This window comes from Alligator mississippiensis, chromosome 1 (assembly GCF_030867095.1).
Source record: "Alligator mississippiensis isolate rAllMis1 chromosome 1, rAllMis1, whole genome shotgun sequence".
NCBI lineage: Eukaryota > Metazoa > Chordata > Crocodylia > Alligatoridae > Alligator > Alligator mississippiensis.
In genome coordinates this window covers 231,177,919-231,321,036 of record NC_081824.1, presented here as the reverse complement: position 1 = coordinate 231,321,036, position 143,118 = coordinate 231,177,919, and the positions used below count along the sequence as shown (strand labels likewise).

The 143,118-nt window shown below is 46.7% G+C and overlaps 3 protein-coding genes across 6 annotated transcripts; 1 reads left to right on the top strand and 2 right to left on the bottom strand.

The window, feature by feature from the left end:
• Positions 1 to 68,564: 68,564 nt before the first annotated feature.
• Positions 68,565 to 97,223, bottom strand: SNX5 (sorting nexin 5). The gene is made up of 13 exons (XM_014593796.3): positions 97,136 to 97,223; positions 80,831 to 80,935; positions 80,185 to 80,295; positions 79,543 to 79,664; positions 78,862 to 78,985; positions 78,132 to 78,227; positions 74,481 to 74,586; positions 74,325 to 74,400; positions 73,250 to 73,289; positions 73,081 to 73,167; positions 70,825 to 70,984; positions 69,806 to 69,891; positions 68,565 to 69,154 (listed from the first exon to the last, which is right to left on the bottom strand). The coding sequence occupies exons 1-13, from the start codon at positions 97,178 to 97,180 to the stop codon at positions 69,104 to 69,106; spliced, it is 1,209 nt and encodes a 402-aa protein (XP_014449282.1). The 5' UTR covers positions 97,181 to 97,223; the 3' UTR covers positions 68,565 to 69,103.
• Positions 97,224 to 97,565: 342 nt separating this feature from the next.
• Positions 97,566 to 110,278, top strand: MGME1 (mitochondrial genome maintenance exonuclease 1). Of its 3 annotated transcripts, none has more exons than XM_006260921.4 (6): positions 97,566 to 97,658; positions 101,153 to 101,278; positions 103,981 to 104,580; positions 105,461 to 105,680; positions 106,198 to 106,330; positions 109,900 to 110,278. In XM_006260921.4, the coding sequence occupies exons 3-6, from the start codon at positions 104,049 to 104,051 to the stop codon at positions 110,050 to 110,052; spliced, it is 1,038 nt and encodes a 345-aa protein (XP_006260983.1). In that variant the 5' UTR covers positions 97,566 to 97,658; positions 101,153 to 101,278; positions 103,981 to 104,048; the 3' UTR covers positions 110,053 to 110,278. The 3 variants fall into 3 exon arrangements, with proteins under 3 accessions (XP_006260983.1, XP_006260982.1, XP_019346578.1); XM_006260920.4 differs by having other exon boundaries at positions 103,965 to 104,580; XM_019491033.2 differs by having other exon boundaries at positions 97,567 to 97,658; positions 104,522 to 104,580.
• A 6,571-nt stretch (positions 110,279 to 116,849) lies between these two features.
• On the bottom strand, positions 116,850 to 133,783 carry OVOL2 (ovo like zinc finger 2). 2 transcript variants are annotated; one of them, XM_059720257.1, is made up of 4 exons: positions 133,708 to 133,783; positions 132,495 to 132,682; positions 124,932 to 125,121; positions 116,850 to 119,227 (listed from the first exon to the last, which is right to left on the bottom strand). In XM_059720257.1, exons 3-4 carry the CDS (start codon positions 125,089 to 125,091, stop codon positions 118,917 to 118,919), a joined length of 471 nt encoding a protein of 156 aa, XP_059576240.1. In that variant the 5' UTR covers positions 125,092 to 125,121; positions 132,495 to 132,682; positions 133,708 to 133,783; the 3' UTR covers positions 116,850 to 118,916. The 2 variants fall into 2 exon arrangements, with proteins under 2 accessions (XP_059576240.1, XP_014449283.2); XM_014593797.3 differs by lacking the exon at positions 133,708 to 133,783 and adding an exon at positions 133,415 to 133,667.
• Between the last annotated feature and the right edge of the window lie 9,335 nt (positions 133,784 to 143,118).

The window sequence follows — 143,118 nt, the reverse complement described above, 5'->3', positions numbered from 1 at the left end:
GTACATAGGGATTGAGTCCTGTACAGTTTTATTTATAGGTGCATGGGCATTGCCCTGATAGAAAAAAAGCAATGGTCCATCTAATAGAAAAGACATCTTGCCCCTGGTCATGCTTGGTAACAGGCTTTGCATAACATAGGGCAAATGCATTGTGACACAGTTCATGGCACCATAATGTTGTGCTCCCTGCAGTGAGGAGCAGGAGAGGGAAATACCTCTCTGGATGATGCACAAATTATTGGAGGGAAAAGTCCATCAGTAGGTATTGAACATGATAGATAGGGGTGCAACCTCCAAATCAAAACTTCCTAAATCTCTGGATGCTGGTTGCTGCAATGGGAAGGGATAGGGGGTGGAAAACTGTGGATAGGCCCTGTTTATCCCCTTCATCAGCACCTGCACTCTGTCATTGAGACAGGATATGGGCTAGATGGAGTTATGATTTGAGCCAGTGAATGGCATTTCTTATGTTCCTTGATCTTAAGGTGCTGTAGATTTTGCTTCTGCCAGGGTTTTGAATCCTGCTTTCAAAACTCTTCCGTCAGCAGCTCTTCTTGTTCTGCTCCCCATCATAATGTCGCAAAGCCAATATAATCAGCAAGGGCTGGAGAGCATATGATTGGTAGCTGGGCACCAAGATACCGGTATAAAACCCTGCCTGTGGCCCATTTCTGACTTGCATGTGGGAGTGACTGGCACCTACACAGATTTTTCAGCAAATGTGTGGGGATTTTTCTTTTTTTTTCTTTTTCTTTTTATATTTTTGTTTTGCATGTCCTAAGCAAGAACGTGACTGAGAACACGACTGCAAATGGTCTGTGGGAAAGGATGTCAAAGGATGGATCACCACCTGGTAAAAACTGGTCTAGCCCCATTGGGATCAACAAGAGTCATTCAGTTTACCCCAGATGAGGATGTGCCCCCCCCCCAAGCAAACAGTTTAATTCTGATCCAAACCCAGCCTGATCTGTTAAGTCACTGGCATACAAATTTGGTCACTGGCTTGGTTGTCCGGTATATGGGCCTCTGATGGGAAACCCAGAGAAGCGAATGACAGGTGGTGATGCCTCTTATCTCATACCCCAGCTGTGTGTGCTGGAGAATAGCTGGGTGGATGAGGTTTCACTATGACATGCACAGAACTCGCAGCTGTGAGTCTCATTGTTTCCTGGACCATCACCTTCTCTCCCACATGACCCCTCCTTTCTACTCTCGTCAGGGTGAATGGAGTGGCCCACACAATCACTCTGCTGATTTCCAGCTATCCTCTGCAAGAAGAAAGGCTTAGGTGGGGACCTTCCAAGAATACAGAGACCCTTAGCGGCAGGGAGTACCAGACCTGAGGTCCCAGATACCCATAAGCTCCATAAGGGATGGATTTTTAGGACAAGATGGGTCTGCTCTCTCAATTCTTGATAACTATACATAAGCTGGTTACTGCAATGGTTACTGCAATGGGCACCTGGTCACTCAGCTGACTGCCTTTGATTACTGGATTTCATAGATTTCATAGACATTAGGGCTGGAAGGGACCTCGGAAGATCATCGAGTCCAGCCCCCCGCCCAAAGGGCAGGACGTCAGCTGGGGTCATAGGATCCCAGCAAGATAAGCATCCAGTTTCATCTTGAAGGTGTTCAATGAAGGCGCTTGAACAACCTCCGGTGGCAGGCTGTTCCAGACCTTGGGGGCTCGGACAGTAAAGAAATTCTTCCTTATGTCCAGCCTGAAACGATCTTGTAGTAGTTTGTGACCATTCGTCCTCGTCATCCCTTGGGGCGCTCTGGTGAACAAACGTTCCCCTAGATACTGGTGATCACCCCTGATAAACTTAGATGTAGAAGGAAGAATAGCTTAACATTAACTAGCCCACAACCAGGGCCAGACACAAGCATGGGCAAACTAGGCAGCTGCCTGGGGTCTGGACAGATGCCCCAAAATGGTAATTTTTAAATTATTATTATTATCATTATCTATGGCGAAGGGGGGCCTGATACTAAAAGTTCACCCAGGACCACCAGCAGTCTAGGTACAGTGCTGCCCACAGCAGCCGAGAGAATTATGAGGAAACAATGTCTGAGCTATTGGATGCGAGGACTCTTCCTTCTCACCCCAGCCAAGTCACAGAACCAGTTTTGATGGTTCTGTCCATGAATAGACAAGAACAAAGATTTTCTGGCTGGATAAAAGATGATTCTCCATTTGCAGAGGGGACACTGCTTTTGGGGAAATTGTTCAGATTGATTCAGGTTTGTGCGGCGGTGTCTGAAGAAGTTAGGCCTGTCCAGATTTGTATCAGGTTCTCCTAAAGGTAAGACAGACATGCATGCTGACTGTTTCTTTCTCTTTTTTTTTCTTTTTCTTTTTTACTCTTATGCTTTGTATCTATTGTGGTAAACATAGAATCTTTTACTCTTCAGAAAGCCATCTTGTCACTGTATGCAACACTGATCACAGGATCTTGAAAGGAAGAACTGTTCTGGGTATGCAGGATGCTATAGCCTGGAGGCCACTCAGAGTATGAGAGAATCATGGGTTTCCTGCCTAGGGGAAATGGAGGCAGAAGGACTAAGAGAAATGCACTCAGAGACCAAAGAGAGGATGGAGATGCAGCTAGCCCTGAATCTGTGGCACTTCTATGTAACATTTTTATGTGGCGCAACCCTGTTCATTTGAGTCTGGGATTTTCAAAAGGACCCTATGGCTGTATGATTCTCAACTCCCTTTAAAATTCAGTGATGTACCTTACTGGGATATTCTCAGGTCTTTTAATTTTCAAAACCAATCATGTAGTCTATAACTGAAGTTAGAATACATACATGCTAATGCTGCTGTTTTTAGTAGAATTAGGAAGAAGGTGTTTAGTGATTGCCACTCTCCACTTTTTTTTGGCTGGAAAAAAATGCAGCTGTAAGGTCAAATCTAGCAAATAAAACAGGAGAGGTGGAAATCTCAAAATGGTTCATTTTGGCAATAATGGAATAAAACTGTTTATTTTGGGGGCTGACTTTACAAGAGGATTTAGGTTCTATTAACAAAACCAAGAAGGCAGTGATATTTAATCTCCCTATTGCCAGGTGCTTAGGAGATACTAAGGCATAGAATTCATATCTTTTCTCTGCCTGAATCAGAATGAAGTATTGAACTTGGGGTTTTCCGCAGCCTTTAAAAGTGCTCTAGTTCCACGGTTGTCTCACCTTGTGAAAATCATTAAATTTCCAGAAAGATCATTAAATAGCCAGAAAGAGAAAGGCTTTAAGGACAGAGCCAGTCCTGGACCAGGGGGTATAAAAGAAGACTCCCAGAGCAACCAGAATGGGAGAATAGGGGCAGAAAACAGGGCAGCTTGCAAGCAGTTCGAAAGTCAATTTGCAGGTTAGTTTGCTGCCCTGCTCTTTGAAGGGGAGCCTTTAAGGTAAGTTATTTCATAATTAAGAGTAACTAACCTACATAGTTTTAGTATAAGTAGGTAAAGCTCAGCAGTTAGACGAATACTTAAGCCCTTTGTTTAAATAGAGTCCAGAGCAAAGGGGAGTTCAAGGGGGAGTTCACTAGGGAGTTTGCCCAGAAACTCTCTCATCTTCTTTCACCGTAAGCTTGGTGAAAGGCAGCAAGTTAACAGGGAAAAGGAAACCTTTTGGAACCAAGGAGCAGCAAACAGGCAGCAGGCAAGAGAGCTAGAGGAGGACGTGGCAAGGCTCCGAAGCATCTTCTGCCATGAGGACTGCATCAGTTTGATGCTGGAGGAGACCTCTAGGACTGCAGAGAAGGAAAAGGACTTGGACTCCCAGGAAGGTGGAAGCTGAAAGCTTGCGACCTGTGGCAGCAAGCAGAAGTCTTAATCTCCACCTGTAGCAGTTTGCTTGGAAAATAGGTATGGAGCGCTAGCAACAGGAGGGGAGGAGCATGTCCCATTGGTGAAGGAGGCCAAGCCAGGCATCCCCAAGGTGGGGAGGATTGAGACCAGTGCCACCAAGAGGAAGCAACAAGTGGTGGTGGTTAGAGACTCCCTTCTGTGGGGGATGGAGGCATCCATTCCCAGCCTGACCCGTTGTCTTGGGAAGTCTGCTGCTTGCCCAGAGCCCAGATCCAAGATGCCACAGGAAAATTACTGAGATTCATCTGGCCCTCTGACTACTACCCCATGCTGCTCATCTATGTGGGCACCAACGATACTGCCAGGAGTGGCCCTGAGCAGATCAAAAGTGACTACAGGGCTCTGGGTGCAAGGGTGAAGGGGACGGGGGCTTAGATGGTGTTCTTCTTGATCCTTCTGGTGAAGGGAAAGGGCTCAGGCAGAAGCAGACACAGCCTGCAGATCAATGCATGGCTGCACAGGTGGTGTCTCCAACAGGGCTTTGGCTGCTTTTACAACGAGGTGATGTTCCAAGAAGGATTGCTAGGAAGAGACGGGATCCACCTGATGAAAAGAGGGAAGAGCGTCTTTGCAGACAGGCTCACTAACCTAGTGAGGAGTGTTTAAACTAGGTTCGCTGGGGGATGGAGACCAAAACCCTGAGTTAATTGGGGGAAGAGCAAGCAGGAGGGGGCAACAGGGAAGGTGTTCATATTCTTCCTGAGAAAGAATTGGCAATTGACTAGTTACCTTAGGTGCCTGTACACAAATGCACAGAGCTTGGGAAGCAGGAAGGAAGAACTGGAAGTCCTCGTGCAAAACCATGACGAGATTGGAATAACAGAGACTTGGTGGGATAGCTTGCATGACTGGAGCATTGTCATGGATGGTTACAAACTGCTCAGGAAGGACAGGCAGGGGAGAAGAAGAGGAGGAGTTGCTCTTTATATAAAAGAGCCACATGATTGCTCAGAGCTCCATTATGAAATTGGAGATAGGCCTGTTCATAGATTCATAGATGTTAGGGTCGGAAGGGACCTCAATAGATCATCGAGTCCGACCCCCTGCATAAGCAGGAAAGAGTGCTGGGTCTAGATGACCCCAGCTAGATGCTCATCTAACCTCCTCTTGAAGACCCCAGGGTAGGGGAGAGCACCACCTCCCTTGGGAGCCCATTCCAGACCCTGGCCACTCGAACTGTGAAGAAGTTCTTTCTAATGTCCAGTCTAAATCTGCTCTCTGCTAGCTTGTGGCCATTGTTTCTTGTAACCCCCGGGGGCGCCTTGGTGAATAAATACTCACCAATTCCCTTCTGTGCCCCCGTGATGAACTTAAAGGCAGCCACAAGGTCGCCTCTCAACCTTCTCTTGCGGAGGCTGAAAAGGTCCAGTTTCTCTAGTCTCTCCTCGTAGGGCTTGGTCTGCAGGCCCTTGACCATACGAGTTGCCCTTCTCTGGACCCTCTCCAGGTTATCCGCATCCTTCTTGAAGTGTGGCGCCCAGAATTGCACGCAGTACTCCAACTGCGGTCTGACCAGCGCCCGATTGAGGGGAAGTATCACCTCCTTGGACCTATTCGTCATGCATCTGCTGATGCATGATAAAGTGCCATTGGCTTTTCTGATGGCTTCATCACACTGCCGGCTCATGTTCATCTTGGAGTCCACTAGGATTCCAAGATCCCATTCCACCTCTGTGCCACCCAGCAGGTCATTCCCTAGGCTGTAGGTGTGCTGGACATTTTTCCTCCCTAGGTGCAGCACTTTGCATTTCTCCTTGTTGAACTGCATCCTGTTGTTTTCTGCCCACTTGTCCAACCTATCCAGGTCTGCCTGCAGCTGTTCCCTGCCCTCCAGCGTGTCCACTTCTCCCCGTAGCTTTGTGTCATCCGCAAACTTGGACAGAGTACACTTCACTCCCTCGTCCAAGTCACTGATGAAGACATTAAAGAGTATTGGTCCAAGGACCGAGCCCTGCGGGACCCCACTGCCCACACCCTTCCAGGTCGAGACCGACCCATCCACCACAACTCTCTGGGTGCGGCCCTCTAGCCAATTCGCCACCCACTGGACTGTGTAGTCATCCACGTCACAGCCTCTTAACTTGTTCACCAGTATGGGGTGGGATACCGTATCGAAGGCCTTCCTGAAGTCTAAGTATACGACATCCACCCCTCCTCCTGTGTCCGGGCGTTTCATAACCTGGTCATAGAAAGAGACTAGATTGGTCAGGCACGATCTGCCTGCCACAAACCCATGCTGGTTTCCCCTCAGCATAATTTGCCCTGCTGGGCTCTCACAAATGTGAGCCTTGATAATTTTTTCAAAGACTTTACCAAGGATGGAGGTGAGACTGACCGGCCTATAGTTGCCCGGGTCCTCCTTCCTCCCCTTTTTGAAAATGGGGACCACGTTAGCCCTTTTCCAGTCCTCCGGGACTTGGCCCGTGCGCCATGAGCGTTCAAATATTCCCGCCAGTGGCTCTGCTATGATGTCGGCCAGTGCCTTCAGCACCCTCGGATGGAGCTCATCCGGGCCCGCCGACTTAAAGGCATCCAGTTCTTCCAAGTGACTCTGCACCATCTCAGGATCTACACATGGTAGTCTGGCGCCTTGCTGCTGCCTCTCTACAACCCCAGTGAGAGACTTGTCGTGCCCCTCACTTAGGAACACTGAGGCAAAGAACTCATTGAGGAGTTCAGCCTTGTCCCCCCTGTCTGTCACCAATTGCTTCTGCCCATTTAGCAGGGGTCCTATTCCTCCCTGGGCCTTCCTTTTACTCCCTATATATCTAAAAAACAATTTCTTGTTGTCTTTTACTTGGGTTGCCATCCTCAGCTCCATGGTAGCTTTGGCCCGTCTAACTGCCTCCCTACAAGCACAAGCAGAGGAGGTATATTCATCTTTAGTGATCTCACCTTGTTTCCACTTTTTATGTGCTCCCCTTTTGGCCCTTAGGCTGCTCTGGATTTCTCTGGTCAGCCATGGAAGCCTCCTGGCCCCTTTCCCTCTTTTGCCTCGCTCGGGGATCGTCTTGCTTTGTGCCCGAAGGATTGTTTCCTTAAGGCACAGCCACCCTTCTTGGGCTCCCATCCCTTCAAAACTCCTACTCTGCAGTGCATCCTTGACTAATCGCCTGAGTGCATTGAGATCAGCTTTCCTAAAGTCTAGCACTTTCACCCTACTAGTTACCTTACCCACTCGCCGTCTTATGTTGAATTCTATTATTAGGTGATCACTGTCTCCCAAATGGCTACCGATCTGGAGGTCCCCTACCATGTCATCCCCTGTTGCCAATACCAGATCCAGTATGGCATTCCCCCTAGTGGGACCATGCACCTCCTGTGTCAGGTGGAGGTCCTGTACACAGGTTAGAAACCTGCGTGAGCGGTGGGACTTTGCTGTCTGCGTCTCCCAGCAGATGTCCAGGTAGTTTAGGTCCCCCATGACTACCGCCTCTTTAGCTTTTATGGTCTCTGAGAGTTGCCTCAGGAGCCCCGCATCTATTTCTTCCCCTTGGTGTGGGGGTCTGTAGCAGACCCCTACCACCAAATCCCTTTCTCCTTGCCCCCCATGTAGCCTAACCCACAATCCTTCTACTTCCTCAACCTTGGATTCTGTCTTGATGAGGGTTGATATATATTGCTCACTGACATAAAGTGCAACCCCCCCCCACCCTTTCTTCCCCGACCTGTCCTTTCTGTACAAAGTCTGTTGAAGTCTTTTCTGTTGAAAGTCTCTGGCTTAGGGTCAGAAGAGAGAGCAACAAGGGTGATGTTGTGGTGGGGGTCTGCTATAAACCACCACACCAGGAGGAAGTGGTGGATGAGGCTTTCTTCAAACAGGTAGTGGAAGTTTCCTGATCACAGGCCCTGGTTCTCATGAGGGACTTCAATCACCCTGATATCCGCTGGGAGGGCAACACAGCAGTGCACAGGCAATCCAGGAAGTTTTTGGAGAGTGTTGGGGACAGCTTTCTGGTGCAAGTGCTGGAGTGGCTAACTAGGGACTGTGTTCTTCTTGACCTGCTGCTCACAAACAGGGAAGAATGGGGGGGAGGGGGCAGGGGGGCGGGGGGATGTACTAGTAGATGGCAACTCGAACAGCAATGACCTTCAGGATCCTGAGGAAAGGAAGGATGGAGAACAGCAGCGTAAGGACCCTGGGCTTCAGAATAGCAGACGTCAACTTACTCAGGGAACTCATGGGCAGGATCCCCTGGCAAGCCAGTCTGAGGGGGAGAAGAGTACAGGAGAGCTGGCTGTACTTCAAAGAAGCCTTACTGAGAGTGCAGGAACAAACCATCCCGATGCGCAGGAAAACTAGGAAGCATGGCAGAAAACCAGCTTGGCTTAGCAGGGAACTCTTCAGTAAACTAACTCACAAAAAGGAAGCTTACAAGAAGTGGAAACTTGGACAAATGACTAGGGAGGAGTATAAGAGTATTGCTCAGGCATGAAAGGATAAAGTCGGAAAGGTCAAAGCACAATTGGAGTTGCAGCTAGAAAGGGATGTGAAGGGGTAACAAGAAAGGTTTCTGCAAGTATGTCAGTAACAAAAGGAAGATCAAGGAAAGTGTGGGTCCCTTACTGAATAGGGGAGTCAACCTAGTGACAGGTGATGCAGAAAAGGCTGAAGTATTCAGTGCCTTTTTCACTTCAGTCTTCATAGGCAAGGTCAGCTCCCAGACTACTGCACCTGGCAGCACAGTTTGGGGACGAGGCGAGCAGCCAACAGTCGTGAAAGAGCAGGTAAGGGACTGTTTACAAATGCTAGACATATACAAGTCCATGGGGCTAAATGGGATGTACCCAAGGGTGCTAAGGGAATTGGCTGATGTGATTGCAGAGCCGCTGGCCATCTTATTTGAAAACTCATGGCAATTAGGAGAGGTACCTGATTATTGGGAGCCATTATGCTGGGACCCAAACATAGTGCCCATATTTAAGAAAGGGAAAAAGGAGGATCCAGTGAACTACAGACTGGTCAGCCTTACCTCAGTCCCTGGAAAAATAATGTACCAGATCCTTGAGGAACCCATTTCTTATCACATGGAGGAGAAGAAGGTGATTAGGAACAGTCAGCATGGATCTTCCAGGGGCAAGTCATGCCTGACCAACCTGATTGCCTTCTGTGATGAGATGACTGGCTCTGTGGAAGCAAGGAGACCAGTGTATGTGGTATACCTTGATTTTAGTAAGGCTTTTGATATGGTCTCCCTTAACATTCTCGCAGGGAACCTAAGGTAGTATGAGCTGGATGAATGCACTGTAAAGTGGTTAGAAAACTGTCTAGTTAGCAGCCAGTATCAAGTGGAGTGCCCCAGGGATCAGTTCTGGGGCTGGTTTTGTTCAATATCTTCATCAATGACCTGAAAGATGTATAGAGTGCACCCTCAGCAAGTTTGAAGATGACACCAAGCTGGGGGGAGAGGTAGATATGCTGGAGGGTAGAGCTACGATTCAGAGAGACCTCAACAAATTGGAGGATTGGACCAAAAGAAATCACATGAGGTTCAATAAGGACAAATGCAAAGTCCTGCATTTAGGAGGGAACAATCCCATGCACCAGTACAGCCTGGGGGCTGACTGGCTGGGCAGCAGCCCTGCAGAAAAGGACCTGGGGGGTTACACTGGACAATAAGCTGATATGAGCCAGCCGTGTGACCTTGTTGCTAAGAAGGCTAACGACATACTGGGCTGCATTGGTAGGAATGTTGCCAGCAGGTTGAGGGAAATGAGTATTCCTCTTTATTCAGCACTGGTGAGGCCACACCTGGAGTACTGTGTTCAGTTGTGGGGCCCCCACTATAGAAAGGATGTGGACAAATTGGAGAGAGTTCAGTGGAAGGCCACAAAAATGGTGAGGGGGCTGGGGCACATGACTTACAAGGAAAAAGTGAGGGAACTGGGCTGATTTAGTCTAGAGAAGAGAAGATTGAGAGAGGATTTAATAGCAGCCTTCAAGTCCCTGAAGGGGGATTCGAAAGAGGATGGAGCTAGACTGTTCTCAGTGGTGGCAGATGACAGAACAAGGAGTATTGGCCTCAAGTTGGAACAAGGGAAGTTTAGGTTAGATATTAGGAAGAATTTTCCTAATTAGTGTAGTAAAACACTGGCACAGGTTACCCAGAGAGATGGTGGAACCTCCATCTTTGGAGGCTTTGAAGACCTGGCTAGACAAAGCTTTGGCTGGGATGATCTAGTTGAGGCTGGTCCTTGGAGCAGGGGGTTGGACTAGCTGACCTCCTGAGGTCCCTTCCAACCCTCATTTTCTATGATTCTGATTCTTCAGTTACTGATCTCATTAGAACTCCATCAGCCTTGGTGGAGTTACTCCACATTTACAACATAGAAAGCAAGATCCCTATGAATTTCTGTTCCAAGTCAAGCTAATACTGGTATGTCTGTGTAGCTGTGCATCAGATTTTAGCAGCCTGACATCTGTCCCAAGGCTGTAAATCAGCAGTTCTCAAATTTTTAGACACAAGGCACCCCATGTTAGACTCAAAGCACCCTGTAGAAAATGCCAGCTCTTAGCTTTCACTGGTTTCTTGACTAGGGAAAAATTCTTCTGTTGCAAAGAACTCAGACAGAGCACAACAAGCCAGAATGTTTTTGACACTAAGGATTCCTATATGAAATCTCTGGGTTTATTTTGTGTAGGTGTTTGAACATCTAACAGTTCTAATATTGCACAGCACCTTTAAAAGGATCTTGTAGTATCCCAGCATGTCATGACACCCTGGTTGAGAATCACTGCCACGGACCCAATTTATGCATTCTTTTAACACATAGGCCTTCTTAGGAGGTCTATTAGGAGCTTCTGTGTGCTAGCTCTAGCCAGCTGCAACCACCATCTTGCCTGTGGCTAGCTGGTTACTTTGGTGGGGGGTGAAGAATTCCCGTTTTTGCTTAAACAGTGCTCAAACCTTGACACAACTTCTCTGGAAGACACAGCCCTTGGGGGAGATAGCATACAAAGCAAAGTTCCCAAAGCTTGTGTGATGGGCTAGCTGGCAGTGACCTAGCCCAGGGGTTTTGAAAGGGCAAAAGATGATTGGAGGACTTGGGATTCCCTTTCCTCACCAATCAGGCCCAGAGATTCACCCCTCATGTCCCCTGATTGGCCCCTTGGGTCACCTGGAGGGGAATAAAAGGGGCAGCACAGCTGACTCAGGAGGAGACCAGTGAGGGACTATGAGGAAGGAGCTTTGAAGAGCTGGCAAAAGTTGAGCCAGTGGGGCAGAAGCAATTGCCCCAGAAGAGCCTGAAGGAGCAGGACCTGCAGGCAGCAGTTGGACCCTCAGCAACACGGTGTGTGGCTGGCAAGAGAGGCTTCCTGCTGGGCTCCAGGATCCCCTACGAGAGGCTGTGGCCAGCAGGAAGATCTGAGCAGCAACCTGAGAGGTTACCAGCTTGGCTTCCAGCTCCTCCAATCAGAGACCAGGCAGCTTGACATGAGGCCGGGGCTCCAGGAAAGTCAAGACCCCTAGTAGCTTGGAGCAGTCCCAGCACTGGTGGCTGTGTTCTTGTCTACCATGTGGGAGATATGTGTTCAAGACCCAGCTTTGGTGACTTGGGTGGAGTGAGCTAACAATGAGAAATTCCTCTTGCAGTAGACAGGAGCCATTGTGTTCCCTCCTCAGTGACCCAGGCCCTGTATTTCTTTGTCCTTTGACATTTTGTGCCTTTTTATATTTCCCCAACCAGTATTGTTTGCTCTGTTGTTTGTGTTTTTTGTGTTTTGTTAACCCTGTCTTTTGCCAATGACTGTAAGTGTCTAACCTTTGTTGAATCCTGCCCCTTGGGGCATTGTGGTGTCTACTATACCCCCCTGATTATGCCTGTTAGGTTCCCTCATTAAAAGGTATATGGTTAAGTCCCCAGTGGTGGTCTGGCTCTGCTCTATAGGGGGAGGAGAGTCCCTACACCTCCCACAGCGCTTGTGCACCTGCTCTGATCCCTTCAATTGGAGAGGGGGTACCTTTTGGAGTACCACCTGGGTTACATTTGTGTCTTGCTGCTCTGCCCAGGGCTGCCCTGCCCAGGGCTCTTCCAGGCCTGAGAGGCAAAGGTGGCTTTATATCATTTGCAAGCCATCTTAAGTGGAAGCTACCCAAGCTCTGGTTCAGCCTCCCTTCAGCCAAAATAGCTAGTCCTGTGTTTGAATGTATGCTCAGCTGTCCACAAGCCCAAGGGAGCATTTGGGTAGCTAGGAACAGTGGGAACCCCATGGTATTGTAGCCATGCCCCTGTGGTCACAGCCACACTTCTGTATGCTCTGGACTGTGATGTACAACCACTCTGCTGGCCCTGGACCAGCAGAAAGATTCCCTGTTCTCCAAGGGAGTTCCCAGGTATGAAAATACCCCCTCTCTTTTCCCCTGCTCCTGGAGCCCCTGATCTCACACCCAAACAAGAGGGAATGGCACTGCAGTTGGGCGCTCTCTACACAGAAGGAAGAGAGATGATCATGATCAGTTCCTCTCTACATGAGAAGAGAGAGGCAGTAAGGGACCGGATCCCTTATAAATGCACAGAATAAAGAAGTAGCCCCTCTCCCTAGGACAACACAGTCAGAACCCCCAGCCAAACACTGAAAGACTGCCAGCAATAGTAGTCTCTAAACCATAGTTGCCTCTGCCTCTTAAATTCTGCATAATCATAAAACAGAAGAGTTACAACCAAGGACTGTCAGTGGGAAGGGGAGAAGGGAGAAAAATGGAACTTCACCAACAAAATACTTCACTTAAGGCATGCCAGCCAGAAGGTGCATCACTATGGGATGCCACATAAAATGTACATTTCCTGCCACTTGGCTAGTTGCTTAGTCTGGTTCTCATTATCCATAAAACCGACACGTGGCTCCGTTTCCTGTTCTGAAGAGGGTTGTGTTTATGATGTTTGCCGAGCTCCTGACTAAGCTTCCTGTTTTTATTTCTCTTCACTTCCAGCCTTGACTTCCTTGGTGTCACTCACCTTCCCCCGCATCCCCACCCCCCCACCCCAAACTATCCCCCATCACCCTCTGACCCCACCCCTTGCCATTGAATTTGGTCTGTTTTCCAGCAAGTCCCGATCACCGCTGTTTGTGGAGGCGGCAGCAGCATCTGCAGGGAATCTGGGGCAATGGAGCAATGATGTGATGGTGCAGATATTTTAACACCAGCTTGCTATGTCGCATGGGAGCCCTGCTTATATAAACATAGCCTTACTGCTCTCCCAAACCTCAGCGCATCAGTTTTACACCAAGTATTTCCTGGGTATGGAATACTATCTGCAATTACACTGGTTTGGGGCTAGTGAAATGCAAACTTTTAAGTCATGAAAATGATAATATGGAGGGTTGTGTGGGGGAATGATAACACAAGTGTGTGTGTGTATGTGTGTGTGTGTGTGTGTGTGTGTGTGTGTGTGTGTGTGTGAGAGAGAGACAGGAGTATAATGGAAATATTTGTTCCTGTGGAAGCACAAAATTCAATGAGTGTCTGTGCAGGCATTTTAAAGCAGAAATATCTTGTTCATACTCAGGAAAAGGTACCTGCTAATTTTAACCCCAGGTACTTGTTGTTTTGTGTAACATCGTGGCTGTGGAACAGATGTTCCATTTCATATCATTGTTTGAGCCACGTAATTGGAAAGCCTAGCAACATTGGGTTTTGAATTTACCTTAAGGCAGCCAGAACTCCGCCCTCCATCACTATGTTTCTGTGTTGTTCCCAGTGTCAAACAAGACGGAGATCACACTCTAATGAGATTTATTCTCAAACTTTATAGAGCTATGGCTCTCTTCCAATCCCATTACATATCCTAAAGGCACTCCCATCCCCCTGCACCGGCAATCAATCTGTATGACATTGATTAAGCACTTGCTGGGACTGACTGCTCTGTTGCATTGGTTCAATGCCAATGTGACTTGGCTGAAGTCAGCAGGCCAAAATCTCACCTGGTGTAAACTGGTCTAAACCCCTTTGCAGCTCCATGGTATGGCACTGATTTACATCAGCAGAAAGTCTGGCTGATACGAGTTAACAGCAGCTGGAGTGACAAGCCCTGAATGCTCTCGCTCTCCTACTGACATGACTCCCCAGGGTCCCAACAGGAAAACACAAGGCCGGATACAACCACGCTCATCCCTCACTACCTTGGCCTGCCCCTTCTGAGTGTACCCTCTCCTGTTTCATCCTTTCAACTCCTCCGACCTACCTCGCACACCATTCTAACCCTGCTGACTCCTTTGGCGTCAAATCTAGGAAACAGGCCAGGAAGAAAGCCATGCTAATATCTTTCTCAACCCAACCTGAGGCAGATTCAGCAGGCAGCAAGAGGAGCAGCATTACTCCCTCTCAGATACCTGCATCCACCTGTTGTCAAGTTAGATTAACATGCAGGGCTGTTTGGAAAAAACTGTTCATAAGCATCACAACAGCTTGCGAAGCACTTTCATAGAAGCATAGGAAACCAGGGATAAAAGGTGCCTTGGGAGGTCATCTAGCCCAACCGTTTGCTTGAGGCAGGACCATTCCTTTATGACCCTTTCACCGGCCAAGCCATGGCTTAAGGAACATGAATTGCATCTGAGCCATTACAAAATCCTGCCCCAATGGTGCGTGTGAAAACCCAACCTGACATGGTGCTACAAGGGTGATGGCATGGTGCCCCATTATTTGGGACATGCTCCTCAGAGTATGGACTGGATAAAGAGCTGGTGTTCTGGTTCAGTTTCCCATATATCTGGGTTTTCCTTCCCCCACCTACACATCTGCATATCCAGCAAAGAACACAAACAGCCCTCAGGAATCAGTCAGCTGCCACTCAGGGAGTTTGCATACACTCCCTTGCTACAGCGCGTTATTATTTGTATTACCACCTAGGAAACCCAGTCACAAACCAGGGCCTTTTGCTGTCCAATGCTCTGCATGAACACTGAACAAATAAGATGGCAATTTATACGCAAACGGGAGTTAGGGGCACACCATGAAGAAAAGCATCCCTCTGTGTATTTTAACAACCAGAAAATTCTTTGATTGACTGCTCCATTCACTGTCTCTGAGTACTTTGGATTTATAGGCTAAGCCTTAGCGCAAGGAACAAACAGCCTTGCCTACAGGCTGACAGCCCATAGGCCTTAGGTTAACTACGCGGGGCCAGATTCTCATCTGCACTTGCTGTATGCTCTGGTGTTGGCAGGGCCTTCAGGTAAGTGAGAATGGGGCCGAATTACCTCAGTTGGGAAAGCACAGTCACAAGAAGATAATAAAAGAACAACACAAATGGCAGTGAGACGCACTTTCGTACCTTTCAGCCATGGGTGATTGGTACCTCCCGAGTCTGGGGGGCCATCAGATCACTGATGGGGGAGGGGTCCCCTGCTGCCAATCGCCAACAGTGGGGGGAGTCCTTCAGTGGCTGATTGCCAACTGGGGGAGGGGGGGCCCACCAGCAACCAATCACCAAGCCAGTGGTGAAACCAGAAGTGCACTTCACAGCTGGGTTTCCAAGGGGTGCACAGCTGATCTCAGGGGGTGCACATGCACCCGTGTGCACCCCCTATGCATCACCAATGCTTTCAGCTTCACTTCGTTTTCAGGTTCAGTCTCTGGACCAGGCCTTCCCCTGGTGTAAATTAGAGTAGTTCCACCACAATCAATGGAGTGAGGCTGACATACACCAGCTGGGAATCCAGTGCAACTGCACCTCTGGGAGCAGAAAGAAGTGCAGCTCCCCACTGGACCTGAGAACACTTTGCAGGAAGCGTTCTGAGTTACAACAATCCCCCAGACCAAACAGAAGTTCACTGGCATTTCCAGGGAGAAGGGGAATCTAGCTGCTGGCTGGAAGCCTGCAACTGGTTTCCCCTAGCAATGGCCCCTCCTCTCTCCCAGTCTGTCCCTGTTTCAGAATGGGAGAGAGAAAGGGAGCAGAGGGAACTCATTCTAGGGGTTCCCCAGCCAGCTCTGGAGGGTGGGGTGGGTGAATTGGGGCCTCACCCTCCAGCAGGGACTGGCAAATCCCCAGGCCAAACTTCTGCTCCCTTTCTGAAAACAATTCAAGGCTGGCAGGCAGCACAGACAGAAGTTACAGAAGACACTCTGTTCTCAAACATCTTCATCTGGCCCTCATGCAATGAAGGGTCAGATTTTCACCTGATCAGCCATTTTTTAAGCTGTCTGCAACCATGCACTTGTGTTTGGTCACGGCTATAAACTGTTTCCTGTGGCCAGATTGGATGAAAATTGTCACTTCTGTCTGTGCCCACCATCTGCAACTGAGACCCAGTGACCAGCTGCATCCTGGACTCAGGATGCTACAGATCTCAAAGACACAGTAACTACAGGCCGCTATCACAGGTCTCAGAGCTCTGTATACCTCTAAGTCAGATTTGAACATGATCTTTGGGGGCAGTCTGTTCTGGGGCTGCATCCAGACAAGCGTGGACGTGCAATATTTGGTGCCGCAGACCTGTCTGTGGTGCCACACACCACACATGCAAGCATTCCCCACGCTGCTACCTGGCAGTGCAGGGGGGGCGGTTTGACACTGGGAGATCCCGGGGTCAAAAAACCCACACCAGAAAAAAGCAGGGTGGTGCACATGGCAGCAGTGTATGCTACCCAAAACTGGAGCCTGGCTGGCCAGAGCCATGCCTGGCTGCCAGCCAGGCTCCTGCTGCAGCTACAGTCCGGGACCGCCCAGACCCCAGGTAAGGCTGCTTGGGCCAGCATAGTTACTGGTCCCAGCTTCCCCTACCCCACCCAGGGTAACCTGCCACATGCCAGAGCACATGTGGCACAAGCGTTCCCTGGGGACAAGTAGCAGCGGCACAAGGTGAGCCACTGCTACTTGTCTCAGGGAAAACAAATGTCCGTGCTCATCTGGACGCACCCTGGATGAACCAAAGTGCTCCTCAGAAAAGCTCCCTTCTCAGAAAACCAGGGAATGCCATGATTAATAGATATTTTATTCCTCTTGATGATTTCAGAAACAACATGCCTGTAGCCTTTCAGATCTTCTGGGGGTTTGGTCAGTTCAGCTCTATTGACTGCCCTAGGAAGGTGCACCAGGTTAGGCCAGTCGGAGAACAAGCCTGCTATAAGGAGATACCTCCTTGTGTATTTTATAGTACTCTGTTGTTCTGCTCCAGGAAAGACTGTAAAATCTGAGGATCAAAGTACTGGATGGGGGTGGGTAAAACTTCCTCAAGAGCTTATTTGAAGTTGACATGAGCATGGGGCATCAGTGGATCAGTGCCTGCTTTCAGCAGGTAAGGACCCATTTCTTCACAGTGCTACTATCCACAAGTTATAGGTGGGGAGCAGAAACGCAAAGACATGAAGAAACTTCCAAGGTCACACAGGAAGCCTGTAGCAAAAGAATGAAGGCCCCTAAATCTCCCAAGTCCTTAGCTAGCAAACTAACCATTAGGGAATCCTTCCTCTCTTACTGAGTGCCTGAAGAAAGAACCAACTCTTTGGTCTGCTCTAGAAAATGTTTCTGATGGACTGAGATCAGGTTTCAAACTAGTTGATCTGGATTCCCTCCATTTCCTGAAGGCCTTTTTCAACACTGTTACTCCAGTTTTACACTAATATAAATAATGCCATCAGTGAAGAGTGTGCACTGATGCTGGAGTAATAGAGTGAATAGAGCTGGTCACGTGTTTTGAAAATTCAAAAAAAAAAAAAGGATGCACTATTTTCATCCAATTTTTTGAAAACACTCAGAGTCCAACAAGGTACAAAGCAGAAAAATATGGGGAAGAGGAGCAGGCCTGTGGCAGCTTATATTTTAGATCCTTCTGCCATTTTTTGAGTTAGCATAAAGGCTAACACAGACCAAGTTTCTCTAGACCTCTAGAAATGTTTGCCAGGCATGTGCAAAGCATACTGCTTCCCTCCTATCTGCCTTACTGTCTTTATTTTGTTTGACACCACAGTTTCTCAGGCCATCATTCCTGCTGGTCTGTTTTAGTACATTAAGCTCTGCTCATTGTTCTCTGCTGGTTTGCTTCATAATTAATCAATTACAACTCTCCCCCCACCCCCCAACAGCTGGTTGCTGGAGTTCAAGCAGAAACATCTGTAGCCATGCAACAAGAAGGGATGTTTTGACGATGCATTTTGCAAAAAGCTCTATCAACATGAGGTTAGAAACTTGCCTCTTGTGGAGATAGTCAAGTCAGTCAGTTACTGACTGCATGCAAAGATTGTCTGGACTGGAAAGCCACCAAGCAGTGTTATGTAATAATGACTACGTAGCGGGTTTTAGGCAGCTAGCTACTGTAAACCAGCCAGCTCCTGAAGAGCATTAGGAAGAGAGTGGGTATGCATGCACATGTAAGTCTATGAGAGAAAGAAGCTTATCTTATAGAGATTTCACTGCTCTTTTTATTAACAAATTGTAGAATTCTTTTTAAATTTCATTTTGGCCTCACTTTGCAGCCATTAACCATCTCTCCCCCCACCGCCCTCAAATGCATTGTGTTCTCATTCAAGTTTTGAAGATCACTAATAAAACACTGGGGGTAGGACACTGAAATGGAGTCATGAGACCTCAATGATATCATCTCCTGTCCTGCTACATGACCGTTTGAAAGTCATTTCCCCTCGTTGAGCCTCGTATTCTCCAGTTGTGAAATGGTGCTGACAATACTTTCTTCCATAGGGGCTTTGAGATCTCTGGGTATTAAACTGTGTAGCAACCTTCATGAACCCTGTAGGGAGAACCATGAGTTGCAGGAGGAACAAATCTGAAGGCAGGAAGAAGTTGGTTCATGTGCATGCTGCTTCAGTTGCAACTACTAGATGTTTTAATAAAGAGCTAGTTTAGTTTCAGAAACATCTACTTCTCTCATGTTATTGCCCAATATTATGTGGTGCATGAGATGTGATGGCAATGATTAGTCCAGTGGTTCTCAACCTTTTTTAAATTGAAGGGTCCCTTCTTATACTTAAGGCACTCTTCAGAAAATAACAGCTCTAGTTTTTACTCATTTTTGACTATGGAAAAATAATAGGGCAATTCATCTGTAGCAAAGAACTCAGGAAGACCACAACAGAGCAGAATTGTTTTAACACTGTGGATTCCTATTTGAAATCTTTGGGTTTATGATATGAATCATGTTTGCACACCTAACAGTGCTAACATTGTGTGACACCTTGTGGTACTCTTGAAAAGATCTCAAGGCACCAGAGGGTACCACAGCACCCTGTTTCAGAATTACTGGGGTAATCTAAAAGTAAGGGAGGCTGAACTGTAACAGGGCAGAACAGGCTCCAGCCTCCAGCAGGACACAGACAGGCCTGCTGAGAATGTAGGCGTCGGTGGTTCAGGGCATGCACTGTGAAAGGCAACAGAAAAACAGAAAGAAAAATGCCCAGGTTATGAGCAACAATATAAGAAGTGTGGAAAACAGAACCCCTGTATGTCTCAATATTATTGCTAGCCTAGGAAGAAAAGGTCAGAAACATATGCAGTGACTAAGGATGTAAGGACTAAGGAGATTTCCATGAAGAGCAGGAGATCTCATGCATGTGGCTGGTAGATCCATGGGATATGAACGTACACACGCTACAGAGGAAGAGTGCCCCTGCTGTATTTACCGCAAGGGTATTCAATCAGCAACTAGTCCGATTCTAGCTGCAATGTAATCCCAGCAACATAGTGATACTGCACGGGATAAAAATGACCCAAGTGCTGGTGATACAGACAGTAAGACTGCTCTGATAAACACAGGCTGTCCACAAGGAGCCATGAAACAAGAATCATGATTACTTGAATTTTATATACCTGACACATCTGAGTGCTAAACACTGTTGAAGTTAGAAAAAGCAAGATGAAGTTAGAAACACTCCTCCTTCCCCCATGTGTGCAGCCCATGAGCCTGCTAAAGCAGAGGCTCCCAACCACTGGGCCATGGCCCAGTACTGGGCTGCAAAGGGTTGGCTGAGGTTGTGGCATGAGCCCCCTGCTCAGAACCCCATCTGTCCGCCCGGGCAAGCAGCTTCTGCTGCCGGCAGTCACATGTGGGGTTAAATCTGGGTGGCAGGGCAGCCCTGGGAGGGATGCAGCTGGCTCCGTGAACCCCATCCCACTTCTGTCACCATGGCCGCGCCCAGCGAGGTGCTGCCCATGCAGCAGGTACCAGGGCCCATGCTGGGCTGGGATGGACCCCACCCCCAGCCCCACCTGCCACTGGAAGAGGGAGTATGTGGACAGGGAAATGCCCAGGGTGAAGGGTGGGGAGGTGGCTCTGCTGCTTGCTCCTAGGGAAGGCAGTGGAGCCTACTCTTCCCAGGCAGCCCTAGCTGGGTCCCCCCAGGCCACTGCCTGCGCAGCCCCCTCCCCTGCAGGGTCTCCCAGTGCCCACAGCTGTGGTACCCCAACCCACATCCAGGTACAAATTTAAATATTTAAAAAATTATGTATTTAAATATTTTAAAAATGTAAACATGTAAATTAGATTGTTTCTATACCTGGTCCGCCAAAATTCTTTGAGTGAATTTGCCGGTTTGCAGTAGCACAGGACTCCATTAGACCTAGCAGAGCTATTGAAGAGGAGCCAGCAAGCAGTACCAAACAAGGGTGGGGGGAGGTGGTGAGATAGGCCATCAGAAGTCACTGCCCCATACTGGTGATGGAGGGCAAGCTACTGAACAGCTCACTGATTATGATGTCAAAGATGAGTGCTGGTATACACAGCTTCATGAGCCACTGACCACTGAACAATTTTTGCCATGCCACTTGGCAGGCACCACTAGGTAGATATGCCCATGGGCATCAGCCTAGCCTCAGTGGTGTCTGCACAAACTGAGGCAAGGCTTCCAGGTAAGAGGAAGGCAGCTGACTATATTCTTCCTGCAACAAAGGGGAAGGTCATGGGAAAGGTAGTTCAGGGCCATGCTGCAGCAACTTCTAAGCAGGTGCTATGAATAGAATATTAGCTTGAATGCAGAGAAGCTGAAACTAAGGTCTTCTGGGAAGAGACTGCAAGTCTTCATGAGACACGGAATAGCCTGTAGGTTATGGCACTCACCTAGGAGGTTGGAGATGTAAATTTAAATCTCCTCACACAGAAAAGGGCCTTAAGCCTGGGTTTCCCCACCTCCCAGGTAAATGCTGTAATGGTTGAGCTTTTGGAGAAGAAGGCAGCATATTCACCTCTGTTGTCCTGTCTGTGCAGAACCTGATCTCCTAAACATGCTCTGAGAGCAGCTACTAAACTGAGCCCTGCTCCCAAGCAGGAGAAACAATTTGTGTGTGGGCATGACAGCATTTAGGTGCATCAGTCCTTTTGTGGATCTACCCCTTGGGACCACATTCACAAAAGTATTTAGGTGCCTGGCTTTCCACTGGAGTCAGTAGGTGTTAGGCACCAAAGTCCTGTAAGGAACTGAGTCTTTGTGTCTAGGGCCATCCACAAAGTACTTCCTTTATCTGTAAAAGGTATCATTTTGGAACCAAGAGTTCTAGGTTTTTTGTATGTCTTCTTTTCTCAGACCAACACGGCTACCAAGTACACCCCTGAAACATGGAAGATGCTGCTTCTCATTCTGTGCCTGTGCCCTATTGAGTGGTACAGACCCAGATCTCAGCTGAGGCTGATGCAGAAATATAGGACATGTGTACACCATAGCTGCAGAGTGGTCAGTCATGTACCTGAGAAAATCAGCCTGACCCCAAACTCGGCTCTTGCTTTATACGTGCCAACCCCAGACTTTAGGCAGCTGAGATTGCCCAGAAGACACCTCCACACACACTGCATCAAGAGAAATTTGGATGCTTATCTTGCTGGGATCCTATGACCCCAGCTGACTTCCTGCCCCTCGGGCAGGAGGCTGGACTCGATGATCTTCTGAGGTCCCTTCCAGCCCTAATATCTATGAAATCTATTAAAGATCCAGACTTCAGGTGTGCTCGAGTGGCAGCTTGGGGTGCCCTTGGAGCATCCTACCCACCTCATTCCCAGGGCTGATTGGCACAGAAGGTATGGCACATTTTCTCAGCAGCAAAATGGAGTATCTTGCTGTTAGATGTAGACATGCCCTTAGCAAAGCAGTCCCAGAATACAAAGGCAGCAACCCACAGCAATTTTTAAACCTGGAGAGAATATCACCAAAATTGTCCCCAGGCACCTATTCAACTCTGATGATGTTAGCTCTCCACATAGCTTGGGTGGGACCTTATGGAGCTTAATTACTGAATAGATGCCTTGTGCTTTAAGGTGCCTCCAAATGTTAGTTATTAACCTATTTGTGTTTAAAATGCATCAGTTCAAAGCCACACTTCATTGTTCTGTCTGTAAAACACTCTCCTTATTCTACACTGCTCTCTAGGCCAGGCCTGAGGCAAAGCCCATTGAAGTCAAATGTAGATACTTCCTGTGGACTCAGCAGGGCTCAGGATCCTCTTTGCTATCCCTGCATACATTCACCTTAGATAACTTGCTGTAGAGCCCACACCCGCTGCAGCACACAGCGTCACCCTGCAGTGTTCAGAAGTGCAGCCTCCCCGGGCTAGCACAGAAGCCTCCTGTGTTTCCTCAGCTCACCCCTGCAAAATGGAAAAACCTGATGTGCAGCGTGTTCATCAAACTTAGTCCTCCCCCTTGTCCGCCAGGGGATCACGTCACCACAAAAAGAGCCTGTGTGGCAGCCACAGCGCGCGCTGCTCGGACAGGAGTCATAAAGCTCCTTTAAGCTGCTCAGCACAAAGCGGAGTCTGTTACTGCACAGGCTGGTGGGTTCTCCATCTCCCTCCCTCCACCAGGCACTGAGAAGTGAGTCATCTTAGATCCACAATGCTGCCAGGGCTGGACCAACAAGAGGGCCAGACTGGCAGGAGGGGGAGAGAGAAAGAAATATATGTGTCTGCTTGGTAACTAACGGACATCTGTAAATAGAAGACAGCTGCTGTCTGTGATGTTAGCTGGAGGCATCACTGTATAATGCCGCAAAGCTGTCTCTCTCTCCCCCAGTTTGGATATAGATTCCCTCGGTCAAGAATATTTTTTTCTGTGAAAAATGGCTATTTTTGACAAAGAGGATTTTTTTGTGAAAAATGTCTAATTCTGCCAGTATTTGGAGAGGAAGGACTTCATCCACTCCATTTTTCTATTTCATTAGAAAAAGCCCCAAAATCTTGAAAGAAAAGCTTTTGATAAAAAAAAAAATCTTTCTCTCATCATTTTTTTTATAGGAAGGGGGGGAGAGGGGAATGAAATCACTGTCCAGCCAATAGGATTCACGGGCCTTGTGGTGTGTAATATTTTCTTAAAGGCTCAGCTCCTTGAGTCAGCTTCCAATTAAATAAAAGCTTCTGGCTTTTATGGCTGTGGAGAAAAACCCTGGAAATGTCAATCTCCAGGTTCAAACACCAGAAGGCAAATTGCTAGTATGGCTTTCTTTTACCTCCAGTAATTTTTTAACCAAGTCTCCTGATTTGGAGACTCATGATTTTTTAACTTTTGCAATGATGATACCATGTCCCTGAGCAATTGACTTTTCAAAGGATTGGAAAGGAGTCAGTCAGCTCCTCCAAGAGGCATAATCTTGAAAAGACCCTTGTCTGGAGGGTCCCTGGGAGGTGGAGGGTGACCTGCTGCAAGAGGAAAGAAGGGTCTGACCTGTAAAAGAGAGCCCTGCTGCAAACAGCCTGCCCCATGCATGGGATGAGTGCCCTACTGTGGAAGGCCTGCCCAGTCCGTTGGCAGGATTTCCTGTTATGGGAGACCTGTCCCATGGTGGGAAATGTCATGCTGGGGGAAGGGATGGGGAGAAGAAGGGGGCACATCACACAGGGAACACATCACAGGGTGCACCAACACTTGGCCTGTGAGGCTCTGCAACTAACTTGATGTCAAATTAAGCCTTTGGCAGACCTTAAGCAAAAGAGCTCCCTCTACACCTCCAAATCTCAGCTCCCTTCTGCTCCTTTGGCAACCCCAACCAAATCCCAACCAGCTCACTTTCCCAACCTGTGAAATGATGCACAGGATTCAGCAGTGAGCTGATGGCCATGAATAAATGGGTGGGAGTGGTGGGCAGGGTGGACTGCTCCAAATAAGTGCTTTATTTCAGTTTTGCAAGAGGTTTTCCAGAGGGACCAATAGGGAGAAAAGTGTTAAATGTTACAAGATCTGATTTCACCCTGGGGCTGATCCAAAACCTTTTGGAGTCAATGGAAAAAATTCCCAAAGGCTTCAGCAAGTTTTGGATCAATTCCTTTAAATTGGCCTTGCCAAAGGAAGCGCAAGCCAGGATCATACTGAAAAGCAAAGATAAAATGCAAAAGGCAAGCAGAGGGAAGTAGACAAAGAGGAAGGGTGGAAGTAGATGTCAGAAAAATGATTGAGATGGAGCTGATTAAGAGCAGGAGCTGTCAAACAGGAGTGGCAGGGTGGCTAATAAAGGTAGAAAACTACAGAAGGCAGCAGCACAGTGGCCCATTTCATGCTGCTCAGATCTCTGCATGGAGAGAGCTTCTCACTGTGAAACGCATGCGGCGCAGCTCCCCAGAGAGCCGCAAATCTAAACCTGGAGCATAGAAACTGCTTTTGGACAACATAAGGTTTCTTCAAAGTGTTCCCTGGGCTGGGAGCGGGGAATCATAGTGCTGATCACAGTGGGCCTCTACTCTGTGCAAGAGCACCACCAAGCAGGAGCCAGCAGCTGTCCCTGGGCAGCAGAGGTATAACATCCAGAGGCTGCACCTTTGGTGGCAGCCCCAGAAGAGTCAGCAGCAGGGGTTGAACTAGCTGAGGCAGCGGGGCTAGCAGCAGTGACAGCTGCCGCTTACACCCCATAGTCACCCACTGCTTGTTACTCTAGTGCTGGGCAGTATTCACCAGCCACTGCCAAAAAAATCATGAAATAAGATGCAGCCAGTCTGGCAGCTTTACCCAGGTTCAAATTATACTTTAACTCTTGGGGGGAAGGGGGGAGGTCTGCCAAAAAATTGGGCTGCCCATCATGATGCCCTAATAAAATCTGAGACTGCCCCAGATTATGATTTTCAAATCCTACAGAGCGGCTCTTGTCTCCTATGGTGGGGGCTCAGCCCCTCCTCAACTCCCCCCTAATTCGAACCCTGGTTTTACCCACATCCTTTCACACCACCTGGTGAAGTGAGCTTCAGTCCACAAAACCTTGTGCTTGCTGTCTGTTTGTCTATCTAATCTATATCTATTTAGGTTCATCTATAACAAGAGGGGGCAATTATTTGGGCTGGAAGGTCATTTAAGGAGTTTTGGTGAGCTACTGTGGGCCAGGTCATTCCCTCCCTGCTCCCCACCTCTCCGCCCACCCCTCTGCTCACCAAAACCGCCCACCCCTCTGCTCACCAAAACTCCCTAAGTAGCTCTGCCCTGAGGCCAAGCCCTGTGCTATCACTGCCTGGCAATCTAGGCCCTGTCCCGGGGTCTCCATGGCACACTGCAGGGAGGGCGCACACAGCCATGTGGATGGAAGGATCTACAGGTGGGTGGAGAGTGGTGTCTGAGAGCAGGACAGGCAGGTCTGAGAGCAGGATCTTGGGAACTTGCCCCTGCCCACGTAACCGTAGCCCATAGCAGGGATGTGCAGGTAGCAGATCGTGGCTCTGTCCCGAGTCCTGGTCCCGTGCTATCACCACCCAAGATCCCAGATGCTGCTCCCCACCCGCCCTGCCTGCCTGGGTCCCAGGTCAGTCTCCATGGAGACTCCACCCGTTCGTTCACTCCATCTGATGCCCTCAGTAGTGGATGCAGGTCGGACCAGCTGACGTGCCTGGGCAGGAGGGCCAGGTCTGACAGTGGTGGCAACATTAGTGGCAGTAGCCAGAAGTATCTGCTGCCATGACAGCTGCCACCCAGGGATGACGGGACCAGCCACACATGCCATGACTCAGGCTGCCCCCCCACACCTGGGCCAGGCAGGGCCAAGAAGCCCACTGCGGGCTAGATAAAATCCCTTGGTGGATTGTATTTTGCCCACCCCTGTATATAAGGTACAAGTCTACCCTGCCCTCTACTTGACTTTAAACAAATGTGACTATATTGACTCTGTTTCTTACAGGCTAAGCAGTGGCTGGGTTCTACAGGCCACCCCTGGGACTGCCCTGACTTAAATCTTTTTTCTCCCTGGTGTTTGAGCCCCTGATGTATGGAAAGACAGTAATCACTTCCCCTCTCAGCCTTCTTTTTACTCAGCTAAACCAACTAGTCTCCCCTGGTGTCCTCTCCTATGATCAGCTCTCCAAACATTTAGCCCTTCACTGGGCTTACTCCACTTTGAGTTCACCTGTCTTGAAGATGAGGTCCCAGAACTGGATACAGTACTCCAGATGAGGTCTCTACAGTGCCAGGGACCACAGCATTAGTTCTTCCCTCACTCCACTGGAGCTACCTCTTTGAACGTTTCCTAGGATAGCATTTGCTTTTTTATCTGAGGGCATCACAAGAGCTTCTGGGGAATATTAACAGAACAGACATATTCCTGGGCATTTTTCAGGTACCCTGCTGGGCATAAGAGTAGCCTGGGGGTCAACTCTTGGGGCCAAAAAAGTGCTTCTGTCATGCTGATGGGGTGCCAGAATTGAAGTGCTCCCTGCAGCCCCTCTGAATAAAGTTGTAAAACCAGGTCCTTGTACAGAAATACCTTGAAGGAAATTGAATTCCTGGGGTGACCCACGTAGATGAAGTTACAGGATGGCTGTTCAGCATAATTCTATTAAAGCTAGGCCAAAGGGTGAGTTCTGGGGAGGGGGGATTAGTCTGCCTGACTAGGAGATGCAGCCAGTGATAAACTGGATTAGCATGACTGGTGTCTGAAAACATCTCACTGGGGCAGAAATGATGAGCTGTCAATAAAAGACCAAGGGACTGACTTGACAGAAGTATCTGCTGAAGGCAACGCAAATAAGCAATGAGCCTGGTATGCAAGTGTGTTCTCCAGCAACAATAGAGAACATAGAGGGGAAGATGGGGTGCCCGTTAGATTGTGTGTAAACATATGAATGCGCCAGAGAACCAGCATCCCCCCATGTCAGGTCCTCTAAGCTCATTGAGAAGCAGTGAAAGTGAAGCTAAATCACAGGCTGTTCGATGCATCAATCAATCTCACCCCCCCCCCCCAACTGTAATTGGAAAATTCCTGAAAAAGACTTAAGGAGGTGTGCTGACAACAAGGGACTACAATTCACAGACAGTTCGAGGAAGCTGCCCAAATGGTAGATATCCAGAATAAAATATCAGGAACAACATTTTTAGCAGCTTGGATTCCATCTGCCTAAAGTGGCACCTGAAGATTATGAAAAAACTGCTGCTGTCAAACCCTCTGGATTGTTTCCACCAAATGCTTCTCAGATTTATGAATGAACCAAGGACATTTCACTGGGTGGTAAGTAGTGAGAGCTGGACATCTCACACACTTAGATGACTTCATTTGTTTCCACAGAACATGGGAGGAACGTCTGGTAGAAGTGGACAGGATTTGAGTCAGGTTTTAAACTTGCAGGAAATAACTGTCACATTGTGGTGAGTTGCATCGATTGAATGTCAAGGAGGAGAGATGGACATCTCAGTTCCAGGACCTGGAGTGTTATAAAGGACCAGGGTTCTTGTGGACCCAGCAGAGGTGTGTGGAGGTAGGTAGGCCTCTGCAGATTTTAGGGGATGGTTTTACAGAATTTCAGAGAATGAGAAGCCCCCTTATACCATTTAATGAGGAGTGAAATTGTTTGAATGGGGAAGAACCTCCAAAAAAAGCATTTGTGTAACTGAAGGAAAAATTAAACCATGCTCTGCTTAAATACCCCAATGCATCCCATCCACCATAGTAACATGCCCCTAAGACTGAACAAATGATGAGCTTGCTAGTGGTGAACCAGATGAACAGCTGAGTTCTGCCTTCCTGGGAGCATTTGCTGTTGCAAAAGATGAATTACACTCCCAGAGCTTCCCAAACAGCAGTTTCCAACTAACTTGCTTAGTGCCTGTTCTTTCACACTGAAATCCTTACAAGACTGCAAAGCAGGAGAGGGCCAATTTAGCATACCCAAAAGAGTGAGAAAAAGGAAAGCAGGCTGGCTTCTGTGGCAACACTTAGACTATTTTTAATATCCACCTAACTGGCCCACCTACTGCCCTGAATCTGGCTCGCTGCTGGTTTTTGTCCTCAAGATGCAGTCACTGTTGTTTTTGTGATATCAGGAGCTGAAGACTTCAGGTGGAATCAAAAGCGGTCATCCTGAAGTGACATTAAAGTTAAAAAAAAAGAGAAGAACTCTATTCCAGTTCAAGGTTACAATGAGCATAGAGAGTTAGATGGTGAAGAATTCACAGAACTCACCATCCACCCTTGGCTATTGACTAGATAGTCTGAAGGCATTACCATAATAAACCTGGTAACTATTTACCCTCTAGCGTCCCCTAGTGCATCACTTAAAAATGATTACTTAAAGGTAGATCAGTGATGCAAAAGTCTTTGGTGCAAGTTTTTTCTCATATTATATTGGAATGAACAGTATCTGGCACACAGGGCCCCAAACTCAGTGGAGATCCCTAAGTGTTGCATTGATACCACTACTAATGTCAGGTGGGCAAAAAGCGAAGGCTGAAGTATTCAAACATGCTCAGGAGTTTGGGAGGATTTGGAAAAGCACAGCTGGAATCTGTTCCTGAATCCCCCTTCTCCCCCCACCCCCTCCCCAGGAAGCTGGCTGGAGCCCAGCTCTGAAAAGAAACATTATTTTTAATTTTGCTGTGCAATAACATTTCCATCACTGATGTGGCTTGGCAAAAGAGACCACCCAGGTTTGCCTACAAGCACAAACTTTTTATTTCCATTGCTTGACCTCACGGTACTCAGAAAAACTGGGATTATAGATCTAAAGCAACCCAGTTGCTCTTCTCCATGGTCTTCTACTGCAGGTTGTCATTGATGTTCTCAAGAAGGAACATAGATTAGGATTTGGGCAAATTATGTTCCAACACAATCACATTTACACAGAGCTGAACCCAACCTCCCTTGGCTGTGGTCTTCATAGAGAATCATGTATTTTAATTATCACCTAGTTAGTATCACCCCCGCCCCATACAACAAAGGTACATGGAAAGAAAAAAAATCAGCATTTACAGCATATTGAGTCAGGTATCTTCCAAAAAGGCATTCAGTTCTGACCAGAAGAACAATATAGGGCCCAGAACCTCAAAGGTATCCAGCCACCTAACTCTTCCTGAGATCATCACTTAGGTTTGAGGTCTTCCCCTTATCCCTTAAGGGGTCCCCTTGTCTGTACCTTTTCTTTTCTGCAGACATAAGATGAACCAAATAATGGGGCTACATCTTCCAAAGAGCAGCACACCCATAAGATGAAGCAGTTGGATTTCCAAAATTACTTGGTCCCTTGCAGCAATCTTTGGGGAAAAAGATTAATCAGAAGAAGAGTGTGCAGGTCACGTTGAGAATCCAGCCCTGTGCAAAGGGAAGAGACTTGTCTGTAAGCATTTGGGCCTGCATCCTGGCCATCATCTTTGCTCTGAGTCACATCCTGAGCCTTACTGGCTAAGCTGAAGAGCTTGCTTCATCAGTTACTGAATGGTGACCAAGGGAAGCTGTTTGTGTCATTTTGTTGTGTCAACAGCTGTCCTCCCATTTTTTAAACAGAACTAACTGGTTTTGCAGATGGGCTAACTTGAATGTCAATAGTCATATGAGCTATTTTAAATCAGACATTTCCTTAATTTCAGCCAGTCAGCAGGATTAGAAACATCCCATCCCAACACGGTATTCTTCCCACTCACACATCACTGCTTTGTTTTACCACAACCAATGAGTTGAACACCAATTGCAATGGGGAGACCCTGTGGTGTTATGGGTAAAACTCTACTGTGGAGCACAGCTGATTCTCTTCCTATTTCTTGGTTCTCTCCTTGATTCTGATGACGGTCTGTTGAACGGAAATCTCCATGACACTCTTTCTCCTCCTCCCATTTGTTTAGATGACAAACTTCTTGGGGAATGGCCTTGCTCTTGCTCTGTATCTCCAGCACCTAGTACTGTACTATGCCAGCCCATCTTGAACTCACCTAATACTAATAAAGTAAGGAAAAATTATCCTCCTCCAACCTCTTCCCAGTTTAGCCTATATACTGGTGGTTAGGGCATGCTCCTGGCTGGCATGATCTGGGTTCAGATGCCTCCAGGCAGAGGAGGTACTTGAACCTGGCTCTTCCACATCCTGGGTGAGCATTATAACCACCTAGCTACTGTGTAAAAAGGGAGAGAGTGAATGAACCCAAACTATACATGTAGTTCCAAAAAGATAATTTTCAGTTGACATGAGGGTTGGTAACATTTCATCTACAATTTATTTAATCTAAAGTGTGGGTTGGGAAATTCAACCCAAACTATTGCCCACTTTCAAGTGAACAAACCTGAATAAATGGACAGCCCATAAACACTGGCCCCACACTGAGTTCCCATCATTTTCCTTCACTGAGATATATGGTATACTGTCATATAAACTGTCCAGCCAATTTCACACAAATGTTTTATGTATGTGCACCTGCTTGGTTAGATAGTGCTGTCACTGATACATGTCATAAACTACACTGGCTCCACTACATCTAGTGCTTTCCTTGGCCAAACCCTGGCAGGCCTGACTTGACTCAATAAAACTGTCCACTGTATCCTGCCATAGACAACCCATGCCACTCCAAACATTAGAGTGAAAGGGCTGTCTGTGTCCTTGCCAGAAAGAGTGCATGTGTTCTTACCTAGCCTTGGAAGCCAAGCAAGCCTGGGCCTGGCTAGCATTTAGATGGAGACCAATTAGGAGTTGGGTGTCCTAGGAACAAGTCAGGAGTTGTGGTTGAACAGATGATAAATATTCAAGGGCAGACTCCAAGACTTTGTTTGGCCTCACTATTGCTGGAGAGGTGATGCACAGGCATCCAAAAAAAAGCAGAGGGGATCCAGTTTTTCATTTGTTATAAACTGTCTCCATGTCAACAAAGCAGATGAAGACATGGCCCAGAAGCTCTCCATCCTCACTCACCAGTCTTGAAATTCAAGATTACATTGATTAAAACATTCAGCTTTCTTTTATTTTCCAGAAGTGAAAGTCCAACCAGACCTTGCTGACAGGTCACACTGAACATTTCTAACTAACAAATCCAAGTGCACTCAGGTTTTCAGTCAGATTCCCAGCTGGCATAAACCAATGAAGTCAATGAATCAACACCATTTTCCACCAGCTGGAAAATTATCACCTCATTCTAGGACAGGAGTTCTCAACTTTTTTTCATTAATAAGCACTGCAATGACTTAGCCTTTTTCATGGAGCATTAAAAGAAAATCAAATGGATATAATTGTCATAATCAAGGATGCTGGTTTTCTCTGTTTAAAAATTGTAAATTATTTTTTTAAAAGCCCCAAAATCTGTGATTAAAATGAAATGTCACTATATATATATATATATATATATATATATATATATATAGGTATCAGCTGAACACAATGTTTTATTGATATATTTACAATTTTAGAATCATAGAATCATAGAAAGAAAGACCGGAAAGGACCTGTAAGATCACCAGGTCTGGTCCCCAGCCATGGACAGGAGGTAGTTGGGCTCAAACGAGCTCAACGAGGTTTGTCCAGCCTCCTCTTGAACACCGCCAGGGTGGCGACTGCATCACATCTGCTGGGAGTGTGTTCCAGATTCTAGTTACACATACAGAAAAGAAGCTTTTCCTTATGTCTAGCCTAAACTTTTCCTTGACTAACTTGTGTCCATTGGACCTCATCTTCCCAGGGGGTGCTTTTCTGAAAAGTTGCTCTCCTAGATCCTGGTGTTCTCTCCTGACATATTTGTAGGAGGCTATCAAGTCACCCTTCAGCCTTCTTTTACTCAGACTGAACAAACCCAGATCCCGAAGTCTCTCCTCATAAGGCCCATCCCCCAGGCCCTTGATCATGCAGGTGGCCCTTCTCTGCATCCTTTCATAGATTCATAGAAGTAGGGTTGGAAGGGACCTAGTAGATCATCAAGTCCGAACCCCTGCCCTGGGCAAGAGAGAAAACCGGGCTCAAATGACCCCAGCCAGGTACACATCAAGCCTCCTCTTAAAGACCCCCAGGGTAGGAGCCAGCGCCACTTCCCTTGGAAGTTGGTTCCAGATCCTAGCTGCCCTTACTGTGAAGTAGTGCCTTCAGATGTCTAGTCTAAACCTACTCTCTAACAATTTGTGGCCGTTATTCCTTGTTACCCCGGGGGGCGCCATGGGGTACAGGGTCTCTCCCAAACCCTGCTGTTCCTCCTTGGTGAGTTTATAGATGGCCACTGGGTCCCCCCTCAGCCTTCCCTTGTGAAGGCTGAACAGGTTAAGGTCCTGTAGCCTCTCTTCGTAGGGTCTGCCTTGCTGTCCCCGGATCATGCGGGTGGCCCTCCTCTGGACCCTCTCAAGGCTGTCCACATCCCTCCTGAAGTGCGGTGCCCAGAACTGAACACGGTACTCCAGCTGCAGCCTGACCAGTGTCTCATAGAGGGGGAGGTTCACCTCCTTGGCCCTGCTTGAGCTGCATCTGTGGATGCACAACAAGATACAGTTAGCCCTATTGACCGTGACCTCGCATTGTCGGCCCATGTTCATCTTGGAGTCAATAATGACTCCAAGATCTCTTTCTGCCACTGTGCTCTCAAGAAGGGAGTTTCCCAGCTTATAAGTGTGCTGCTGGTTCCTACTGCCCAAGTGTAGCACCCTGCTTGTCCACACCCTTCTTGAAGTGCGGTGCCCAGAACTGGACTCAGTACTCCAACTGTGGCCTCACCAATGCCAAATAGAGGGGAAGAAGCACCTCTCTGGATCTGTTGGCAACACACCTGCTGATGCACACCAGAGTTCTATTTGCTCTGTTGGCAACTTTGTCACACTGGTGGCTCATATTCATCCCTTGGTCAATGTCACCCCCAGGTCCGTTTCGGATGCAGTGCCAGCCAGTGGACCACCACCCATCGTATAGGTATAGTGAGGGTTCTTCCTACCCAGATAAAGGACCCGGCACTTGTCCCTGTTGAACCTCATCTGACTGTGTTCAGCCCATAGGACTAGCTTGTCAATGTCATCCTGGATCTTTGCCTTGTCCTCAGATGTGCCCACTTGACCCCACAGCTTGGTGTCATCCGCAAATTTAATCATTACGCTTTTCACTCCCTCATCCAGGTCATTGATAAAGATGTTAAAGAGCACAGGCCCAAGCACTGATCCCTGGGGGACACTGCTGGAGATGGCCCTCCAGGATGAGGCCACCCCATCAATTACCACTCGCTGGGATTGGCTGCTGAGCCAGTTGCCAACCCACCTCACTGTAGTCTACTCTAGGTCAGTACTCTCCAACTTAATTGAGAGGATTTCATGGGAAACAGTATCAAAGGCCTTGCTGAAATCTCGGTAGATGACATCCACTTCCTGTCCCATGTGCAGCTGGTTAGTTACCTGGTCATACAGGGACACCAGGTTTGTTAGGTATGACCTCCCCTCAACAAAGCCATGCTGGTTGTTTCTCAGTACCCCTAGTTGCAAGCTTGTGGTTGATGGCCTCCTTGACAATTTTTTCAAAGATTTTCCCAGGACCGGTCTATAGTTATCAGGGTCATCCCTCTTTCCTTTCTTAAAGATGGGTACCACATTAGCCCTTTTCCAGTCATTCGGGACCACTCTTGAGTTCCACAACTCTTCAGCCTCACCAGAGGCTCCTCTATGAGTTTGGCCAGTTCCTTCAGTACTCTTAGATGCGGGTCATCTGTCCCAGCCAACTTGAAAACATCCATATGATCGAAGGGTATCTTCACCTGTTCAAGACTGATTTTATGTGGACTGCTGTCATCACAGTATTTGCTGCGCCTCTGGACAGGTGATGAGTTCTCATCTGGTTTCAAGAATACTGATGTGAAATAAGTCTTAAGGAACACTGCCTTTTCATGGGGGTCAACTGTGGGCTTCCCCTCCATATTCAGTAGGGGTGCCACAGTGGAGCTTGATTTTTTTATTGCTTCCTATGTACCTGTAGAGATTTTCCATGCATGCCTTGGCTTTCCTTGTCTCATGTCTGCAGACCCTGGCCACATGAGTGTATGCTTCTCTGGATGCTGAACTGTTTTTTCCATTGCATGTATGCTTCTTTTTTCTTTTTGAGAAGTTCCCTAATGTCCCTGTTGAGCCAGGCGGGTCTCTTGGCTCCTTTCCTTCTAGTTGACTGCATGGGGATGGCCTCTTTTTGAGGAGTGAGAATCGCCTCCTTAAGGAAGCTCCATCCTTCATGAGCTTCCAAGTCATCCAATCACTGGTTGTGAAGGGCCTTTCCAACTAGACTCCTGAGTTTTCCAAAGTCTGCCCTTATGAAGTCTAGGTCTTCTGTTCTGCTGGTAGAATTCCCAGCCCTACGGTGAATGGTGAATCTAATCAAATCATGGCCACTGTCACCCAGAGCACCTCCAATCTTCAAGTCACCTACCATGTTTTCCCCTTTGGTCAGCACCAAGTCCAGAGTGGCTTTACTCCTAATCGGCCCCTCCACAGCTTGTGTCAAGAACAGGTCATCTATAGTTGCCAAGAAGTTGGTTGATCTGCTGGAGCTGACTGAATGGTCTTCCCAACAGATGTCAGGGTAGTTGAAATCACCCATGACAATCAAGTCTTTAGTACTTGCTGCTTCAGTTAGTTCCCTGGAGAATGCCTGGTCACTCTCCTCTTCTTGGTAGGGAGCCCTATAGTTGGAGACGACTAAGCAGGGTGCGGGGCCCAGGGCAAATCAGCCTGTGCGGGACCCTGCCCCCAGACACAAGGAAGCTGGTGGCAGATTTGGAGGCTGGGGGGGGGAGGGAGGTGCTGAGCAGCCGGGCGTGAAGCCAGCAGCAGCATGGAATCATAGTGGCCACTCCACCCAGCCCTGTCGGGCCCCCCAAGTGCAGGCCCCGGAGCGGTTGTCCCAATTTGCCCCCCCTAGGGATAGCCCTGCCTATAGTAGACTCCCAACATCAGGTCCCCTTCTCCCGAGCCCCCTTGTATCTTGACACAGAGGGTTTCAAGGGACTTCCCACTGCCATCAAATGTAACCTGTCGGGGGGGGGGGCACTGTTCTTTCACACAGAGAGCCACCCCTCCACCCTTCTTCCCAACCCTGTCCTTCCTATAGATCCTGTAGTCCTCAATATCCACTGCCCAGTCATATGTATCTTCTCACCAAGTCTCCATCAATCCAATGAGGTCAAATTCCTCATCTGCCAGAAGGACTGCAAATTCATCCTGTTTGTTGCCTATGCTTTTGGCGTTCCCATAAAGACAGCTGAGCTCACCCCTAGTTGTCTCAGGTTTTCCGTCCCTCTGCAAGTGTCTCTGGGTGTTGGTAGTTATCTGGATGTCCCCTACAAAATACCCTCCTCTGGGTCCTCTTGGTCAAAGGATTTATGCTTAGCAGTGGAATCTTCCCCCACTCCCCCAGGCTTGTCTAGTTTAAAGCCCTCCTCAGCAAGTCTGCAATTCTCATGGAGAAGAGTTTCTTCCCTCTGCCCATGAGATGGATACCATCTCTTGCATGCAGACCAGTGCCACTGAACTGCATACCAAGGTCAAAGAATCCAAAGCCAGCCTTTGGTTGACTTCTTCAATGCATTCCTTCCCCTGATGGCCTCAGCCTCTAACTAGGAGGATTGAGGAGAAGACCACTTATGCTCCTAGTTCCTTAAGCTTTGCCCCCATAGCCTTATAATTGTTCATGATTCTCCCAGGGTTGTTTCTCACTATGACATTGGTGTCCATGTGGACGAGGAGCATGGGGTAGTGGTCTGTGGGGTGGATCAGTTTTGGGATCCTTGCCGTTACAACTTGGAACCTGGCTCCTGGAAGGTAGCAGACCTCTTGAGCAAAGGGGTTTGGATGACAGATGGCACCTTCTGCTCCTCGCAGCAGGGAGTCTCCTACAACAATCACCCTATGTTGCTTCTTTGGTGGCGGCGGCTTTTAAAGCAATTTGGAAGCCTACCATTGCCTTAATCACTATAATAAAATAAATTCTAAATACCTATACATTTTGGCATTTGATTTTGGGTTATCATAGAAAATCAGAGCTCTCCCTGCCCACTTCGCTCACCAGGATGTGGATCTAGCTGTAGCTGTTCCCCACCACTGCTTTGTGGCGCTAAGAAGTCCTGATATGCCTGTGCCCTGCCAGTGCCATTGCCCCTCACTCTCAAGCCACAGACCGTGAGCCCTGCTGGTGCCCCTCACTCCCCACCCACATCCCACTGCCCCACCGAGCCCTGCTGGGGGTGGGGCAGGCGGCCCAGTTGCTGGGGCTATGGGGCCAGGGACCCAAGTCCACATCCCCCTGCACCCCTGAAGCAGTACCCAAGCCCCAGCTGCTGCCCATGGGAGGTGGTGGCTATGATGCAGAGAAGAGCACAGAGCTCAGCTTCCCCTCTGCAATGGGTGGCACAGCCACAGTGGAGCCCATGGGGGAGGTGGGTGCAGGCTGCCTGCTGTGGGGGGTCAGGCTCCCCACCCTGTTGCCCACCACCTGGGGCCTCCGCGTTCCAGTGGGGAGACCCGGCGCAGTAGGGTGAGTGGGTCAGGGAAGCTTGTGCTGCTACTGGGAGCCCCAAGTTGCCATAGTGAGATACTCCCTACCCACCCTGCCCTGCAGCAGCAGGGGGCACAACTCCATGTTGCCACCCCCACTGCTGCGGTGTTCCATTCTGCCTGGGCTTTGCAGCTGCACATAGCCCCACAGTCCCAAGCCTCACACCAGCTGGGCAGCAGCCCCAGCCCCAGCCCCAGTCCTGCTCAACTCTCTCCCTCACTATGGGGGCCTCAATTCCCACCCACACCCCCCTCCTCCCCCAACTTACCTGCGGGAACTGTGGGAACTGCTCTCCAGGCTGCCTGGTGGTTATATTCATGTCTACATGCACATAGCACCCCTTGCCTAACCACCCTCTTCCTGCTCCCCCCAGCCCCTTGCAGACTGGAACTCTGCCAGTCTGCAAGGAGAAACCCACCATTCCCAGCATTTTTCTTCTTAAAATGCAAAAATCCAGGTTTTACTGTGTTTTTCCATGACGAATGGAAAACCCAGATCCCTGGTCATCATCCATTATGCTTTTCAATGTGATTCTTGACGTGATTGTGAGTGCTTTTGAGCGCTAATTTTCAACTTGTCGGAGAGCACTTTATAAAATCATGACAGCACTATGGTGCTGTTAAGAATGCCTGTTCTAGGACATAGGCAATTGTGTTGGACCTTTCCTAACACCCCAGTATAGTTTCCTTGTCAAGTGTTTTCATTGTGAAGCCCTGGACATTGCCCTTCCCATGCAGTCTGAAGGCATTTTCTATTTCAACACTTGTTACACAAGAGGAGAAAAAAAACATAAGAACATGAAGTTTTGTGCAGAAGCAACACAGCAACCATGTTTGAATTGCTGCAGCCATTGCTGCACTGCACTTCTGCCATGAATCTAAATGGAATGTCTTCTTTCAATGGCTTCAAAGTCCTTACAAACCACCTGGCCTGAGGACTTTACATTTTAAAAAGCAAGAGGCTGCCATCAACCAGTAACCATTCCTGACTGTATCACCATGATAAATATGTTGAAACTAATCAGGGGTGATGTCAGGGTTGAAAGGAAAAATGTTGAGCACGTTAGGTGGATTCAGTCAGTCTCCGGAGGCCTCCACCGCCTTACATATACCAGCTACATTTTACAACCAAGGTGATTGTTCAGCTGTGAGCTACAGGTACTTCAGTCTGTCTAACAATTCCTTATCTATATGCTCCCAAATTGCTGAAGAGGAAGAAAGCTCTGGCAGTTGATATGCTTGGCTGGGTTAAATCCACACAGAGACATAGTCAGCATTGCAATTCTTATCTTTTAGGCAGCTTGCTGCCCACTAGAACTCACAGCCCCTGGTTACATGCCCACACCTCCTGACAGTGCACAGGGAAAACTAGGTGCTGAAGGGCCTGTATTGCAGCAACAGGCTGTTCAGTCACACTGTTAAGGAAATAAGACCTAACCACTGACTACCACTGCATGAAGGGGTGAGGAGGCCCTGGTCACACCCCAGCACCATGCTCCAGACCTAGATTTGTAGATGATCCAGAGCAGCACATTGGGCTACTACCATGGCATATCCCACCAGCTTATTTCCAGGGTGGATAGGCACAGAGAAGGTGTATGGGCAAGGCTGTCCCGATTTAAACATGCCCTTAGAAGTGGGATTCACTGGTGGCAGCATGCTCTATGGGAGCAACCTGAGTTGGCCAAAGGGATGTGTCAAGGAGAGAGGTCTAACCCAGCTCCTCTAAGTTTGGTGCCTGACTCCAGGCCAGAAGGAAGCACCCATCTCTTGCAGCTGTACCCACAGGCAGAACTAGGATTTTGAACAGTGGGGTGTAGAGAGTGTGGGGCATCACCACATATAAAATGACATATATTTTTCTCCGTTTAAAGAGCAACTAGAAGGTTTATGAATATGCTAGGAACCTAGCACCATATTATTCAGTTTAAGATGAAAGCAGAAACAATTATAACTTTATGGGATTGTTCACTAATTTGCTAGATAATATATTAAGTTTAAAAAAAACACAAGAAACTAGGCAAAAATGGTCAAAACATATCATATCACTAATTTTTCCTCAGGTCCTTGTAACAAGGTATTTAGCAGAACATGAAAATTTGTTGGTATCTAACATGGCCACACCATGAGTACTTCTGATTTGGTCTCAAACCCTTGACCTCTAAGCTTCTAGCCACTTGCCCCAGTGGCTGTGCCACTAGAATAAGATTTACTGGTGCAGTAGTCATTATAGTTAAATGTACCTCTTTTACTCAGATTCATAAAACAAAATCAAGTCTTCTTGAGTGTCTTGACAGTGCCTCCAATATTTCACAGTCAGTCATTTTTATACCGGAATTAATATTACTACACCTGAGTTCAAGGTTTTAGTTAGAGCTAAAAACAGTCTGCAGAGCTGTGAAATAGAAGAGAGACTTTATCAGGAATGGCTAACAGATGGCAACATTGCAGAAGAAAAGATAATTTTGAATAGTGGAATATCAAGATCATTCAACAAGAGAGAGGATCATTAACACCTATGAAATGAAGAAACATTATCAGGAATCAGGTAGACTATACTGAGCCATGAAGTCAATTGACTCTCAGCAGGGCCTGAATAGAAATGCTAACTTCCACCTTCTAGGTAGTTAATTTTAAAGTTTGGGTAGAGCAGAAATTAAACAGAGGGTGCAACTGCACCACCCTAGATCCGCCCCTGTCTCTCCCCCAGTGTTTAGGGGCACTTTATAGACATGCTTCAGGAGGCCGGGGTCGGGGGGGCACTTTAATTAGAGAGCCATGCTAATTAAAAGGTCCTGAGCGTCACATGTATCAGCATCCCCACACTGAAAAAATGGTGTTGAGGGACTCTGAACTAAAGTTCATTTGATGAGCTATAGGTCAAAGCACCCCACTGCCATTTTTCAGCGCAGGGACGTTGTCAAATGTGACGCTGGAGGCTGCTGGAGTGCATTCATTTCCACGTTCCAGCAGACTCAATTAATCAAGTTGAATCCGATGCACTGGATTTACAGTGCATCGGAGCAGCCTCTGTGCATGTGTGTAAGTGCCCTAGGTGTCTGAGACAGGTAACCTCTTGAAAAAATGGAGACTTCCTCAACTCTAGCGGTCAGAGCACTCACTTGGCTGAGGTGATGCCTGTTTTCAGCTCCTCGCTCTCCTGGTGCACGGCTGTCCCAAAGTATGGCGTATGAATTTAAACCCAGGCCTCTCCCACCCCAAGCAGTAGGGTCACTCTCTCCATCTTGGGCAGAATCAACATTTATTCCAAGTCAAACAGCTGCAGCAGAAGAGATGAACCCCATTGTGTCCAACTGCTTTGCAGTCAGGGCACTCTTTTGGGAGAGGGGAGCCTTGCATTTGTATTCTTGACCCAAACCAGGTGGAGTGAGATTGAAAACAAGCCACCTTCCTACCAGGAGAGCACTTTAATACTGTGCAGCTGTATATAATGGGTAGCACATACCCACAGCCAGCCATAGTCTTTGGAATGAGGCCTGCCCTTTGAGGTGAACTATGAAAATAGTTCAGTGCTGTTCAACTTGCAGACAGCATGGGCACGCAGCCCACAAGGAGTTAATTTCCAATGGTGCCAGGCAAGCCCGTGACCCAAGGTGGCCGCACTTGTAGTGTGGCAGGAAAGCCTGCAAACAAGGAGCTGGGAGTGTGGGGCCCCACCCACAGAGCAAGTTGCATTGTGCAGGGGCATCTACATAGTGCAGTGCAGCCGCCCATACATGTCGCCCCCAGCTGCCTAGAAGTTGGACAGCCCTGACCTATGCAATGATCGCCCAAGAGGTGAGGCAACACATAGGTGAGAAGTCTTCCAGGGCTTGGTAAGGAGCAGCTTGGTGGGGTAAGGACCTCAGCAGTTTTGCACATGCCTACCAGTGGAAACTGGGGAGCCCCATATTTAGAGCCTACAGAGTGAAACAACAGGCAGGCTGCTGATGCCAGGGGAACTTAAGTGTTGGATTTAGGTGCCTGATGTGGCAGTAAGGTGCTTATGGCACTTTGTGGGTTTGGGCCAGACCCAGATTAGTACCAAGGTGCCTCTGCTTCGGCACAGTGGACAATTTTATTGAGCTTAAGTCAGGCCTGAAAGTATTTGGCCTGAGGAGGACTCTAGAAGTAGTAAAGCCTGTGCAGTTTGGGGGATGTAGCAACACAGAGGCGTAATTAGGAAGTTGGGCACCCTGGGTAGTGGGAGTAGGGGCGAGTGGTGAGTGCTAGAGAGTCCTATCTTCTCTCACATGGGATCATAGGAAAGTAGAGCTGGAAGGCACCACCCAAGGTGATCTAGTCCAACCCCTAACCAAGGAAGGACCATCCCTGACTAAATCAGCCAAGTGTCTGTCTAACCTGCTCTTGAATATTTCCAGGGCCAGAGATTCCACAACTACTCCAGGTAGCTTCAGAGATGTGGGTTTTCTGGAAAATTTTGAACTGGAAAATTTTCTGGAAAATTTTCCAATGCCCTAAATAGAGCATGATCTGATTTAGTATGTCTGTTTGACTTCTATTTAGTAAACAAAGCTAAAAACGTACCCCCATGTTAAGTTTATGTCCCGATAGCCACAAGTATTTGAACTGAAATATTTGATTAGGAAAAAAAATTAAATCCAGCACACTTAACATGGTTTAAATGTTATATTCAAACAAATTCAAAGCTTTATGTGGAAAGAAATAATTTTTATTGGAACACCTGTAAAAATGTAAAGACAATATACAATAGCATGTACTTCCCTTACATTGTTTGTTTAAATTTAAGAATAAAACCTGAAGGCACTGAAAACTGTTGACACGCTAATTTTAGCACACCCAAAGAATTGTGCATGGTATGCCGTGGCTGTCCACGCATCTCCTTCAACAATTTAGCTTTTAGTCTCTTCCACTGAGGCCATTGTGTCACCTCCAGTTTCACTGTCACTACCTGCAGAATCACTGGCACTGCTAATTAGTGCCATTTCAGAATCAGATTGAGCCAAACCTGACTGAGATCTATGTGAAATACGTTCTCTTTCGCTAAAGGATGGTTTTACCAATGAGCCTATGGGCAAGGGTAACTTATCATGACACTGCATCTTCTTCACTAATTGTGCTTCTGACTGATTCTCCAGAAGCAAGAGATTTTGAGAAACAGAAACAAACTTAGCAGTGCCTTCATTTGGTTTTGATTTGACCTGCACAGCCAATTAGGTGAATTCATAACTTGATTTTTGGTTTGGATTGCTTCATAGTTTCATAGTTGGTAGGGTCAGAAGGGACCTGAGCAGATCATCAAGTCTGACCCCTTGCCATGGCAGGAAAGAGTACTGGGGTCAAACGTGACCACTTATGTGAGTGTATTTATTAGGGCTGTGCGAAATAGCACCATTCCGTTTTGACTTGCATTTCGACAGAACAGCGTTCTGTTTCGAATTTCGTTTCGATTCGAAACCACTGTTCTGTTTCATTTCATCGAAACAGTTTAGATGTTTTGACACTCTTTTGACATTTTGCCCATAGGCTACAATGGGGAAGCTCGAAACAGCCTATACCTTTGTCATTTCTGGCCTGATTTGGATGAAACTTGCAGGAATGGTAGCCCCTTCTGGGGGTATGAAGCCTGCCAGGTTTCACAGAGATAGGTGCAGGGGTTTCAGGGAAACTGCACCTCAAAGTCTTGAAAGCAAAAAACTCATGTCATGTGTATGTGTTAAGCTGGAGTAGGGTCAAAACTGCAGGACTGCTAGCCCCCGCCAAGGCAACGAAGCCTGCCAGCTGTCAAGGAGGTAGGTGCAGGGGTTTGGGGGAAACTGTACCTCAAGCTGTGGACAAGCAAAACTCGTGATATGGATGACACTGTGTGTGCTAAGGCGCAGCAGAGTGAAAACTGCAGGCCTGCTAGGCCCTGCTGAGGCCACAAAGCCTGCCAGCTGTCGAGGAGATCAGTGCAGGGGGGTTCTGGGGCCCTGCACCTCTGGTTGCTGACAGACAAAACTCATGACATGGGTGGGTGACACTGTGTGTGTGTTAAGGTGTGCCCTCACTCATCTGACACCAAGGCAGAAAGCAGGTCAGTTCAAACAATGCTGCCTTCTTTGCAGTTTTTCCATCCCACCCCCAGAGCCCTGGGATTGGACGGGACCTCAGGAAAGGATGACAGTCAGTGGCCAGCTACACAGTCAATAATGAGAGCACTCCTTGCCCCCCTTCCCCCCTCCTCTCCTTACTTTAGTTTCTGTTTCCCTGCAGGCAAGCCCAGCTTGAGCTTTGAAACTCGAAACGTTTTGAAAATTTCAAAACATTTTGATTTGCCTCATTTCATTTCGAGGCTGTTTTGAAGCTCTCTGTTTTGTTTCGATTTCACTGTTTCGAGCTCAAAATGAGTCAAAACAGCGTTGAAACGAAACTGCTGGCAACATTTCGCACAGTCCTAGTATTTACCCTCCTGTTTACAAATCAATAAAACGTACAGTATATGTACTCTCTCACACACTTGCTAGGGATAATCACCTGAAAAACATTAATTACGACTTTGGAACTGCCACGCTTGCCTAATATTATACTAGCATCCATTCATTGTTACTAATGAATTTTATGAAACAATGAATTTGTAGAAATGGAAAGTTTCCCACAGAAAAATAAAGAGCTGGAAAATTTTCCACCCCACATCTCTGGGTAGAAAATTTTCCACCCCACTTCCAATGCCTGACCACCCTCATAGTCAGAAAATTCCTCCTAATCTCCAACCTAAATTTCCTCTGCTGCAGCTTGAGGCCATTGCTCCAAATATCTCTGACAGCCACCACAAATAGTCTATCTCCATCCTTTCTGTAATCATCCTTGAGGTATTTGAAGACTGTTATAAAATCTCCGTCTTCTCTGCTCCAGACTAAATAATCCTAGCTCTTCCAGCTTTTCCTCCTAAATCTTGCTTTCCAGGACTCTATTCATTTTTGCCACTCTTCACTGGACTTTTTTTCAATCTGTCCATATGTTTCTTGACATGTGAAGCCCAAAAATGAACACAGCCCTCCAAGTGAATCCACTGCTGCTGCCCCTACCATGGCAAAGGCTTGCCTCACATGGGTTGCTGCTGCTATGGCATGGGTGCCCCAGAAACTGCCATCCTAGTACTCTCTCTAAATCAGTGCCCAGGGCTGATGCCCCAGTCTCTGATCACTAGTTACACTACTGCTGCAGCACCTCAGAATTAGGTGCCTGGCACCAGGAGGGCAATGCAAATAGACTGCATTTGGCACCTAGAACCCCTATACAGAAAATGAGGAGAGTTAGGTGCTTCTGAGCACCCAGAGGCATCAAGAGGTCCTCAAAAGGGAACAGCAAACACAAGGGTCTGAAACCCTGAGTCTTTCTGCAGCCAAGGGCCCTGTACCACAATCAGCATCTTCATTCCCTTGGGATCCAGGGCACTTAATCCTTTTTCTAGGCTCCTACCCTCAATGGTGGCAGCAACACAGCCACTGCACAAAGGCCTCATGTTGAGACTGCTCACCCAAGAAATGGGCATCCTGGGTTGTAGACCCTCCTCAGTCTGCAAGGATTCACATCCACATCACCTATCTTCCAAGGGAACACCATGCCCTTGCAGAATACCTCTCCCCTTGAAGAAGTTGCACCACTGCTTAGCCAAGGTTACAAGTCACCTTGGGCCATAAGTAGGGTGATCAATGATCATATGAACTGGTTTGGCTGAGACAGTACTGAATTTTGTAGGCCAGTCCAAGCGGTTGGTAAAATTTAAAAGAGATGTCCCAGATTCACAGGGGTGTGGGGCACAGTCCAGCGAGGTGCACCAGGCAGGCTTTGCTTTGCTGCACGATTGTGTCCTGCCCTCCTGCCTCTCCCAGCAGCAGCATCACTGACTTGCGGGGGCATGGCCCTGGTGGGGTTGGGGGGTTATGGTCAGTGTCTTGGATTTCCTTAAAAATAATATGGTCACCCTAGCTGTAAGAAACATGACTAGAGCCTGACAGGCAGGATACTGTCCTGAGAACAGGAAGACTGGGGGTTCCTGTTCCCAGGATGATTTCTACCATATATTTTGTTTAATCTATGAGTGTCTAATGAACAGTCCTAGGAGCAGGCATCTGACCCTACAGGACTGCCCTCAGCCTAGGCTACCGTGTCAGGCTCCCTCTTGCTTTCTTTCCCCCTGGCCCCAGGGCTTTTGCCTTCTTTTCTGTCCACTGACCTAGTCTCAACAGGAGGGGTGGATGACTCCCTTACCCAGACTGATCTATATCCTGCTGGTGAGGACACTCTCCTGGGGAGTGGGTTTGAATCAGTTCAAGAGAGCCTAGAACACAGATCTCTCTCCTTAGGGCTGTGCTTAGGCCAGGGGTGACTGAGATATGGTCTACAAGTCAGATCTGGTCCATGGGGTTGTGTCATCCATGCTGCAGGACTCCTCACAGGTCCAGAAATCTGTGGGGCTGGATGAGTTGGGCACCACTGCACCAGGCTATCGTTTTTTGAGGGGAAGTGACTCTGGATGCTAGGCTGTGTCCTGAACTCGTGGCTGTCAGCATGCATTGGGTATGTTCCAAGGATGACCAGTGGATCGGACTGGTCCAGGGACACTGGCAGAACTCAGGGTTAACCCAGCTCCATTTTTGATTGGAGCAGAGCTTGCGTGCTGGATAGGCCCATTTCCCAGGTGAACAGAAACCCAAGCTTAAATACTCCAGGCAGCCTATGTTATCCAGCAGTGGGTGTTTCCTGGATAGTTTGGGTGCCATTGAAGGCCAGGCCAAGCCCCTGTGATTATTACCCTGCCTGCAAAACACACCTCATCAAATCAAAGAGACCCACTGACTTCACATGTTTAACAATCTGTGGTGACTGATGAATCTGTTCTCTCTGACAAAAGGCTTCCCACACATGGCCTTGGCTTTCTCTCCTGCTGACGACATCACTGTCCCATTTACTGCAATCCCATCTGGATTTCCTCCTACTCAAGGTGAATGCCTTTAAAAGTTGCATTTAATATATCACAGGCTGCCCCTTTAAATCTGTGCTTTTAATCTAATTACTCCAGAGAATACGAAGAATGCCTAGTCCATTCTTTCCTGGAGCCTGGCTTGTCCTTATTTGGACAGAGGAAAATATCTGAGATAGAAGGCACATTTTTTCTTCTTTAAATCACAAAAGGAACACCCAGTCACATTCCTTTTCATCCAGATCTCTTTACCCTTTCAAAACCAAAATGACCCCCTACTCTTCAGTTTCTTACCCCATGTAGTTTTATGGGCCAGTTCACTCACTTTTGAAAGAAGTTAACAGGGATTTGAATGAGCAATCTTTTCCTCTCATTTTTGTTTGTTCTTCCTTTCAAGGGTGTTGGCAAAAGCAATCACTTATGCCTTGACTCTGCAGTGAGCTCCATGCACACCCATCCCTCTACCTCTTCAGGGACCCCTGTATTTCACTGAGTTCACTGTAGGATTCGGGCCTTAAACAAACAAACAAAAAACCCTCAAAGAGGTCTACTGTTCCCCATACTGCTCCTCTCTCTCATCCATAACCTGGTCAAAATCTTTCCAACAAATCGTTCTTTCACCAAATATGGCCTTTTCTGAAAATGAATTTTTCTCCCAAATGTGTGATTGTTGTTCAAATTACATTTTTAACACCATTTTTAGTGAAATGGTTATTGATGCTTTTGTTCAGTAAACAAAACATTTTGGTATAATTTCTAATAAAAACCAAAAGCAATGAAAGCCTTCAAAATATTAAAACAATGTACCTACTTCAAACCCTGCAAAAGGAAAATATTAGGCAGTAATTTCAGATTCAGCTAACATACAGATTTCATATGCCACAAGATTTAGATTCATTACAAGAAGTCAACATTGATACATCATAGATACTCTGTATGCCAGTATCAAAGGTGCTGCAATGACTGGTTTCCAGACAAGAAATCCTAATCTAGATAAACAGAGGATATATGGACCTGTGTTAGAGAGGAAATGAGTGAAAGCAAATATCACCTAGCTCCTTAAAAGCATTTCCAGAAAATGAAAGAGCAAAAACTTTTGAAAAGAAGAACACACAAATAAAGAGCAGCTTGAAAAAGGAAAAAGTAGATGGATAACAACATTCAAGAAGCTGAAGGATTTGAAAAAGATCCTTATCAGCTCCTCAACACTAACTAGAACAAGGGTGGGCAAAATACAGCCCCTGGGCCTGATGCAGCCTGCCAAACCATTCTATCTGGCCCATGGGGGCCCTCCAAAAAGCAATTATTTCTGGCCCGCAGCTGCCCCTCTGAAAGCTGACAGGACATGGGCTTTCAAAGGTTATCTGCCATGGGACCAGGCGGGGGTCTGTGTGCCTACCTCTGTTGGGCTTCTGGAACTCCAGCTGGGAGCCCTGCGTGGAGGAACTGAGCATGATAGCATGCAACTGGACAGCTGATGAGTGGGGAGAGAAGCTCCTGCCTACAGTGTTGGGAGCCCCACATGCTGGGATAGAGCCAGCCTGATGGTGCATGACTCCCAGAAGGAGAGCCAGGAGCCACGTGTGGCAGCACAGAAACCACCCAGCTCAATGGCGCGCATGTGTGGGTGGGTGTGGGGAGTGTGCGTGGGTGGATTTGGGGTTGGGGGGGGTATAGGTGGGTGTGCCTCCCCTCATGGTGCACAGCCCTGCCATCAGTGGCAGCAGCAGCAGGCAGCAGACTCTTGGGGCGCTCATGGCCCACGGCAGGCAGAGCCCCCCAACAGCGCACAGTTCCGACTTGAGTCCTAGGAGCTGTACATGGAAGGACTGCAGACAGGAGCCATGGGCCATCGGGTTGGGCTGGACAGGCTCTGTGCCTCCACGTGGGGCTTCCAGCACTCCAGTGGGTGGATACTTGAGCAGAAGCAACACAGAAGGACACAGACCAGCCTTTTCTTGGTCAGGGGAGTCCATCCTTTCCAGAGGCAAGACATGTTTGCAAGCAGGGATAGAAAACTTGATGTACTCCTAAACTTTCTGCACAGGCAAATCGAGACCTTGCACCCACACCGAGCATATCCCACAAGCTGGGAATCCAGTAATGGGAAAGAAAATGGTTGTTCCACTCAGGAACAGATTAAAAATTGTTGGGGCCCTGACCCCAAAAAGCATAGGACGATGATGATGACCCTGCCCACCACCCACAATAGGAAGTCATCAATTATGCACCCCTGTGAGGACCTCCTGTAGGATGCGGCTGGTGCTGCCTGCTCTGATTGATCTATGCTTGCAGAAAAAACAGCAGCAGAAGTAGCTTCCAAACTGGTAGGGCTCTCTGGGCCTGTTCATTAATCCCTCTCTAACTCTGCTGCCATGAACCACATGTGATAAGCAGGTGCAGTTGCAGGTTAGACTATGGTTAAGCCCAAGTGATCTGATTTTCTACACTGATATTATTTTTTGCCCCAGGGCTGTTTGCATAGATCAGGGGTGGGCATTTATTTTGGGCAGAGGGTGACTTACTGAGTTTCGGCAAGCCATCAAGGGCCACATGACAGGCAGCCCAGGGCAGATTAATTAATTTTCTAAACTTTTTAGGGGCCCTGCAGGTCAAATAGAATGGCCTGGTGGGCCTGCATCCGGCCCCCAGGCCACATTTTGCCCACCCCTGGCATAGATCATCCCACAGATGAGAAATGCTGCAAAATAGCTAGAATGGCCAAGATCTTTTGGTGACCCCACTGAATGGGATTGCTCATCTCAGCACCATTAATAATGAGTAAGTGCCTGCAGGGAAATTCACTGGAACCTTTGCTTGCAACACAAAAGCCAGAAGACAGAGAGGAGCAAATTACATCCTTACCCAGAAAATTACTCTCTCAGGGGCAGTGCAGGCAAATATGCATTACTGTTCTCTATCCAGGACCTGTCCTGGAGAGAAAGGATGGACTTTGTTTCTAGCACTGTCAATCTAGCCTCTGTCCACAGCAGAAAAGTAATTTATAAAAGTGCTATTGATATTTGAAGGATTAAAAGCTTTGTTTATCCTAAGGAATTTTGAACACCGGATGTGTGTGCAATACTTTTCAGGGGACAGAGAAGCACTTATCACTACCAGGACCAGCTGCCCTGCAGCTTCTTGCAAGGATAATGTTGATTTAGTCTCATCTGTTGCTCCTAGCACACTCTCAGTAAGTGTTCTTACATTGAAACAGATAAAAGTTGCCAGCACAGTGCAAGTGTTGCACTGCTTTGCCCACTAACAAATTTCTCCTTACTAACCCAGATGGAAAGTACAATGACTTCAGGTAACAGCCACTTTCTGGTCCCATTTGAAGTCATTACTTTTTTGGCCAGCCTTAATTCTGTTAAGAGGTGTTTTTCTTTACTAGAAACGCTTGATCTGAAAAAAACCAGCTATTACCCCAAAGAACTGGCAGGCCTTTTGGAAAAGCTGCATATTTAGAAAACTCTTCTCTGATTTCTGTCCTGCAGCTTCACAGACAAACTGAGCTTCTACCTGCAAAATCAACTGGGTTACCCTGCTGAGTTGGCTTAACTCTTTAACTGAAAATTTCCAAGGGTCTAATCCAAAAGGCAGCATTCCTGTAGCAACAACAGAGGAGCCATTTGATTTTCAGTCAGAAAACTGCTAGACATTTTGGACAGTAGCAGACTAAGATGATCTTTATATCCTCAGCACTGTTCAGACCATCAGGGTATCTACATGTATTCCATTTACCAGTGCAAAACAGCTTTGAAAATAGTTCTGTACTGGAATGTAATGAACCTGTCCCTGCTATGGCAATGATAAAATGGAATTAAAAAGGTCACCTTTTAAGAGGTGGTAAGATCTAAACAACAATAATAGGCATCTCAAGACTAAAGCTCTCTCTCATTCTGTCTTCTTGCACAATCAAAATATATACGATAAAACCATCAATACAGATAAGTAAAGTAGACACTATGCAAAGCTCAGAGGGGAGTCCATGGGTGCAGACAGAAATTAAACTTGCTGCACGATCGGCATTCTACAGCTGTGCCATGAAACACGTGCATGGCTGCAGAGTGCTTTAAAAGCAGCCAATCACATGACAAATTAACCTTCATCAAATGAGGGATCAGATAGCCAGGAATTAGAAGAATAATCTGGAGATGGTTTCCAGGGTCAATCTGTTGCATGATCGGGGCTGGGGTGATACAGCCCAGCCACACCCCCAGCGCCATCTGCAGGAAGGGAGAGGGGAGGGGGAGCGAGCTGGGGTTTGCTCAGCCTGAGCCAGAGTGGGGAATGGGTGGATTGGAGCCCCTCCCCCTATCCTGCAGCCACCCCCCAACTCCTCCCTTTCAATTCAGGCCAGGTAAACCCCATCCCATAGCTCACTTGTCCTCCCTTCTCCCCACTGCCTTCCTGCAGACAGCACTGGAGCTGGGTGGGCAGGACTATGGAAGAGAGGCTGCAGACAGGCTCCTTAGCCTGGAACAATGCTCAATCAGCTCAAAAGTGGAGATCAATCCCCCCTGCCACCCCAACCCAATAGGCAAACGTCTACTGGGTCGAGGATAGGGGGAGGGGGAAGGCTCTAACTCATGACACTTTATATAAAGCACCATGAGTTAGAGCAGGGGCTGCATGTCTGTCAGCAGAGAGAGAACAAAGTCCTACTCAAAGTGCAAAGAAGGCAATGGAAGGCTCCTCGCTTGCTCCCACTGACTTTGAAAGGGGAGTTGGATGGGCCTTTAGTACTAAGGGGGCCAATCCAAAATCCTCCAAAGTTAACAGAAGTCTTGCCATTGACTTCAATGAGGTTTGGATCATCCCACTGTCTTTTTTATTATTCTTTTAATTCCTGGATGCAAAGTTGGAGCTGTCAGAGACCTGCCTACATCAACTATAACTTGCTTAAGAACATAATGATCTTCCAGGTCCCTTCTGGTCCACTCACAGGCAACATGTAGGGGAAGGTACATGGGGGCATGTGCCCCCCCTGAGATTGGCCCTCACCAGCCAGGGAGTGAGGGCAACAGCTGGTGCTCCCCCCGATTGTGGTGGCACCAAGAGAAGCACTGGTGGCACTTCCAGTTCGCCACTAGCACTTCCACCTTTGGTGGTGATTGGCTAGGGGACCGCCCCCCCAGTCGGCGATCAGCTGCTGGTGTGCCCCCACCCCCAGTATCAGGAGGTACCAGTCGCCCATGGGCCCACTGATAAGTGCTGTATTGGATCATTTAGCCCAGTATCCTACCACTAACAGTGGCAGGGTTGGCTGCTATACAGGGAGAACACCAAACTGGATATCTCCAGAGTGATCACGAGAAAGCAAGGAGGACCCACCCACCTTCAGGATTAAGTTTTTCAGGGACTCAAGCAGGGCAGAACAGACTCTTGTTTAGGTCTATTCACTTACATGCCCAATAGGTGGAACAAGATTTGGTTTGAGATGTGTGCGCCCAACATCTATTGTCCTTTTCTCCTGAGAAATGTGACTGCTGGGCATTTAACTAAATGTTATGCCTGGGCAACGAGTGGTTTTTGTGGAATGGGTACTAGTTTTCCTTATGAAGACTGTTCTCCTAATGGTGCTAGGAATGCCTCTCCCGTGTAGTTTTTTACACAACAGAGAAATGCCACCACTTTCCTCTCTCTGCTTGACTACAGCAGAGTGCAGAAGTCATCTGAAAACCTTAGACACACAGCAGATAGGAATGGGTGGCCCAGGAAACCAATCCCAGCAACATCTGTTACCTTTCCTGTCTGCAAACACCAGGTCACTGACAGTGCTGGGGAGATGCAAATATTTACAGACAAGGTGCGCAACAGCAGTGCTGCCAGCCCTGCTATTCACAACCATCCCCCATTTGCTTCAGAAACAGATGCACCAGTGCTGCTAATTACTTTACTGCTGCATGGGTCCATATGACCCTGCAATTAAAAGGCAGAGCCAAAACAAGCCCTAACAGTATGACAATACAGAAACAGGAATCTTTATTGTAGCAAACTGTCTTCTCTGGGGGCTTCTGAGGCAAATTGGACATGTCCAGGCAGGTGATAATAGGGCAGGTGTGCCATAGACTCGGAACAAAGTCTTGTGGGTATCTCAACTGCATGGGCCCATCAGCTCCAACAGCAAGGTAATTTCCCGCCAAGTGCCCACACACTGCTCAATGGAAAGGCTGATACGCAGAAGCTGCCTGTGAGGAAAGGATACAAATAGTTCTTCTACCATAGCCTGGATACCCACATACTTGATCAGTAGGAAATGATGCACTGGGTGGGTGCGGTGATAGATGCCTCATCTTCTGCACTCTTTGTTTGGACAGCAAGTCTGTAGGTCCCGCAGCCAGGGCTTTTCCCCATTGCAGCCGGTTTTGCAGGGCACCTATTCGTACACTGGTTGTCTGGGTCTGCAGGCTGTGCCACCTGTGGGGGACAATTTGGCTATCCAGCCATGCTATTTTAACTCTTTGTTCATGCTTTGCCCTTCCCCTCTGAGAGCTGGTATGAGACCTCCCTGTTGGGTCCAACACATGGCTCCTCCAAACAGCCACTGTGGACAAAAAAACCCTCTTCCCCCCTGCAATTAGTTGGGAGATTACTCCTCAGCCTATCAGATTCAGACCTGGCCTGGGTGATCCAGGCATGTGTGTCCTCCAGGCTTTATTAGTATTGCTCATCATGTCTAAGAATTAAACCACATGCTTGGAAAATCTTCCTGCTGTTTCAAAGCATAGCATCAATCCAGCTTAGCAATGGCTGTTGCTATAAGCTCTCATGTGCTCTGGTCTTTGCACCAGCTCTCCAAGAAGTGAGGAACATGGTTTCTAGCTTCTGTCCAGATACTCAGAGCTCTCCAGGGCCTTGGGGCAGAACCAGAGATCAGCTCTCCACCTTGGACCAAAGTACACCAGGCAGCCCCATCCCACTGGATCAATGAAGTGTTTGATAGCAGAGGCTCAAGAGAGCAGCCAGCAGAACCTTCCCAGGGACTGGATCCAGACTGGGAAACTCATGCAAAAAAAAATGTGAATGCCCCATTGGGAGGTGGCAACTGGGGCCCATGTGCCATCACTTTCTCATCCACTCAGACACAATGATTCTAGTTCACTGAAAGCTCGAGCAGGGCCCCAGAGAGAGATCCCAGTGGGGGAAGCACGAAGGATTGTAGGGGCCATTTTCCTAGCACTGACACCAGGACTGAGCAGGAAGGAGATAGCCTGTGAGCCCTCAGATGGCTTGGGCTCAAGAGAGACCCCAAAGTGTGGTTTCTGTCAACTGCCTCTCTGAAACCAAAGAGTGCTGGTGTCAAAGTGATAGAGCAAAGGGGCCTGTAAGGGAATGGGTGCATGGGTGGCAGCTCCAGGCCCACTGTAAACATGATCACTATGGACATCATCAGTGCCGTCTTTCTGGAATAATGCTCCTCTGACAGAAGGACACTGACCCTCTGACCAAGATGGAAAAACAAGGGCAAACCATTTATTAAACAGTTTCTACATTTAAAAACAGCATAACTTCCCTGTTTCTTTGTGGTGCCATAGGACATCAGAGCAGAGGGGAAGTGGCATGCAGGGTCACCAAGCCCAGGCCCCTGTATTAAGCAGTCAATTCTTAACTCACATTTTTTTTTACAAAAGCCTCATTTAAAACACTCCAACAAATAGAAGGCGCAAGGCATACAAAAGAACAGACTATAACATGCTACAGGTAAAGGCAGGATGGGTATGGGCACTTCCAATGCCCTAACCCTGCAGTGACAGGAAAGAAGTTGGTTACCAAATGTCCATAAAATCCTAGGAAGAGGACCATTCTCCCCACTACAAAGGAAGGAAAACCCCTCCAGAGCCCATGCCAATCTGACCCTGGGGTAAAATTCCTTCATGTCCCCAAATATGGTGATCAAGATGCCTGTGAGCAGGACACTTGTGGCATTTCCCATTTGGAGTTAAAGGGACATAAGGGGATTTGGGCTCCTTTTACCTTATGCCACAGCATTGTTATGAGGTGCTCTGCTGACTGAGAGGGCCACTGAGTCAGAGAGGGGCAGGGGTCCTTAAAGGACCCTCTAGCCCAGCCCCTGGTGCTGAGGCAGTGTCTAGCATCTACAGACCAGAACTGACAGAATGTATTGAACTAAGGGTTTTCTAACATCTCTGTTAGTCTGCTCCAACTTCTCCATTCCAGCACTTAGAAAGATTTCCTTATCTGACAGAAGTCTTCTTTGGGCCCAGTTCAGCTGATCTTCATTGTGTTACCCTTTGTAGCTGTGCGAACAGTCACTAAACGTCCTTCTAACAATCAAACTTTCAATTTACTCTGCCCTCTATATATTCTCTATATTTTCTTACCTTCTCCCCATGCCTGCTATTCATATGTCCGCTTTGACTACTTTGTCTCTGCAGTTCGCAACATGTGGTAACCACCACTGGGCAGGTCTACTGAAGCTTCCAGGATCCTAACACCTTGCACTTCTCCTTAAGGAATCCCATGCTGTTTTGAATCCACTCCTCCAACTTGTCAAGACCTGCTGAAATTCTTGTCCTGGCCTCCACATTTCTGGCACCTGCTCCCAGCTCAGTGTTATCCATACACTTTAATCAGCCTTCTCTCTGAACCCTCCTCTATAGCATAAATGGAAAGACTGTGTAGCAGTGGGCCCAGGAGACCCTGGTGTGAGACCAGCTGAAGTGTCCTACCAGAGAATTGTTAGTAAGGACTATGAAAGAAGGATTTTTCAGTCACTTATGCCCCTTCCTGCTGCTGCAGATGATGTCTGGACCCTATTCATTAGATGGCTTATGACTATGCCATGTGGAAGTGTGTTAAACACCTGGATGAAATCAAGATCTGTCATATCTGCTTCTCCCCTATCCAGGAGTTGCAGTTCTTCTGTCAGAGGAAAATGTTAGATGGGTTTCATACAATCTGTACTTAGCAAAACCATGCTAGATTCTTTTATAACATCTTCTGTAGTGATCATCAGCTTCAGTACAGCCAGGCATGAATGAGAACTGAACAGCATTTTACTGCAGAGACAGACAAGCCAGGACAGACCCTTTAACTACTCTATAACTCCCAACTTCCTCAGTCTTCTGCATAAGAAAACATCTCTAAATAATAATTCCTGTCACTACATCTTCTCTTCTAAATCCTTACACATGGATGGTCTGATTTGATCTTCAGTCTTTATGGAAAGTAAGATAGGGGGACTTGTCTTTCAAAGAACAAAACAACCAAACCAAACCAACCAACCACCCCAAGGAGTTACTGACAAGTACTGAGCTTACCCTGAGCCAGAATGCTGGGACCTTCCTTGTCCTCCCTGTGTTCCCAAACAGTCACCAATGGTTTCTTGGTTATTCTAACTAGTTCCTTAACAACACCCAGATGACCATCATAAATCCCTTACAAGCTTCTCTGGGTGACCTGGTAATCATTCTCCTTCCCCATTAATTAATAGACCTCTGCTTTCCTTTGTCTTGTTCTTTCCTGTAAAATTTGACATCACCACCTAAACAAATGTTTCCAACTACTGGGAAAGAGGAGAAAAAAAATTAAGACCGTGTTCCCCCCCACTCCCGTTGGTCATGTCCTCAAAGTGCCATCAAGCTCAGAGCAAATGGAACAGGAAATTATAGGCTGCTTGTGAGTTTGGGATGGGGAAGACAGGTTCAGAGCTCTGGGCTTGACAGCACTGTGAACATGTCATACAGCCCTTTTAAATTTGAGGCCTGATCCAAAGCAAAGTCAAAAGACAGGCTTCCTTCAGTTTTTTTACTGCCGAGGAATAGAAATATATATATTTCAAAATCACTTTAAGAGTTCCAATTCGCTAGCGTCCTTGCTACTGCTGACTGCATTGTTTCCTGTTTCCTCATGCCCAGTGCAATGAAATATAAAAGAGAGCCATGTCTCCAAAACATGCCAAGAACTATTGCTTTTAATTCCTGTACTTAGCAACTTTTGGAAGCCAGCGGGGATACTGCCTTCACCTATCAGATTTCTTAGGGATGGCTGATCCAGCTCATTAACAGCAATGAAAACCAGATGGTCAAAGCAAGTCTAGTGTAATTCAACATGCAAAGCACAACGCATCTAACTTAAGAAGCATGTCAGGTCCAGGAAAAGGTTGAAGTCTCCATTGAGTCCAGGGCAAAATAAAGGCCTTGTTACTTTAACTGTATTCCAAGTCTGCACTCTATCAACTCCAACCAGGCAACTGAACCTGTTCAAACCTCAGCTGCATAGCTGTGTAAGGCATCATGTTCTTTTTTGTTTGTTGAAATGTTGTATCTCAGGCCAAACCAGTTCTGAATTCTATTGACTGAGCAGAGCTCAGCACTACCACTGGCAAGTATCCTACCTCCCAGACTCAGTCTGGAGCTTCAGATACTAGGGTGCAAGGCATCACATTCCAAAATACATGGAACATTACTGTGCCCAGCCGACACCACCCAGCAGCAGGGTCTATGGGGTAAGCACTTGTCTCAAAATGCTCCACACAGATCCCTGGAGCCTTCTTGGGGCTGTCTGTTGTCCATCATTTCCAGCAGGTGAAGAGAGATATCAGTGGTCTCTTTCTCTCCAAGTGTTCTACAGCACCCATTCCCACAGGATCTATGTGCTTTCAAAGCATAGCAGCCTTCCTACTTAGTAATGGAGGCTGCTATAAATACAGTACCCTGGTGCTTCTGTTTCTGTGGTAGCCAAACAGATACAGGGTGCAGCTCCTAGCATCTGTCCAAAAATTCTGACCTCTCCATGGACTATGGGCTCAGCACAGCAAAGGATCAGATCTCCAGCTTGGAGCAGGACATGATTGACAGCCACATTCTGCTGGAGCAAGGAACAGGCTGACCCATAGCAGATGCCCATAAAGGCAGGTGGCAGAACATTTACAGAAGCTGGATCTAGGCTGTGGAAGCTGTGCAGGAGGTACAAAGGCCCACAGACCTCACCATGTAGAGCACAAGATGCCAGTCAGCATCACTGCAGTCTTTCAGTATATAAAACTGCAGAAAATTTTGCAGTAAGCTTCTCTAAAATTAGTTCCAAAAGGTTTCTTTGATGCTACCTCAGCTACAAGAAGACCTTATTACTTCAGAACAGAGTGCAGGGCTGTGCTGAGAACAGCAGGGTCCTCCATCCTGCCAGCAGCTGCTCTTAGGGGTGCTCTGAGAACACATGGTGCTGCAGGATTGAGCTAGGCCTGCTGGGCACTCATGTTGCTCTGGGGCCCATACCACTTGGTTCAATGCTGCCCTCAATGCTACAGCACCAGGGTGCACAATAGGACCTCTCATAGAATCACAAGGAACCAGGGCAGGAAGGGCCCTCAAGTGGTCATCTAGTCCCACCCTCTACTCGAGCAAGACTATCCCTTTACCTGCCCCTGAAGCATCAGACAAAAACCACTACCAGAAACAAAGGCACCAGATGTGAGGAACTATTGCCTTGAACGGCAAATCCCATGTCACTCTTAGCCAAGGGGGATAGGAGACTGGAAAGAGATACTGTACAGCAGTATAGTAAGGAGTGACACACAGGCATAGTGCTTTGTGGGTGTGGGTGCTGGCGCAAAATCCTGGAAGATTCCACCTGTGCCAAGTCCAGGGTTTGAATTACAGGGGAGCTTGGGGGGACTGAGCCCCCCATAAGAGACAATAGCCCTCCTGTAAGATTTGAAAATCATAATCTAGGGAGGTCTCAGACTTACTAGGGCAGGGGTTTTCAGCCTTTTTTTAACAAGTGTACCCAGTGCCCAGACACAGGGGGGGAAGGGGGGTCTTGCATGCAGGAGGGGAGGGGGGGGTGGAGAGCAGGTTGCTCACATGCAGGGGGCCTCAAGCTGCCACCCACTGCCCTGTGCCACCACTGCTACGCCCTGCTTTTCCCACAGACAGTCGCATGTGCGGCTCCGCAGGCTGCTGACAGGCCTCGTGCCCGACCAGTCACGCACCGTTCATCAGCAGCCCGTGGAGCCACTGGCTGGGCAGTGCCTGTGCAGCCCGCAGAGGGGCACTGCTGTCCTTGCCTCCCCTCGGCCCTGCTCCTGGGAGGCGGCGGTGGCATGGTGGGTGATGGCAGTGGCTGCCGAATGCAAGTCCCCCCACCCCACGTCCGTGCACAAAGGAGCACCGCTGCCCTTGCCCCCCACCCCGCTCCATCCCTGCCCACCCACACATAGCCCCTATCACCTTTCCAAGTACCCCTAGGGGTACACGTACTCCCAGTTGACAACCCCTGTATTAGGGCAGCCCAATTTTTTATTTTTTATTTTTTTGCAGACCCCACCAAGAGTCAAAGTGTAACTCAAACCTTGGTCAAAGTTCTGACAGGATGTAAGAAAGATCATTAGGGGGGTCTGTCTCCCAAAGCAAGGGGAATCTTTCCACTGAGATCAATGGGCTTCAGACCAGGCCCTGTTATCTACTGCCATCTTTGCCATGGAGGCAACAGATCAGTTAGTTCAAAGCATCTCCAGTCATGCCAAACCCAGGAAAAACGTGTTCCTTCTATAGTTTAGCTCTGCAGAAGTTTCCTATAACTAGCACAGAGAAAAGACCATCAACAGTCTGCTGAAATCTTGTTGCTATTCCACTTAGGACATACCAGGCAGAAGAGATGGCTGAAACAGTGACACAATCAGGGTTGAGGATAGGCCTGGTTACCAGGCCCTTGCTCACAGAAAGACCCCTCTGCCAGTTTGCCCAACCGCCCTGACAGAGATGCCTCCCAAGTTTGAGACTACAGCCCCTCTGTGCTTGGTACTGCAGAGAGACCTCTCAAGAGGCTTACAGGTGAAACAGATAAGGCAGAGCCTGGAGCCACCCAGGCTCCCACAGCAAGTCAGCAGCAGCGATGGGAGCCAAACTCAAGTGTCCAAGTGTGGTAGCTACGATGAGGTTTGCAGGCAAAACAATTGCAACAACCCTGACCTGAAGGTGTTTAACTCCAACCACTGCTCCCATGGGCACATCAACATTATGTAGGATAGGACTTCAGAAAGCAGCATCTCCCAAAGTGACACCTGCTGCACCCTGCCATTTTTGCCCCCACAGACTGCCCACTTCCATCCTGCCTTGATGTAGGGTTAACATCTCTCTCACCATTTTTTTGTGTTGCTCCAAGCACTTCCAGCCTCCAAGCCTTCCTGTCCCTGGGCTAGGACCTCACAAGTCTCCTACTCAGACTGGGAAGCAGGGTACTGAATGGGATTCAGCTCCGAGGGAGCCATCACCAGTGGCGTGGAGGGTGCCACAAAACAGCCACTTTGAAACAAAGGATGGTTTAATCCCAAGTTAAGGGCAGTGCACAGCAAGGGCAGAAGGTTACCACCACAATAAGCTGTCTGCTCACGTAATTGTCTCATCGTCACAGGCTTTGGCAGAACCAGCTTATCCACATACTCACCCTTCACAGGCATGGGCAAAGGGGCAGTCCACATGTCAGCTACTTCCCCTGCTCTTCAAGGGTTTTTATCCTCCTCAGGACTTAGATCCATCCTGAACCTGACCAAACTGGTCTATGTACCTCACTGGGTGTGAGGGAGGGAATTATCTGAGGGTTTTTCTTCTGGCTGTACCTTCTGAAACAAGCCCCTTTGCAATGCTCTAGTGACAAACTGCACTCAAACCAAGGGGTGGGGAGGGAAGTCTTCACACAAAGTAATACGTGCAGCTTCCACATCCCCCACATGCCTCACCTCCCACCCATGGGGCATTGAAAAGAACAGATTACTAACAAGATAAACATACACCCTCTCTAGATAACATCTTTCATGAATGTGTCAGCTAGAGGCATGAGAGCTTGGCTCTTCTGAAAGCCAGGTCCAAAGGCAAGTCTGCAGGGTATACATATGTCTGGAAATGGCACCTTCAGACACCTGTGCAGGAGGTACAAAGGCCCACAGACCTCACCATGTAGAGCACAAGATGCCAGTCATCATCACTGCAGTCTTTCAGTATATAAAACTGCAGAAAATTTTGCAGTAAGCTTCTCTAAAATTAGTTCCAAAAGGGTATACATACATCTGGAAATGGCACCTTCAGACACCTGGCTCCACCCAAACTCTCTCCTGAGCCAGAAGTGTTCTTGTGCTACAAACAGGTGGACTAATTAGCACAACTGAGTGGACAAGACCAATTAACCCATCCGTGAACCAATGCAAAGGTGACATTTTTTCTGGTCTGGTAGGCAGCACTGCCTGCTAGAGGATGTCACCACCAGAATGGTAAGTTTATTGTGCTGATCTGGCTAAAAGTGCTTCAGATAAATCTCTGGCTTCTTTACTTTTCATTCTATCCAGGAAGAGCATACACCAACTGCTGAAACTTCCTCAGCCTGATGAAGGGTTTTTGAACCCAAAAGCTTGCTTAATAACTATTCTCCAACTATTTGGGTTGGTCTAATAAAAGATATCAGATTCACCCAAGGAACCTTGTCAGATAAATCTATGCTGCTATGGGGCAGTAGCGGGTTTTGGGAACAGACAACTTATCATGAGGAAGAGGCATAAAATAAAACTGACTTTTCCAAAAGAGAGCAGTGGAACAAGAAAAGGGCAAGCAAAAATAGCAGGTCAGACATCATCATTAGCATAACTCCATTGACTTGCAGGTAACCTTAGAAATGTACCCTAGCTTAGGGGATGGCCTAGAACTTCTTAGACTTTCCATGCAACTTCCTTGCGTAGAAGGAAATAGGAGATTGAAGGATTATATCTATTTTTTCCCTATTTTATAATATAACTTAAACTACAAAGTCTACACAATGGACAGGATGCGGTTTAATATAACCGCTATCCTTATTTGCATTAAATATATTGAACAGGAAAGAGCAATAGCACATACCCTATAAGGAATGATTCCACACAGGCAGGGTGGCATGGACAATTTTTTCAAAATTATAAAGGATTTAGCAGATTACCTCTTTTCTAGAGTGACCTAAAATTTTTCAAATGCATCCATGTATCTCAGCACTCAAACTGATTCAGACCTTTTCTTTTGAAAACAGCAGTTGGGCTCTTAAGTAACACTTTTGAAAATTGCACCCTGGCTGATCTTTACAGATGTTTTCTACTTGCACATTGTACATATCCAATTAAAACAGGATGTGTTGGCCATTTCCAAAGAGTTCTCTCAAACAACGTGTGGTGAATTTTGTGTTTTAAAAAAAGATCCCATGTTCCCATTATATTCCCAAGGTTTTTCTTTGTACTAAACAACCTCGATACCTCAAGACTTGTATGACCCATTAACTACCGAGGTTCTTTGGTGACCTGAAGTCTGTTGATGAATTGCTTTCAAAGAAAGCTTACCGTGCAGGTGTCATCTTTCTTCTTTTAGCGTGGATTTGCCTTCAGCTGGTCATTTTGTTCATCCAAGTGAACACTAGCATTCTGGGTTCACAAAGGCTTAGCCATGGCACATTTCTTCTACTCCAATCTGAAAAGCCCTTCCTCTACCCACATAGCTCTGTTCACTAACTGCAGCTCAGTCAGCATAACTTTTGCAAGGGGGCTGCTAGAAATGATTCTCTCCTAAACTGCTCCCCATGGACTGCTCCAGCTGATAAGAGAGGTTAGTACATGCTTAGATTCATCCCTGCTCAGTGCAGAATGTCACTGGGACTGAGGCAGATGCCCCAAACATTTCCCAAGTTAGCACCCAAACTCTGGGCAGGAAGGCAAAGCACTGCACATTTACACACTGGGCAATATCAAAGGAGCTCTTCAGTGACCAAATTACTTCTGTTCTGTTCATTCCTGCTGCAGACCTTTCACTTAGCATCTTGGATGGATTTTCAGTGGGTTTCTCCAGAGGGTAAAGCAGCCTGGGCTGAGCCATAGCGGCTAACATAGGGCAGGCTGCAGCCAAGGAGTACAACTGGAGTTTTACTTGCTCTCTGATGAGTTCAAAAGCAAGGATGAGATCTGTCACTGGTGCAGTTTAGCAAAGTTGCCCTGAAATCGGTGGAGGAATGGGGAGGAGGCACACCAATTCAAACTAGGTATGCGTGTAGCTTGACTCAGGGTTCTGCAGTGCAGCACAAGAGGCTCAACTGCTGTGTGCGATTCCGGCAACCATAAGAGGAGCTGTGTCCACCATGTCTAGTCCTGTAGCACACATGGTATCAGATTCTGCCTCTTTGGCCCAACTGCCTAGCATGGCTGAGTTGGCACACAGCAGCCAGGAAACTGGCTCATTTGGCTGCTACCACCTCCCACTGTTCTACTGGAGACCCCTGTGTTCATGGCTGTGCCACCTGCTATCTGGCATCTGATGTCAAGGGAGCAGCAGAGGGAAAAGGAGAAGTCACCTACCAGACTGGGCCCTGCCAGTGAGAAAGCAGTGCTTTCTCTCTCCCCTATGGTGGAACTCACAAGACACCAGGCACTTTCCAGATTAAGATACAACAGTGCCCTTCCCAAAGAGCTCACAGGCAACAAGGATTAGGCAAGTAGCCCCAGAATCTATGGGCTCAGTGGTGGAGTCAAAACCCTCCTCATCCCCAAGATGAACTAAGAGGTATGCGCACAGCTCAGACCCTGGATCGAGGGATGCAAAGAAGAACAGTGGTCTAGGACAGTGCTTTTCAACCTTCTTCTCATCCCTTTGGAATGAGAAAGCGTGTTCATAGAATCATAGAAGTAGAGTGGGAAAGGACCTTGTAGATCTTCAAGTCCAACCCCCTGCCTGGGCAGGAGGGAAACTGGGCTCAATTGACCCCAGCCAGGTAGGCATCAAGCCACTTCTTAAAGACCCCAAAAGGTCCTCCTAGTGGGGTTCAACCTTTTGCACATCCTTTTGGAAAATGGAAAGGAGTTACAGACCTCTTTAAATGGTAAGTGTGGGTATTCACATATGTTTGATTGAGCATAGTAGTCTTTCATGGACCCCTTAGACAAGTTGAAAACCATTGCTCTAGGCCATATCTATGAAGTCCAGTCAAACCCAACATCATCTTCTAGCCCAGAGGTGGGCAAAATATGGTCTGTGGCCCGGATCCAGCCTGCGAGGCCATTCTATCTGACCTGAGGGGCCCTAAAAAATTTAGAAAATTAATATTCATCTGTCCTTGGTTCCTGTCAAAAATGACAGAAACCAAGGGAAGCCCAGAAGGCTCCCATAACAGCAGGGCCCCCCCCACCTGAAAGCCCCAGCTGGGGCTTCTGGCCTGGAGCCATAAGGGGGAAGGGCAGGGGAGGAACCCGTGGAAAAGTGCCCCGGGGACAAAGTGGAGCGTGGGCAGGGGGAAAAGCAGCCCCTCACCCACCCCGGGGCCGGCACTGCAGCCACTCACAGCCCGCATTGGGCAGCCTGTGCCTGCTCTGGACAGCCTCGTGGGATGCAAGCAGATGCAGCAGGGTGCACCAGCCACAGGATGGGGGAGGGGTCGCTTTTCCCTGGGCTGCTTCCCAGCATGGAGGAAAGCTGCCCCTCCCCTGCCCTGTGGCCGGTGCCCTACGCTGCAGCCACTCGCAGGCCACGCGGGGCTGTCTGGAGCAGGCACAGGCAGCCACTGGTGGGCTGCAAGCAGCTGTAGTAGGGGGCGCCAGGCAAGAGGAGGCCCCCCCCCCCCCGTGCTCAGCACCACCTTGTAACCTGGCCCCACTGCCAGCCTGGGCCCTGCACTGGCTCACCAGTCAGAGCTTTGCATGGTCACAGCTGCTGCGGCCCCCCCCCCCCCCCGCTTGCTGCGCCGGGCAGTGTTTGCCACCACCGCCTCTGGGCTGCCCAGCGCATGAGCTCCGGGCAGGCAGCAGCAGCCAACATTGCCTGGTGTGGCAAGCAGGGGGGCCACAGCTGCTGCTGACAGGTGAGGCTGGAGCTAGCTCGGAGCCCAGGCTGGTAGCGAGGCCGGGTTACAAGCTGGTGCTGAGCACAGGGAAAAATAGCCCCTTGCTCACCCCATGGCCAGCACCCCAGGCTGCAGCTGCTTGCAACCCACGTGGGGCTGCCTGTGCCTGCTCCAGACAGCCCTGTGTGGGCCGCAGGCGCCTGCAGCAGGGAGCACTGGATATGGGGTAGGCAAGGGGCTGCTTTTCCATGCACTCAGCACCAGCTTCTTCCCTGCAGGTAAGGGCTGGGGGGCACTGGGAGCGAGTGGGCGGGGAGCCAGCAGAAGCCCTCACTGGTGCCCTGGGTCCATTGCTGGCAAGGCCCAGAGCAGGGTGGCAGGAGTGTGGGGTCCCAGCCAGCAGGGGCTCTATGGAGCTGGGCCAGCTCCCCCTCTCTCCCAGCTGGTACAGCCCAGCCTGGATCCACAGACCCCTGCCAGCCTGTGCCCCATTTCAGGCCCCACTGGTGCTGGCCCTGGGACACTGGTCCCAAGATGGTGACCAAGGGGCAGCGCACCCATCAAGGGGTGGGGCTACCCACACAGCCCTTGACAACCTGCCGAAACTGGGTAAGCAGCCCTCCACGCAAAATTATTGCCTGCCCCTGTTCTACCCCTTAGCTCACAGCAGTTGTATCAAGATGGAGAACATCAAGTATCACTGCAAAAACCAAGCAGCATGAGAGACAGTAAGGGTGTGGCAAACAAATATCAAAGGTTGGGCTGGTTAGAAGGAATGTTGTCCAAAGGAAGATGTGAACTGAGTCATTGTTTATGGACTCGGGACTGACATCATGAACTGGGTAAATGTGCAAGGCCAGATCCATAACAGGTGTCAAGCAGCCTGGCTTCCCTAGAGCTGCACCAGGCCACACCAGATGAGAATCTGGCTCTCATCATCTCTGCATGAAAAGCAATAGTACAGGACTTGGTTTAAACTAGGATTATGCCACATTGAGTTGAATCAGCCATTTTACACAACTGCCAGTAAGATAACCTGCCCTCAAGCACCCTGTATTGGAGTTGGTTGGTTGGGCCAGCTCTCCCTGGCACACCCAGAAAAGGAATAAGCACCCTCCCAAAGATAAACAAGTGGAGTATCTGCATAGATACGAGATTAAGAAAGGGACTCTGGTCTTCCCCTCCAGGAGTGGCATGGGAAAACCAGCAAGAACAACTCAGGGCACAGCTGGACACTAGCTGGAAAGGCATTGGACAACATAAACAGATTTACCAAAATTATATGCTACTTGTAATTCCTAGGTAAGCCTCCCCCTGCTGTATAGCATGTTGCTATGGTCCTTGGAGCAAACTGCTTAATTTCCTTTGTCTACTCCCCTTTGACATGAAACTAATGCATTAAAAACAGAGAAAATAAGGGGAAGAAAGGTAGCAGACAAATTAGACTGTAGGAAAACACCCCAGGCAAACACCTCTCTCAGTAAAAAGGTGGTTATAGAAGCTGTACAGTATGAGAGTTCCCAATGTTTTCTTACTCAGCACAGACTAAGGATTTCCTGTCCTCCATAGCAACAACCTTGCATTTACTGAATAGGGAGACAGTGCCAGTAATCCTGGCCACGGTAGGAACAATTTTGAAGTGGTGTCACCTATTACCTCACCTACTTCATTCATTTCCATCTTTTACTCTAAAGGAGATTCTAGCTCTGAAAATCCTTTGCGCGCACACATGTCTCGCACCTACACACTAAATCTCCATAGCTGCACTGGTTATTAGGGAAGCTGCTCCTATTTCCAACACCTGGTGGCCTGGACCTTTAAAAGGAAGCAGACTGCCAACCACCTGTTCCTCTCAAATCAGAGCCAATTGGGAAGTTTCTGATTAACAGCTTTTCCTCAAAAGCTAAAAGTTTATTTGTGGAAGTCTTTTACATGCTGTTGAGGTAGGGTTGCAATGCAAGGCAACCTGGGTTCTTGCCAACTCATGCGGTGGGCTGCTGGAGAGGCTAGGCCTTGCCTTGGATTTGAGGACCTTGGGGTTTTCTGGTTCCGTCACAGGACTGGGAGACTTGAGGCCCTGGGAATCACCACCTCTAGCAGGGGACCAATATTCCCAGGTTTTTCAAGGACAGACTGTGGGCCTAGGACATCCCAAGGAGCAGAGCAGGGAAGCTCCAGGAGTTGAACAGCCCCTGGAAGTTGAGGCAGCACAAGAAGCCTAGAGGGGAGCAAAGCCAGCCAGCTGCTTTACTTTGGTTAGGAACACTGGAGTTTCTTCTCTGTGGGAGATCTCATTCAGATTTAGAAAAAAAAACTTTTGCAAAATACCATAATTTTGCAAGGGTGCTCTGTAGGGTTGTAACTAGCTGTACTGACAGCAGGCCCATTAACAGATAGAGGGACCTTTCATTGCCTGTCAGGTTCGCTGTTCTTACCACATTTTATTTTCAACATAAACTAGAGAGAAGTTAGTCTTTCACAGTGCCTGCAGATTTAAACCTATTTCCCCCCCCCCCCCATAAGGCAGTCAAATCCCCTATACAGATAATCTCATGCAAGGGTCTGGGCAAACTGGCAGGTTCTGCTCCTGTTTTGAGATTAGTGATCATAGGTAACAAGTACAAATCACCAGACCACAGCCTGTTTCATATTGGCAATTAGCAGCTCTTGCCCCAGCCCAGAAATCAGTTTAAATTCTGGCTAGTGGGGTTACATGCTTCCATTCTGTAGCATAGAACTTGTGTTTTGCCTCCTTAAGTGCTTTCAGCACCTGGGGCACTTCATGGATAGCAAAGTTATGCTGAATGGAAGATGCATCCAGCAGGTTCACAAGTAGATAGGCAACATGCTCCATTATGAGAGGAAGGAGACTTTACAAAAAGTTAGGAGTTCCAAAACAGGTAGATAGGGAGGTTAAGAGTCTTGATCCAGCCAAAACAGGGCCTTATTTAAAAGAAGGGCCAAGCCCTCCCAACTTGGGACACATGTAAGAGTTAGTTTCACACAGACTATCCTTGAAACAACTTTAAAATGAGCTTGGGTTAAAAACAAACAAACAAACAAACAAACAAACAAACAAACAAACAAACAAACAAACAAACAAACAAACAAACAAACAAACAAACAAACAAACAAACAAACAAACAAACAAACAAACAAACAAACAAACAAACAAACAAACAAACAAACAAACAAACAAACAAACAAACAAACAAACAAACAACCTTTTTTTTTTTAAATAAATAAGTTTTGTCTTCTGTTGTCACAGGACTTTGTGCCTGTTGTGGTCCATTTACTTTGCTAAGAAGATTTATTTAGGGCTCAGCTACAAGAAAAACAGAAGTTAATTTAACAAAAACAAAAAACCTCAGAGTCAAGAATGATTGTTGTTACCGCCTCAACTGCCAACAAGTTTGATGGACAGATTGCTTTGCTCAGGAAGTATTATCTGCCATTGTTTGATGTTCTCAAGTTTCTTCAGCATACTGCATGAAAGCAGGACTTGTCACCATTTAAAAAACAAACAACAACAACGACCCCCACATGCAAAAGAAAACAAAGCACACAAAAGGTTTTAGCAGCTGCTTTAAACAGTGGCAAATACTTGAAAGTCCTCTACAGAGTCTGTGCCACATGCATGGTTAGGGGTCAGATGCAAACTGTTGTCCAAGCCTGCCACCTAGAGGACTCAGAAATGTGAAACAGTGGCATTCTTGTTCTCCACTACACCATTCACTCCAACTAGGATAGTCTGGTTTTGATTACTGAAAATATCATGCACTCTACTGGTATAAAGGTGGTACAGCTTCCACCAGTGAAAAAAGCAGTGATCTCCAGGAAGAAGATCCCACTCAAAAAAGAGACACACAGACCTTTGCTTAGAAATATTAAGATTAGGTGTCTCTACTAGTACTTGGATCTGGGAAAGGAACAAGTAAGTAGGTTTACAGTTTTGGGAAGTTTATTCAGCCATCATTTTTCAAATGGCTCAAGAAATAATCCTCAGCCACTACAGATCGTAGTCTCAGGATGGCACCTTCCAAGAATTCAGAACCCATAACTCCCCCCCAAAAGAGGAGGGGATGCAGGGGAGGGAAGGGACACAGTTCAAAGTCATATTCAGAAAGGCTACTCCAGGACTAAACCAGACTGATAAAATTGCTAGTAAGAGCTGGCATTTGTTAGAGCTAGTAAACTACTTCCTACATCTACCTACAGCACGAGCATGAAAAGATGCATCAGATGGTGACCAGTTAAAGCAGGAGCAGGCAGAACGCAACCCACCAGGCCATTCTATCTGACCTGCAGGGCTCCTAAAAAAATTTTAAAAATTAATATTTAGCTGCCCCTGGCTGCCTGTCATGCAGCCCTTGATGGCTTGCCAAAACTCAGTATGCAGTCCTCCACCTGAAATAACTGCCTGCCCCCAAGTTAAAGCAATAGCTTTGAAGAGCTTGTGTAGGCTGCTAGTTAGAGCCAGATTCTAATCCCAGCTCTGTCACTAGGCTGTATGTAGAGCCAATTTGTTCCATACTTTTCAGTGGAAAGACAGAAGTTAGTGTTGGCCAGGTACTAGACTGCCCGGGGGGGGGGGGCGGGCGTGGCAGCAGCAGTGGGTACACAGCAGCACATGGAAGTCAGCTCTAAAGAAACAACAAACATACCTCATTCATTCATTCATTCATTCATTCATTCAATCTGCCTACTAGCTTGGCCACCCACTTTGAAGTCAGTCACTTTAGAAGTACTGCATTAAGGCAGTAGAGACCAGTCTTTTTGGCCAGCGTGCCACAAAATTAAGCACTCCTTGTCACTCTGCAGTCAAGTACTGTGCCAACCCTCTTGCCCTGCCTGATCTGCTGGTGTGCTTTCTGCTTGATACCTTACTTACCACAGTGCTGCCCTTCTTCCCTGATCTGCCAAATGCTGGCCACCACTGCATTTAAAAGCTCATGTAGGCCACCTTCATGAAATGTACAGGTTTCAAAACAAAATAAAATAGGGATGTGCAGGGATGGAAATTTGTTTTTTTAAATCATATTAGGTAGACTTGCCTCCTCAAATCTCAGACACTATAGTTTGAAAAGCTGAAAGTTTCCTCAAGGTTTGTTCACTAGATTTGGTGTGCAGGATTTAACAAAAGCTAGTTCGCAGGGAAAAAAAAAGATCACAAGTAGGATTGACATGAATTGTGTTCCACTTCAACAGAAGTGAAACAATGCAGCAGCTTACATATTGCAAAATGTCTTCCTCCATTGACAAAGTCATCAGAAAACACAGATAGAAGCATCTTCAAAGCTTGTATCCCCTGTCCATAGACAGACTTTTACTTTGCCTACAGAATGATGCACAACCATATCAGACATCTTTATTTTGCTGTATCACCCAACTGTACAAATATGAATGTAGTTATAGAAATCCAAAATATATTGTAGTAGAAATCTGCCCAAGTGGAATGTTAGGATATTAATTTATAAAACTACTTGGGAATTTTTACATAAGCCATTCCCACTTTTGACATTCTGCAGACAGCTCCAATATACTGACAGAATTTTCACCCTTTGTGAGGGGGGAGAAATCAAAATTATCTCCGTTATCAGATGAACACACGATCAACATTCTGGACTCTAGTTCTTGTCCTTGGCACTCACTTTAAGTGCAAGTACCTCAATAGGAGGTTAGCTACATCCAAGTAATTCATATGCAATCCGGCTTTCATTTATACCATGGAAGCCAACATTGGTGTCAATCAACATGGTTAATTATTAGTCAAGTGTCCAGAAGACCAAATATTGGAACCTAAAGGAGTTAAGCTAAATATGAATTTCCCCATGGCCATTGAGTGCAATTGATGCTTTTTCACATTTGCAGAATAAGGTGTCTTAGTTGTTCTTGAACAAGTCAATGCAACTTTGCAGGAGAGAGACATTGTTCTGGAATGGAAGACAACAAATTCAGTGTTAAAGCACATGTACATGCACTTATCCCAAACCCCATAAGTATTAGTATTTTTATCTTTGTAGACACTGAGGCTCATTTTCAATATGGGATTTGTGATAGTAAAACATGCATACCAAAGCTAAAAAGATATTACTGTTGCAGAAGGCAAGCAGAAAGTGCCAATATGAATAAGGGTTGTACAACCTTCAAGTATGTCCTCCTATATATGGAGGATATTGCACAAAGTATGCAATATCTCCCTCATGGTCAGGGAGGAAAAAACAAACAAAAAACCCAAACATACTACTACTAATACTAAAGTGAGCCAACAGCTTAGCTAGACAGCTGTGAGGTATAAGCTTTGGGTTGTGCACTCCATTTAAACTCTAACCAAAGCTACCAATTACCCCAATGGACTTTTCCAGTTAATACAGAAACAAAAATAAAATGCCACATGCTGCTAGCATACCTTGAGAGTCTGATTTCCTTACCAAAGCAGAATAGTGGAAAGCTTAACTTTCTGACTGAGCATTTAGTTTCCTAGCTTCAAAAAAGGGAAAGCAAGTCCTCCCATCAATGGTGCTAGCTAGAAGTATACTCCACTGTAACTGTGCTATAGAAATTCACTTCAAGAGATCACTTACCTTTGCATGCTTTATTTCCAGTTCTGTCATTTCGATTAGGTTTTTACGGAAGGCTGCTATTCTCTTCTGTTTGAAGGTGATCAGTTCTAAAGACATGAAATGGAGAAACCATTATCATTCACTTCTGAGGTAGTGGCAGTAAATAAGGGCAAGCATGTATTACCAAAAGCTTTGTTTGGAGACCTGGACCTTAACTGGCACCTAGACCTCAGAGCAAGTCAATTCCTGCCAAACCTCACTTGAGGAAGCATCCCAGAAGAATGAAATGCTAGAGAGTTGTAATACTGATCTGGAAGGACTGCAGCCCTATACATGCTGTTGGATCAGAACATACAGTCTGGCAGCATAAGGAACATGGAAGATCAGGTAACATCTAGCTGATCAGGGCCCTCCTGCGAGATGCTCCTCCTAACTAAAGGCCTATAGGAAGGAGGGTGGGTAGGGGGGGGAAGAAGGAAGAGAACGAAAAAAAAGCTATGCAGGAGACTAGCAGGATCACACATCTGGTCAGAAGGCTTTAGCCTCTTTTCCATTAGGCAAACCCCTTGCTTATGCAAATGGCTGCAGTTTGTCCATATGGACCTTGCTTCTGAACCAAGATGGCCACTTTGTTGTCCTAAGAAGTACCTGAAGTTTAGTTCAGAGATATAAATTAACCACCTTGCCTGCATCTAAGGAACAGGAAGGTTCACCCCAGACACTGATACAAAAACAGGCCTGCTAGAGGGTATTCTTTATGCTTCTATATCGCTGTAGCTTTCAGACCTGGGAAGGCAGCTATTTAGCTTAGAGTAGTGGTGACTTCAATGAAAAGTAAGTGCCTGCATGGAGGCAGTCTGCATGATTGTCAAGCCATTGCAAACTTTGACCCTCAAAAGCAAACCTGGAGACCCAAATAGGAAACTTGAGGATTGGGACACCAACCAGCAAGATACTAACTGTGGAGAAGTACCTTCTAATAGAGACCTGAGAAAGAATGCAAAGTATTCACAAGTTGTGCAGTTAGTAAGATGTTGTACCTTGTTTTGCAGACTCTGAAAGCTTCTCAAACTTTTGACAACAGTCTTGCTGATGTGCCTCTGCCTGTTTGACATCTTTGCTTTTTAATCTAGCTTTATCCAGAGCTTTGTTGGAGTTCTCATACTCAACAAGAGCCCGAGTACGCCTGTATAAGAGATCCTAAAAAAACCCAAAACAAAGTAGGATAATCACCCTTACAAGGCAAGTACTTAAATCCTGACTCTAAGCAAAGCTACTTTCAGCCTTTTTAGAGTTTAAAGAGGGGAGCTTTACTTTGTTATTTTGGGGGCTCCAGGGCAGGTGTTTGCTTTTAAAAAAAAGTCAATTCTATTTAAAGCTAGCTTTTTCTTCCTTTGATACAGAAGATATATCTATAACCCCCACAGCCCCAAGAGCTGCCCTTCCTGCTTCAAGCATCCTCCTTTTGGAGAAGGAAGGTCCTGCTAAAACCGTCAATGCTATTCCTTGACCAGGGTGGATAAAGATCAGCATTTTAAAAGATAGATAAGTAAAATCCAATGCATTTAATTTAAAATCAGATTTTTATTTATTTTTTGTTAAAGGTGCTTTAAAAAAAAAAAAGCCAAGATGTATATATAGTTTTAAATTTAAGATATGCTAAAGCTCAAAGATATCATCATGGAATAGGGATTATAGCTTCTAGTTATATTCTATTGGAGACAACATATTTATGTAACCTTCCAAAGAAGTTTTATAAATAGGATATAACAAGCTATGGACTACATTAGGGGCCCAATCTTATGGGATCCCCAGAGGCTCCTCTACAGATTAGTAAAGATTAAAGAAAGCCACTCTACCCAATGAGACTCTGCTCAGTCTAGAAGATCCCTCTGTGATGCTTAGTTTCAGTTCTCAAACTGTGGATTTGAGAGATCATAGGCAGACAAGGTTCTTTGGGTAGATATGATCTCTTTTATTAGACCAACTAAGTATTTGGAAAAACCATTTCTTTACAAGCTTTTGAGCACAAATAACCTTCTTCAGGCATAAGGAGAGAATGTTGTCTCTAGAGGTAACATCCTTGTTAACAGCAGTATATGGAGATGAGAGATAACAGACCCAATTACCCACCCATCAGTCCTATTGTCTCTGCAAGTTAGTGTATACACAGTCAAGCCCTTACACTGTTCTCTAAAAAGTGCATCGTTAGAAGGAGTTAAATGAATAAAGGATATCAAACAAGAATGCACTTTGTAGACAACCATTGAGGCTTCCTGACCAGCTACTTATATCAAATCCAACCTGTCCCTGATATAGTCTAATCTTCAGATGTTAGGAGTGCTGATCTAGGAATTTAGAGAATTATAGCAGTATTTCCCAACCTTTTCCAGCTCAAGGCACACTTACATTAAGAAATTGTTTCTGCAGCACACCTGTTAAGGCATTCCCCCATCTTCATACCTATCGTAGCTCATTGCCATGGCAAAATTCCACATTCATTTCTGACTGCACACTTGTGCCATGGCACACTGGTTGGGAAACACTGAATTACAGGACCTTGTGATGGGCAGTGTTAGTCCTTTAAAGCCTGATATATGGTCTTAATTTTATACAGCTTGACAAGTTTGAATTCAGACAGCTTTAAAATGGACCTACTGGAATCTTATGTATTGTGCTACCCAGAGATGCCCTTCATATAAAAAGAACACCAACTGGATACTATTAAAATGGAATCTTGACCAGCAAGGTTTGCTTAGTCTGTGGAAGATCCTAGCAGACAAACTACTGGAATATCCAATCTGATATTCCCCAGTAAATGCGAGTCTATTATTACACCAAATCCACAATAAAGTCAGTATTGAGTCTACTGTTGTATTCTCATCGAGATGAGTCATGAAAGAGCAAGCACTTATGCCAATTGCTCTTTCAGGTCATTAGGACAGTTGGCACAGGGGTACCTAATGCAAGCAAGTAATTTGAAATAAGAGGCTTGAATCCTATTTAAACTTCACAAAAGTTGGGTTAAAAAAGGTGTGTAAGGTCTAAAATAGAATTTATTCCAATTAGGAACCCAATACCTTGGCTGCTGTATTCTTACCCAGTTCTGAAGGCAAGAACTACTTGGAAGGGACCCTCAACACTAAAAAGGTATGTATCCCCACTTTTCATATTAGCACCCATCCACCTTTGAGAGTAGGATTACAAAGGATTCTCAATCTATGCCCACCTACTTTTGATAAAGAGTCAGTTACAATATTAGAGTTCAGTGACTAACAGCACAAGAGAGATCTCACCTTTGCTGCTTCTATGTTAACCATGTAGTATCTCAGTAACTCAGACAGCTTTAAGTCTTCATCAGATGAAACACGACTCTCTACCTTCTACAGAAGAGAAGATTAGATAGTAGTGATGCAAGACAAAACACCTAGATTTAAGTATAGGGTTATTTGAAGGGAAACTCACCCTCAGTTTTTCAAAGAGTTCAGCAACTTTCAGCAAGTACCTAAAAAAAGGTACACAGAAAGTGCTTTAAAAAAAAAAAAAAAGTTGTCATCTCCTTGATGATACATGTCCAGAAAGTGTTTGGGAATCTATTGCTTCCATATCAGGTAGGCTGCTCACACACACACACACACACACCCCTACCTTGGAGCGTCACCATGCTAAGCACAGCACATGCCCACAAGAGGCATAATGTTAGTTTGACCCAGCATCTTCATGCTTCGGCAGGGCTTTTCTCCAGTAGTCAATTCAATCAGTTATTAGGAAAAAAGCACCAAAGCACCCTGCTGAAGCAGATGAGTTATACAGGCACCAGGCAAGCCTGGATCAAGCTAACACAATGGGGGTATGCACCATTCCTACCACCCCCCCCCCCCAACCCCCGTCTGTCAGCAGCCCAATATTTTAGCTTTGTTACAGTGAAAATAAGCTTCAAGCAGGGATAGCAACAGTATACCATGGGCTGCTATCACCATGAACAGTGGCCATTGTACAGGCTAGAAACTTTATTTGCAGAAAAGCCAACTAGAATCCTGGCCAGAAATCCTGCATATCTTACAGCTCAAGTCTTAAACTGGAATTTGGCTCTGATCTACTGCAAGTCTGTCCGATTTATTTTGTCCTTTGGGCCAGACCTGGACTGCAGAACTTCTTGTAGGCCAGATGACCCACACCTCCAGTGGCAGGGCAGCAGCTTGCTTGTGTGGCTGTTGGAGCAGCTCTAGAATCCGTTGGGTGAACATAGGTCTTGCTGTATTCCATTCCCTCCACCACTGCTCCAAGGTTCAAGCTAGCCACATCACCAAGCCCCACATGCTGCAAGATACAATTTATACAGCCCCAGTCCGACTTGAACATTTGAATTTATCAAGTCAAGTCCTCAGTATGGTAGACTGACATAAGTTCTGAACACCAAGCCAGATATTAGCAAACAAGGGAGACTGGGAACTAAGATTCAGTTTGTTGGCTTTTTAATACAGGATTAGGCTTCTGGAGCTTATTAGCAAGCCAAGAAAATGTTCAATTAAATCCTCACTTTTTGATGACTGTTGGCTCCTCCAGTGCCAGGCTGTTCAAACAAACAGAGATGTAGATGTAGTCATCTGCAACATCTGTCAAGACAGACAGCACTTTTTAGAGTCATCTCAAGCACCAGCAAGTCTGTTTAGAAGAGCTTTAGAACAAGGTTTACTTTTATGAGATCTTGTCATCTTATCTGCTTTTGCACATGCATCCTTGATTCTGTTATAATAGTTCACAAGGAAAGTCTTCTCTTGCTCAAAGAAGTCATCTACCTCCTGGAGGGGGGGGGGGGGGAAGAAAAAAAGGTTTTTAACAAATAAAGAAAAAAAAAAAATCAGTTGTTACAGAGCCTTAGCAGCCATTGCATTTAGTAGATATTCAAAATGAGACCAAACTTTTGCCCTTGTGTAGATGTAAATTGTCACTGTACATAGGTGTGGCTGTACATTTCTAGCCTTCCCTTTGAGACTAAAAAAGTGAAACCTGCCAGTTCTTTTCTACAAAATTCTTTCATTTACAGAGCTGAAGGATCCATGGGACTAACTTTTCTTTTGATACATATCCATGCAGCTCTTAAAAGACCCACAGCCTTACATACTACATATGGTAGTGGTTTTATTCTCCCCAGGCCAACTGGAACAAGGTCATTTTCTTACATCCAACTATTTGGTCGCGTAGTTTGTCTGTTTTTTTAAAACACCAAGTCTTTAGGACAGCTAAAACCACACACACACACACACCCTTAAAAGCAACAAGTAAATTGCCATGGCAAAGAAAATTTAGAAAAAATTTGAAATTCAAATAATCTTTAGATTTACATAATTGTGACATCTGATGGCCTGTTCCTTAGAAACTTATTAGAAAAAAAAACAACAAGCTTGCATTAGGACATGGAAGGTACAGTGTGTACATCACTAGTCTCAGCAGCTTAATTAAGGCTTCAAAGAGCAGTAGTCTAAGTCAAGACTTCAGTTGTTGTGTAAGCAATGGCTATTTTTGTGAATGACTATATACTTGCAAGCACTAATTCAGTGAGCACATCATCTTTTCCTCAAGAGCATATTTCAGGTTTCAAATGAAACTTTGGAAAACCAACCTCTAAGTGTAGCAGAAAGCCCCCTTTTCCTCTTGCCTGCATTTGCTGTCCCCTCTTTGGATATGTTTCTCTTTTTTTACCTTTTCTTCCTTCCTCTCTCTTTCACTTTAAGATAAGGAATTGTATTTTAAAATTTGTATGTGTGCATTTTGTACCTCCCCTTGTAGTTTGGTATTTTTATCTATTTGTGTGCCATGGCATTTGTAGCTTATATTTTATACTCTTCACCTTTCAACTTGCAACTAAATGTGTTTTAGTAAGTTATACATTGTAACATTGTTAACAAAGGCAGGAATCAAACTGCTCTTCCCTGTATCAGGCTGGCCTCTGAAAGAATGAGTGAATCAGTGATTGAATGTGTAACATGGAAGCAGGCAGCAATTAATCACCTGGAAGCTGAACTCAATAGAAGACAGTGTAACAACCGGGAAATCTCTATACCTCACTGATCAAGGGCTAGAAGCCCTGGCCTGACTTAATTAACACCAGAGACCAACTTTTGGGCTGAATATCTCCAAATAGACCACTCCCAGAGCCCTATTCTAAATTCATCAACGGACTCCCAAACCTGCACGTACATGCGGACAACCCCTGGGGCTGACAGATGCTGTCCAGTAGCCACCGAGGGCGGGGAAGTCCCATGAGGGTCAATGACCCCTGGATTGGGCAAACCAGAAAACTGGGGAGTCACCAAAGTCTGCCAGGGACAGATAAAAGGCAGTGAAAAGTGACCCTCAGTGGCGCCCTCTTGATCTCCAACTCGACCAGACCTGTCCAGCCAGAAGGACCAGCCGGCGACCCCCTTCTGGAAGATAACACCACACTGAAAGAGGCCTCAACGACAGACTCCAGCGCTTGTAGGATAGGTATACCTGACTCTGTAGCCTGCGAGACACACAGACACACAGACACACAGACACACAGACACACAGACACACAGACACACAGACACACAGACACACAGACACACAGACACACAGACACACAGACACACAGACACACAGACACACAGACACACAGACACACAGACACACAGACACACAGACACACAGACACACAGACACACAGACACACAGACACACAGACACACAGACGAGTGTGTGTGTGTGTGTGGACCAGCCCCAAGGTTTATGATTACAGTGTTTCAATCTGCCTAATAAACTAGAATTTTAAGGATCCCGAGTTGGACATTTGTAGCCAACAAAGTCTGACAGTACCACTGGAATAACCATCAAAGGTTGGGTTCATGTGAGAAGGCTGTTCTCCAGTTAACAAGTATTAGTTTACAATTAATAGGAGAGAAATAATTCACCTGGATGTCTCAGCACTTTTGAATATAGAAGTGGCCACTTACAAAGGCCACCCTTTAGTGAAGGATTCTCTAAATTTGTAGAAGGCTACTGAGCAAGTACTGCTTTGTTTTACCTGTATTCTAAAGCAGAATCCTGATGGGCTACTGGTCTTGGATGCCTCTGCTATACAGGAGTCAATTTCCCCACTACATGCAAGAAAATCAACCCTTTCTACTAGTGCCTGGCCATGGCAATTCTCCTTGCTGTAGTCACAATGGCAAGAGATTTCACAGTTCTACCCCCTCCCTTTCCTCGACTAAACTATATCTAAAATCATAAAAAAATATGCAGGTGACAAACTAATACAGCAGAACATGGGCTTTCCAATGAGCCACTACATGTCATAATAGTACAATAAGACATTTGTAACATGCCCCAAAACATAATGGGGTTTGTGCCATGTGCTAATCTTGGGTCAGATCCTTCAATAGCTGGGATTAACGCTGTTTGCATTGGAAATTAAGATACACCTCGGCTGGCGTTTTAGAGAACACTCCCTTACTTGTTTGATATGCCTAAAATGTCACAAGATTCCTCCCTTAGAATCAAATGGCTTTCATAAAATAGGGTTGGGGTCTAAAAGGAAGCCACTGGATGTCATTCCAATACCCCATTAAAACTATTACCCATGTTTGAAACTGGGTAATAGTTCCAAGGCAAGTCCTTAAAGCTGTGGCACATTCAGCCATTAAGTAATGATGTATAAGCCTTGACCAAAGGCAATCAGATTGGTACCCTGGACATCCACTCCTGTCTTGACCCAAGTTAGTCACTCGGTGATCTGAGGCACTGTAAACAGTCCTTGAACTATAAATTTCTCCCAACCAAGTTTTAAACTGTAGGTTGAGTTATAGCCTATTGTACTATTAGCCCTGGCAAGCTGGTTCTCAAGACTGAAAGTGCTTTTAGATCTACAAGAAAAGACTGTAGATTGGGGGTGCAGGTTCTGACTTTTCTAGCAGTACTGCTATGATCACAAAAGTTTATTTTTACCTTCTTAGTTATGGCTACCACTGGGTAATTGTTTCAATAGGAAAAGAGCAGCAACTTTGTTTGTTTGGTTTGTTTTTTTTTTTAAAGACTAGAGTCAGGAACTATTTGACCTCCTGGTTACTAAATTCTGGTATTTTGATCCTTGAGCCAAAGATTAATCCCTTTCACCCAAGCTTGCCAGTAACATTCTTGCCAGACAGTTTTGTTTTGATAGACAACCCAGTACTCGGAGATCAATTCTTTTAAGCTAAAAGGAGTTTTTTTTGTTTTGTTTTGTTTTTTTTTGGGGGGGGGGAGAAGAAAGAGGAGGAGAAGAATCTATACTCCCCACCTCACACCAGAATTTATCTATTGTTGGAAAGGGAGAATAGCATCTTACCTTCACACTAGAGAAGAGGACTTCATCAGCACTCTTCACCATGCTTTTTAAAAAGCCACCAAACATTTCTTTCGTATTTTTCCTCCGGACAGTTAGCTAAAAACAAAAAGTATGCCAGAAGATTTTAGAAATGCAGCCCAAAGTCACTTTTGTAATGGACGCTTTGTGGGGTTTAAGTTTTGTTTTGGGGGGTTTTTTTGTTTTGTTTTTAAACACGATCAGTACTCTAAGTAGGTAAAGTTAAAGATGCTTTCTTTCTTGTAAGCAAGGGCCTGTTACCACAGATATTTACTACTTCACAATGAACAGTCTTCCCTTCTCTGTAGGGGATGTTTGTTTCAGAGATTATTTTGAGTGCACTTAGGTACTCTGTACTAAATGCAACAAACCTATTTAGAGATGCTTGTTGAGTTCCCCCCTCAACTGCAGCTTTGGGGGTTTTTTTGTCACCCTATGCCAAGGACAGGTTTCTCTGGGCTATGGTGTACCAGCTTCCTTGCTGGAGCCAGACCTCTCAAAAATTGCTTACTAAGCTTCTGCCACATCTTAAGGGACCACTTCTGAGTAGAGGAGGTTGCCATTACACAGAAGATAATGTCACACAATACCACAGGGTACATAGTGCTTTCCCCCCCCCAAAAAATACAAGTTTAGTATTTTTCTAGTCATGTGCCAGAAAAATAACTATTTCTAACGTTAAAAATTGAAGGAAGTTAAGAAGAGGCCTTACATCCTGGTCATACTCTAGAAAAACGTGGAAATTGTGATCTCTGCTGATCACAGGATGAGAAGAAATTCGCTGAAGGAAAATTTCATGAGACGATACAGTCTTCTTGAAGACAGCAAGGTATTCCCTGGAAGACAGCCAGATCATAGACTTAATAGGGATACACACTATACTGTTTTCAGCACATAAGAAGGTATTCTTTTACTAGATATTATTCCATTGAATGGATTCTATACATATTCACTGTAATTTTTCAAGTGCACATAGATTCACGGAGACATTGCATCTAAAAGTGGGTTTAGAGTCTATAAGAGTGATGTGCTTCAGCATTCCAACCTGCCACCCTAAGGTGGAGTGAACCAGACAGAGTTATACCGGTCAGACTACGGAGGGCTGAAGGGGGCCTCGAGATCCAATCTGCTCTCTGCTCAAGGTAGGATCACCCCTATTCAAACCATGCCAGGTAAATGTGAGTCTAAGCTACTCTTTAAGGCCTCTAGAAAGACATGTCTACCCCCTCACTCCCATTCAGCTACAGGGCATAATGCCCAATAAAAACATCTTTAATGTGCAAAAAGATAAACCACGGGATTTAGAGCATAGGCATCCTACAGGACAGAACACCAAGTTGGTCCGCTAGACACGTCATACCAAAAAAGTTGAGTCAAAGACCCATGTACTCACGCTTCTAGTTCTTGCTTCATTTTGGCAAATTCTTCTTTTGTCATAGACACTTCTCCTTCCCCAAGCTTCTGCATCTTTTCTCTGGGACCATCAAAGTCAGGCTTTGAGGGTGCTGGAGGTATCTAGCCAAAAAAGCCTGCATTAGTAGCAGCTACTATTCACTATGTAATGAAGGTTTCAGAGGAGCTCTGGAGTCCACTGCCCTGATGCTCAGGTTTTAACCAGTGCTGTTTGTTAATGGAAGTAGGTGGGTTCATCCACAATAGTCTTGTGCCAGTCTAAAAATTGGCACATAGTGGCTCTTCATTAGTTATTCCAGCAAATATCCCTGAAGCGTTTTGGGAATTTGATTATACCTGCGAGTCAGAATGGTACATAGATAGCTCTTTCAAAAAAGGCATTTACAGGACCAGGAATGATACAAGAATGGAATGGGTATAGGTCTCCAATTTAACTTTGGCTCTCTAGCCCATCAGCTTCCAGAACACGAGGACAGGATATAGCTCAGAGGGTTTCAGTTGTTATAAGAGACCAGAGCCAGGACATGCTACTTGTATTCTTGTTTTAACAGATTCAGCATCAGCACTTCATCTCTGATTTTACTGTGGTATTTTATCTAGGATTGCATTAGACACCACTTACAATAAGTCCGGCATAGTCTTCAGTTTCAGAGAGCGTGTCATGTAACCACACAAAGTCTTCATGCTGTCTTGTAACAGAAAACTCAGGGCTTTGAAAAGTTGGCAGCGTGGTCTGAAAGAAAAGATCTAGAAACCTTACTGCTAGCAAGTTTACACTTACCCTAAGAGTACATGTTATCTGCCAGAGCAAGCCAGTCATTTAGCCTAGTAAAACTTGTGCCAAAGTCATCTCCATGTAAAAGGGGACCGACCCATCTTCATTATTAAAGAAGATCCAAGTTGCTTTATTAAATACAAAGCATTATTGTTGAAAACCCCCCCCAAAAACCCTTTGAAGTCCATTGCAGTTTCCTCTCTACTCGTGCCTGAGCCAAGAGCAGAGTCCACCCATCTGCAAATTCAACTAGAGTCAGTTGCACATCTTACATTTAGAGGGTTCTGATCCAACTTCACAGCCTTAGAATTTGAAGGCTAGTGTTTAAAAATCTGCAGATACCATATTGATAGGGCAAGCTTTTACTTGAGCAAGCCAAATTCAGATCTGTAAGCAAATTTGTTACATTATATGCAAGGATGTCAAAAGAATCTCCTTTCCCCTAACTGCATCCAAAGGTCATGGTAAAGTAACTGGTGGAGGTAAAAATTACCTTAGTATGTACTGTGAACTTCACTTTATCTTTTTCACTCAGAGCATCTGGGATATCAATCTGGAGGGAAGGATCAATATTCAGGTCCACAGACACAGCCCTCAGCTGAAAAAGAAGTTAGCAGATAACCTTGAAGTAAGGCATAGAAAAGGCACAGGGCAGCTCTTATTTGCAGGTCAAACATGCCCCAATAAGGATGACATCATGACTACACGGACAGCTAAAGAAAGGTTGTTTGTAGTCGCAGTTGATTATGTTTTATATGAACCATACAGGAGCTACAAGTCTTCCCACTGCAGACTCTTCAAAACAGGCAGCTAGTTGAGAGTCAGTGCTACCTATGAAGGGTTTTGAAGTATGTGCTCCTTTTTATAGGAGAACTGAAGAGCTTCTGTTCTAGTTTCCCCTGCAATTATCAATGAACTGGAGGGACAGCCTAATCTTCGATAATTATTTAATTTTGGTATGGAAGACATGGGCATGTAAGCTTGCCAAAGTATCTTCCAAGATATTAGCCAGCAATTCAGCTATTTTCTAGTCTAGTCTGGAACTCCATAGTACCAAGCCCCATCTTGGACCTCACAAGAAGCCAAAACAAAAGCTAGCATACAAACCAAGGCACTATCTTCATTAAAATTATGTTTAGGGAGGGAGGGAAGAGGGAAAAAGTATACAAATAGTAGTTTATATGCCAAAGCTGAAGATTTTACAGGTCCAAAAAAATCAAAGCTCCAGTTGAAGTTTCAGTGCATTTTGGCAGTGATAAGGGACGGGATCCTCCCCATCCCTTGAAACAGTTGCACAGCTTGCCTACTTTGCATCTTTAGCATGAGCTGTGGTGTATGGCCTATCAATCACACCTTTGCAAAGCAAAGGAAGCACTGAAGCATCTTGACATTTGGCCAAACAGAGCAATAGCAAGCCGAGTAGGGAGATTCTTCTCCTGCCCATTCTCTTCCCACGACAGAAGCATCTCCTAAGCTGTCCAACATCGTTCTCGCGCACTGATGATGATTTCTCCTTATGTTACTTCCCATCTCCCCCTGTTACTTACCATGGGGTATTCCCATCAGTTCCAGAGGTTCTCATCTTTTTAGGAGACTGGGCCCCGAGTCACAGCCCTTAATGAAGTTCCAGCAATGCACTTGCATGCTTGCAAGAGCTTCTACTTTCTACTTTTCAAAAAGGGCCTTCCCCATCCTAGAGACAGGCAGGCTCTTCCGTGTAGAAGACAAGAACCGAGCAGTTCTTCTCAAGAAGAGATGGGGAATCAAGAGCATCTCAGGTACTGAGAAGGAATGCAATTTCATTCATGCAAGCTGTTGCAATAGAAAAATAAAACTAAAAAGAACGATTTGTTGGATTCCAAGGTGCTTCTCAAAAACGTTCCAACATCCAATGTGCAAAATCAGGTTAAAACTTCCAATTTGAGTGGGGTTTTTAGCCCAAAGTAGGGCATCCATAGCAGACTTTCCTAAACAGTGGAATAACTTAAGTTATACAGCAGTACAAGTTAAGATGCCTCTCTTTCCACTTCAGTAAGAACCTATAATGGTTTCTCTCTCCACCTGGCTTCCCCCATTTAAGAAGTTTGCTTAGGCAAGTAGTGCTTTACTGCTTGATGCTTCTTATTTAGAAGATATATGGTGTCCCTCATGTGTAGCTTATTTTCAGTGACCTGAAGCACACAAAGCATTTAGCAAAAAGTATTCTCCACCAGGAAAAAGACAGGAAGGGCACATCCAATTCCTGTGTAGCAAGTTACTAGTGGCTGGATATTGGAAGTAGAAGCTCTTGCAAGCATGCATTCAAGCACTCTCAGCCAGCTTTAGTCATCATCTGTATTCTACTAGCCTGCAGATGCCTCAGCCTGACCAAGTTCAAGTACCCATAGTGCTACAGGCCACCTTTTTTCAGTGTCCCTTGCTTCTGGGAGCTTGCATCCTTGCATTCTTATTTCTCTCTCCAAGGGAAATCTGACAGACATGAAGCAATTTACCTAAGGTCACAACATAAAGCTTGTGAGAGAGCTAGTGAATCAGCCAACAGGCTGTCTGAGTCTTTCAGGAAAGAAAGCTATACTTGAGCCATTAGAATAATATTTTAATAAAGGCTCTTACAGATCTAAGATTTTACCCCACAGTGCAAGAGAAAGAGAGGGGACGAGCAAATAGCAGACAGAAGTTAAATCAAAAGTTTTGCTCTTGGGAGATCTGGATATTAGTTTTACAAAACCAAAAAAAGGGCTCTTTTCCAAGGCAAGAACACATCTAATAACTAGTGCTGTACATCATGCACAGCCACCATGCTTGAGGGAAAAAGAAAAAAAGATGACAACCTAAATACAGACTGCATGAGACTCATTTTAGCACTGAATATCCTCCTTGCAAGCCAAAGCTTATCCAAGGCATAATAGTGGACTGCCCTGGAAGAAAGTCCTCCATTTATTTACAAAATAAAAACAGAAGAGAAAGCTTTCCTGACAGCATGCTTCAGGCTGAGGTACCAGCATAATACATCTCCACCCCCCACCACCCCACCAGTACAGCCAGGTGTCACAGGCCTGGCCAGCTGAAGATTGTCATCCATAGTTTGTCTGATCTACCACAGATGAGCATGCCAAATTGAGGTATTAAATCAGCACCCCACAATCAATACTTCCCCTGCCATTCATTCCATGGAAGGGTAAGGAAGAGGCATTTGAGTCATTGCTTTGCATCCCCTTTTATGATCACAGGATGAGGCAAAGAAAGCTTTTTACAAGCAGCCATTCTACACCAAAACGCAAGAGAGCTCACTTCCCCATAACAGCAACATTTACACAAGTATGACGACACACTTTGTCAGCTGTCTTGTGACTACTAAAGAAGCAAGGCATGAGTTGAATGCACTTTTTGCTTGCATTGCATTAATGAAGCGCAAGTTTCTTTCAAGCTGCATGTTCCAGTTCCTGCAAGACAGAGAACCTCATGTCCAACACTTGGTTTGGAGCAGTCTTGGCTCCCTAATCCACTTGGAAGTGACTGATGTACCACCCAATTGATCCAGATACAGTCCAAATTAGATTCTGGTCTTGAGCAACAGTTCAGACAAGTGACATTCACAGTTTTAAGCCATTTGTTTCATTAGCACTACCCAAAGTAGCCATCTGAAAAGGCCACCCCCAATAATGAGTTGTTTCTCCCCGCCCCACAAATAACTCCTAAAAGCATTCAGTTCTGTGCAATGCCAGGAACCATGATATAACACCCAAAGGGAACTGCAACTGTAGTGAACCAATGCAAGGCCAATGGTTCCTTACCAGACAGCAACTATTGGTATACTAAAACTCACTTCAACAAAATTGGCTCCCAAGTCTAACACAAGTAGTTTTTTGCTTGAGTATTTTGAATGAGTTCCTCACTTCAGTATTTCTATGTACTGACCAAGCCAATTCCCCCACCTCAATCATTGACGGATGTCCACATGGCACCAGTTCGCCTATGGTTAGTTCTGAAATAGTTAAGAAGCTCCTGGAGGAGCTGGATGGGTACAAGTCAGCAGGCCCAGATGACCTCCATCCACAGCTCCTGAAAGAATTGGCCAGTGTCATAGCTGAGCCACTGGCACAGCTGTTCGAGCACTCGTGGTATTCCGGCCAGGTCCCCGAGGACTGGAGAAGGGCCAATGTGGTGCCCATTTTCAAAAAAGGGAGAAGGGATGGGCCGGGTAACTTTAGACCAGTCAGTCTTACCTCTATTCCTGGGAAAAATAATCAAAGAACACATTTGTGCAGGCCCAGCAGGGGAAACCAGCACAGGTTTGTCACAGGTAGATCCTGCCTGACAAACCTTGTAGCCTTCTATGACCAGGTCACACACTGCCTGGATGTGGGAGCTGAGGCTGTTGTCATCTTCCTGGACTTTAGGAAGGCCTTTGACAGTTTCACACCCTATCCTCATTGGGAAGCTAGCAGACTGCAGAATGGACACCTACAGTCAGGCAGGTGACCAGCTGGCTTAGGGACCGCACCCAGAGAGTGGTGGTGGATGGTTTCTTCTCGGCCTGGAGGAAGGTGGGCACTGGGGTCCCGCACGGTTCGGTCCTAAGACCAGTATTATTCAATATCTTCATCAGCAATTTGGATGAGGACGTGGAGAGCACCCTCTCCAAGTTCACTGATGATACCAAGTTACAGGGCAAAATTAGTACAGAGGGCAGGGAGCAGATTCAGGCTGACATGGACAGGTTGGATCAACAGGCACAGAGAAATAGGATGCAATTTAATAAAGATAAGTGTAAGGTACTCCACCTGGGAAGGAAGAACCCCCAGCACACCTGTAGGTTGGGAGTGTCCTTCTCAGCAACTCCGAGGCAGAGAGGGATCTTGGAGACACAACTGACTCCAAGATGAACATGAGCCAGCAGTGTAACGAGGCCATCAACAAGGCCAATCACACCTTGTCATGCATTAGCAGGTGTATGACTAACAGATCAAAGGAGGGGATGCTCCTCCTCTATGTGGCACTGGTCAGGCCACAGTTGGAGTACTGTATCCAGTTTTGGGCGCCGCACTTCAAGAGGGACACGGGGAATCTCAAGAGGGTCCAGAGGAGGGCCACTCGCATGATTAGTGGCCTTCGTGATAGACCCTATTGTGGGGGGGGGGAGAAGGTTGAGAGAGCTGAATCTCTTCAGCCTTCACAAGAGATGGCTGAGGGGAGATCGTGTGGTCGCCTATAAATTTATTAGGGGAGGTCAACAGGGAATAGGGCAAGCGCTGTTTACTAAGGTGCCCCAGGGACTGACTAGGAATAATGGGTATAAACTAGTTGAGAGTGGATTTAGGTTAGATATTAGGAAGAAATTTTTCACAGTAAGGGTGGCCAGGATCTGGAATGGGCTTCCAAGAGAGGTGGTGCCATCACCTAGCTTGGAGGTCTTCAAGAGGAAGCTAGATAGATAGTCACCTGGCTGGGGTCATCCGACCTCGGTCCTCTTTCCTGCCGGGGCAGGGGGTCAGACACGATGATCCATTGCGGTCCCTTCCAACTCTACAATATATGAATCTATCAAAGTAGGGGTGCACCAATAAAGACCTTCTTGCCAGATAGATGACCAATTATTAACCAATCCTATAGGCCAGAGCAGATTTGATAACCGATATTTAGTAATAATGCACAGCATTTTAAGCTACTGATATGAAATAAGCTTTTTCTGGCATGCTCCTACATCACATGCATCAGTGTCCTAGTGCTTAAAAAGTGGTGGTAGGGGCACTTGAACTAAAATTTGAATGTGTTTTAGTTCAAGCATCACTGCCACCATTTCTTAAATATGAGGATGCTTAAACAGAGCAGAACCAAGTGGGGTGAGGGCAGATGCAAGCCATTTGCTGTGGAGTTGGGGCTTTCCGCCCAGCTACTTTTGCCATGCAAGCCCTGCACCGGCTGCACACCCCCTGCCTGCCTGGCACCCCAGGGCACAACTTGCTGCCCCCACTGCTGTCAGGCAGGCAGGGGGCACATGGCTGGTATAGGGCTCCTGAGGAAAGGCAGCAAAGTAGGGAGCCCCAAGCTCACAGCAAGCAGCCCACATCTGCCCTGCACATATATCTGGGGCAGGGCATGTCCCATTTCCCCCCTTTCCCCAGGGGATGTGCACAGCAGCAGGGAGCTGGCCCCCTCCCCCCACCCCACCCCCAGACAAACCATCCATGGCTTTGTCCTGCCCTGGCCCCAGGGTCCCATGCACTGCCCTGGCTGGGCAGTGCCTCCAGCCCTAACTCCTGCCCCACTCCCTCTCTCCCTGTGGGGGCCTTGATCTGCTCCCCCACCCCCATAGACTTACCTGCAAGGAGCTGCTCTACTGTATTCCTGGCCATGTGCATGTGTGTGACTGTGCACATGCACATGGGCCCCCTGCATCCCACTCCAGGCAGCCCCAAACAGGACCCCTTGCAGGCTAGAATGCTGCCCACCTCCAAGGGGAAACCCGCCATTTCTCCAAGGGAACCCATGCATCCAGGGCCCTGGCCAGAAGATATAATTAAGTTGGTAAATATTATGGGCTACAATAGCCAAGGTGATAATATCATTTCCCTTTTAATTGGTGCCAATCCAATAAGCACACGATTTATCTCTAAACACAAGCTTTATGGCTGCACTGATATGTCACAGGAATGAGTTTGAACCAGGTCTGACATGGGGTATGTCTGTACACAGCTGCCAGCTATGCTGCTGAACTAAGAGAAACTCAGCTTTGCTAACTATGAAGTGAAGGACCAGCCATGCCAGTAAAACAAGAAATTAAATTGGCCATTGTTCTGGCTGCAGTCTAATCTAGGCTTTACCAGTAAACAGCACAAGGGTTTTTGTTTTGTTTTAAAGCCCACTATTTTGAAATGGCTTATCTTTACTGTCCTAACTGGATCAGCAGGACAAACAATGTGAACTGCTGAGTCTGAAATAGTGATAAGCTAAAGGAAACAACTTCCTCTCAGCTAGTTTAAGGAAAGTGTTACACAATCCACCCAGTCCTGAAAGTTGTAAACTGTCATTAAATTTGCATTCTTTAGTAAGTGAAGAACAACAAGATAGGGAGGAGAAGCAGATCCAACTTTAGAAGTGGGTACCATTCAAATGAAGACAAAACAAAGTTTACTATATAGCAGACAAGTGAAGAGGGTAAAGACAGACTGGAACATAAAAGTGATCCATTACTATGGCCTTGATAAAACAAACAAACAAACAAACAAACAAACAAACAAACAAACAAACAAACAAACAAACAAACAAACAAACAAACAAACAAACAAACAAACAAACAAACAAACAAACAAACAAACAAACAAACAAACAAACAAACAAACAAACAAACAACACCCCCCCCCCGCAAAAACCTAGCTTTAGAGACTCTTGATAATGATACTTTTTTAGGGTTGCTTAGTCTTCCTACACAAGTCTGTTTAAAGGTAGACCCCAAAATGAACATAAAGGCAGACAGCAAGTATGCAGGGTGCACTTGAAACACGAGACCTATTGCTGTAGGCCACACTGCACCACACCACTTACCTCCTCAAGTGCAAAAAGCCAAAATTCCCCTAGTGCTAAGGATGGGCCTATTAATACAGGCAGTCCTCAGACTTGCAAAACACAATTGGTTCCTGAAAGCCAAGTCTTGTTGAAGTGTTGCAACTCAGAACCAATTTTCCCCATAGGAAACAATGTTATAAAAGTGGGATTGGTTTCTGAACCAAGGCCTGATACTCTACTTTCACCCAAAATAACCCAGAATTTTGTATAGTACTCAATTATATAAGATAAATAAATGTAGCTATATTACTTGTCTATATGCATATATATTACAAATAGACCAGACCTGGGGGTCTCACATCCCCTACCACCACCACCCCCCATGCCCTTCTGGACAAGCGGCAGGAGCTGCAGGGCAGGCTGTGGCTTTTCCTGTGGCCACCTGGCTCAGCCCCGGCACTACCTGCCTCGCCCCAGTGCAGGCAGCTGAGGGAGCCGGATGAGCTGTGGCCTGTCCCGTGGTTGTCTGGTGCAGCCCTGGCACTGCCCGCCTCACCCCAGCAGAGGCAGCCTGTGGAGCAGGCAGATGAGCCGTGGCTCGACTTGAGGCTTCTCCTGCGGTCATCTGGTACAGCCCTGGAACTGCCTGCTTTGACGTGGCAGGGGCAGCCACACAAGCTGCAGCTTCTCCCACAACCCACAGCCCCTGCTCCTAGAGCCCAGTGCAGCCCCAGCTGGGCAGCGTTTGCCCCACCCCCTGTTCCAGCCCCAGCCCACCCCCCACAGCCCTTTCCTTCCTCCTCCCCTTCCAAAGAGACTTGTATCCAACATTCAGTGTTGTAAAGTTGAAACCCATGCCCAAACTTCACCCAAGTGTCAATTTACAAACATTGTAACTTGAACTGTTTTATGTTGAGGACTGCCTGTACACTGTTTCAGGTCCACATTCTCAGCAATGGGTGGCTTTAGGAACAAGTGATAGAATTTGGGAGGGGAGGGGGGTGTTCAGGGGAAGAGGAGGAGGAAAAGCTTTATGTTGCACTAGCCAGTAAACAAATAAAACCAAGAACAAAAAAGCCTCATACTGGTGGGGATCACATCATTATCAATCCTGCCTATGCCTCTTCTCTAGAAACTGCAATACAACAAGGAGTTAATGATGGGGAGGCAAAGGCCAGTCTGCAAAAGTAGTAAAGGTAACAGTGTCTGGAATACACTTGAATGAATTTTCTTGGATTTAAGGGAGTGCTCATAGAACTAGGTGTTTGTAAGTTTATATCTTGAAGCACAGGTATGTTCTCTCAACTTTCACTTCAGTTTAATCAAGTTACAACCACACAAACTGAAGTCAGCTAGCACCCTCCAGGGCTAGAAATACAGGGACTTCATTTGGGCTAAGTAAAGACGGTCAAAAAGCCCAAGGGTGAATCAATTCAATCTTCATAGATCAGTCTAGGCTGCACAGATTGAACCGATAAGCAAAGACATTCACTTCTGATTCTGGAAATGCAGCCACATGCCTGCAGTGGCTCAGGCCAGGAGCCAGGGAGGTGTTAGAGCACACTTCCTTGCTTGGCTGGAGCAAACACCTTGGCCAAAGGCTAATCTGCCCACCCTGCAAGGGAGGTGCAAAGCATCCTGGGATACTGGGGGACCAAGAGTCAACTCAAGTCTGGAGGGGATCTGGAACAGAAGTTCAATAAACCAATTTAAAATTGGTTACATCCATCCAGGTTTATCTTATCTTAAAAATGTTATGGCCTTTCTGAAAGCAGTTTATGCACACTGGACTTCTGTTGTGTTACAGATTTGAACTGTTTTCTGATCACTTACTTATATTGGTTTGTGCGCAATTTCTGTCCCTAGCCTTGATTATCTGAACCCAGAGTATGTTCACTTTTAGGTTTAACCTTGCAGAAATGAAGTAAAAGGGATCTCCCCCAAATTAGCACCCAATTAGTACACCGTTAGAAAGTATTCAGTCTGCAGGATAACTAAACATCACTAAGGCTTCAGTTAGTTATTCAAGCCTGGCTTGACTGTAGCATTATAATAGCTTTGTAATATCATTTGGACATGGCCTACTAACTGTAGAGAGAAATCAAGCAGAGGCTGTTGCTGCACTGCCCCCCCCCAGTCCAAAAAACAAGAACACACATTTCAAAGTATATCCCGTTTAATTTAGCTGCCAACTCAGTCTTTATGCAAGCGCTGCATGACTTATTTTACCGAACACTGGCATGCATTGAAACATGAAGCCAAGTGCCTTCCACCACCCAAGCAGTAGTATGAATGCCTGAACTATTCTATTTTTCCCAGCTCCTTTGCCCCCCACACCTTATTATTAGCAAAAACATTAACGTACACTGATATCTGGCTGTTGCCTCTACTGACCTATGGGGCTCCTGTAGTTATACTTAATGGCTTAGTGCTCCAAGAACTTTCCCAACTACTTCTCCCCCCCTCCACATTTTTAGATGCAGCTTGTGGTTACTGGAAGCAGCCTACATCTTTATCCTGGGTCATGTGCTAAAGCTCCAATTTAAAATTTCTTAAACAGGATGCTACAACCATAGGAGTTATTTGCCAGGCAGCAATAAGTTGCCATTATAAGCAAAACCACATCATAAAGTGCCAACTGATTATCTGTGCAGCCACCCATTTTATGCAAGACAACACTGCCTCCCTTATTTCACTGAACAACATGCCAACAGCCAGTTTTCTTGCTCTAAAATCCACAAACGAGTATGGAAGGAATGTCATGAGTAAGCTTCCACTATTAGTTGCATTTGTCTGTCACCCTACTGCATAATGCTACACAGCTTCTATGTAAAAAGATTTCCCCAATTAATTTCTGATCTCGATTTTGTTAGAAGACTAAAGATTCTGAAATACAAGATTTACAATTCCCAGCAGCTAGTATTGATTACTAGCAAGGAAACCTTACTTTGACTTAACAGACTTTACTAGGGGCAAAGTCATTTCAAGCAGGTACTGACCTGCAGTCAGTAATAGCCATAAGGGAAGTCAGAGGATTAAGCTACATGCTTCAGACACCATGCTGCTAGCATGAAGTTGGTTTAAGTTTTCTTTTAAACTAGTAAAAAAAAAAATAAAAAAAAAAATATTCTAGACTCTTTTCATGCTATAGGGTTACAAATTTAGGCAACTATAACTTCAATTCTGCCACCCTGACAACTGTACATGACAGATCATGTCTAACAGTTTGTTTTATTGGTAATCCAAGCTTCATTTGGCCAGATCAATAGGATCATGCATGGTATACATACAATCCAATCTCAGCACTGCTATTAATAGCATAACAGCTGTATTTCCTTACCATGGGGTTCAACTGGTAAAGCTTATTGCTTCCATAGATGATTTTGTATTTTAAGCAATAAAGTAAGAGAGGCCAACCCTATTTGATTACATTACCATTGTTGCCTGAATAAAATTAAGGTGACCATCACAAATGAAGAACAGATTCTGAAGAGTCAAAAATCAACACCTACATTGCAGCAGCAGCCACTGGGGTTCCCAGACGTGGTGCATGGTTGTATTAATATAGTACTCTGCTTGTAAAATGCATGTACAGTGTTCTAACTATTTCTGCCCTTGCCATGGTTCAACATCAAGATGTCCCTTTCCCAATGAAGTCTGTTCTCATTAAATCCAAGGGGGGGGGGGGTGGAAAACAAGGCAGAAGTGTTAGACGATCAGCACTTCATCTCTTAACCTGCATCCTTGTTAGCCTGGATTGAAGTTTGCCTAGTTAGAAGTGGCAGTCATGTTCCACCCTACTGGCCAGGCAAGGGAACCAACACTGGACCATGGGTTAGCTGTGCAGTGTGCATACATACAGATACTTCCAAGGAAGCCATCAGGGCTATCTTTGTGGGTACGGTCCTAAAGACATGTGCCCCCCCCCCAAACCTACTAGAGCTAGCAGCTACAGCTGTGCATTTGTACCAATACCAACTGCCACCTGCCCATGCCCTGAAGCTCATTGCTCTTTGTACCAACATTCACATGAGCAACATCAGAAAGAGACAGTTCTGCATTAACTCAGTTATACATTGCAAGGGGGAAAAGAGGAAGAGAAGAAAGTCACCTGGCAGCTCAGATAGGAACTAGTGACCATCATGCCATCATTAACAATACAGTGGCAGAGCCAGCTGACAGTTTGCAGCAGGGGTGGGCAAAACAGTCTGCGAGTTGGATTAAGCCTACAGAGGGACTTCATCCAGTCTATGGTAGTGCCTGGGCTGGGCATGAGCAAGAGACCCATCTGGCCCATGGCATGTCCTGCCACCTGTAGGCATGCAGCAGGGCTGGGGCCACTCTGTGGTTGGACTACAGTTCTAGGTAGCCCAGGTGGTGGCAGTGTCTTCTGGGTGCTGCTGCCCCCAGCCCCATGGAAACTGGCAGGGACCTGGGCACACAGCCCTAGCCTGCCCTGCACTCTGCACCAGCTAGGACCTATGCACATAGCCCTGACCCTAGGCTGCCCCATGCCCATTCCAGACCTGCCTGCACATGAGAGGTGGCAGCAGCCAGGCAAAAGCTGCTGCTGGGCACAAGGGAAAGTGCAGCCACTTCCCCCTCACTGCTGCCAGGTCCTTCTTGTTGCAGCTGCCTAGAGCCCACACACGGGCTGCCCTGTGGCTCCTCTCCCCTGCTGCCACCAGCACCACCTCCCTTGTGCCCAGCAGCAGCTTCTGCCTGGCCAGTATTGCTCATCACAGGCAGGCCGGTCTGGAGCAGGCATGGGGCAGGCTGAGCTGGGGCTATGTGCATGGGTCCTGGCTGGTCTGCTCCAGCTGAGGTGAGTCCAGAGCAGGTGTGGGGCTGTGCAACTAGGTGCTCCTGGGCACTGGTGGTGGGAAGGAGCAGCTCTTGGCTTTTGCCAGGGGCAAGGGGTGTTGACCAGCCTACAACAACTCCTTAAGAACTGCCTATGTGGCCCATGGGCCCAAATAATTGACTACCCCTGGCTTACAGTATCTGTGCTGACCCATTAGTTAATGATCCTACTTCTAAGTTACCATAATATTATAGGAGTGTTGTCTGTTGTACCAGCCTTACAGCTCCCTGCATAGCTGGAGCAATAATACCCATGTCTGGCTAAGATGTTTGAATGGAAGATATTCCTGATGCCAGTTGCACCACCCTACATTTGTGGAGAACAACTCCAAATCACAGAAAACATTAAGGAACCAGATATAGCTTGACCCACTATGATGGCAGGCAGATTCAGCTCCATCCCTTGGGCAATCTGTATGCCATCGCTGGGCCTTCAACAGTAGATCCACCTGTGTGAAATTCCCTTTCAGTCTAATATTAGGCCTTGGAGCAGCTTTCTTCTAGGTGACGCTGGCCAAGGTGGGTTTGCCATTTGCACTTCAAGGCTAGTCCCAGTAGACCATTAAGCAGCACTACTTTTCTAGGGGTGGAGAGAGCCATAGGAACTTTATTCTCACTAGAAGGGATCTATCAGGAGCTGGTAGAACAAATGACATTTGAGTCTCCAAGAGTAGCACTATAGCTATGGCCTGCTAACAACCATCCATCACTGTATCCATGTATCAGCTCATTCTCTCCAACAAGCTTTACTCACCCTCCATCAGCCTCAGCTCAGGGATAGAGCTTCAGGATAGTAGAGCTTGTCCTGCAGGAGAGGGAAGGGTAACACTGTACCTAGCACCTCTCTCAGGACATGAAAATACACTGTTCAGAGGTTAAGCCTGCAAATATCTGGAACTTCCCAGACCCAGGGTCACATTGTTCATATATTACCACCAACATCCCAACTGAGGTGGTAGAGGGATTCTCTCAAGTTGTAGCAGTCTTCTATTTACGCATGCACATAAATGCAAACTTCTTAACAGAAATGACTAAACTACAATATATATATTCAATTAAGTTTACTATTACCCCAAAAAAATTGTTCATGTACTAGGATTTGACTAGAGACCCAGCTGAATTCTACAGAACAGCACTTGCCAGCCATGGGTACCAAGGAAAATTTGTTGAGTTCCAATTTTGCTGCTTCTTCCTTTTCTGGCTTCACATTACTTTTCCTTCCTACATGGGATTGTGCTGTGCTTTCCACTGCATTTCCAATTCTTCTTCCCCAACTCCTTCCACATATTTCATTTAGAGTCCTTTCTACTTCACCCCTCCTCATGGCCAAGTTTTTGTAACCTGTGTACCACAGATTCTCTCATATGAAACTTGCTTAAGCCACAGGCCATATTAGCCACATGCTAAAGACAAGCAAACTCTCCTTTCCTCAGCTGCTGAATTCCTACCAGACCGAGTGTGGGGACTAATCTATCAGCCTCCAGCTAGTATTTTCTAGCCCTTTCAACAGCAGATCTCTAATACCAGGCTCTCCATGCAAGGCCAGCTTTGGAGTACTCCATTCTGAACTCCACCCGCTCTTAAGCCTTTTGCTCAGCTTTCTAGCAACCAACCTATTCTTTGTATTAGCTGCTACCCATGAGTGTAACCACAGCAGTGAAAACTGGAAAGTCTGGAAAGTTCACAGCCTGCAGCAGCTCACTGAAGATGCAGGACCTTGGTTTGTTTGGCGAGTTCTCTACAGGCATATGGACCATGTTAAAAAAAAAAAAAAAAAAAAAAGGAAGGAAGGAAGTTTCAGTTCCACAGAAGCCAAGTTAACTTTTCTAGGAAGATGCTTACTCAGCCCATGGTAAGTGCTTTTTAAGCTCCAAGGGGTGGGAATGAGGTGGCAGCATATCCAGTGTCCTTGAAACCACAACTTGAGGAAGGAGGGGAAGTAGACGCACATTAAAACCTACCCCATCTGAAACTACCATCTGCCGCAGTTCAGGACTACCATCTTCTCTAGCTACCTGCTATGTTAACTTTGAACTTCCCAATTTAAGCCAAATGATGGACAATAAAACCAAGTTATGTTGCTCTAGTTAATCTTCCCCACACACTTGCACTGATTTTCCCAGCACTCTTCTGGCCTATATCAAAACACTACTCTATACAATCCCAAGGGGAGTGGTAGTGGAGGTCGCATGCAACCCTGCTCCCCACCAAGCTTGGAGGGGTCAGACACTCAGCCTGTTTAGTATTAATGGCCCACATGCCATTCATGTGAAATATAAGCTTCTGTTTAGAGTGGGTACCTGGCAGGACCTGCCAAGCAATTTTAGCATAATCAATTAACATAGTGTCACCTTCCAAGTTGAGACAGACCAGCATGGGCTGTTTCACTATTAAAAAAAAAAAATTCACTTGGCTTTTGTTTTCTTACTTACGCTCTATTATCACAAACATTCACTGCTTGAATGATTGGCATCCTTTTGTCTGCCAGAGACAGTGGATACTGCAGCCTATGGTATACTTGAGGGATTTGTTATTGCCCCAGAATTCAGTCCACAACATGAGATTTCTTGCCATAGTGCACAAACTGGTCCCCCCTCACCCCATCATGAGCACTGCTGTTAGAAGCTGCACAAAAACCATGTTCTATCCTTGACCATCTCACAGGCCTTCCTCCCTCTTTCTCCCCCCAACCCCACCAGTAGTTTCCCCTGAGGACAGAATTGAAAGAGGTCTGGCCATTCCAGGTTTATACCATGGGCCACAGTCAAGTAGAGTTTTACCCTCTCCATAACAAGTGAAAAGACCCAACGTGTGGATGTCAAGGTTTTCTTCCCCCCACTTTTGTTATCACAACAGTGAACAGCTGAAGAAACTAAAGGTTCTGGAACAGAACTCCACTTCTGAGGAGATCTGTTCCCCCAACCTATGGCACACACTGGTTGAAATGCATCAAAAAGTGGTGATACTGAGATAAGCAAGAAAAGGAGTCAAGATACATGATCCTCCATGGTTGCCATGAAGCTGCATGCAAAAATTCTCACTCTTTTCTGGCTACACATTAGAGCCAACTGTTTCTTTCAGAGGCAGACTTGAAACACCATAATGCTCTCTTAGCTATTGATCTGGTCTAAGGGCAAAACAGATACCCTATCCAGGGTACAAGCCACAATAAGCAGGAGAATTCACTATCACCAAAGAGACTATTCAAAAGCCAATAAGTTCACAATCAGTCTAGTAAGCTGGAGATCTTGCCAACACTAATTATCACTAGCTACAGAAAAATGCAAGCTACCTATAGCCATCATTTTGTGTTGTCAGTTATTTTCCATTCAAAGTTCCCTTTTTAATGATTTGCATATAGCTCTATGGTAGAGTTAAATAAGTGTCCCAGCAAATATCATGCTAGGACAGTGTCAGTCATTTCCTAGAATGAAGCAGTGACAGGGAACTGCCCGTCTTCAACAGATACCAACATGCCTAATAAAGTTGTCAAGTAAGGGTACTCAACAGCCAGCCTGCCAGCCAAATCCAGCCCACAGAGCCATGGTTTGCGGCCCACAGGGATCACCATGAGCTGGAAAATTTGGCAGTGGGGGGGTGACAGAAGCTCTAGGTGGCTGGATCCAGCTCCACCCAAGCCACTGCTACACAGCATGATTAGAGCCACCCCACACATCCAGACCAGATCAGACTGGGCTGTTCCCCATCCCATCCCTCCCTACACCTGGATCAGGCACCCTCCCCCAACCAATGCATCCCAGTCAAGGCTACTCTACCCAAGGCATTCATATTGGGGCTGTACTGCTCCCCACTCCCATGCATCTGGATTGCAGCTGCTCCACTGTGGAGCACTGAACTTCCCAAATCCCAAACCCACAGATTTATCATCATAAATGTAATCATAATACCCTCTCCTGGAACTTCCACCCCTCCCCTTGGGCAGACAGTGCACCCTAACACAGCCAGATCAGCTGCCTGCAACAGCAGATCCAGCCCACAGGCAAACCTGGCACCCAGGGGGCAAGTTACAGGGGAACCCCTCCCCCCCATAAAAGACAAGGTTTGAAAGTTGTAATCTGGGCAGTCTCTAATCCAATTGCTCCTTCCAATGAACCAGTTTAGTTCTTTTGGCAGACCCCTCCCCCCCAGAGTCAAAGTGCAATTTGAACCCTGCTGGCATCACCCATTCAGCCCATTGTGTGAAGAGACCGGGCACCACCGTCCTGCTGTGCAACCTGACAGCACAGGCCAGCCCGAGCACCAAGCTACGGGCTTCACAGCGCTCACAGGTAAATGCGACCCAGACACTGAACAAGGCGGCCTAGAGGCAACCCAGCGCCGGGTGAGGCTTCCGAGCCCCACGTCTCCACCGAGCCACCTCCAGCCCAAGTCCCCCCGAGGGCTAAACCCGCCCCCGGCCGCCCCGCACCTTGCTCTGTGCCTGCTCAGCACCCAGCGCCATAGTAGTATTCATGATGAAACACCACCACTCCCCGCCGCGCTCTGCCGGCCGCCGCCCCCGCCACCCTCATATAGCCCGAGCGCGAGCCCCGCCCCTCCTCCCGGCAGCCCCCGCGCTCAGCGCCATTTTGGCCCGCAGGCACCCCCGCGCCAAGGGAAAGACTTCGGGAAGCCATCTTAGAGCCGGGCGAGAGGATTACGCGAAGGCACGAAGGCGAGGCGCCATGAAAAGCCCTACCCTCACTTAAGATGGCGGGGGTATTAAAAAAGAACCCGTTCCCTCGCGCGCTGCTTTCCCTATGACGTCATCCCCGCCGCCACCAATTCCTGTTCTGCGCGGTGCCCCAAGGGCATGGCGGGACTTGTAGTGCGCAGCGGGAGGGGGCCCGTAAACGGGCAGCGGGCTGCGGACTACAAGTCCCGGCAGGCCATGGCTGTGGCCGGCACTGGCGGGAGAAGGGCTGCATGTGGCGGTGCGGAGCCGGGCACAGGTAAGGTGGCGGTGTCCCCTGGGGACCCCGGATCCCCAGCGCGGGGCACGAGATCCCGGAAGCGCGGTGTGTGCCGCCGTCCCCGCGCTCCCCGCCCGGACCCTGCTCGGCTTTCCGCTCCCTGCCCCGCTGCCATGTGCCCGCGCAGTCGGGGCGCACCGGTGTTGTCGGCTGTACGGTCATGATCCTGTTTGTACGGTCATGTCAGCCATTGTACGATCAGTAATAGTTAAAGCGTTCAAAATGCACAAGGGGTGTAGACTGCAGCCGTGTTGGTCTAAGGTTCTTTGGGTGAATCCGATCTCTTCTATTAGACCAACTCAGATAGTTGGGGAAATTCTTCTTGGCAAGCTTTCGAGTGCAAACATCTGTGGTCAGGCTGAGGAAGCATCTGCAGTTGGTGTGAGCTCTTCCTGGAAGAGTCCCACAGGTTGCACAATGCCTTGGTCCTGGAAGAGCACAGATCATCTGTAGACAGCTCACTGATGTAACACGTGCCACACCCAAGTCACTCTCAAGGACTCTTAACTGGCTTTTGTGTTTACTGTCTTTTGTTTAATATTTTGGAAAATATTTCATGTTCCAGGTCAAATTAGCCCAACTCCTTTTGATTAAGCAAGGCTCAATTGTTCAAACACCATATGTGGTACTGCAACCAGCAAATATCCTCCACCCCAGACTTTTTAGCCCAGACCTTCAGATACTTCCAAATCCATCAGTGGGCATCCTACGTGCAGGTCCAAACCCGGGGACTTGGGGTTCGGATGCCCCCCCAAGTTTCACTTGCCCTCAGCCAAAGGCTGCAGGAGCGAGCTAGTCCCCCAGTGCCATAAAAGAGACATATTACTCAGATCCTCCTAGAAACTGGCCAGTGGGACGCTAACAATGAGACTCCTAGAGGAGTCCTGTCAGCATTCAGACTGGGGTGCATGCTCCACTATACACTGCAATTTAAATCCATTTGTGCTGGAGTATTAGACCAGTACAGCAACTATGTTTGATCTTAGGTTTGCTGTGAGCACTTTCTTATGACTGCCTGCCTGGAAGTACAGAAATGCTTCCACTTTGATGACCCAGGTCTCACTCACTAACTGGCGACTTACAATGAGCAATATAAAGTAAATAAGACTTACTTGTACTTTTTGTCAGTGTACAATAGTTTTTCAGCAAATAAAATAATGTTGAGCTTCCAATGCAATAATTTCATATTTATAAGGCTACATTTGTCCATATTTTATTGGCACCAATAAAAGGAAAATTGACGTTTTCGGCAATTCGCTTTTTTTGGCTGATGTGGCTGATAATATTGCCGATAAATGCTGTGTGCATGTGCACAGCCAGGAATGCAGCCCAGCAGCTTAGAGAGGAGCATCTGGCTGGTAAGTCTATGGGGGGGAAGGAATATGGGGGTGCAGATTGAGGCCCCCATGGTGTGGGGGAGAGGGGCTGGGGCAGGGGCTTCATGGGCAAAACAAGGCATGGGATGGTGTTGCAGGTGGAGAGGGGGGATGTTCCCACTGCTGCATGCACCCCGAGGGAGGCATGGGGAGCACATGCCCCCCAGATCTGTGCATGGGGTGAAGGTGGGCTGCCCATTCAATGCCAGGGGCAGCACCGGGCTCTTCCTAGTGCGGGAGGAGGCAAGATCAGGGATGCGGGCAGGGCAGGCAGCAGCGGCACTGGGAGGGGAGGCTACAGCCATCCCAAAATTCACTGTAGCCCCGCTCCCAGCGCAACCACTGCCTGCCCCAAGCACAGCCCTGACTCAGCCCCCCATTCACTCCCCACCACCAGGAAGAGGCTGGCACCAGTCCCAAGCAGGCAGCCCACCCTCACCCCACAGACAGACCCGGGGGCACATGCCCCCTATGCCTCCCCTGGGATGTGCACAGTGGCAGGAGCTGGCTGCCTCATCCCTGCGGCCTCCTGAACAAGATACAGCTCCGTCCTGTGCTCCACCTGAGTTGTGCAGTGCTTGTCCCTGCCCCCGCCCCACTGCATCCCTCACTGTTGGAGCTGTAATCGGTCCCTGCCATGCCCCTTGCTCCCTGCAGACTTACCAGCCGGACTGTGCTCCAAGCTGTGGGGCTGCATATCACCAATCAGATTGGCATTGGTTGATATGGCTCGTTAATAATCAGCCATCAGTATTGGCCCAAAACATCTTTGTCGGTACACCCCTACATATTTAAAACTTGGCAACAATGGGGTGTGTATGCCACATGTTGGTCACCACTGAACTGTCCTGCTGCCAGCTGTGCTGGGAGAGCATGCCCAAGGAGTTGCAGTTCAGCCAAGGTGTTTGCCCCCAGGGACCGAGCAGGGTGGCAGCCCTCTCAGCTGCTGCTTCTGTGGGACGGTGCACAGCACTGGGAACCACACTTAGTGAGGCAGCGCTTGGCCTTTGGGAAAGAGTGGAGCCTTGGCACCTAGTTGGGGGTTTTTTTGTTTGTTGGGGGGGGGGTAATGTTTTGAGCAGGATTTATAGCTGCTGTAAGAAAGCAAGTGTCCTCAGAAACCTTTCTGTGAATGTTGTTTTATTTCACTACCTCCTTTGAAATTTCCCCCTAAATTCTAGTCTTAGTAATAAGCAGGGTCCTGGTTTTCTCTGATTTAAAAAAAATTAACCCAAAATTCATATTTTTCCATGATCAAAATGAAACGCCACTATGTATGTATCCATATATTAGTGGCGTTTCAGTTTAATCACGGAAGAATGTGGATTTTGGGTTACTTTTTTTTAATCGGAAAATTGGGGATTTTTTTTTATCATGGAAAACCAGGATCCCTGGTAATGAGTATAGAGCAGGAGTGGGCAAAGTCCAGCCCATGGGCTGGATCAGGCCCATGGCAGACTCTCTTTCCCAGCAGCCCCTGCTTGTGTTGCTGTGGCTGGTTTCCACGGAGACCCCAGGAGCAGCAGCACCACAGGGCCAGGGTTTCCATGGAGACCCGACCCAGCAGCTCTAGTTGGGTGCACAGCTGGGAAGGGAGCTGCTCGGGGGTTGAGATCTGGCAGCGGTGACCACATGGTCTGGAGCTGGGCAGGACTGCTATCCACTGTCTGCACATCTCAGGCAGGGGCATTCAGGCAGCAGACCGTGGCTCTGCCCTGGTTCCAGACCGCACTGTCACCACTACAAGATGCCAGCCCCGGGGCAGCTCCCTGTCCAGCTGCACACCCTACCAGCACCACTGGGGCTGGTCTCCATGGAAACCCCGGCCTCACACTGTCATGATGCCACCACTACTGAGGTCTCCATGGAAACTGGCTGCAGTGACATGGGCAGGGATTGCTGGGAAATGGGCTGCTAGCCAGATCTGCCATTTTGCCCACCCCTGGTATCAAGCTTTTCTTTGACAAGTGATCCTGGGTTCTTTACACACAACCCTCACCATTGCGCAATGCACAAAATTCAAGCTATTGAATATGTACCCATGAAAAACAGCCGTATTTAGTTCTCAGGATAAGTAAGGCTTTTTATCTTCTGTAGGTCACCCACTTGAGGTCAGCTAACAAAGGCGTAGTAGCTTGAAAGCTACCGACTTGCTGCAAACCCTCAAACAAGGCTGATGGTATGAGCAAAATCTTCCAGCCATGAAAATTATTCTGAAGCAAGGTCAGTTGTAAGCTTTAAATCAAAATAGCTGTTCCTGAATAATTCCATGTGGGATGCTCTGATTCCAGAAGAAGAGTACTGTTTTCTAGTTTAGATTCACCCACTTACTCTTGAATAACTTAATGTGTAGGTACACCCCTCAGGACAACAGATACTTTTTGTGATGAAGCTTTAGCTCCCTGAAACAAATTGCTTCTCGTAACAAATCTGACCTTCCTAAGGTAGCAGTTTTCTACCTTTGCCACTTCTTATCTCATGTAGCAGGTAGTAAATCCAAATAGTTTTCAGAATGTATGCCTCTGTCATAATTTGCCCACATTACTCCTTACTCCTTATCCAGCCAATGACAAATTCTGTCAGGTAACCAGTCCCAGTCAGAGACCGGGCATAATTATGTTTTAAAAAAGAATAAAATAAACTGCACTCAGAACATAAGAGGGGACTTAGAATGCCTTTGGGAAAGAACCAATTGCTTTAAATCCCCTTAGAGAAACTTCACGCAAGTGGACATATATTTGATTATAGTAAAGAGAAGACCCAGAAAGCTTTTTCACAAAGAAAGAATTTGTTAAGACTAAGCTGGCAATAGAGACCAGGAAGTATAAGGCTTGCATAAGGCTTATATAAGTATAAGGAAGTATAAGTATAATCTAAGAAGGATTTGAAAGTCCTGAAATAAAATTGGTTTTGATGATAAGTACTTCCTCATGCACTATGAAAAACATCACAGGTTTCTTGCTGAATAGAAAGTGGGCAGCCTCTGTATTGTATAAAGAGTAAGACTGTATTGGATGACATGTTGCTGTTGATTCAAAATAAAAACTAATGCAGAATTGATCTTTATTTTAGGTTTTGCTCAAGAGGTGTATTCCTCAATTAATTTCAGTGAGATATGAACTGGCCAGAATTTAGCCAGCTGCACAAAACCATTCTAACCCATTGCTACTGTGAAACTGTCCAGTACACTTGACTGATTTATTGGTGGCAGCCCTTGCACACCTCGTCATCATGATAAAATGGTTTAAATTGATTGATCTGCTCTTCCCTGCTTCACCTGACTGCTTGATTCTTGTGTGTGAGCAGTGAAGTGAACTTGGCAGGAGTCTGAATGTCAACATGCTTAAAGCAAAATCTGTGTCAGTTTCCCATTGCTGCACACTGAAAAAGGACAACTACAACTGGATTTAGCTGAAACCTTTTTTTTTAAGTGGATCTGCTTGTATATTGTCTTCCTGCTGTACAGTATACTGATTAAAAGAGAAAATGCACATTTTCATTTTCAAAATGGTTAGAAAGGGTTCCTTATAAGACACCTCACTTTTGCTCAGAATGACAAAAATACCATTCACTAAATGAACTAGACAGCCAGTAAATGAATTTGGCTTGCAAATTAGATGTTATGTCATCATGAAAAGCAACTTTACACTATAAAAAAATGCAAACACTTCTGGGATGGAACAACTTGTATTCTCTCTGGCACGACTCACTATATAATGCTAAAATCACTAGCAAGTCTCACAATGATAAATTGTGCATACAAGTAGCTCTTAATGAGGCTGAATAAGTTCCTGCCCCTTTGTCATTGGGATTGTTCCATCTGTAGAGTTGTATGTTTGGTCCCAGCCTTGCAAATTGTCCTGTGATGCAGCCTGCACCTGAAAAGAGTCCTGTTGGTGTCACTGGTGTGCTACATTAGTACAAGGATTTGCTTGCCTAGAATAGCTTGTAAGATTGGAGCCTTTGCCTTTTTGTGTCCAAAGTGCCTAATATTTGGACAGTGCTTGCAGCACTGTATGGGACATTCAGTGAAAGAAAAAAAAATGCCAGAATGTTTCAAGAACAAAGGCTGATGATAGCCTGTAACATGCATCACCTGTATGTTTTCTTTGCAAGTAACTTCAAGTGCCATGGGAATCCTTTTTATTTCAATGCAGCCATTCACATGCCTAAAATCTAAACACATGCATAAGTTTGCAGGATTGGGGTCTGAAATGGCAAATGCAGTGTAAAAGCCAGGCCATAAACTAGACAATCTGGTCTGCAGCCCTTATTAGAGAAATTTGCTAGAATGTGTTAGAATGAAATAGGCCTATTTTTTAACATTGGGCTAGGGAAAAGAATCCAACTTTCAATTGCAAAAAAAATCCATGTTCACCCGAATTTGTATTTAAAGTGTGCAAATGCTTCACATTTATCTCCTTTCTTTTAGGGCTTTCCATGTCTTGGCTCTCCAGGTTCCAGCATGTCCATAATGCGGTAGCCTGTCTTCTCACTTACAGATCCACTCAAACTTTTCTCTCAAGTCTTGCTTCATTCTCCCTCCCCAACTTACCAGTTTCTCTCTCTTCTCATCCATTAGAAGTGTCCCCTTTCTGGAGTCAAATGCTTCTGTTCCTGTTGTAAAGAGTCTTTCTTTTTTTCCACTGCAGTTTCTGCCACTTGCAGCAATCTTCTCGATCTATCTTATTGCAAGTCTTGGTGAAAGCATGTCTTTTCCCATTTTTCTTATTTTCACTTGGCATCTGCTTTGACTTCTCCATGTTACTGTAGCATTTAACTCAAAAGTATGTTATACTACTGTTTATTTGAATGCATGACTGCATATAGTGCAGCTTTTGTTTGTTTTTGTTTTTGAGAGAGACGATGCCTTCCTAATAATAAATTACAATAACTCTTCAAATGGCAGGATTTTTTTTCTACAGTTGGATGTTATAGAAGGTTTTGAAAGTACCTGATAGAAGAAAGAAAACAGTAAGCCTACCCAATACAAATGCAGCTTTGTGGAATCAAATCACTCCAGCTATTTACCAGAAAATGTGGGATACAAAAAATGCTGTTGACAGAACATTTTTGTAAAAAACAGCTCCCACATGCTTTTCTGGTTACCTCTACCTCTCTTCAGAGCAACAAGAAAGATGGTTACGAACAGGTTAGCAAAAAATACGAGGACCTGCACCGCTCTGTCACGTCTTTCAAAGATAGGCCTCGAACCCCAGAAACATTATTTAAAGAAGATAATTTGATATATGGACCAGTGATTAAATGCAGGGCTCCAGATAAGGCTGCTGAAGCAAAAACTCCAAAGAACTGGGTCCCTCTATTAAATCCTAGTAAGAAAACTGTGCCTCTAACCGATGACCCAAGGCTCCCACTGAAAGTTAGTTTAGGAAAGCACAGCATACCCAGTGTGACAAATGTCCTTCAGCAGACCATGTCAGCAGAACAGGCCTTTTACCTGAACAGGTGGAAACAGCAGATGATACTGAAACTTGGAGAAGATGGTTTTGCAGAGTACAACAAAAGTAAGTCTAACTATAACAGTTATAAAAATGATGGGCTGGGTCAGGCAGAGTGGAATAAGAGTTGAAGGTTCCTATGCTTTTCCTTGTAGACTCCACTCCACTGTTTGTGGTAGTACTTGCTAGAATCAGCAAGAGGTAAGTGAGGTGGGAAATATCTGTGGAACATGGAAGATGCTTTTAGTGATACTTTTTTGTATGTGTGGGCATAAAGTTGTTGGTGTAATCTTCCAGCCTAACAATAATTATATAAGGGTCTTAGGATGCTTAGAATTCTAGGATCGTAGGAGATGACAGTTTGGCAGACTCTGATGTTTGTATCCATGTATCCAGAACTGGAAGGCAGACTCCAGTGCCCACTGACCAATTCCTCTAAATACACCAGCTAGCTTAATAGGCCTAGGGCTCTAGCTACAATATACTGGCTTGCTAGGTGCTCTGAATCAACAAGCATTTGGAAAGCCATATGGCCTAGTTTATATGCTGAAGTGTTTTTGCAGTTATGGACTTCAGTATGTAAAACTTTCCATTAAGTTTTCAGATTTCTGAAAAGGCATCAAAACTAAAGCAGCAAAGGCCTGCTGAGATGTCTAACCATGGGGATGCTAATTATTTTTGTTATAGCTAGAGCAAGGTAAATGGTACAATACATACATGAATTTATGCTGAACAGAAAAACTGATTTTGCTTTGTTGTATTTACAACTACTAATTTATGGTGGCATTTATTAGTTTACTGTGGCTTAATAGGGCTGCAGGTATAGATGCGGAGACTTTACTGCAGAGCTAATTAGGCAGCTCCGCAGTAAACATCTTGTGTAGACATGCCTGTTGTGTATTAAGAGTAGGGTCTTAAAGATGGTTTTTGTTGTTATGTTTTTCAGACATCCTCCTTCAAGGGAAGCTTTTTCATGCAGCCTTGGAATATATATGTCAGTCTATAGAGGTCCCTCAGCAGGAGCTGGAAGATGCCATTGTCTCTGGCTACGTGGAAAGTGTGCAACATGTCCTGAGAGATATGAGTGGAGTAAAAGCTCTTGAAAGTGCTGTCCAGCATGAGACTCTTCAATATCTGGGCCTGGTAGATTGTGTGGCTGAGTATCGGTGAGATGAGTGTTCTTGTATAAAATGAAGTATTGTCCAAAGTGATAGCTTGCAGGCTAGTCAGGGTTGTTTGTTACTATATGGCTCATAGACATGGGGAGCAGTAGCTGGGAGGCTGATTGGACTTGTGGGGAGATGTTAGAGAGACTGCTAAGATGAAGGGGCACCTAATCAGCAACACAACAGTGGAAAAAGGCATGTGAAACCAGAGGTCCTGATAACGGGAGGACTGCTCAGCCCATCACTGTAGCAGCCTATCCCCATGAACAGACTCCATGACCCCAAATATCATCCTCCAGAACTGCAGCAGGCATAGGTAGTACTTGGTCCCCTGGACTTAACTCATCTCTTCTGAAGAGGACCTCTGGGTGGCACCAGCAAAGTGATAACAAACAACATTTTGTCACTGGGAGCTGGGAGAAACTTGTTCGCGACTAACATGTTTGTGTGTCATGTCGTTTTATTATAGTCATTTAACATAAAATAAAATGTTGCCTTCTCTTGCTACATTGTACAGGGGCCAGTTGTGTGTGATTGACTGGAAGACATCGGAGAAACCTAAGCCATTTCTACGGAACACATTTGACAACCCGTTACAGATTGCAGCCTATGTTGGAGCCATAAACCATGATGCTAATTATGACTTCCAGGTTAGTGGACTGACTGCCTGCTGAGATGAGCAGGAGTTGCCATATCGCTATTGCCCTTCTCCAGTATAGAACTGTAGTTAGGATTTCTACATTTGGGCCAAGAATCTGCAGCCTGACCTGGTTTTGCTATAATCACTGCTGAGCATGCTGCCTTCCACTTTGCTGCCTCATTGCTAAGAGCCTGATTTTCAGAAGTGGGGCATAAAAACTGAAGTCACTGGGAGCTATAAGTGGTCAGTCCTTTTGGAAAGCCCAACCCTGAAGCAGAAGGCCAAGTCGCAACAAAAACGCAAGGCCTGGCCAGTACAAAGGGAGAAAAAGATCAGTCTTGCTCCCTAGTGCTTTCTGTGATTGAATGACACGTGCAAGCAAGTAGGAAGTGCTAAAAATAGTTGAGAGGACATGCAGCCAGGGACAGGGAATAACAACACCTGCCCCAGTAGCTTCTAGAGAGGGTCTTTTTCCCTCTGCAGTTGACAAGCATTTAATTGCATCCTTTTCTGAAGTAAGGGGTGGCACTTCCCTTTCCCTTACCAGGTGACTAAGAGATGTATGTTTATAGGCTCCTTTTAATGCTAGATCCAGTCCTATTTGGCCTGAAGGATTATAATTCCTTGTGTCAGCCCTTGAAGAGGAAAAATGAGCAGAAGGAAAATGCCAGAGGCTGCTCCCAGTCGAGGATTTTCTGGGAAAGTGGGGTCCAACCTTTTTGGCAAGCATGCCACAAGTTAGCCCTACACCCTCCCCACATGCTACTCCAGTCCCCCTTCTGCCGAATCCATTCTTCTGTCTGCCCTGTGCTCCCTGCCTGATCTCTTCCTCTGCTTCCTGCCCTGTCCCTGATCAGTCAGGTGCCGCACACAAAGACTGCTTGTGCTACTTGTTTCCATGCCAGAGGCTGACCACCCTTGTTTTAGAACAGGGGCAAGCAAAATCTGGCCCGCAGGCTGGATCAGGCCTCCCAGATCATTCTATCCAGCCCCCAAGGCCCCTAAAAAAATTAGAAAATTAATATTTATCTGCCTCTGGCTGCCTGTCAAAGATGACAGGAGTCAGCAGCAGTAGGACCCAGGGGGAGCTGGCAGCAGGACTAAGCAGCAAGGCAGCCCCCCCCCCGGCCCACCTCCCCCACCCCAGCTGGAAGCCTCTCCCTAGCAGAGGTTTTTGATCTGGAACCCTGGGGCTAAAGCCATCCTTTGGTGGGGGAGGGGAAGGGTGAACTGGGGCATCTGCCCCAGGCCTCGTGCTTTGGGGGGCCCCGCGGAATCGGGTGAAAGCTGGGCAGAGCAGCTGTGGCCCTACCCATCGCAGTGTTAAAGGGGCCTCGCACAGGCTTATTTGCCTCAGGCCCCATACCCACCTACAGTCGTCTTTGCCTGGGGCTGTTCCTGCCTCCCTGTGCCAGAGGGAAATTCAGATAAGAGTGGGTGGGGAAGGACTCAGGGAAGGACCATGGGCAATTGCTCCAGTCCTCAGGACTGAGCCAGGCCAGCTCCTGCAATCCCAGCAATGCAGCCGGGAACCATGTGGTACCTGAGTAGCAGGTGGGCGGGGCGGGGAGCAGGGAAGTGGCTGCAGAAGGCGGGGGTTGGGGGGAAATGAACAGCAACAGCTGGGCGGGAGCATGGGGCATGTGCTGGTGGGGCCTAGAGCGGGGCGCCAGGAGAGCAAGGTCTGAGCCAGCAGGGGCTCTATGGAGCCGGGCTGGTTTCCTCCTCTCCCTGCTGGCACAGCCCAGTCTGGCTTCATAGAGCCCCAGCCAGCCTGTGCCCCACCTTGGAGCCCCTGTCAGTGCAGGCCTTGCGCTCCTGCCCAGCTGTCATTGCACTCTGTACACCCATTCACTGCCACTCTTCTGCCACCTGCTGCAGCCATTTCCCTGCTTTCCTGCCTGCAGCTGCCACCACTGGCACCAGGGGGTTTCTGGCTTTAGTGCTAGGCTGCAGGACTCAGCAGGTACCGGCCCGGCCCCCATGATTCTCAGCAGGCTCCGTGCGATGCTAGCTGGGTTAGTCTAGTTCCTGCTGCATCCTGCGGTCTTGGCCATGCAGCTGCGATGTGATGCCGGAGTGGGGAGGGTGGGGGACAGGGAAGCAGCATGAGAAGGGCAGCAGTAGCAGATGGGATTGGGAAGTGGTGACGAGCAGGAGTCCAGGGCCTATACCAGGGCCAGGAGCGGTAGGAGCACAGAGCCCAGGCTTGGAGGTGGACTAGCTGAGGATCTGCCTGCTGTGGGGGGACTGTGGGGAAAGCCTTCCCCAGCCACCCTCCCCCCACATACAGGCCCCCCACAAACCCCATACCCAACCACAGCCCAGACATCCACACACACACCCCCACAGCCCCCACGCCTATCCACCCCTCCATACACACCCACACTCTCCCCTATACCCCACCCACCCACAATATACAAGAGTAAGAATTCATTTTAAGCTATTATACTGTCACCTCTGTGTATACTACATAAACACATGTAAATCAGGACAAAAATATTTTTTGACATGAAATTAATGAACGTTGTAGTACATGTTTGATTTTTAAAATATAGTTTGGTCTTTTTCTGGGTCTGAGATGGCAAACCCCCTTGCTGAAAGGAGTACTTCTGGGGAGCAAGGGGAGGGATTTCTGGTGGCAAAGGTCAGGGGCTAGGGGGCAGGACTTTCAGTCCCAAGATGGCAGTCAAGGAGCAGGGCACCTGCCAAGGGAGTGATGGTTTGCCAAAACTCAGGAAGTGGCCCTCCGCTCGGCCCCATTCTAGAATAACCAATCAGTCAAAATGAGCACCTGTGTGGTACCAAGACATATTCCGCTAAGCAATACAGGGAGTAGCTAAAAGATGCTGTTCCTTAAAAATAGCTCTTTAACATTCCTTGCAGCTAATTTTTATGGGGTTTTTTTTTCATTTCACAAACCTGAAAGATGTTGGGAGATACAGAAGTCGCTCTTTCTGTATTCCTGCTCTGTTGAATGACCTTTGTTTGAATCTCTGCTGGCAAGATGTAAAAGTCAGTGGTGATTATCCAGTGTCCAAAATGCTCTATCATAGGATTGCTCAACCCCCAGCCCGTAGCCCAAATGCTCCCATCCAGGCCTCGGAGCTACTCACAGGTTGGGATATTTGGTTGCAGGAAAGCAACCCCCCAACCTGCCAAGTTCCCAAATTCCCTACCCCCCGCCACCTGTGCTGAGGTTGGGCCACGCCCCCATGTGGCGGGATCAAGGCCCCACCAGCTGGATCTGGCCAGGAAATGGACCAGGCGCAGCCCATCCAGCCTGTGGGGCAGAAAGATTAAAGCAGTGGTGCTCAGCAGGCCCACAGGACCTCATGCTGAGAGTTTGCTGAGTATCTCCAATGCCCATTGAAGTCAGTGGGAATTGTGAGTGCTCAGGACCTTTGAAAACTGGCCCCAAAAACTTTATTGCAAATAACATTGCCACTGAGATGGGTGTTTTTTATTTTAGTTTTACATGCATCTACATTTGTACATGTTCAGCTTAACCTTTGGATCAGCCATCTGAAAATGTATATTGACAGTGAACAACTGGTGATGCCATGTTTTTTATCACAGGTTAACTGTGGGCTCATTGTGGTGGCTTATAAAGATGGCTCCCCTGCACATCCACATTTCATGGGCATGGACTTGTGCTCTCAGTATTGGACTAAGTGGCTGCTGCGCCTTGAAGAATATGGGGAGAAGAGAAAGAATGATGACATGAGCTGAGTAGTTTAGCGAAAACCAGTCTGAACTTGAAGCTGAAGCAGGATATCCTGGATTGTAGCCAAACCTCTGACACTGACTGCCTCTTTGACCCTGGGCAAATCACTTATTACCTCTGTCCCCATTTCCCCATCTGTAAAATGAGGATCACTTGTGCCTACCCCACAGGGATCTTAGGATGATATGATGGGGGACTGAAATAAATAGAAATTAAACTTTGTTGTTTAAATTTTGAAGCACAATTTATAAAGCTTGACACCAGTAGAATACCTTTCACAATGAATAGAAGCAAAAGACAAGCTTGTTTAAGCAACTGTTGCAGAAGAGTGTATCTGAAAGTGAAACTGACTGTGAATCTAGACAAAACTAACTTTGTTGTTTATTGTATTCTCTCCACTTTGATAATGCAACAAGGAACAAAAAGGGCATAAATAGTGAAAGCAGACTGGATTTCAAACATGTTGGGTTTTGTCAGTCTCCAAGGTACTGGTAACATAGGAATTGAGTCTCTTCACAACATGTGTCTTTTTATGTGAATAGCATCCCTTTGATGCTGATAGTGTGGACACCAAGTACGTGGGGGCCCTGGCTCCCCTTGGGAAGAGGGCTGTTGGGGCCTAAACTTGAGGAAAGGAGAAAAACCTGGGAAACCACATTTCCTCTTATAGGCCGGCAGAGTTCCAGGCTGCTTGGGCCGAGGTGGGGGGACGACAGGGAGGGTGATCGGAGGCAAGGGGTGCCATGTACATATGCATGCACACGGCAGCCAAGCAGTGGTGGAGAGTAGCTCTCTTCAAGTAAGTCAGGGGCGGGGCCAAAGGAGCATGGGGAGGGGGGCAGGGGAGCATAGGCTATGGGGTGGGAGGAAGGGGGCGGGGGGGCACATGCCCCTTGAGATTTCTGCACCCACAGCAGGATGCAGGGCTGCAGCAGGGCCAGACCAGCTCCAGGCAGGAGCCACCTCTGCGGCCCAGTGGGCAGGATCATGGCTTACCAAGGTGAGGCGACAGCTGATACAATTTGAAAAACTGCAAACCTGTCCTGGGCAGTTGAGAAAAGAGCCTGTTGGCTTCAGCTGTACTATAACTGTGTGCGTCAGCTTTCCCAGTTGGTTTAATATCCTTGTTTCCTCTGTCTCCTACAAAGACTCTTTTTTGAAAATCTCTCAGGATTAGATGTATATACTGAACCATAATTCTAAAACTCAGCTACCAGGACCAGTACCTGAAAAGGTCTGAGCAGTTTTTGTTGAGGAAGTTTAAATCTGTAGCTAGAAAACCATACTATTTGATTTGCAACTTCTCCAAAGCACATACCAATGAGGAAGACTATGCAATGGAACAAGACTCCCAGTGTCATTGACTGGTTCAGAATTGGGTGGTTACTCAAGATAGAATTAGATTCAGTAGAAAGGCTAACATGCATGCCTAAAAATTAAATTTAGATGCTATCCCAGCGTTACTGTGCTAACATTTTCAGGAGTTCTGTCCTGCGAGTATCTCCTGGCAGTCAGACTTGCAGTGTGGATGTGGCAGTTCAAATACATAAAGTCAGAGGTGGGCAAAATACGGCCCACAGGACACATCCAGCCCATGGGACCCCTAAAAAAATTTGGAAAATTAATATTTCTCTGCCCTTGGTTCCTGTCAAAAATGACAAGAACCAAGGGCAGTAGGACCCAGGGGAAGCGGCCCGACCCTGCCCCCCAGCTAGGAGTCCCAGCCCAGGGCTTCTGGCCTGGGAGCATGTGGCTAGTGGCTACCCGGGTGCAGGAAGCTCAGGTAAGGGGAGGGGGACCCTGGGCAAGAAAGGAGCAGGGGGGTGGGTGGAGAAGTGACCCCGCCCCACCCATGCAGTGCCCCACGCTGCAGCTGCTTGCAGCCCACATGCAGGTGCCTGTTCCTGGAGCATGGGGCACCAAGTGTGGGGCGGGGGAGAGGCTGCTTCCCCCCCCCCCACAGCTTTTCCCTGGGCTCCTTCCCTGTGCGGAGAAAAGTGGCCCCTCGCCAGCCCCGTGGCCGGCACCCCGTGCTGCAGGTGCTCGCAGCCCGCGCAGGGTTGTCCAGAGCAGGCACAGGCAGCCCCAGGCAGGCTGCGAGTGGCTGCAGTGCGGGATGCATGGCATGGGCCAGGCAAGGGGCTGCTTTCCACACAGCCCCCCCCACCCCGCACTCAACACCACCTTGTAACCCAGTTACAAGCTGGTGTTGAGTGTGGGGAAAAGTGGCCCCTCGCCTGCCCCATGCCCGGCACCCTGCGCTGCAGCTGCTCGCAGCCTGCCTGGGGCTGCCTGTGCCTGCTCCGGACAGCCCCGTGTGGACTTTGAGTGCCAGGCCACAGGGCGGGTGAGGGGCCACTTTTCCCCACACAGCACCAGCTTCTTCCCTGCTGGCGAGCAGGGGGTTGGGGCTGTGTGCTGCCCCCCACCTGTACCGCGGGGCTGGGGGGCACCGGGAGTGAGCAGGTGCAGGAGCACAGGGCCCCGCACAGGTGTCCCGGGACTAGAGCCGGCGGGGTCCAGAGCAGGGTGGCAGGAGCGCAGGGACCCAGCCGGCAGGGGCTCTATGGAGCAGGGTCAGCTCCCCACTCCCACTGGTGCTGGCCCTGGGACATTGGTTACCAAGATGGTGACCAGGGGGTGGGGCACCTCTCAAGGGGCAGGGCTACCCATGCGGCCCTCCACAGCCTGCCAAAATTGGGTAAGCGGCCCTCCGCTCAAAATAATTGCCTGCCCCTGCACAAGGTTCTGGGCAACATTGTGTGGAAGGGTAAAGCAGTAAGAATCATGAAGATGGACACAGAAAGAGATAACTCAGTGCAGAGAAAGTAGAAAGCAGCAGTGCTAAGAGGTATTTGGGTTGGATAATGTACAATTAGGGTGGCTGTGGATTCCATAAAAATCAAGAGGCTGCCTAACAGGGGAAAAAAAAAGCAGGTTTGCAAAAATAGATGCTCGTATCTTGTTGTTGTTACTTGATATGACCACTAGATGGCTCTGTGACATCTTGCGTCCCAGCCTGAATGTGGCCCATGGTAATCAAAGGAGAAGAATTTGGAGCAGAGGCTGTGTGCAAGCCTGTCTGTTGATTTGTCTCCTTTAAAATACACCTTGATAAGTAATATGGATGATTCCATGTGCCATAACTCTTCCTAAAGCCATGTATTAGGCACTGAAGAGCTAATCCCACACTTTTACAGTCAGGTGGATATGATCAGCTCCCTAGTTTGGGGGCCAGTGGAAGGTGACTCTTGAAGTCCCAATGCTCTACCCAGGTTTTTAAACTAATTTAAGTATTTCCTTAAGGAGTAGTGTGTGATTATGATTTCTATTTTTTTTTTTTTTTGCAGTGGGTGGGAAGGTGGGTTGAGTAAAATATTCATGTACCTGGACAACAACTACTGTAGACAGCTCTGCTGATTAGATAAAGCTCTTTAGCTTATTTCCATACAGGAATAGCTACGAAGCACCTTTATACCATTATAGACATGTTAGGGGAATTGTACTATTTAACTATACTACTAAGTTTAAGAGCCAGAAATGAGTTAAGTGCCTAAATAGGACTGGGCAGGCAAGGTTCTTTGGGTAGATGTGATATCTTATTGAATCAACTGAGTAGGACTGGAGCACATAAATCACTCCTAGACTATTTTGAAAATTCCTTCCTTAGAGCTTAACTTTAGGCACTGTTTTATTTTTATTTAATCTTTGATGGCTTTATTTAACTATTTTTAGGGAAGTTTGGGATTCTTCTGCACATATGCCGATTATAAAAATCAAAATTTACCTTTATTAAGAATGCCAACATATATCAATATATTATCATAAGGCTAGAGAGAAAATACCTTACATGTAGCCTATGACTTGTAGTAATACAATAGCTCATCTTTCCTCGTTTATATATTTAATCAAAGGGCTATGTTGTGGCTTTTTTGTAATTTATAGTGTAACCTTGATGCAATCAGTTTCAAAAGAAAGTACAATAAAATTCACTTCCAGGTGTATGTATGTAAAACCCAAAGTTATTCCATGACCAGCTGTGAACTGCATCCATACTGTGCCGCATACACCTGATCTTAAGAGCTAAGTAGGTCTCACTGTGACTAGTACTTGGATGGGAGACTGTCTTGGAATGCAGGCATGTGCAAGCCAAGGATTCAGAGCCAAACTGTTGGCAAAAACAAAACCATAGAAACCAAACAACGGGCAGTACTTTGGCTCTATTGTTAGTAATGAATGGATAGGAGGGGGGAAAAAGGCAAAGGTATAGGAGGAAGTTTGTAACATGATATCTTTTGGAAAGTGGGTACCATGTATGAGGAGATGAGGCTAAGTATCCTGGTACCCTGGTAAGGAATTCCCCATCCCACCATTTGAATTTATTCTATAGCCTGCTCTAAGTTTTGATAGGAAAGCTAGCTGAGCTAGCTTGATACCTCCAGTCCTTCTTCAGACTGTTCTCAGCAGAGGAAGGAATACACTGCCCAGCTCCCATAGAAATGAGCAAGGCATGGACAGTCCTGTTCTGGACGGGAGCGGAATCATTTTTGAGGGAGTGCAGTGGGGAAGCTTCCCAGGTTACGGAAAAGCCTTCAGAAGGAGCAAGTGGCAAATATCTTCCTCTTACTAGAAAGTTCTGGGAGTTGATACAATAGTTCATTGCCGGGTAAAGACACAAATCCTCTCTCTCCCCTCCCATCCACAGCCCTAATATATACTCTATTTACCTGAATCCAAGGCTTCACATTTAAGACAATCCTCCAATAATTAGATTCTAGACATGGACAAAATTATAAATTTGTTATAATTTGCCATGTATAGAATCTAGTTTTTGGAGGTTTGTTTTAAACTTGGTGCCCTGTCCTGTCCCCCACCACTGCAGTGAAGCAAGCAGTAGCAGAGGGGGAGGCAAGGAGTCAAGTGGCCTGATGCCTGCCCCTTGTGGCCTGTTTCCACCCCCCCACCCACACTTGCCCTCCTTGCTGCCTGCCCTCCCTACAGTGCCTACACTCCCTGATGCCTGCCTCTGGCCACACAGTAGTGGTTCTGGCAGTGGCAGCTCTGGCCCTGGCCCCAGCTCCAGAGCCAGGACTAGAGTTGCTGCTGCTGCATGACCAGGTGGGGGCCAAAGGCAGCATGTCCTCCTTGCTCCCTGCCCTAGGCCAGAGTGGGCCTCGGCCAGAGCCAGAGCGGGCCTCGGCCAGAGCCAGAGCGGGCCTCGGCCAGAGCCAGAGCTGTACTCTTGTACTCAAATCTAAGCTTTTTTTCCACATGTTTAATGGGGATGGCCGGACCTTGGATTAAAAAAAATATAATAGAACAGCGATTCTCAACAAGTGTGCCATTGCACCCTGCAGTGGTTTGACACCCTTTCAAGGGTGCTGTGGGGTACCACATAATGTTACCACTGTTAGGTGTAGAAAACCTGATTCACAAGATAAACCCAGAGATTTCAAGTTGGAATCCAGAGCGCCAAAAACATCCTGACCAGCTGTGGCCTTTCTGAATTCTTTACAACAGACATTGCCCTATTCTTTTTCTGTAGTCAAAAGCACATTAAAACTAAGCTGGCATTTTCTGAGAGTTCCTGGAGTCTATCAAGGGATACCTTGCATCTATGAGGGGGTGCTTCAAGTCAAAAAGGTTGACAACCACTGCTACAGAATATGAGGACAAGAGAAGTAAGTGACACCAAAAGCTATCAACAGCTCCCAACAACAGGGCTCCCAGGACTCCCTTCCCATCAAGCAATTGCTGTACAATCAGAAGTTTAGACTAAGTTCTTTGGGACAGAGGCCATGTTTCATTCTGTGTTCATACAATGCCAAGTACACTGGGGTTCTGGACCACAAGAAGAGTTGATACATGCCAGTGCAATCCAAATAAATGTCACTTTGTCCCTTGAAGTGAAATATATATGTAAGACAAAGACAGCACTTGGACTTCGTTGCCTCCCATTGTCAGTACCTTTACTTGTCTGTCTCATACAATCAGACTAAATGCTTCAGACTATATAACAAATGTTCTCAGTCAGAAAAATGTCATGTCCCTTTGACTCAAAGTAAATATGCTAAAGTGTTCTTTACAAGGGTATACAAGGGTAACCTTTACCAGGCTACCCTTGTATACAGCTGTGGGTTGTTTTTATGAATTACTCCTCTGAAGTATGGTTAGGAGACACAGCAGAGCCATGCTGGGAGTTTCCCAACCTCCTAGAGCTAATCTCTTTCTAGTCTTCAGTATTGTCTGATGGTCTTTCTTTTTCTTTTAATTTATAGGCATTTAATGTGGAGTCAAGTTTGGTGAACTAAATCTTCGTCACAGAATTTCAATAAAATCTTTAAGAAAGTTTAATAAAGTTGGCAATAGAATTTTGCTATCTTTTGGCCAAATGGTTTATCATCAACTAAAGTAGATGACATCATTTCTTGTCTTACAGATGTGTCAGTGAAGAGAAAGCCCTGAGTTGCATCCGGATACCTTTAGCTATGCAGCAGTAACATTTATGATTACATTCATCTAGTTTCATTTTGCTAGCCCGCTTGATAGAACCAAACCTTTTAAGGACTGAATTTATCCAAGCATATTTGCTCATGTGCTTGCAGACAGACTAACCGTACTAAAGAAGAACAGTCTTGGTTATAAAGTATTTGGTGGTGGCTCTTACCAAAGCTAAAAACCTAGAGCAGGCTTTCAATTCTGAATCATCATGCTGCCACAGTTAGGGACCAATGAAACTTCAGAGTATTAATCTACAGTCAAAAGTTTTGCAACCCAAATATTCCCTCATTCACTTCAATACTTGTTTACATGGAATTCCATTTATTCAAATATTCCTCAGAAGCTTTCTTATTACACAGGACAATACATTTTCTAATTCTTTACATAGTAGCTTTTTGGTTTTAAGTGTCCCAAGACCCCAAACATTCCCCAGTTCTGCTCAAGTCACTTCATTAAAAAAAATGCTTAAAAACACCTTAGAGCTCCCCTCCAAAAAAAGCCTGAGAAGATCTCTCTACAAGATTGAGGCAATCAAATAAACATTAAGAAAATGTATTTTCTTTACAGAACAGAATCAGGATCTTGCATAATTTTTAAGACTAATGGTCATGGAGGCACTGGTCCTGACCCTGTATTTCAGGCTGAGCTCCATTTTGCCCTAAAAGGGTATTCAATCTCTTTGTGATGTAGGCAAAATACATGTTGTCCCTAAATTTACAGCACATACTTTTGAGTGCAAAATGAGAGTCTGAAAATTTATAAATCAGTTAACTTATACATTAATTTAAAAAGGAATCCTTTAAAATATTTAGTACCTGTGTCTTGTCTTCTCTGCCCCCAAAGATTCAAGAGATGCATCAAGGAAGAATGGAACTGTGTCCAGAGTTTTCACTGATGGATGACTTGGTCTTTAAAGGTTCCCAGGCTGTGTGCAAGTTTGGGCATCAGTGCTGGAAGGGATCCGTACAGTGCTCCTGTCTCAGCTCCACTGAACACCAGCCCTGTCAGAGAAACTGAAGTGGGAGGGTAGGGTGGGGTCAGCCTTTGAAGTCCCTGTGTGTCTCTACCAGTCTTGAAGTCCAGTCTTGTCTCTGCCAGTCTTGGTCCAACCAGACTTGAAGTCCCAGAGTATCTCTGCCTTAAGGTAAAGATGCACTGAAATTTCAAGACTGGCCTCTTTTCTCCTTCCCACACAGGCCTCATTGCCAGACCTGTAAACCAGTGATAATTGCAGGACTCTGGTCTAGATCTAGCCATACCATTTAAAAAAAAAATTTGTTTTCTGCTGCCAGCCAAGCTGAGTTGGCTACTTCTCTTGGGCTGCTTCGCACTTCTTTTGTTGTACTAGTAATTCTGTCCTGGATGGTTCAGTATATTGAAAAGTGATTTGAGGTAGATTCTGCCTACCTCCAAATCGTTAGAAACGTCACAAGGAGTGTCATTTATCAGTAGTTATTTATGAACATTTTTTTAAAGAAACAGGAAACATTCCCAGATGAAAAAAAACCCCCCAAAAAACCCCAACCCTACGTTACAATGGAGCAAAGGCTGAAAATGCAATCTTAATAACTTCAAAGTAAAAAAAAAGTCATTTCTGGGATGCAGCAATCGTCCCCAAACCAAGTATTACACATCCAGGAACACTGTCATCAAACATAATCTTTAAAAAAAAAAATCTAAATTTATTAAATAAGTAAGAAATGCACTTTTCTCCCTGCACACCACCATAACTGGTGCATTGACATAAAGTAGAAAAGTATGTGAAAAAAAAAATCTCACGTGTCTTTAACGATCTTTCTGCCAACCTGAAACCACATGCCCTAACAAGCTTAACTATGATTTATATTTATTATTTGTTTTGTGCTAGAGACTGTGCATTTCTTAACTTCCTGATATGTCCTCTCATCCATAACACCATCTCACTGCAATTTCCCCCTTGACAAGAGCACCAAACTCTTATTTTCCATCCAGAGTCTTCAAAGAGGGTGATGAAGGAGACAAAGAGCACTATTTTCATGATACAGATGGGGAAACTGAGGGATGGTGTGGTGAAATGATGTATGAAGGCCACTCAACAAGCCAATGGCAGAGCAAAGAATACAAGCCAGGTGTCCTGAGTGCCAGCCTAGTGCTCCATCCTCTGGGAAACACCACCTCCCTAAAGTTTCCCATTTTCTCACATTAAAGAAGAAAAAACCTGGACATATGCATCATGGCAGGGTCACATCTTTCACACAAAGGTTCTAAGCCATGTTGTCAGCCTCCAACACAAAAGGCATCATGGTTGGTTAAAACAGATTTCTTTCAAAGCCATTAAACATGTCCTAAGTGTAAACTTCATGGTGTGTGACCAAGGTAATCCACTGTTTCATTGGTCTTTTTCATCTTCTTTTGAGCTCCTCTGCAGGACACAGGTCAGTTTGTTATGAATGGCAGCAGCCAGCTTTTTTGAGGTCTTCTTCAGGAAAGCACTGCTGGGGTGGACATTACTGACATGCAGGTACAAGTCCTCCTGTGTTGGGCCCGTGTAACCGCAGTCTTCGCAGACATAGAGCTTGTCTCGTCGCTGCTTGTAGGCATACTGCTGCTGCACACCATGGATCTTTTTGAGGTGGGACTCTAGGGAGCAGCGCTGGGTGAAGGCTTTGTTGCAAATCTCACATTTGTAAGGACGAATTCCTATGAGATCAGAAGATACTTTATTACTAAGTTAACCAGGAACTGGGTTCCACTCATGCCCAAATACAGAGCAGCAGGCAGTCCCTGCCCTACAGAAACACTCAAACCCCAGGGCTTTCAAAAGTAAGTGTGAGCAAAACCAAGGCCTGATTAAGGTTCAGCCAAACAACTAGCAGGCAGACAGGAAAAGGAAGAGGTGTGAAATGCCCTCCCCCCCCCACATTCTTATCACTGCTTTGCAGCCTCATCATTTATTTATGCTAATTTACATTGTTCACCTCTTAACTGAGTCTCAGACATCCTGAGCCTGGAGTAGAAAGATCTTCAACTGTATCTTCTCAAGAGGAGTAAAAACTGGGTGAAAACTGGGTTTGTTCAACTAAGCCAGCAATTAAGCAACTGTTGTCAACAAAGTCTGTTTCTGAACCAGGATGTATATGTTTATAATATGCTCATACAATTCCCATTAAACCCACTGGGAACCCATGGGAACCTATTCAGAATCGTGAACAAAGCAGATAAAATCCACCTTTTGCAAACAGTATTTTAAATTAAAAGGAAGCAAGGGTTTTGCCCCTCATACCTTTTCTGGACCATCACAGCTACAACAACACTCCAACCCTACTTCAAAGTTTAAAGTATTTCTGCACTGAATTTCCTTTTCCCCGATTATGGTGGGAGACAAATTCAGTGATAGTGCAGTGTTCCCCAGACTTTTGATACCTGGGATACAACATGTTTTTCTGAATTAAAATTGGCAGCACACTTCACTCTTACATTTAAAAAGCTGTGTGCATAGATAGATAGATAGGTAGATAGATAGATATATTCAAAACATATGGCATATGCCATACTCCTGCCAGAGGAATTCATACCAGTGCCTAGATGTACTGTTAAAAATGGTTTCGTAATGTATTTACACAAATTCAAGACATCTTTTTTCTCCAAACAACATGGGGGAGGAATGCTTCATCTTTGATTTGAGTACTGGCCCACAGCAAGCGGCGGTTCAACTCTGGCTTCAGCACCAGGCTTGGAGACAAAGCCAGAGCTGAGCTGCCACACACTCCAGGCTGAGGTGGCTCCTGCAGTGGAAAAGGAAACTCACTGCTGGGCATGGGTGACTGGTGCCTCCTGAGTCGGGGGGGGGGGCACTCGCAGAAACCACTGGTGGTGACAGGGACGGGGCTGGTAAGCACCCGCACAAGCTGCTGGCAAGGGTGGGGGTGGCCCTGTCACGGGGGGGGACATGCCCCCCTACCAGTCACTTATGCTGCCGGGGGTCCTTTTGGTAGGCCATGCAGTGGGGAGGGAAAGTGAGCATGGGGGAGACACGCTTGTGCAGCTTGAGAGGAGACAACGCAGCCTGCCCCCTGCCAAATGCCTGACCCATCCCAGCTTGCCTTCACCCCATGCAACTTTCCTTCCACTCTGACTCCAGCCCCAACCAGGCTGGGCCCAGAGTTCCTGTTGCTCTTTCTTCCTGGCTGGGCAAGGCTGCCACTGTCTATCCCAGAGCTAGAGCAAGCAGAGAAGCAGAAAGTAAGCAGGGCGATGAAGGAAGGGAGTGAGGGAGGTAGGCTGGAAGGGGGAGGGGAGGGACAGGTACAGGGGGAGCAAGCAGCAGCGGGGCAAAGGGTTGGGGGAAAGGACCAGGGGTTTGGCCTCCCTCCCTCCATCGCTGCTTTCCCTGCCACAGCTGTTGTAGGGGACAAGTTTAAGACAACCTGCCACTAATTAGATCAAGAGTGGGCTGGAGGGCCACTTAATTAGTTTTAGTGAGCTGTTGAGGGCCACACACAAAGTTAATGGTGGATTAATTAATTAAACAAATAAATATTAATTTTAAGTAATTATTTAATTAATGGTATTAATAAAATTAACAGAGCCTTCATGTTTTCAAAGGAGGAAAAGAGAAGGAGTGGGTGAAATGTAACATGGTCAGAGTAGGGTGACCACCTTTTCAAATGCAAAAGTGGGACACCAAGCCTCTCTATCCTGCTCCAGCTGGTCCCTGCCCACTGGGCTGCAGAGGTCCCAGGGGAAGGGCAGCAGGGCAGGGAGCCCTGAGCCTGCAGTGGGCAGCCTGCATCCACCCCACCACATGCACAAATCTGTGCCTCCCACATGTCTTCGTACAGCACTGGGGAGCCAGCCCCCCTGCTGTGCCCTGGAGGAGCTCCCTATGGCTCCCTCCTTCTTCGTGGCCAGGTCCCACAGCTGCGCATTCCCACCCCAGCCCCAAGCACTGCTGCGGCTTGGCAATGCCCCTAGCCCCAGCCACCAACCTTGCCCCACTCCCTCCCTCACCATGGCTGCCTCAATCTGCCCACTTCGTCCCGTCCCCCCCTCGACTTACCTGCAGGCAGCTGGGAGAGCTGCCCTCCACTGCTGCCTGGCTGTATTGTTGGCTACGTGCACGTCTGCACATGCACACATGCACATGGCATCCCCTGCATCCCACTCCCCTCAGCCCCAAGCAGCCCCGCTGCCAGCCTGCAAGGGGAAACCCACCATTTCCTGCATTTTTCTCCTTAAAGGGGAAAATCTGTGTGTTTCTGCAATGAACAGAAAACCTAGATCCCTGAACATGATACTGGGAAGAGAGTTGCTATGCTTTGACTGTGTCAAGGGGAATCTGGGATAAATACTGTCCCAGGGTCATTCTGCCCTGGACTGGGACTTCATGTTTACATTTCAGGACTGTCCCTCCTAATTAAGGATGGGTGGTCACCCTAAGTCAGAAAAGTGTCAGAACAAAGAGATGGAGAGAGGACGAAATCCAGGCAAGGACAGAAGAAGGACAACAAGGGTAGTGAAGCCCAGCCATGGAGCACAGCCAGGGGAGGCCTCGGGGAGGCGGGATGTGAGGATGGGGGCTGGCCAGGACAAGCTGGGGTTGGAGGAGTGGAAGTCCTAAGGCCAGGCTGAGAGGCAGCTCTGCTATCACACACAGCTGGAGAAGGGCAGTGGGGAGTAAAGTGGCTTATTTACTGCCAGAGCTCCCTCAGACGGCCTCTCCCTGCCCTCATAGGAGGGGCTGTAGCAGAGGGGCACTGTGCATGAGTTGGGTATCGTGCCTGAGGCAGGGGGGAGGGCAGCAGGACAGCCAGGACCACCCCGGCATGTGAGCAAATATGCAAACTGGTGCAGGTGAGTAAATGGCCAGGGAGCAGCCACTGCTGCTAAGGACCCACCCCCAGCTCAGCTTAGCTTAGCTCAGCAAGGCCTGAGAGGAGTCAAAAGAGTTTGCCACAGTAAATAAGCACCATACCTCCTGCCACCCACCTGCAATCCAGTTCATTTCCACTCCCCACAGTCTCATGCAGTGTCAGGCCACAGCCACGTATACTGCAACCCCCAACCGTGGACCAAAAAAAATAAATAAAAGCAACTGCATGGTGCACGTGGTTGCCCCCACCCAGCTCTACCGCAGTCAATAATTTGGGGCCTGAGTGGTGCTGAACCCATGAAAGTTGGTGCTGATGTTGGCCCACTTATGCCACCCAGTCCCAGGGGAGCCGTGCCCCAGTTCCAATCCATGCATCACCCTTACCTCAACCAGCCAGCGCCTCCCATATGGGGGATGAAGGAGGGCAGGGAGTGCTGCAGGGGCAGCTGCTGGCTGGATAGAATCAACTGGCAGGCCAGATACAGCCCACAGGCCATATTTTGCCTACCCCTGAATTAGATTCTATACATGGACAGTTATAACAAATTTATAATTGTCCATATATAAAATATCACTATTGAGCGGGTTCATCTTAAATTTGAAGTTGTCTTGCATTCAGGTAAATGCAGTAACTTTTCTGAATTTTATGGCACCCCAGATTAAAATCACTGAGATAGATCTACACTCAGAAAAGATGTGGAGAGGGCCTTAAGGCTAAACCAGTTGAGAACCACTGACCTAACTGGTGGCACTTAAGGACCTCACCCTGCTATACCCTGCTCTTTCCATTGTCTGCTCCTCCTGACCCCTAGTCTGTACCTCAGGGGGGCATGGGGAACCCCCACTGCCGAGGCTGCTCCTGCAGGGTCTCACAAGCCACCAACCACTCTTACAGCATCTTCTGCTGGCCCCAAGAGCGTGGGAGGAGTGGACAGGACAAGCCGGGGTGCAGAGCATGGTGGGAGATGGGCACAGGAGCTGCCTGGGTGTAAGGGAAGGGTGAGAAAAGGCAGCACTGGTGGTGGCAGTCCCCAGAGGAGCAGCTGCAAGTACTGTTTCTAGGGTATCTAGGGCCAGCACAGGGTGTGGGATAGGGGAGGAGAGTGTTTATCTTCTCACACAGGGGTATCCTGTGGTATGCTTCTATCACTCACAGCACACTAGTGTGCCCTGGCACCTCCTTTGCGAATCACTGTTATAGCAAGAGGCAGATTTATGCAATTGACTCAGCCCAAGCAATGGAAATGGACTGACCAGTTTAACTCCATAGTCTCACTTCCTATCATGTGGTGGCAAATGTTGCAGGGCAGCAATTATGTTGGGAAACAGTAGTTTCCATTAGGATGTCAACATCTATTCCACATGCAAAAATTTAAACTCTTTATACCCCCCCCCTTTCTTTTTAAATAAAATCCTTATTTGTCCCAAAATCTAAGTTTTGAGTCAAACTGGACCTGCAAGTGTGTCTTGAAGGATAACCCTACCCTGCAGACTGTGGTAGGATGCGGACATACCTACCATAACTTGTTTAAATCTAAGCTCAGCATCTCAGTCTGGAGCACAGACATACCCTCAGTGGTGTTCCCTGGGGTTCATTCTGACAGCTTGCTGTGTACACATTAAAAAGCCAAAGATGACTTTCAAACAAACCAGAAGTTACAACTCCTGGCCAGTGTTTTCTCTACAAAAGAGATGCCACATAGAAGTGACTGCTAAGCAGACCACACAGCTACTGTATACCCAGTAGGTACCTGGGTAATTATTCTGCACTCACTGTGAACGAACAAACAAGTTCCTGTGCAATCCCACTTATCTTAAAGTGCGATTTTCTAAAAGCTCATGTTTGAAACTCTTAGAAAAAAACCCAGCATATCCTGAGTGCCCAAGTCCTGGACCACATGCTAGAAGCCTGCAAGCGAGGCTTTTAGTTGGTTCCCTACATTACAGAATGCATGTGGCTAACCTGAGAATAGCAGGCATGGGGACGATGAAAACTGAGACTTCAACCCCTCACAGATACTGAACTGAGTAATTAGACTGCACTGATGTAAAGCAATCAGCTTTCCTGGGAGTACTCCTCAATGGATTGATTTAGAAGTGGATAATACTGATTTGAATTAAATCAGTTGCCTCCCTTTTGTACAAAAGCATCCATGTAAAGGTTTAAAAGCTACAGTCTATATGAACTTTCACCAATTTGTTTCAACTGGCAGACACTTTTGTGTGGAGACCCTCGTTTCAGTTTGATTTAGCTTAAACATGTTCCTTATTGACAGAGAATATAAATTTTACAGCAGCCCCCTGCACTGATTTTTTTTTTAAATCTCATTTTAAGAGCTATACCTAAATCTGCAGGAACTCTGAATTGGTGCAATTTCCGTGAAGCCTAAGTGGAATGACTCCCGAGTCATATGGCTCTGTGGGCTCAGGGTTATATGAAATAACTCAGGCTGAGGGTTCACCAAAGCACTGCTCTGTGCAGCCTCTAGGGGGCAGAGCACATCCGTGCATTACAAGCCCAGCCCTACTCACCTGTGTGGGTCCGCACATGTCTCTTCAGGTCAAAGGTGTCATTGAAGCCCTTCCCACAGAAGGTGCACAGGTGCCTCTTCACCTGACTGTGGCACTTCACATGGCGGTTGAGCATGCGCTGCAGACGGAAGCCTTTTCCACACAGCTCACAGTTATGCATTGCGGCCTCGCTGCAGGTCCCAGTGGTGAACTGGGAGGTGAGGGGAAAAAAACAGGGGTCAATATGTCCAGGCAAGACAAGTGGCAGTGAAACAAACAAAAAAACCAAGGGAGAAATCTCTGTATGGCTGGAGTATACCCATGACAAAAGCCATCAAGGGGTTGAAACTCTCAGGCAGAGGCTCTGATGACAGCTGGCACAAACTGGACATGTGTGTGGGTAGATCTAGGATTTTGAAAAAGTGGGGGGTGCTGATGGTGTAGCATGTCATAACATATACCATAGCACACATTCTTTCTCCATTTAAATGAAAACTAGAAGGGTTATTACTGTGCTAGGGGGCTAGCATTATGTTATTCAGTTTCAGGTCAAAGCAAAAACAAATATAACTATCAGAATGTGCATTAATTTGCTGGACTATATATTAAGTTAAAAAAAACCCATAACTAGGCAAAAAATAGTTAAAATAGTCAAAAGATACTGTGTCATTAGTCATATAGTTAAATGTACACCTCATACCCAGATTCATAAAACAAAATCTACCCTTCTTGAGCACTTGGCAGTGTCTCCAAGACTTCACTGTCAGTCATTTCATTTTTACACCAAAATTAATACCACACCTGATTCGAAGTTTTTAGCTACTGCTAAAAACAGCCTGCAAGACTGTGAAACAGAAGACACATTACCAGGAATGGTTAACAGACAGCAACTCTACAGAAGAAAAGATAGTTTGAAGAGTGGAACATCAAAACCATTAAAAAAGATAGAAGATTGTTAACATCTGTGGAGTGGAAAGAGATTAGCAGGAATCAGGTAGTTTGTAATGAGTCATGAAGTCAATAGGCACTCTCAGTGGTGTCTGGATAGAAATGCTGCTGCACTTTCCAGAGAGTTGGTTTTAAAGTTTGGGTGGAGCAGCAATCAAAGGCGGGAGCACAGGGGTGCAAATTCACCACTGCACTCTCCCTGGATACACCCTTAGAAATAGGTTTCTAACTACAAGTGAGTGATTGGTGACAGACCCTGGCACCCTCACACAGCCTCACTGGAGTTTGCACAGAACCACAGACAAACAAGCCTGAAAAGGATATCAAGAGGTTATCCAGTCCAATCCGCTGGTCAGCTAGTCCAACCCCCAGGTCAAGGCAAGATCATCACTGCCACATGTTCACATAACCTGCTCTTGAAACCTTCTTGAACTAGAGATTCCACTGCCTCTCTAGGGAATCTGTTCTGGTGCTGAACCACTCTCAGAGTCAAAAAGTTTTTCCTAAAACCCAACCTAATTTTTTCTTGCTGTAATTTAAAACCATTACTTCTTGCCATGTCCCCCGTGCCCACAAAAAATAGTCTATCACCATGTTTTTTATAACCACCCTTAAGGTATTTGAAGACTGTGATCAAATTTCCTCCACAGTCTTCTCTTCTCCAAACTAAATAACCCCAGTTCTTCCAACCTTTCATTGTAGGTCAGGTTTCTTAGACCTCTAACCATTGTCTGGTCACCTTCTGATGCCTTGCCCACATGGCCATAGCTCGTCTCCTAATACATCAGGTAGGGCAATGTACACATCACTTTGCATGAAAACACAACCAAATATCCCTGTATCCCATTTCTTTCTCTGCTACCTCCATTACTAAAATCACAATGTGGAACTGGAAAGAATACTATGTTACCATATCTGTTTTCATCTACCCCAGCATAGTTTAGGGGGACATTTTGACTAAGCATCTAATTCTCCCTGTTTAGCCTTCTACTTATTCCATCCTTTGCCTAAGGGTTTGCTGTTAAAAACAAAATTTAAAAAAATGAAATCTTGAAAAATGCTGTGATGCCACTAAAAGGCATTACAGTGATTTGAGTCTGAGAGTTATTGCAGTTAGTGGAACTGCATTTTATGTGAATAGATGTGGGTGTAGCTTGTTCCACAAGGACTCAAGCCAGATCTTCAGAGTGTAAATCAGCTTAGTCCCACTTAAATCAACAAAACTACAACAACGTATGAGATAAGCATCTGACCTTTTGGTATAAATACATTGTAAGAATTCGATTTATACAACTGCAAAGTTCTGCTGAAGAAGCCTAAAACATTCTGTTGACCTATAACTATTTCTCCATGGAATAAACTGAAAAGCTGAATTTGCATGGGTGGTGGTCAGAGTTAAGAGTATGATATGAAGTTTGAGTTCTTGTGCTAGCACACATGCAAGAGGAGTGACAGGATGGGATTTCTAAAGTTGGTAAAGGATCTTGATGTGGGACTTCCTAAACTCAAAGTGCCTGTGTGTGCTATTTAGGAGCAGAAACCAGCTATCTTATCTACATGCTAATATGCTTTTCTTCTGTGCTGGAAGGCAAACAGACATCACTACACAGGGCTGGAGAAGGAAAATATAGGAAATTAATCATTCCACACCCTGCCTCACCACAAGGTACACCCCAGGAGTTTTATCACCTCCAAATCAGGGGCAGACTCCAACAAATCTCTCAAGGCCCCCAGATCGCCTGAGACTTTTGGATGTATGAGGGCAGAAATCATGGCTCATAAACAGACAAGGAACAATCTCAGACAGCTTCCCGTAGGTGTTTCCACAGGATGAGAGGGAACTAGTCATGTGAGTCATAAACTGGGACAACAGAAACTTGTGGTTTTGAGGAAAAATGACTATGCTTCAAAGACTTTAGGCTTTAATCCATCAGAACATTTGAAGCACGTGCTTTTTTTAAGCCTTTGAGCAGGCCCATTAGCTCAGATGGGACAATGTATGCACTTAGCTGTGCACTCAGGCTTTTTCCTAAGTTAGGACCTAAGGCCCTGTCACCACAAGATAGCTGCACCAGCTTAAAGAAGGCTTTGTCTACACATCATAACCAGAGGTATGATCGCAGCCTGTTCAGTCAAAGCAGTGTTAACTCTAATCCAGCTAGCTCTGCTGTACTGAACTGTAGTGTAGTGAACGGTAATGAAGCACAGCAGCGCAGGTTACTCAGAGACTTGTACAAGCCCATCCAGACCCTGGATATGTGCTCAGGCAATGAGCACACACTGAAGTCTGTCCTGCCCCCTCTACTGGCACCAAACTAGCTACACAAAAGCTATCTTAGGTGTGTCTGTCTACCCACACTGCAATCCCACCTCCTGACTGCAGGGTAGACACTCCCCAACAGGCTTTGTCTACACAGGAAAGCCTGACCAGTTCTACAGGTAGAGTTAGACACGTAACCTGTCTCTCCCCCTCTCCAGGTGCACCCACTTATTATGGTATATATGTGGCTATTTAGTTTAACTTAAACCGCCGCTAAGCAGCATAAACTAAACCAAAAAACACATGTACCCTGGAATAAAAACAGCTATATGAAGCACTATGCAGGTATAACTAAATCAAAGTAAATTCAGACCTTTGAATATATGCAAAAAACCTCTCCTAAGCAGACAGTGCCTGGATCAGTCTAAAATCAAACCATTACCTAAATCCCTTCAGCTTTCTCATGTAAAAAAGCCCTTAGTGTCCATGAAGGGCCCTCCTTACAAGTATTACGGTTTTCTGTGGAACATAAGATTTATTTAACAAAAGTGTTTCTAGCATTTTTGGCAGTGCAGATAATCCTCCCAGGGTAATCCAAAACACCATTGTGTTGAGTCTGCGGAGACTGAAACAATAGAAGCAATCTCCCCTCTCCTTTGCTTGTTGATTAACTTTAAAGTGTTATTCTAAGGTTAATCTTTTTCATTCTTGATTCCTAAGCAGAGCTAACATGACTAACTGATGTGCTTGGACAAGACACTGGCAAGTCAGCCACTGGGAAGAATTTTTTTCATGGGGAAAGCTTAATGTTTGTAACAGGCAAATAGTTAACTATGACTTTGCTTGCCAGGATAGCTAAGGTGTTTGCTACTCGCTATTGAAACAGGATGAAAGGGAGCTTAGCAAATGGTGCAGTAAACAAGTGTCACTGAAGCCTGGGTTGCATTTTGTGGCAATTCACAGAAAACACAATTTTGTAGAAGTAGGTTGGAATATACATGTCTTCATGAACCCCTTAGTGTAGGGGTTGGCAACCTACGTTTCACAGTCCCAATCCTACCTTTACATATGACCTGTGAAGCCATGCTTTGGCAGCATTTGGTAGTGGGGAGATTTGCCCGCACAGTGCCACAGTCAGGCACCCAGGTCCTTGATGGTGGGGGGCTCTCACTGCACCATACCACAGTTGAGCACCCAGGGCTGTGGCAAAGGAAGAGGCAGACAGGTCCTAGTGCCCACTTGCCTCAGATCTGAGCTGGGTCATTCTGTGCCCCCATGGGAAAAACATTGCTAATCCCAGCCTTAGTACCTTTTAGGGATATCTGGGATTAAAATATAAAGTTTGTTTTAGGTAAACTAGGAAGAAAAAACATTTAAAATGTCAGCAGAAATCCTGCAGTTTACATACGAAGTGATCCAAAATTCCCTGCAGGTTCTAAAATTCCTGACTACAGATGTAGATCCTTTGCATAGGTGACTGGTAGGGGGTGCACGGGGGTACACGTATTCCCCTCCACCCCCCGACCGTGCCAGTGCCCCCCCGACAGCTGACACTGATGCTGTTAGTAGGGCTGGTGCCCCCCTTGACAGGGCCGCCACCATCAGCGGCTTCTGCAGGTTCCCCCCCAGATTCAAGAGGCACCAGTCACTTATGATCCTTTGGCAATGCAAGACTTTAACTATCAAGAGACAACTGAACGACCGAGACCTAAGACACACAAAGGTTATCTTGTATTCAATTAATACCAAAAATGGAGGAATGGAGTTTTTCTGAAGCCCTGGCTATTTTCCTGACCCTCCCCATGATTATTAATAGAAGCTATCAGCAAATACTAAGGAACCTGCAAAATAATGAATTCTAAAAACATATGTGAAAAATGTATGGAAATTTCAAAGGAAGGAACAGTCACATCTCCCACTGCAGCTCACTGCAATGATGGCTGTGAAGTAAATCCTAGTGAAGGCAGGTGAAATTGTAATGGCTCCACTAACACTTGCCCAGTCTGCTCTAGGCATTTACATTGGGTTGGGCATACCATTGTGAAAACATGCCTGTTATCACTCAGTGTGGGTATGGCATATGGGAATGATTCACTCGCCACTGAAGTCAAAGGGAACAGTTATCCAGGAGAGCTGGGCAGCACATTCTTGCATTTTTGTTCTGAACATACTTCTTGTTTCTGCACTATTTTTCCTATTCAGTCTATTGCCCTATTGCCATTTCGAAAAAAGTTCCCTCTTTTCCATTGGCTTTAGCTTTCAGGGCAAGTTTTTAACTCGGTTCAGGAAGAGGTTAGGTACATACACGTGCTCACACATGTGCATCTCAGAATGCTGGAAGCTGTAGGGGGAGATAGCCTGGGGCCAATTCAGTCTGGCCAGACCCTGCATAAATACTCTTCTTTCCACTTCGAGAGACAGATCTATTTATTACACAACTATCTGAGGACTAGGCCCACTCAGAAACTACAAACCCCTCCCCGTTTCTGGAGGAGGAGCATTAAGTGGGTTAACAACGGATTTCATCAGTCAACAAATGTGAAACCAGAGATTTGGGGGGGGGGGGGGGGGGGGGGGGGTCATAGGTTTATAACAAGTGCTCCAAGGTGGGACACAGAGCACAACAAACCGGCCAGCATCCATGGGTCTTCAAAGCAATCCAAGAAGCCAGTTGATGTCACCCAGTGAAGCTCTGCCTGGAGATGTAAGCAGATGAGGGACAGGAAGACGACCCAACAGTCACTGGGGGTCCCTCCAGCCACAGCCTCCTCCCTGGTCAGGTAGACAGTTAGCTTAGCTAGGGTCTGAGAGCTAGGCCTAATCTGATGTGCATAGAGAACATGGGCCAATGCCCACCAAGTAAAACTATAAGCCCCTCTTAATACAGGGGGCCACTAAGTTCACACCAAGTGATTACTGGGGACAATTAAGGAAGAAAACAGGAATGGGAGTGAAGGTCAAAGGTTCGAAACAAGTGCACCAAAGGAAGACACTTACCAGAATATACCAAACAGTGCCTGCTGGCCCTCGAATGAGTCCAAAGAGCCAGTGGACAATGACCAGTGAAAGTCTGCACGGAGACGTGGGCAGATGCATGACAGGAAGACAGCACCACAGTTACTGGAGGTCCCCCCAGCCAGAACCTCCTTCCTGGTCAGATCCTGGGCTAGCTTAGTCAGGGCTTGTGAGAGACAGGCCTTTTGATATTCCATTCCAGAACATGGGCCAAAGCCCACCAAACAAAGCTGTAAGCCCCTCCTGATAAAGGGGGCCACTAAGGGCATATCATTGATTACTTGGGACAAATAAGACAAAATAGGGATCAGAGTGAAGGTGCAGCAAGCGGGGGGGGGGGGGGGGGGGGGGGGAGTGGCATTGAACAGAGCACACCAGACAGTTCCCAATGGCCCTCAAACAAGTTCAAAGAGCCAGTAGACACTGTCCAAAGATGTGAATGGACAAGGGGCAAGAAAACAGCCCTGCAGTCCCCGTGGATCCTCCAAGCCAGAGCCTCCTTCCTAATCAGATCCTGGGCTACTTTAGCCAGCATCTGTGAAAGACAGGCGTATTTGCCACGTTAGAGATTTGTGGGCTAAAGGCCCACCACAGGAAACTATAAGCCCCCCTCAGAAAGTAAGGCTACTGGCAAAGTGACAACTGATTGCTTGGGACGAATGATAAAAAAGGAATGGGAGTGATGGTCAAAGGTTAATAACTAGTGTGCCAAGGTGGGACACTGAGCAAAGTACACCGGAGAGTGTCTACTGGCCCCCAGATGAGTCCAAGGAGACAGTGTACAGTGTCCATGATACTCTTCCCAGAGATGGAATCATACAAGGGAAATAATGAAAACAGGGACAGGAGTGGAGGTCAAAGGTAACAACCAGTGTGCCAAAGGGAGACACTGAGCAGATCACACCAAACAGCACTCACTGGCCCTCAAATGAGTGCAAGGAGCCAGTGGACACTGCCCAGTGATAATCTGCCTGGGGATGGGAACGAACAAGGGCAAGGAAAGAGGCCATGAAGGTCCTCCAGGCCAGAGCCTCCTACCTGGTCAGATCCTGAGCTAGTTTAGCCAGGGTCTGTGAAAGACAGGACACTGGGCTAGGCAGACCCATACAGTCTGGTTGTTCTTATGTCCCTATATGCCTGTATGTAAAATGCATATCTACAGGCTAGGATTTTTGAAGCAGTTCACTCCCAGGCAGTAAACTTCTATGAAAGAAGTGTGCCTAGGTGCCTTGGCAATACCTTCTGTGGGTCTGGGGGTTGGATCTATCCATATTTTTTTAATTGATTTAACCACAGAGTGAAGGGGGGGGTGGCATCACCAGGTGGGCAGTGCCCAGGTGGCATGGGATGCAGGTGCTTACCTTGATTTTTGATCTGGCCAGGGGGCGTGTGGCAGCCAGGTCCAGTAGGATGCCCTCGGCACTGCCCGTGTCCACCGCAGGCTGCGGGGTGGGCGGGTCGCTGGGGCCAGCCTCCCTGGTGCTGCTGCTCCCACTGCTCTCCAAGCTGCAGCTGTCTTCATAGCTGAGCAGGGAGCAGGCTATCTCTCCTGTTGGCGGGGGGACAGAGCAGGGGGGTCAGAAGCAGGGTCTGAGCCTCTGCAGAAGCCTGGAGGTCTCGTGCCAGGTGAGTGCTGGCTAGGGTGGCCATCACAGAGGACAGTCCAGCTGTCCTCTGTCCTCTATCGATAGGAAACCAGACGCCTTTACATCCTGTAGTTTTCTCTCAAAGAGAAACAGTGCTAGAACATGAGCGTTGGGAGGAACCTCTCTATTTTTCTCTTGAAGAGAGAAACAGTGCCTGTTGGCACTCACAGAAAATTGGGGGGGGGGGGGGTGACTTCAGGAGATCCCTCGAAGAGGGAAACAGAGGACATAAAGGCGTCGGGTTTCGCATGGCTAGGGGACAGGGTAGCAGAAAACCGGAAGGTCCTCGACGATGGCCACCCTAGCGCTGGCAGGCGCCCACAACAGGGCAGGGGAAGGCCGCCAGGTGCGGCTCGGGCGCCGCTAGCAGGCTCCTGGCAGGGCCGGGCGGGGCGACTAACAGTGCGCTGCGCACCTCCTCCTCCTCCTCCTCCACAAATGGTCCCAAAGTTCACACCGGCCCTGGGCTTCCTCCTCACCGTTATGCCCCGGGCGGTGCCCCCTGCCCCTTACCCCGAGGCGGGGGGGCGCGCGCACACGTGCATTGCCGCGATCCCGCCGTACCCCGGGGCACCGACACGGGCGCTTCCCCCCCGGCGCCCCACGGCGCCCCCCGGCCGGGGGTCCCGGCTCACCTGGGACGTAGGTGTCGGCGCGCTCCTCGTCGGGCAGCCCGTCCCAGCTGCGCAGCGCGGGCTGCGGGCTGCGCCGCTTCACCAGGAAGGCGCGGGGCATGGCGCGGCGGTGGCGGCGCCCTCACCTGCCGCGCTCCGACCTGCCCCCGCAGCTCCCGCCCCGGCGGGGCCACGCTGCACCCGCTGCGCGCGGGGGGGAGGAAAGTTTCCTAAGGTGGCCTGGAAAGTGCAGCAGGAAACTTGGGCGGGAGCATGCGTGCTGCAGACATAACGGTGTCAACAAGCCTCCTTACCTGTCCGACCGGTTGGTGCAGCTGCGCCGTGTCCCGGCCCCTCCTCAGGCGCGGAGCTTTGCTCAAGAATGCGCCGTCGGGGCGGGGGCGCCACCAGCCCCGCCGGGGACTCGCTCGCCGGGTCGCTGCCTGGAGCCCCGGGAACCCGGCGCCGGGCTCGCTGCGGCCCCACGGGCTGCTGGGGAGGCAAGCCGCTCGGCTCCCCGGCCCGGGGCAGCGGCTCTCCGAGGGGCTGCTTCGCTTCACCTGCTTCGCCTCTTGAAACCCGAGAGGCCCGGGCAAAGCCAGGCAACGGTTTCTCCTGCCTCGTAGCGGATCCGGTCGCCGCGGCACTCCCTGCAGCTGCGGTTTTGCAGGCGTGCAAACGAGGGGCACGGCCCGCAGGGAGAGGGCTGCGGAAGCCTGGCTCTGTCCCCCTCAGGATGCAGGGGGCTGCCCTGACATGTCCCACTGCCTCCTTGAGGCAGAGCCGGACCAGCCCCAACTCCACCATCCCAGCCAGGGCTTTGTCTTTAAAACCACCAAGGACAGAGCTTCCACCCCCTCTCCGGACCGCTCCAGTGCTTCACCCGCCCAGTGAGAGAGTTTGGAAACACCATGTATTTGCGTCCATGAAGGCAGTTTTCCTGAAGTGCCTGGGGGATAACTGCTCTTCTGGACCCCCCGAGGTGTTGGGGCTTTAAGCCCGCTTTATGGAAACGGGAGGCTCCTCCCTAGCTTGCCATATGGCTGAGGGCAGGCGAAATTTGGGAGCATCCAAACCCCAAGCCTCTAGGCTTGGGCCTGCACGTAGGATGCCTGTCAAAAGACATTGGAAATATCTGAAGCCCCTGGTGGGATGGGGGTGTTTGCCAGTTGTAGGGCTACTTATGGTTCTGCATTGACTCACGGATTCGGACTTGATTTGCCTGATTTGGCTTGAAGCATGACAAATTTCTTTAAAAAAAAAAAAAAGTGAGAGAGTTTTTCCCAATACCAGTTTCACTCGCTTTATGCAGGTTCTGTACATGCAAATTATACCAAAAATTCATTATATGCCAGGTAAATTCTTATGCAATCGGGGTGGTGGAAGCCCACAGTCAGCTGCTTTGTGCGGTGTGCTGTGGGAGTGACACACACCAAAATACAGTCTCCTGTGTGGATCTGTGCTCCATGCTCGTTGTTGGTGACGTGTTTCTGTAGTTGCCATCCCTGTTATGATAGTATCGTGTGCTTGTATGTACTGTCTGCTGTAGGTGAGTACCAACATTGTCTTGTAAAAGTGGCAGAAATGGGTCTAGGGGTCAGTACAGTTGAGGTCTTGGAACGTACCCCTATTTGTTACGTTGTAAAGTGGGTTCTTCCCTTTATGCAAATTTGAGTTATGCATCATTTTACAGGAACGCATGTACAACATAAAGCAAGGGAAAACTGTATGCAACCTAAACTTCCCTTGCTGCAACTTGGAACAGTTCCTCCATTGCCACCACTGATGTCAAGAAGTGATGTGCTTGAAGGTCTGTTCCAAAGTCCATGGAGATGAAGGGGACGTTGTTCCTTCATCTTTGGATCAGACACTCAACAGAGGGAAGGTCAGTGCCACAAGGTCTGTGGGCCTGACGCTGCCCACAGAAGGGTTTGCAACTCTGTTGACCTAAGTGGACTTACTCCCAGTTTATACCAGGCCAGTTGGAATGAACAAGTTGGCACTCACTCCAGTTTCACACCTGCACGGTATCAGCTGGAGTAGTGCACCTAAGCCATGTGCCCCACAGCAAAGGTTGGCACAATCAAAGACTCATAGAAAATGAGGGTTGGGAGAGACCTCAGGCAGTCACATCTAGTCCGACCCTCAACTCAAAGCAGGATCATCCCCAACTAGATCATCCCAGCCAAGGCTTTGTCAAGCTGGGTCTTAAAAAGCTCCAAGGATGGAGATTCCGCCACCTCTCTGGGTAACCTGTTCCAGTGCTTCACCACCCTCCTAATAAGAAAGTTTTTCCTAATATCTAACCTTAACCTCCCTTGCTAAACCTAAACCAGCCTTGTAAGGTTGCTACTGGAAGCCACCATTGGGTTGGATGGGAAGGAAGCTTGTATTTAGCTCAACCATGGCTCAGCCAGGGAGCATGTGTTTGGATGATCCTATCTGCCTTGAAGTCAATGGGAGCTTGGCGGTGGGTTCAGTGCAGCCTTTTGACTACCCAAAAGAAGGAAGGCTGTTCCAGGTCTGCTCAGCTTTCCAGTCAAGGCGTGAACCAGGCCATTCTCCCTGTGAAGTGCTCTCTCATTGTCTCAGGGAGTTTCCATGACAATGGGGCAGTTGGGTGTCTCCTGCTGGGCAATCAGCAGCTCTCACAGTCTGAGACACTTGCTGAGTCAGTGGGAGTTTTGCCACTGACTTAAGTGGGACCAGGATTTCCCCTCTGCAGGATCTAATCTGTTGTGTAACATTCTGTCCTCTTCAGTGTTAGCCTCATCAAACCCTGATTATTGTTTGTTAAATGCTGACAGCCCGATTGCTTCTGTGCAAGACAAAACATAGGCTCTTAAGAGCTTTCTTTCTGAAAATCAGAATGGGCTGCCTATAAAACATTTAACTCAGACCTAAAAATAATAAAATGGCTTATTTTTAAGATCAGATACTTACATGAGAATGGCAAGGGAGGGAGTTCCCCATTTTTTTCAATGAGATAAGTGAAAAAATGGCTTCTTTTTTTCCTTGTTTTTGGTGTATAGTTGTTCTCTGTGTTGCCTATTTCTTTCTTCTATGGCAAAATGCAAAAAAAAAAAGAAAAAGGGGGAAAGGAGAAAAGTAAAAATAAAAGACATGGCATTAACATCTTAATTTAAAAAATCAAGAAAAAAAGTTAACAAAAGACAACCTTTATTATACAAAACCTGCAGTACTATTTTGGGGGGGGGGGGGTGTCAGTTTCACCATTTTTAACCAAATTGATTAAATACTATTGTTCAACCCATGCTCAACAATGTTGGAAAGTCATTCATAACTTTCCTCACCAAACTTGTAGCTCTAACATTTGCTGTGAAATAAGAATGTCCACACAGGGAACTAGAGTTAAGATGCTCTTTTGGACTGTTTCTTCATAGTTTTTTGTTTTGTTTTGTTTTTTTTTGGGGGGGGGGGTTAACAAATGGTCTCACTGTTCAACAAGATTGCTTTTTTTTTTTTCCTTCTGGATGAATTGTTGGATTTGTTGAAGCCAATAGGAGTCTTGCTTTTGTCACAAGTCCATTGGGGGCATGACTTCACCCTAAGGGCAGGATCCAAAGCATATTATAAAGGCTTGTCTAGTTAGAACAGTGGCATCCATGCAATTGAGCACTCCTTTTATACCAGGGGTGGCCAGTTTGTGGCACAGGCATCCTCTCTGTGTGGCATGTGGCAGGCTGGGGAGGGGACAAGCAGCACAGTGGCAGGGAGTAGAAAGCAAAGCAGCAGATCAGGCAAAGGAAAGGGATTGAAGCGGCCCTGGGGGAAGATGCAGGACTAATTTATGCCATGCTTGGCAAAAAGGCTGGCCTCCAATGATTTATGCTATTGCAGACCTCTATTTTGAACTAGGACCGTCCTTTTCACAAGATCATCTAATGCCTGTCATAGCATGGCCAAGGTTGCTAGATGCTGCTCTCATACAAGAGATAAGCATCAGTATAATCAGATTGCTTTTGAATCAGTTTAGTTACACTGGGACAGATGTGCTAGTAACAACCAAACCAAAGTCAATGAAAAGGCTGCTTTTAAATTCAACAGATTATAAATCAGATTTTGGAATGCTATAGTTAATATCTAAAGGCTAGGGTTTTTAGTGCTCTAAGGCCCAGATCCTCAAAGGTACTTAGGTGGCCAACTCCTACCATATTTAGGTGACTAACTCCCATTAAAATCAATATGGGCAAGGGAGCCATCTTATTTTGAAGATGTAGACTTAATTTTACTCCTATCGATGTCAATGGTAAAACTGTAAAATTGTGGAGTTGAGTCCAACCAGTCCTGAACACTTTAGGAAATCCCAGTCGAACAGCATAAACAGTTGGCTTTTTCTTTCATTGTACAAATCTTTTTTTGTACAGAATGGTGACTCATAGGAGAGTTTAATTTACTCTTAGAGCTTAAAGATATTCCCCACTAGCATCACTGAAAGTTACTGGATGTACATGTACTGGAGGAGAAGAGACTTCAGAGTGCTTCAGGGAGTTTTGCAATAATACTCTCAACACTTTAAAAATATCAAGAAGTAATGTTTCTATTATGTCTGAGATTTTGTTTCATGCCAAAATAGAAGTATAAGTTATTTAATAGATTTTTACAATGCTTACTCAATTTAGGTTTATTTTATGTTTATCATTCTTGGTCATTTAACCAAAAAGATTAGCAAATTGCTTTCATCATAAGCCTCGTGAATCAATAACATGCAACTGATTATTACATACAAGTCTCCAAGATATTTCTTGCTCTAGAAAACTTTCTACATGTAGGTCTTGCATTTAGCAAGCTGCTTTAGCCCATGCTTAACTATAGTAAGATGCTTGAAGTTAGGTATTTAAGTACAGAACTAAATTGGGAACTAAATAGTTGTTATAGTAGTAGTTGTAATCAATGTCCAAGTTCTAGTCACGTTCATGCTACCAGGTTCCAGAGGTCCTGGTAGTGTCCATGACTCTATCTTGAAGACCAAGTCATGGACCAGGACCCTACTATGCTAGGTGCTGTACAAAAAACAGTATGAAAAGACAAGTTCTGCTCCAAAGAGCTTACTGCTTCTGAGAGGAGACAACAGATGGGGTCAAGTTACATGTTACACTTAGACCATACTAAATCTGTGGAATGCTAAGCTGTGATAAAGTTAGAACATGATGTAAGCAGTCACTTGTTAAGGGTTAATACCATTTCTTGTCTCCACAGCTCAGACTTGCTACTAGATCACTGGTGAGCAGGGGTGTGTTTAGGAGCCAGGACACCTAGTCTATCCGTGTTCTGCATAGGAGGCTGGGAACAGTGCATCCTGGGGTGCTGGAGGACTTCAAATTGCTTGTTTTATCTCTATGCAACAGACTGAAGTTACTTTAACATGAGCTATGTAGCACAGCCCAGAGTTAACCCTCTCCTGAAATGGTATAACCTGGAGACACTCAGTAGACACTTAGCACAAGTTAACAAGATTTAACATGTGGATGATCATGTTTTAAGTGCCTTTAGTATGATCTAAACATAACTTGTAACTTTATCTCGTAGAGACAGGCTTACAAGTAGACAGTGAGCTCGTCTCGATGGGCAGTGGCCTAAAATGGTCTTAGGTCTTTTCTTCTTCTGCGTGTACAGAACTAGCAGGATACACTGTGCCTTTAAAGGAGCTTGATAGAGTCCGATGGTCACACTAAGACCTTATGTCTGCATATATTTATGCATTATCTTCACTAGAAATACAGTAGCAGTTTGGTCTTAACTTAAGCTACATCACTGAGCCTCTGTCATCATAGCTGTGCAGCTTGGTTATGTCTAGGGACCTACTGAAAGAATAATTATGCAATTTTCACAGAAACCTTGATTTCAGGCAGGATCCACAAAAAAGCACAGGCTCCCTGAAAAAAAAGTTACTGAAAATAAAATGCTGACTCCCTTTGGACAGCCAGCAGTCCTCGTGGCCACTGCAGCTCAGCCACACAACCCACCGGGGAGGAAGGAGGGAGAGGGGCTGGTGTGTGACGGCCGAAACCAGAGGGATTAATAAGCAATAAATATGTGCTTCTTGGAGGCATTTTGTATTTTGCCTAACAGGTAATATTAGCTAATATAAAGCTTGTAAGTTCATAACCCACAAATGTAACTTGTCTGTCATAAGTTTAACAAAATGATAAAACTAACTGTATTAATCGTGGAACTGACTGGGCCCCAAAGGCAAGGCTGTAGCTGCAAGATTAGCTGACCTAACAGTTTTTGCTCGGGGTTCAGCCTTGACAATAAAAACTGGATCCAACTGCCTGGCACACCCAACACATTCCAGGAAAGCACATCCCAAGAAAGCATATTCAGAGAAACCTAAAAGGGTTGGGCTTAGGAGGAATAATGTCAATTTCAAACCTAAAGGTGCTGCATTGTAATTTGGTTATTGGATAAACCCAAGTCTGGGTAGTAACCTTTTATGATCATTTTTAACACCTTTCAATCCCATTGGGTAACAGCTATAGGGCAAGACTGTGAGTGGCTCTAAAGCCAACAGATTAGCATAAGAGTATGTATAAAAAGTGCACGCATAGGGTGACCAGCAAGAAGGAGGGAACAGAACGGTCATTGCTGTTCCAAGCCCAGACTCCAGACTCCCGGTGCGAGTGAGGATCAGATCCTGATCAAGGGATCTTCCCCAATAATCCCTCCGACAGCATCGATTGGGGATGCCTGACTTTGCTGGAATCACTTGGCGTGCACCTGGCATTGAGGGACTATCGATAAGTTGCCAACCCATGTCTGCCTATGTGTTGTTTTGAACAGCCCAGTGGTTGATACCTTTGGAGTGCCCAGTTGGCCTGTGACAGAATTGATCCATCTGTCTGTTGTTATTATCTGTTGTTATTATTTACTTTTAGCTCTTTAATACTGCATTATCTGCTTATCGTATTTATCTTTCTGTTAACTGTTGTGTGTGTAAGCTTATAATAAATTTGCCTTTGCTTCACTCCCAACTTTGCCTCCTCAATCCGAAACTGAACCAAACAGCCCAGTGGCTGATACCTTTGCAGTGCCCAGTTAGCCTGCGATAGAATTGATACACTCACAGTGCCCAGCTGGTCTGTGACTCTGGTTCCAGGGCAAAATGGCTGCCGCCCCCACCTGTTGCCACTGACTGGTGAGAGAAAAAGCAATTAAACCATTGAGGGACATAGAGTTACCGGTTAAAGGCTGGGGGAAGCTTTACGTTGGTAGGATTTTACTTTCCATCAGGTCAAGAAGACATATTTTCTTCCATGTGTTTCAGGCACATGCTCAACTTGACTCATCCCATCAAAGTCAATGGCCTGAGTGCCAATGCATCATGTTTATCCCTGGTTTAGGCATCCTGCACCATTGCCAGGGGAGAATGACAACAAGGAAACATAACTGTGCAGTCACTCCCAACACAAAACACCAGAATGTAAACAAGATGAGTTGGATTCTGTTTTGCTGAAAAAGAGAAGGTAGAAAAAACAACAAAGGAAAACAAAACCCATCATGCTGACAGTGTTCTTTTCAACACCTCTGTTGAATATATGGGGTCTGTCAGGACATTAATGACATAATTAATAATAGCATGAGATAATCACATACCTATTTTAACTTTCAGCCTTGGTTGGGTGAGGGAAATATATCCAGTGCATAGAAGTAATATTCAGTGCTTAAGTCAAAGGGAATGCACACCCTCTAATGATTGAAGGTACATACCCAGGACACTGTTTTACTAAAATATGTTTAATTATGCTCAATTAATTGGGAGGAGGGAGAAAGAAAACAGCTGGATTAGACAATGAATCAACAATGTGATGGTGTTGTAAAAAAAGCCAGATCTCACCCTGGGGTGTATTAATGGACAAATCTTACGCAAGATACAGGAGGCAATTATCCAGCTCCACTCACTCAGGTACAAAACTATATCTACTTTGGGCACCATGCTTTTCAGAGACTATAGGCTAGCTGGAGAAAGTGCAGAGGAGATTAAGAACTAGAAGAGATTTGAAAATATATTGTATCAGAGAAGGCTGAAGAAACTGGGTTTGTCTGGTTTAGAAAAGACTTAGGAGGGACATGATAAAAGACTTCCAATATCTAAGAGGTTGTTATAAAGGTGATGTTGATCAATTGTTCTCTCTGTCCACAGGGGACAGGGCAAGAAGTAAGGGTCTTAAACAGCAATGAGGGAGATTTAGGTTGAATATTAGCAAGATCTTTGTAACTTAGAGGTAGATTCAGCATTGGAATAGGTTACCTAGGGTGCATCTACATGAGATATTTATGGCAGAGTTGCCTAAGTAGCTCAGCAGTAAAGTCTCAGCATTTACAAATGCAGCCCTATTAGGCCACGGTAAACTAGTGAACTCCGCCATAGGTTAGTACTTGTAAACAGAAGTACTATCCTACTGCGGCATTCTTTAGTGTACGGCAGTGCACGTGTAGATTTGACAAGGCTGGCTGGGGCACAAGGGTGCTTCAGTGCAGGGGCTGCTTGCTGGCTAGCTCCGCAGTATAGGACCCTTGTGCCCCAGGCAAACCCGGCATGTTGAACCGGGTCAGAGCAGCCCCAGGCTGGCAGGCTGACACCCCTGGACCCACTGCCAGCCAGGGCTGTTTCAACTCAGCTCAACATGCTGCAGTTCCAGGTGCACATGGAAATGTGGCTCCCAGGAGCAATAACCTCTGGTGCGATATGTGCTGGAGTTTATTGCATCACATTAATTTCATGTGTAGATGCACCCCTAGAGAGGATGCAGAATTTCAGTCACTAGAAGATTTTAAGAGCAGATAAGACAAACGTGTTTAGGATGGTTTAGACAGGGATTGTCCTGCCTGGGCAGGGGTTGGACAAAATGACTTTCTGAGGCCCTTCCAAACTTATTTTTGATAATTGTGCTCTATGGTAACTGGGGGTAAAACAAAAATAAATCAGTTTTAATTGCTGCAAAGATTTAATCTGGATATTAGTAAAAACTTCCCAAGGATTAGAGCAGGGAAACACTGGAAGGGGATTTCTTAGGGAGGCTACAGAATCTCCTTCATTGGAACTTTTTAAGAACAAGTTCAACAAACACCTGTCAGGAATGGTCTAGAGGTAGCTGATCCTGCTTCAGGGTAGGAACATGGCTTAGATGACCTCTTGGAGTTATCTCCAAGCTGACATTTCTGTGACACTATGATTCTGTGAAACAGCACTCAAGAGACACACATCGTGGTACAACTTGCTGACCCTGTTCTGCAATGACAATGCATACTAATGTTAGGAATAGTGCCAAAACAGAGATGTAACCTGTGCAGTCAGATGCTGGCCTGTCACACAGCAGTTATTTTCTGGCTTTTTCAAACTCTGTCCAGTCAGTTGTTGTTTCTTGAGCTGTTCTAGTTCTATTGATTTTTTTTAGACTTAAATTAGCAAATAACAGCTGTTGAATGTGCCCCACATTTGACATAAATGAAAGGGATCATGGGAGTTGCATCTGAAGCAGGACCTTTTTGTAGTGAGAACTAACAAGGAGGACAGGAGGACAGAGAGGTGCAAGGACAGAAACACTTACAGAGAACAAAGTCTGCTGCCAAAAATAACGGCTTGTTGCTCACTGTTGCTTAAAGTCATGGAACCAGGACATCTTAAAGATAAGGGTTTTCAGAGCAGGTTGGAAAACAAAGCAGCAATTATGTATGTATGTGCCAGCAGCATAATTAAAAGA

What these genes read in the sequence shown, in the direction of transcription:
- SNX5 (XM_014593796.3), bottom strand. Translation starts at nt 97,180, where the DNA reads ATGAATACTACTATGGCGCTGGGTGCTGAGCAGGCACAGAGCAAG. An exon ending in AGTTCACAGTACATACTAAG is followed by an intron (nt 80,296 to 80,830) that starts GTAATTTTTACC and finishes CTTTTCTTTCAG; the next exon opens with ACCACGCTGCCAACTTTTCA. An exon ending in AAGACTATGCCGGACTTATT is followed by an intron (nt 79,665 to 80,184) that starts GTAAGTGGTGTC and finishes TTTTTTGGCTAG; the next exon opens with ATACCTCCAGCACCCTCAAA.
- MGME1 (XM_006260921.4), top strand. Translation starts at nt 104,049, where the DNA reads ATGCAGCTTTGTGGAATCAAATCACTCCAGCTATTTACCAGAAAATGT. An exon ending in TTTTGCAGAGTACAACAAAA is followed by an intron (nt 104,581 to 105,460) that starts GTAAGTCTAACT and finishes TATGTTTTTCAG; the next exon opens with ACATCCTCCTTCAAGGGAAG. An exon ending in ATGCTAATTATGACTTCCAG is followed by an intron (nt 106,331 to 109,899) that starts GTTAGTGGACTG and finishes TTTTTATCACAG; the next exon opens with GTTAACTGTGGGCTCATTGT.
- OVOL2 (XM_014593797.3), bottom strand. Translation starts at nt 133,514, where the DNA reads ATGCCCCGCGCCTTCCTGGTGAAGCGGCGCAGCCCGCAGCCCGCGCTG. An exon ending in TGGCCAGATCAAAAATCAAG is followed by an intron (nt 125,122 to 132,494) that starts GTAAGCACCTGC and finishes CTCACCTCCCAG; the next exon opens with TTCACCACTGGGACCTGCAG. An exon ending in ACATGTGCGGACCCACACAG is followed by an intron (nt 119,228 to 124,931) that starts GTGAGTAGGGCT and finishes CTGATCTCATAG; the next exon opens with GAATTCGTCCTTACAAATGT.